The sequence below is a fragment of the Schistocerca serialis genome, chromosome 10 (genome assembly GCF_023864345.2).
Source record: "Schistocerca serialis cubense isolate TAMUIC-IGC-003099 chromosome 10, iqSchSeri2.2, whole genome shotgun sequence".
Classification (NCBI taxonomy): Eukaryota; Metazoa; Arthropoda; class Insecta; order Orthoptera; family Acrididae; genus Schistocerca; species Schistocerca serialis.
Genome location: NC_064647.1, coordinates 178070828 through 178215006, shown reverse-complemented (window position 1 = coordinate 178215006; position 144179 = coordinate 178070828). Strand labels below are relative to the sequence as shown.

The 144179-nt window shown below is 41.6% G+C and overlaps 1 protein-coding gene across 1 annotated transcript; it reads left to right on the top strand.

Moving 5' to 3' along the window:
• The first annotated feature begins 31117 nt into the window (after positions 1–31117).
• On the top strand, positions 31118–129935 carry LOC126424646 (delta-like protein 1). The gene is made up of 7 exons (XM_050087378.1): positions 31118–31219; positions 92837–93014; positions 98187–98306; positions 109768–109959; positions 111553–111613; positions 113545–113675; positions 129162–129935. Exons 1-7 carry the CDS (start codon positions 31118–31120, stop codon positions 129395–129397), a joined length of 1020 nt encoding a protein of 339 aa, XP_049943335.1. The 3' UTR covers positions 129398–129935.
• The last annotated feature ends 14244 nt before the right edge of the window (positions 129936–144179 follow it).

Below are 144179 nucleotides of genomic sequence, written 5' to 3'. Positions count from 1 at the left end.
CAATTTATTTTAAAATACTAGCATTAACATGTGACACAATGTGTCAGACGTTATATGAACAACATTCTTTGTTCTTTGTACTATACATCACATGTACAGAAATATCATATTAAAATGAATTTTCAGAGTTGTTTGTAGTTCCCAGAATAGACTAGAAATTGCTTCATTAAGCACTTTGTGACAATATAAAAACTAATTGACAGCACAACAGTGACTCCACTGAGGTGTCAAAGTCACGGGATAGCATTATGCACGTACACAGATGGCGGTAGTATCATGTGCACAAGGTACAAAAGGGCAGTGCTTTGCTGAAGCTGTCACTTGTATTCAGGAGATTCACATGAAAACATTTCCAAAGTGATTATGACAACACAACAGAAAATAACAAACTTTGAACATGGGTCATTCCATTTTGGAGACCATTAGGGAACTCAATGTTCCAAGATCCACAGTGTGAAGAGTGTGCCAAGATACCAAATTTCGGGCATAACCTCTCACCACGGGCAATGCAGTGGCCAACGACCTACACTTAATGACCAAGAGTAGAGGCTTTCCATAGAGTTGTCAATAGTGACAGACAAGTAACAGTGCTTGAAGTTCCCACTAAAATAAATGTGGGACATATGACAAATGCTTCTGTTAGGACAGTGAAATGAAATTTGGCATCAATGGGCTGTGGCAGCAGATGACCAATGCAATTGCTTTTGCTAACAGCATGGTAATTTCTGCAGTACCTCTCCTTGCCTCATGACCATAATGGTTGGACCATAGATGACTGTAAAAATGCAACCTAGTCAGATGAGCCCTGATTTCAGTTGGTAGGAGCTTATGGTATGGCTCGAGTGTGGTACAGATCCCACAAAGTCATGGACCCAAGTTGTTGACAAGACAGTGGCTTCATAAGGGTGTAGGTCATGTTTACATGGAATGGTCCAACTGAACTGACCACTGACAGAAAATGTTTGTGTTTGGCTGCTTGGAGACCAGCTGCAGCTGCTCATTGACTTCAAGTTCCCAAACAATGATGGAATTTTTATGAATGACAATGTGCCATGTCACCGGGCCACAACCTTTTGTGATTCTGGACAAAGATTTGGCCACCCAGATCACCCAACATGAATCCGATTGAACATTTATAGGGCACAATCAAGAGGTCAGTTCATGCACGAAATCCTGCACCAGCAACATTTTTACAATTATGGATGGTTACAGAGGCAGTTGGCTCAATGTTTCTGAAGGGGACGTCTGACTTGTTGGGTCCATACCACACTGACTTGATGTGCTAAGCCAAAAGAAGGTCCAACATGATATTAGGTGGTGTTCCAAGACTTTTGTTATCTCAGTCTATGTAATGACTACTAAACTACAGTAGTGCCAAAACATTATTATTATTATTATTATCTTCCCTTTCTCAGACGTTAAGTCCGGTTAAAAATGGAGTGACGCGGACCTTGATCAAGCGTCACTTCCTTTTAACAGTACGGTATGTGTTATATTGCATTTAGGAACTTTCGGGTAATTGAACATGTATCAATAATTACGGATTTCTGTAGTTGTATATATATGTTTGGATGTAGCTGTATTGCATTGATGTACTGGTGGATATTGTGTGGTATGACTCCTGTAGTTGATAGTATAATTGGTATGATGTCAACTTTATCCTGATGCCACATGTCTTTGACTTCCTCAGCCAGTTGGATGTATTTTTCAATTTTTTCTCCTGTTTTCTTTTGTATATTTCTTGTATTGGGTATGGATATTTCGATTAGTTGTGTTAATTTCTTCTTTTTATTGGTGAGTATGATGTCAGGTTTGTTATGTGGCGTTGTTTTATCTGTTATAATGGTTCTGTTCCAGTATAATTTGTATTCATCATTCTCCAGTACATTTTGTGGTGTATACTTGTATGTAGGAACGTGTTGTTTTAAAAGTTTATGTTGTAAGGCAAGCTGTTGATGTATTATTTTTGCAACATTGTCACGTCTTCTGGGGTATTCTGTATTTGCTAGTATTGTACATCCGCTTGTGATGTGATCTACTGTTTCTATTTGTTGTTTACAAAGTCTGCATTTATCCATTGTGGTATTGGGATCTTTAATAATATGCTTGCTGTAATACCTGGTGTTTATTGTTTGATCCTGTATTGCAATCATGAATCCTTCTGTCTCACTGTATATATTGCCTTTTCTTAGCCATGTGTTGGATGCGTCTTGATCGATGTGTGGCTGTGTTAGATGATACGGATGCTTGCCATGAAGTGTTTTCTTTTTCCAATTTACTTTCTTCATATCTGTTGATGTTATGTGATCTAAAGGGTTGTAGAAGTGGTTATGAAATTGCAGTGGTGTAGCCGATGTATTTATATGAGTGATTGCCTTGTGTATTTTGCTAGTTTCTGCTCATTCTAGAAAGAATTTTCTTAAATTGTCTACCTGTCCATAATGTAGGTTTTTTATGTCAATAAATCCCCTTCCTCCTTCCTTTCTGCTTAATGTGAATCTTTCTGTTGCTGAATGTATGTGATGTATTCTATATTTGTGGCATTGTGATCGTGTAAGTGTATTGAGTGCTTCTAGGTCTGTGTTACTCCATTTCACTACTCCAAATGAGTAGATCAATATTGGTATGGCATAAGTATTTATAGCTTTTGTCTTGTTTCTTGCTGTCAATTCTGTTTTCAGTATTTTTGTTAGTCTTTGTCTATATTTTTCTTTTAGTTCTTCTTTAATATTTGTATTATCTATTCCTATTTTTTGTCTGTATCCTAGATATTTCTAGGCATCCGTTTTTTCCATCGCTTCTATGCAGGCGCTGTGGTTATCCAATATGTAATCTTCTTGTTTAGTGTGTTTTCCCTTGACTATGCTATTTTTATTACATTTGTCTGTTCCAAAAGCCATACTTATATCATTGCTGAATCCTTCTGTTATCTTTAGTAATTTGTTTGAGTTGTTGATTTGTTGCTGCCAGTAGTTTTAGATCATCCATGTATAGCAACTGTGTGATTTTGTATGGGTATGTTCCAGTAATATTGTATCCATAATTTGTATTATTTAGCATGTTGGATAGTGGGTTCAGAGCAAGGCAGAACCAGAAAGGACTTAATGAGTCTCCTTGGTATATTCCACGCTTAATCTGTATTGGCTGTGATGTGATATTATTTGAATTTGTTTGGATATTAAGTGTGGTTTTCCAATTTTTCATTACTATGTTTAGGAACTATATCAATTTAGGATCTACTTTGTATATTTCCAATATTTGTAGTAACCATGAGTGGGGTACACTATCAAAAGCTTTTTGGTAATCAATGTATGCGTAGTGTAGCGACCTTTGTTTAGTTTTAGCTTGATATGTCACCTCTGCATCTATTATCAGTTGCTCTTTAGATCCTCGTGCTCCTTTGCAACAGCCTTTTTGTTCTTCATTTATAATTTTGTTCTGTGTTGTATGTGTCATTAATTTCTGGGTAATGACTGAAGTTAATATTTTGTATATTGTTGGTAGGCATGTTATGGGGCGATATTTAGCTGGGTTCGCTGTGTCTGCTTGATCTTTAGGTTTCATATATGTTATTCCGTGTGTAAGTGTATCAGGGAATGTGTATGGGTCTGCAATGTAACTGTTAAATAATTTAGTTAGATGTGAATGTGTTGAGGTGAACTTCTTTAACCAGAAATTTGCTATTTTATCATTTCCAGGGGCTTTCCAATTGTGAGTAGAATTAATTGCTTGGGTGACTTCATGTTGCAAAATTATCACTTCAGGCATTTGTGGTATCATCTTGTATGTGTCTGTTTCTGCTTGTATCCATCGTGCATGCCTGTTATGTTGTACCGGGTTTGACCATATGTTGCTCCAGAAGTGTTCCATGTCTGTTGTGTTTGGTGGATTGTCTATTTTAATGTGTGTGTTATCTATTGTCTGGTAAAATTTCTTTTGGTTTGTGTTGAATGTTTGGTTTTGTTTCCTTCTATTTTCACTTTTTTTGTATCTTCTGAGTCGTTTGGCTAATGCTTGTAATTTCTGCTTCTTTTCGTCTAATTGCTCTGTCACTTCTTGTTGTGAGATTTTACCTAACCTTTTTCGTTTTTTTTCTGAGATTTCATTTCTTATAAATTGTGTTAGCTGTCCGATGTCTTTTCTCAGTTCTTCTATTTTGATCTGTAGCCTGTGTTGCCATGCTGGTTTTGTGGGTTTCTTCTGTGTGTTGGTTGGTTCTGATCTCTGCCTAGTGTGTATATTTAGTGTAGTGAGTGCTCCTATATAAACCAGTAGTTGTAACTCTTCCATAGTTGTGTTTTCATTTATTTTGTTGTGTATGATTGTGTTGATAGTTTTTATTGTTGTTTCGACTTGTGGGTTATTTGGTGGTCTATGCAAGAATGGTCTAATGTCTGTATTTGTGTCTTTGTATTCTATATATGTTAGCTGAAATTTTTCTTCTATATCTAACATCTGTGTCACTTCATGTTCTATTTGTGCTTGTTCTGGTGGCTGCCTTAAGATTTCGTTTTCCTCTGATTGTTTAATTGGTGCATGTTGTTCTTTGTTTGTTTGCTCTGGAATGTTTGAGTCCATTACTGTATTTTCTTCTTCTTCTTCTTCTGATTGCACATTATTTTGTTCCAGTATTTGTTGTACTTGTTGTTTGATGTTTTCTAATTCTGACTGGGGTATCCTGTTATTTTTTATTATTACACGGATCTGATCAGCTAGTCGTTGTTCTGTTAAAAATTCTAATTCTGGGTAACTGGTAATAAATGTTGTGTATACTTGTGATCTGTATCCAGTTGTGTTGGTTCCTAGGTTTGTTGCTTGGTAATAACAGAACATGAGGTGTCGATTAACTTCATCTGACCATCTCATCCTCTGTCTTTGTTTTCCTTCTAGGGTGGTTGCAGGAAGCATATCCTGCAAAACACCTCTATTTGGATTTAAATCATTTTCCAGTTGGCTAGCAGTGTCGTTACCATTGCGGGCGGGCATAGGGTTCAAGCGTCGTCCCCGAGCATGACGGCGCTTGTCCGAGTCTTCTTTAGTTCTGTCCTGAACCAACTAATCACACTAAAAGGGGGGTTAGCCCTATTAGTGGTTTGTTCTTTTCGTCGCCTTTTACGACTGGCAGAACATACCGGAGGCCTATTCTTTTCCCAGGCCTCCACGGGATTATTATTATTATTATTACTACTACTATTAGTAGTAGTATTATCAGTAGTAGTAGTGGTAGTAATAGCAGCAACAGCAGCAGCAGTGGTCAAACACAAAGCATTCACAGCTTGGAAATTTCCAGTTTATGCTAGTTCAGAAGTAAAGAGTTCCACAACCAAGTGATTTACAAACAACAAATGTAGTGCACAAATTTTTATTTGGTTGACATTAAATGGGTATGCAAGGTGTGGGTGAAGCCAGTGACAGAAAGGAGAGAAGTGGTGCAGAAGAATCATGTTTAGTAACAAGTGTCTACCCTCAATGCGGATAGTTGTTAGCTTCCTTAACCGAAAAGGAGTTGTTGGTAGCACTCATGATTCACTGAGAATTGTTTCATCATCATATAAAAAAGGGTTATTAGAAATAAGCATTTCCAATTGTCCAACTGATCAATAGTTCATGCTAAAGAAATAAAAAAAATAAAAACAAAATGTCATTTATCATTTTAAAAACTGGAGTGTGCAAAGAAATTGGTTAGGAACTTGGAAGACCTAATTCTCAGTATATTTTAGTCACCATATTTATATCAATATGTTCCAGTTTTTGTTTGCTGTTTGAAACTGAGTGGACTGAGTCTAGTTAGTATTAAGGGAACCAGTCTAAAGCTTCTATGAATATAGTGGTCACAGATTTCTCTAGACTACTGTTTGGTACTTTCTGTATCACAAAGATTGTGTTGTCTGCAAATAGGGTGAAGTGTGCTTTTATGTGTCATACACAATGGCACATCATTGATAAAAATTAGCAAAAGTAAGGGACCAAGCACTGAGCCCTGTGGTACTCCAAATTTCGCTATGACCCAGTCAGAGCAAAGAAGTGCAGTTGCTGAATTATTCAGTACTACTTTCTGCCTTCTAGATATGATTTGAGCCATATCCCCACTTTACCATATACGCCACAGTGCTCAGCCTTTGTAAGTAGGCTTTTGTGATCTACACAGTTGAATGCTTTACACAGATCAAAAAACATTCCAACTGGTGACATTTTATTGTTTATCAATCTGAGGAGTTGGTTGACAAATGATAAAGTGATGTGTTCAGTTGTAATACCCTTTTGGAATCCACACACAGTTTTTTTAATCAAGGATGTTATGTTTATTCAGATGATCCATGATTATCTTGAACATAAGTTTCTCTAGGGTTTTAGAGAGACTTGTTAGCAATGAAAATGGCCAGTACTTGGAAACCATGGCTTTATCACCTTTTTTGAACAGTGGCTTAACAATTGCATATTTCAGTCTATTAGGGACAGCAACCATTAATAATGAAATGCCTCTGTAGTTATTACAGTCTATCTTGTTGACCTTTTTGTGGAATGGGTGAAACAATGCACATTTCCAGTCCCGTGAAATTTTCTCTAGAATACTTATTTTTGAGAGAATTTTATGCATCTTCTTTGTGATGTTTTGGTCTATGAGTCTCCAGATCATGAACATAAATCTTCACCTGAGGCTCTGTTGCTTTATACCTGTTTTATGATTTCCTCTACCTGTGTGGTTGTAGATGGTTTCAAATCTAGATTTGGTATTGTCTTCATGAAGTGTAATTTTTCTTTAGGGTTCTCACAACTGAGAAGTTTATGAAACTACTTTTTAAGACTTTTTTAATTTTCTTTAGTATTTATTTCCAAACATGTATCTGTTCTTTTGAAGTAGATATTTGAAAGCTGAAAACCCTTCAGATTTTCACTGAATATTGTCTAGAAATTTCCTGCCATGTTTCTATTGTTCTGTTACTGCTTAACTTCTTCCATGCCTGGAATGTATGTCCAATGACCTGATCACAAGTTGCAGTCCACCATCTATGTTTGTGTTTTGTAGCAGGCTGACATCAACATGCTGCATTCTGAATTGTCTTTGCGAGATCCGTCCAATTTTCAGCTGAATTTTGATTAATTTCTTCAATAATTTTGTCATTATTTATTTTTAAGTATTCAGCACCTGATCTTATAATTTTGTCCTGTGCTGTCCTTCTGCTCCTTGGAAAGAGACTAATCTTTACTTGCAGTAAGTGATGGTCAGACATGAAGAATCTTTTGCTTGTTCTAACAGTCAGTATTTCTCTTGTATATTTGTTTTTATGGCTACATGATCTATTTGGAATTCTAACCATATCTTTTTGGGGATTTCCATGTCCTCAGTTTTGGCCTTTGAAATTGTATTGCCAAAATTTTTAATTTAAAATTTTGGCAGTTATGTATGAAATGTGCCCCATTCCTGCTCATCTGTTTGTTTGCTGTGTATGGACCTGTGATTTACTTTTACTTCATCTCTTTAACTGATTGATCATTGAAGTCTCCCAATACAAATTAAAGATGTGTTTCTGGTATTTTGTTCATTATTTCTTCCATGTCTTTTCAAGAGTCTTTCACTTATCATTTTCTTCTGTTATGATCATTTCTCAGTGCATGTGTGGTGATTATTCCATGCCTTTCGTTCCCTGACTTGAGGGTTATGGTGGAGATCCTTTCTTATAATGAACTTATATGTAGGATTTTGTCTGTAACCATTTTGTGAACTGCAAATCTTATGCCAAACATTGTTGGTATTCCTTTTCTGACAGTAGGTTTTCCTTTACATATCATGTAGTTTTCTATGTAGAAATGTTTCTTTGTCTATGAAATGTGTTTTTTGTATTGTAAGGATTTTCCTGTGAAATTTTTCTAGTAAAATTGTAAGTTTTTTGTTTGACTAGTTTGACCACTATATTTGCATTGAGAGTGCCAGTGTACTGTTTGCAAAGAGGTTCCAAGAAGCTTTGCTCTTCTCCTTTTCATGATGTTCCCAGAATATAATAACCGGAAAAGTTCACTATTTTTAATGGGTGCTGGGGTAGCAGATATTTTCCCTGTTGTACCATAATGATTTTTCAATTTGAAGGTGGTTCTGGTCATCTCTGTTAACTTGATTGTTCAGATCAAGACATATTTCTGGCAACCGCACCCACTTGGTGAATAGGCACTTATCACTAACCACTGGGTAACAGAACAGGAGGAACAGTCAGTAATCACGAATATAACAGGAATGGTCATTTGAAGCAAAATAAACCTAGTGAATGTGGGCTTATTCACAACTGTACTAATTTTGAATGCATAATCACAATTAAACATCTATTATATGTACATGATACAAGTAAACTTTGGCATTTACAAGTAATTTTTTGTGTATTACATTTCTGACCAGGTGGTTCATAAGTGTATCAACTTTACATAGATAACAATTTTGGTTTATTTGAATTGAAGATGTCATTTATTATATTAATTTCTTTTGGCAACTTATTGAAGATAATTTCACCATTTCCTTTTTAACAAAGACTTTTGTCACTTGGTTCATGAGAAAATTTGTTTCCTGACTCGTGTAATGATAAGTAATGTTTTGATTTTTAGGGGTGACATTAGAACATACTGTTGTATATTTGTTAATAAACACCACACTTTCAAGAAACTAAATAGATGGTACAAGAGGAATTCCCACCCTTTTAAACAGTAGTCTGCAGAGTTTGATTCTTTTTATTCCTGCTATGGTTCTAATTATTCTTCACATGAATCCAAATGCTCCAATCCTCCAACAGCTCTTTAAAATAATGGAAAACCTTCCTCTTCCATGTATTTAGCTTCTTCAAAGTTGAATGTCTATTAACAGATTTATAACAATACATCCCAGTAACTTTCTCAAAAATTAAAAATGATTTTCATAGCACAAAAAACATTCATTTGATTTAGATTTTTTTATTCATCCAAGGATTATCTTATAATGACGTAGCATTTGTTGCCACAATACATTGAAAATAAATACCTGAAAATATAAACATACACAGAATATGTATGTATGTTTTTATGAGGAGAGGACAGGTGGTCAGCTGTGGCCTTGATGAAAGAGCCATACCAGCATTTGCCAGAAGTGATTTAGAAAAGCCATGGAAAACCAAAATCAAAATGCACAGGCAGAACAAACTCCATATTCCCAAATATTAAGTCAGTGTCTAAGCAACTGCAATGTCTCATTCATTTGGTCCTCATTGTGCAATGAACTTTGATTTACGCATAATTTGCTCCAAATAATGCTGTAGAATGTGCCACTGAGTATGGGCAAACAAAGACCTATAGCTCACTACTGTCAATAGGGGGTGTCCGTACACTCATGCTCTAAAGTCCAAACATTGAACAGAATATTGAACATGGAAAAATTATGGCAATGACACAAGGTAGCAAAATAAACTAGCTAAATAACAGTTGGATCCAAAGTACAATAACAGAACCTAAATGAGACTGCTTTTGTATCCTGAATTAAACATTTATTTCAGAATTGCATAATATATGCAGGTGGTGGCCACATACAAAATAACATATCTCAATGGATATCTGGCCAGTGTTTCAAACAGCAAACAAATGAAACTAATGTTCACATGCACATAACCTTGTCACTTATTAAATTGACTGTTGAGTGAGACCAGATGCCAGAAAATTACAAAAGTTCACACACGACCAAAATTATTTTAAGTCCCCACATTAAATATTCATGGCACACACACTGCCATAATGACTGTAGTTTCTAGCTCCATGACACAAGACCCAAAGACTCATGCACTCTGCTGTGCATACAGTCTGGGTCACATCACCACTACTTGACTCAGTCTTGATGCTTTTATTCTGACCACCATCCAACACTAATACAATGGTTTCATATAGGTAGTTATGAAAAATGTTTAGTAATTCTTCATGATCAATTTTTAATGTCTTAATTAAACATTTATGCACTATTTCATGAATTTATAATGAATCTTATACCTTTACTTTGCTACATACAGCACTCTGGCCGCTACATTAACTTTACATATTTCTATATCTCATGCATACTAATAAAGAAACATAAAAAATTATTAGATTATTCAAAGAAATATTCATGTTGATAATATATTTGTGTATGTTCAGAGAATTTTGTAGTTATGGAACCATATGCATTCAGTCAAGTAAATTGTTTATGATATTTATAGTTTAACTGGAATAATAATGTGTTCATGATATTATTGGCATTATCCTCCTTCGTCTGGTGCATCAGAAGTGTCACTTTTGTAAAGGTTCAGTCACGACAATTTAAAATTAACAATAATAGAAAAAAAGGTAATAAGTTTTTAATTGTTAAACCTTGCAACATGGATTTATGTTCCATGAGGTTGTCCCATTGACACAGTCCCATAGTTACCAGTGCTTTTTTAAGGTGTGCTTTTAAGGCATTATATGTATTTTCATTAAAATTATATTAGTGATGATATTCCATGTCACAAGACCCTGAATCTTAGCTTACCCTGTGACCATGCTACCAGAACTCAGACACACCTCTTTCCACACACGAACACCCAATGACCTCTGTGCCTCATGCTAGCCACCTCAATAAACATTCATGCCAGTCCACAGCCAACATGTCAGATTCAACCCACCCTGCTGCAGTCAAGCCATCTGATCGTAATGTTACAAGCCTTCAAAGAGTGTTCACTTATGCGCTGCTTGTATAGTCTTGACAATTTCCTCCAGAAATCTTGAGTCAGTAACATAATGAATATCACTGCAAATACATATGTCATTAATTCAATCACAACTAACTTCAAGATAATTGTACAATAGGCACTAACATAATATATATAACAGTGTAAATATAATAAAGAAACTTCTAGTAGAAAGTAAATATTATAGAGTAAAAGAAACCACACACTGAATACCGTAAGTATTGAGTTATTGACAGGCAAACACAAAAGAGAAATAAAACTCATTAGCTTTCGAAACAAATCCTTTGTCAAACTATAGTATGTACACTTTCTCTCTCTCTCACTCTCTCACTCTCTCTCTCTCTCTCTCTCTCTCTCTCTCTCTCTCTCTCTCTCTCTCTCTCCTCACTCTCTCTCATCAGAATCATCACATTGTTAGATTCAAGTTACAAAAGGTAGGGCCATAGGGTGTCCCAGCAGGAATGGTCACTATTCAGGGATGTGACAGAACTGATTAGTCACAGCAAAAATGTTTAGTAAACATGAGCTTTAAAATGCATACCTTAAGAGCTATGAGCACTTCTACAGCTTTGATACTATGAAACACATCTCTTCTACTGCATCCTCTTTGCTTTCCATATTTTCAGAGATAATAGTATGGACCAAAACAAGAAAAAAGTCTAGTAAACATTGTCTCTAGACTGCGTATCTTAACATGTACAGCTATGAGCAGTTCCTCATCTTTGCTGAACAAGTACTCAGTGCATTCATTTTAGATTTTAGGGGCCATGTTTACGAAACCTTTTTCTTTTTTGACAAAAATGTGGAAAGCAAAGAGCCTGCAGTAGAAAGGATTTGTTTTACAGTGTCAAAGAAGAAGATGGGCTCATAGCTCTTAAGGTAGGTATTTAAAGCCCGTGTTTACTAGACATTTCGCTCTGAACGATCATTACTGTCATATATATCTATCACCCCGGTTCCCAGAACTCCCGAAGATAGACATGCACTGTGGATATTGTATGACAGACACAGTCCCTTTGACTGTTCAGAGATGTCACTAAACCCACCCAAAGTTGTAAGCAACCATGCATGAGCAGTGCGATGGCCAATCAGTTCCACTCATTCCACCAGGAAGGAAGTACATGGCTTGTGTTGTCATTAGTTCAACCACACCTAGATGGTGAATACCACGGTTTGATCACAACTGCATTGTTACTTTGTGCCAGGAAGGGCTCTCATCAGGAGAAGAGTCCACGCATCTCGGAGTGAACAAAATCGATGTTGTTCTGACATGGATGAGGTACAGAGAGACAGGAACTGTGCATGACTTGCCTCGCTCAGGCTGCCGCCCAAGGGTTACTACTGCAGAGGATGACTGCTTTCTACAGATTATGACTCAGTGGAACGATGACAGCAATGCCACCATGCTGAATAATGCTTTTCGTGCAGTCACAGGACGTCATGTTATGACTCAGATTGTGCTCAATAGGCTGCATGATATGTAACTTCACTCATGACATCCATGCCAAGGTCCACCTTTGCAACCATGACGCCATGCAGTGCAGTACAGATGGGTCCAACAACATGCCGAGTGGACCACTCAGGATTTGCATCACATTCTCTTCACCAATGAGTGCTGCATATGCCTTCAACCAGACAATCGTCGGGGGTGTGTTTAGAAGTGACCCGGTTAGACTGAATGCCTTAAACACACTGTCCAGCGAGTGCAGGAAGGTGGAGGTTAGCTGCTGTTTTGGGGTGGCATTATGTGGGGCCGACGTATGCTGCTGGTGATCATGGAAGGCACCATAACAGCTGTACAATACGTGAATGCCATCCTATGACCAATAGTGCAACCATATCGGTAGCATATTGGCGAGGCATTTGTCTTCATGGACAACAATTCGCACCCCCATCATGCTCATCTTGTGACTGACTTCCTTCAGGATAATGACATCACACGACTAGAGTCCTCAGCATGTTAGGCATGAACCCTATTGAACATCTATGAGATAGATTGAAAAGGGCTGATTAAGGACAAAGTGACCCACCAACCACTCTGAGGAGTCATGCCAAGTTGCCATTGAGGAGTGGGACAATCTGGACCAACAGTGCCTTGATGAACTTGTGGATAGTATGTCAAGATGAATACAGGCATTCATCAGTGCAAGAGGACATGCTACTGGGTATTAGAGGTATCGGTGTGTACAGCAATCTGGACCACCACCTCTGAAGGTCTCACATTATAGTGGTACAGCATGCAATGTGTGGCTTTCATGAGCAATAAAAAGGGCAGAAATGATGTTTATGTTGATCTCCATTCCAATTTTCTGTACAGGTTCCGGAACTCTTGGAACCGAAGTGATGCAATACTTTTTTTGATGTGTGCATATATTCTATCTTGCTTGCTAGCTTGAAAAAGGATTTATTTCAAAAGCTAACAAGTTTTATTTCTTTTTTGCATGGCCATATCAATGGCTAAATACTTCTGCTACTTGGTGAGTAGCTTCCCTTACTCCTGCTGCCTTACATGCATGCTAATTGTGTCAATATTGGGACAAGATCACTGAACATAAATCTCTGTTTCAAGCTTTACCAGTTAAGAACTTATTACCATTAAGACTATTACTGTTAATAATAGATTGTAATAACTGAAGCTATCACAAAACTAACATCATACAGCAGATGAAAGAGGATAATGGCAGCAAAATCATGAACACATTACTTTTCCAATTAAACCAATATCTTAACCACTATAAGAAATTTAATTTGTTGAATATAAATGGTGCTACAACTATGATATTCTCCACAGATACACAAATATGTTATCAGAATGAAGATATTGGATTATATAACAAGGTGCTGGTATTAGTATGGCACTGTAGGGTTACCACACAAGCTTCAGTGTGCATTACAGTTATGGACAGTTGTCAGGACAAAATGAGCAGGGCTTCACTCATAAAGCTGTTTTATCAAAACAAAAGCAGTAATGTCGCTGCTCTTTGCAAGTATCAATGCATTAAAGGAATATGGAGAGGTCCTATTTCTGCTCCGGGGTTGAAGAACATGATGTGGAAGTTTGAAATAACTGGTGGTTTGGGAATTGCTTCTGAGAGAAGCTGACAGCCAAAAGCATCACAAATTGTTGAAGAAGTTATTGTTGCCATAGCTAAGAAAGTTGGAAGCAATATGCCATACTGCATGAGCTGTGTCATGGCACCTAAAATGTAAATGTCATGTGGCCAGGGCCCCAGTCAGGTAGACTGTTTGCTGGGTGCAAGTCATTCAAGTTGACATCACTTCGACGACCTGTGCATCGGTGGGGATGAAGTGATGATGATTAGCACAACACAACAGCCAGTCCCTGAGCAGAGAAAATCTCCGACCCAGCCGGGAATAGAACCTGGGCCGTAGGATAGAGATTCTGTCGCGCTGACCACTCAGCTACCGGGGGCGGATGTCATGACACCTGAATATTCCATCTCACTTTTGATGTTTCAGGCAGCAATAGAGAAATCTCCGGTGCAATTCCAGGCTGTTGTGGACGCAGGTGGTCATCACTCTGAGCACCATTTGTAACCTGGAACACAGAGGTGGTACACAATTAACAAAATATTTTACCCTATCATGTGAAATTTGCGATGTGTTTCTCTCGAGGTTTCATTTGTTATTTCTCTTCTGCACATCCTTACAAATATTTCCAAAAAGTTTCACTGTCATACAATCACTTGTTTTTCATGGGAGTCTCTCAACTAATGAATATTTAATTATAACTGCTCTTTAATTACTACAATTATTAGTATGAGTAGATTAGAACTATCACTGTTGTTTGTCTACTTTATGGCTTTACATCCATAATCATTTGATTTACTCATCATGTCCTCTTGATACTATGAAGAGAGAGAACCCTTAGAGAGGTGGAATGGCTTAAAGAATACATTATTGTAAGACAAAGACATTGTAACTTAATTTAACAATGAAAACTACAGATTGGAATACCAACAATACAAGGGAAAAGATACATTGCTACTCACCATAAAGATGACATGTTGACTTTCAGACTGACACAATGAAATGACTGTTACACACATTTAGCTTTTGGTCAATGCCTTCTTCAGAAAGGCTGTGTGTTTACTTTTCTGAATAAAGCTTGGACTGAAAGCTAAAAGTGTAATGGTCTTTTTGATGTGCTTGTCTGCAACTTAGTGTGTCATATGTACAGTAATGAGCAGTATATCTTTTTTCCTTATATTGTTCACAATTTAATATGTGTACCGTATTAGCAGGGCATGTGAACTACCACTATACTGCTTCGTACTATTCTTGCTTATGTCATTGAAATTTAATCAAGTAAATTAAAAAGTAAGCTGCTGCCTCCTTGGCTATGTTATATAGCTGCTGTTTATCTGCTGTCTGTAGATTAATATGTACTCAGTTGCAATGGTATTCTTTAAGGAAAATATAGATCCACATTTTCAAATGCTGAACCCTACTTACAGTGGATTATTACTTCTCATCATGTTACTTGCCATGTAGCTAATGGAACATTGGGATCACTGAATAGAGGTATTCAATTAATTTGTAAAAGAGTGGCTGATGAGGTGAGTTTTTAGTTTTCTTTTGAATTTGTAGGGTTTCCCAATTTTTTGCTTTATGTTAGATGGTAACCTACTGATTATTATAGCATGTAAGAATGTAACTCCATTCCGATCTCTGGACAAGGAGGCTATGTCTACATAAAAATTATTTTTGTGTATTGAATTGCTGCTGTACATGTCACAGTTCAGCAGAAACTGGAATTTATTTTCAGACACAAAAATCATTGAGGAATATATGTATTTTGAAGTGAATCTAAAAATTTCAGGTCTCTGAAAAGGCTTCTGTAAAATGTACAGCTATGTATTTTACACAATATTGTTACTGCACACTTGTGTTGAATAAACACTTTATTTATAACAAGGTGTGCAGCCACAGAGGATAATTCCATAGACAACAGGGAATGAAAATATATAAAACGTTAACACTTTTGATTTTGTATTAACACAATGAGAGATGCTTCTAGGGCCATCACAGGTGGCATTGAGCTTCTTGAAAGCTTTAGCAATCTGCTGACTTTTTTTAACCAGTTGGTCAGCTGTACTCCCGATTAATTTTACACTGTGAGTTTCATTTGGTGTATGGCCATTAGTGCGTACTTCTGGTATTAAAATGCTGGCTCTGCTGGTTTGAAATTGAATAACATGAGTCTTTGTCAAATTGAAACTTAAACTGTTACCCGTAAACCCTTTGTTGGTTTCTTCAGTCATCATATGAGCTGTGTCCACTAAGGTTGAATTTGGGCACTTGCTTAGTATGCTTCTGTCATCAGCAAACATTACAGGTTTAGAACTGCCCTTTGAAGCCACTGAAAGTCAATTATGTAAGTTAGAAACAAGTGTCGAACCAGTACTGACCCCCATGGCACTCCACATTCTCTGTTCTTCCATTCAGAGGTTATTTTTTAACTGAGATACATTCTGCCAATGAGATCTTCTGTTTTCTGTTATAGAGAGGAGACTCCAACATTCCAAGAGGACTGCCATTAGTGCCACAACGTTTTAGTTTGCCAAGTAAGAGTTTGTGATTTATGCATTCATAGGCTTTCACATAGTCAAAAAATATACTAATAGGATACTTTCTCATAGGTTAGCTCTGCTAACACGTCATTTTCATGATTTTTTTTTTTTTTTTTTTTTTTTTTGGCAATTGTTTCTAAAAATATTATTTTTCTGGGGTTCAAGGTCTTAACATATTTTGAGAATGAGAACTAGATCCAAGTAGGATGTAATCTGTTTATTATCCATGCAATTAGCCAGTTTCAACTGTGGGTTACTTAAAACACATATTTTAAGATTCACATTTTGTTTCATATTTTACACCAGTGGTACATGTGAACAAGTATACATCATATTTCTGTGCATACATCACACAAAAACAATACAATAGTGTACATTATTATATCCATTAGTAGACACATATTTTTTCCACGTTGGTGCAGTTTTCAAGATCTCTTGCAACATAAAAGCCTCTACTTAAGTTGCATTAACATTTAATGTGTATTTAAACCATTTCATACATCTAGAAATTTTCTTTCTTTAGTACTAGTTCATTTTTAATGCAAAAACGCAGCTAATATGGATCCTTATTTTCATGAGCATTGAAATTTGTTATGATATTCTTTTTGTTATTTGTAAGTAACTAGTCCTCATGTGCCCACCTGCTGATTTGCTTTGTGACACATTTTACAGATTACTGTGCAGCATGATTGCAGTTCAAGGCTTCTAGTAGGAGTTGCTAAATACCAGCAACATCAAGTTGCCTATCCTCCTCAGTGTTTTGTAACATTACACTACACTGGGTTTCTCACAGGATAAGTTCTGTTCTTAAAAAAAAAAAAAAAAAAAAAAAAAAAAAAATGCTTCCAAAGCAACTTTAGCCCTGCACCAAAGAAATATTGTTCATGTTCTAATTAATGACCTGGCAGACAGTATTAAAATAAGCTTCAGACTTTTTGCAGATGATGTAGAAATATATTATGAAGCTGCAAACTTATTCAGTAAGACCTTAGCATGAATTCAAAGTGGTGGAAAGGCTGACAGTTTGAGGTGAATTTTCAGAACTGTATACATGTACATATGACAAAATGCAGATTAACATAATATCCTACAACTGCAGTGACTATAATGTCAATGAGTCAGATCTTACTCAAATACCTGGGCGTAACAATTTGTAGGACTATGAAATTGAATGATCACACAGGCTCAGTCATAGGCAATGCAGCTGGCACATTTTCATCCATTGGTAGGAGACTGCAAGAGTGCAATCAGCCAAAAATGGAGACTGCTTAAAAACACTTGTCTGACCCATCCTAGAATACTGCTCAAGTGTGCAGGTCTAGTACCAAGATGTACTACTAATGGATACTGAATGTATACATAGAAGGCCAGCATGAATGGTCACAGGTTTGTTTGTCTAACAGCACAGCATCAGGGAAATGCTGATAAACCTGAATCAGTAGATACTTGAAGCTAGATGCCAGTAATCCTCGAAAGCCTATGTGCAAAGTTTCTAGATGTTCTAAATGAAGAACTGATGAATACACTAGTCTCCAACCTGTTATTCCTATAGGGAAAAAAAAAAGGATTACATTATTATATCATGCACAGAAGCATTTAAGCAGTCATTCTTGCTCCACTCCATATGTGAAGAAACAGTGAAGAAACAGGTGCAAGGGGTAAATCCTGTGCCATGCATGCCACATTTGTTTACATAATTACCATATATATATTTACATTTACATTTGAATGAGCTACCAGAATATCAAAAACTGCTACCTGAACAAATCCTCTGAAATAACACTTATTTAATATCATCCAAGAAAGTGTAACAAGTGTAATAAAACAGAAATGATGACTGCTAGTATCAATAGAGAACAATTAGAGGACAAGGGGAATATCATATTTTACACCTATCAGAATGTTACTTGGCAGGCACTGAACTGGACGGATACAACTAGAGAGATACAAGCTTATACAATTATATTAAGTAAATCTGTCAATCTGAAAGTTGCTTTGAATTCCACAGTGCTTTAATAGGAATGATTCTATTAGATCCCTTGCATTTCTCACCCACACAGCTAGAGTGGTTGACTCCAAACCATGGTGCAACTTCACATTTTCCACACTAACCAATCGTTAGAATTTTAAACATGGCTGCACTTCAACAAACTTGATAGGATTGGAAAATAACAGCCAACCATTTTCAGAACTAAAGGTTTGTTAACCCTTTACCACGGATTCCACAAATATAAATTTGACTTCGTCAGAATGGAATGGACTGTAGAATCACATATTAAAAGGGACTGATGTTGAAGCCAAACGGCTCTTGTCTAATACAATGTACATATCAACCACAAAAATCAACAGATGAAACTCATAATTGAAGGTAGTAGCCCAATGTTGAAGAGCATTCTCATTTTTTAAATAGTTCCTTAGAATGAGCCTGATTCCTACTTCCAGTAGTCAGAAAGAAAACTTTCACAGGCAGCAAGTAAGAAGAAATATTTGTAAGAGAGGAATACTTCACTATGGTAAAAGTATTTATAATAAATTGCTGAAACAAACTCTTCTCCATCTCTTCATTGGATCATCAATACTTCTTTTACCAGCTGGTGACTTATTTCTTGCAATTTCCAGTATCATCCTTTTGTCTATTCTGTGTGTTCATCCATCTCATGCTTTCTCTTATGTACCCACTCATTATGTACCCATGGAATCCACTTTACAGCTTTTTCTAATACTTTCACTTCTGTCTGTATCTCTTTCACAGAATTTTCATTTCTTTGGTTTGCAAAAGTCTTCCAGTTTTTATGCTTGAGGTCTTATCTCAGTTGTGTATGTCATAACTGGTCTCACTATTGTTTTGTATATTCTTGCCTTTGTATCTTCTCCTGTAAGTTTGTTTCTCCAAGTAGTGTCATTTACACACCCTGCCACTCTGCTTCTGCTACTCATTCTCTAACTTCATTTTTGACATTTCCAGTGCTGGTCAGTTCAGTATCAAGAAATTTCAAATGTCATTATCTGCTGAATAATTTTTCCATCCATTTTTACTTTGCTTCTAATTGGTTCCACAGGCGTAGTCATACATTTGGTTTTTTGTGTGGATATGACTTTATTTATATTTTTGGCTGCCACATTAAATATATTTGAAAGTTTGTGCTGGTTATCTTCATTGTTTGCTAACAGAACTGCATCATCAACATAACAAATAATTTTTATTTGTTGTCAGTCATTCTATAGCCACTACCGTCCAATACCTTCTTTATCACCTCGACCATAACTGTATTAGAAAGTAGTGGGCTCAGAGAGTCACCTTGTCTAACACACTGTTAACTGCTATGCAACAAGTTAACCTGGAGCCAATTTTTACTCGGATGTAGTTGTTGGAATGAAAGTCTTGCTCACAGGATTAATGTACTGCGAAGGCATATTACGGTGACCAAATGTGTTATTTAGTTGATAAAATGAATATGAACAAAAATCAATACAGTTGTAATACAGCTACGAGTAGAACAGAAATGACATTTAAGGCATTTACTAAATATCTAACTCCATATCTCATGTCACATAATGTTTTGTATTTCCTAACTCCTCAGTATGTGAGAACTGTACATGACTCTGATGGGCCAGGAATACTTTCATCTCACTCGTCACTAAATATTTCGTTAATCAGTGGTGGACACAGGCATACAGAGTAGCTAGTAAGCAACTGTTTGAACATTGCTGGTGGCATCGGCTGAAAACATGATGCCATAGTCATGAAGACTAAAGACTTGAGCCGATGTGCATTGAACAGAACTATACAGCAAAGTGACACTGCTATGGGGACAGACAGTAGCACCTGTTTATATAACAGCTTTGAGGTTTTATTGTTTTGATTGTAATAAATTATGTTTTACAAACCTGAAGTTCATAACAGTATTTTAGAAAAAAATGATTTCTCATTGTAAGTTTTATCACAAGTTTTCATAAATCGAAATTTGTGATTTTTATGGCTGGGGAGATGGGTGTTGTATGCTTAAAGAGGTCCGTTCCGACATCTAAACATTCAGAAATTAATATTCATAAATAAATCTGGCTCTTTTGTAACACAAAAATGAAACTAATCTTTGGAATTAAAAATCTAGTTCAAAGTGCAGGCTCAATGTCGCAAAAGAGAGAGTTAATGTTTGTATACTAATTTAGCGATAGAACCCACCAGATAGAGTTATATTGCCTTACGCGTTATAAAATTTACTGAGATCCCTATCATGACTCTTTTCCTAATTACTGGAAATTAACAGCTAAATGTTTCTCTTTGATATTAATGACTGGGTTAGATGTAATTATGTACCCTAGCACAATTAAGTTCACCTAAATGTCATTTATTCCTGAGTAATTAACACAATCGAAGTACCTTTCTCACACACAGTTGCTTTCTTGACCGATCGAGATAGGGAAGGCTATTCCTATACTAATACCATTTCGTGTTTCATTCGTTGTTCTAGCGAGTAGAAAAGAACATCGCATGGATCCTTAAATTCCTGGTCATATGGTGTCTCCGAATTTCTGCTCGCACACCAGCAGTGATGAAAACCGCGCCAAGTACGCTCTCGCAACTTGATCCACTATTACTGAACTAGTTCTAACACTTTTGGAGATGGAATCTTTTATTCCATTTTGTAAACATCATTCAGAAAGTTTTGTTTTTCCAGCTACATTATTTTGGTTCCCTAAAACTGGTAGTCCAGCTACGAAGTTTCTCCTGCTATTTTATTACAGCATAGTAATCATCATAATAATAATACAACGTAATAAAATTATGCATAAGGCCACCCTTCAAAATTATTTCCCCGTAGAGCCAGTCGAGGGAAAAATTGGTTTTGTTCGGCAATAACTCCCGAATGGCAACACTCTGACCAGTTATAACTGTGCAGTTGTTTAGTCCATGTCTTGTTTGTGGTGGATTCGCGGCCATAAGTTCCCAGAGATGAGTTACTGCAGCCCAGTTTGGCCACTGAAAGTACCGGGAAAATTCGTCTTTCAGAGAAGATAAGATGAGTAGAAGTTTTTTTAGTATCTACAATTCTTGGTTGACAACAACAAAACATATGAATATACAGCAGTAGTGAGGTGAGCACCAGAGTTGCATGAGAGAACATCAGCTACAGAATGAAAGTCCAGGTCGAGTCTATCAGCTGCAGCGTCCGACCTACAGTGACACGTAATTGGCCAAGTCGGTGAGTGGATCCTGGAGCTTCACGGTTGATGCACGAGGAGGGGACGTGCTGGGAACACTCGTCTGGCGGTGGCGCCACCAGAGATTAAAGCAGGCGCTCCCGTATCGCCTTCTCGCGTGCGGCGCCGAATACAAACGTTTCAGTCGTGGTGGCCGCCGACCGAAAGTGCGGCCAGAGAGGGTCGCTCAGAGCGCCAAGTGAAGGACGCGAATGCATCTCAGGTCGCGGCACTGGGCACAGCGGAATATGCAGTGACCGAGGCTGACGGCCGTGGAGGATTTCCGCCGGGCTGTGGCCACCCGGTGGGGTGGTCCTGTAGCTATTGAGAAACAGAGGCAAAGTCAAATCTGTTTGACGAATTTGCCAAGCACTTCTTTGACTGATTCTTGAATGTTCGCACCAGAACTCTGGCTCCCCATGTGACTGCACGTAAAACTGAGCAGAAGTAAGGTGGTAATACCATTGTGCAGGGAGTCCTAAACAGCGCCGAAATGATCTTTGGGAAACTCTTCAATAGTGAAAATCTGAGTGACAGCCAGCACAGTAGCTTCTGGCGTGGTGGAGTGCATGCGAATTACATATGGATAGCTGCACAGTGCACCACCTACTATCCACCATAAGCTGATGTGGATGCGATCCCACACTGGCTGGGCATGGACTGTGGAAACTAAGTCCATGATGGTGTTGCCAACTGCTCGGCATTCCGTTTGCACTCGAGAAGGAATGCTAAATTTTCGAATCAATGCCAGAACAGTAGAAGGCAAGGGCCTTCATGTAGATCATGCCCCAGTGGCCATGGTGTAGGAGAGCAAGTATGCAAGTTCACACGACTGGAGGGACATCTCATGCAGAGACCAATGGAGTCAGTGCTAAGGAGGAGCTGGCCGGTGTGGCCGAGCGGTTCTAGGCGCTTCAGTCTGCAACTGCGCGACTGCTGTGGTCGCAGGTTCGAATGCTGCTTCGGGCATGGATGTGTGTGATGTCCTTAGGTTAGTTAGGTTTAAGTAGTTCTAAGTTCTAGGGGACTGATGACCTCAGAAAGTTAAGTCCCATAGTGGTCAGAGCCATTTGAACCATTTTTGCTAAGGGGGAGCGTGCCTTCCATGACCTGTCAGCTGATGATGGAGGAAGACATAGTTTCATAATGGACCAGACACCTTGGTGGGCAAATGCTCAGGCCAACCAATCCACACAAACTGAACCACCAGACAGGGCACAGGATCCTGACAGGTGGCATGTGCTATGCCGTAGGTCGTTACTGCAACTTGATACACCACTTGCTGCAAACAATCATCGATTTGAAAACAGACAACGTCAGCTTTGTTGAAGCCCTTGGTTGGGTCCCACGTGCAAATATAAGTTCCAGACTGCGTACACCATCGCAAAAGTCTCCTTTCCGATTTCAGAATATTTGCGTTGAGCAGCTGTCGACGTCTCGGAAGCATACTATATAGTCTGTTCAACAGCATCAACATTTTTGTGAACGAAGACTGTTCCAACCCTCTTACGTGGAGAGGTCTGTAGAAAGGACAAGCCTAGCGTAGAATTACCAAGGCATGGCGATGATGTCAACAGTGACTTCATGCTGGCGAATGCATTGACGCAGTCTGCCGACTGATTAACCACCGCAATGGGGACAAATTATGAATAGTAACCGGACTTCACAAACAAACGTCTGGAGTTCCTTCAGGTGCTGCGGTGAAGGCAGGTTGGCAGTCACGACCACGTGCTTCTTCATAGGCCCGACACCGTCATTCGAAAGGAGGCGTCAGAGATATTCAATTTCCGACTGGAAAACTACGGCTTTTGCAAATTGCACTTAAGACCCCACTCTTGCATTTTTCTGATCTGGATAGGAAGGTTAGACAGTCCTGCTGTGAGGGACCGGTGTCAATGCCATCATGCTGATAGTTTGCACAGCAGGTTACACCCCGTGTTAACTGTCCCAAAAAGCTCTTAAAAATGGTGGAGACATTTTCGATGCCGAAAGGTGGGCACTTATATTGGTATAAACAGCAGGGAGTGTTAACGAGCATAATTTGTTCAGAAGAACAATCTAGACGAAGCTGCAAGTATGCCTCTGTTGAGTTTTCTAAAATCACTCACTGTCCGCCAACTTCGCGAGAATTTCGTCAATGCGTGGAATGGGGTGTCAGTCTACTATCGAGTGAGCGTTGATGGTGGACATAATCCCTCCTGCCCCAAACGGAGCGCTCCCAAAGACTTACGAATAATGGCCATAGGTGGAGCCCACTGGGTGGAAGCAACTGATTCAATGATGCATGCCCATTTCCCCGTTGACAGCCTGTCACAGAGCAAAAGGGATAATCGAAGCACGACAAACTTTGGGAGTGGCCACAGAGTTAAGGCTGATGTGAGTGTCTTAGTAGTGGTCACAGAGTAAGGCTAATGTGAGCGTCTTAGTCCTTCGGGGTGCCCAGTCGTGACGAAAACAGAGACCGAACTCGCGGCAGACGGAAACAAGATGCTCAGAATCTTGAACGCGAAATCTAAAAACGGTGAATGCGTCGAGACCAAAACCGTTTTCCACTGCCAGAACGTGATCGCCCTCGTGACATGCTGATAAACAAAGTCGATGGTGAACTGGCCACGAACAGGTCGCCATAACCGACCAAACGACGGTCGGTCGAGGAACAGGAAGGGGCACCCCAAGCGGCGACAGATTTCACGCTTCACGAGGCACACAGTGGGTATGGTGTGACCTGGAAACGGAACGGCTGCAGCTGTATGTGCAGCGTAATGCAGATCTCGATAGAAACGCCGAGCTCCTGGTAGTGCACTGGTGCAGCACTACGGACTTCTGTAAACTCCACGTCCGTGAAAGGGGACTGGCTGTGTGGGCAGCTACGGAAAACAGCTGGCACACGGCCTTGTTCGTGAAAAGTCGCGCACGGTGCCTGCCGGTGCGAGCAGTGACTGCGGGCGTGCGCACGGAAACAGTCAGGACATCACAGGAACCTGCGTCGGTAGGGGGCACCGTCCGACCCTGAACGGAACCAACCCAACGAACAGGAAGAGGGTGTTGTGAACGACGCCTCTACTGCGAAAGCGAACGTCCATATAGCTGAAACCTTCTCTGCTGTCGGGTTTTGTAATGGGACTGTTTCGGCGTAAAGTCAAGCGCCTGCACGCCAGTCGGAAACCAGAGAGAAGAGAGGACTGTGATGAAGATGTCAACCAATTGCACGCTGACCGGCCCCTCTTCAGGAAGACAACGCGATGGCAGCGGCCTCTATGCGAAGAGGACATAAGCGCCGCACCCGACTGGTCACGGCCCACTTCGACAGCAGCATCACGATTAGGCACTTCGAGACCAGCGACTTATGAATTGTGTGTACTGAACAACATTCTTTATTTTGTCTGTCGCCCTTTGCTTGCAACACATCTTTTTAAAACAAATTTAAGTATTGTCATGTACTTTTCATATTGTTGTTGTTGTGGTCTTCAGTCCTGAGACTGGTTTGATGCAGCTCTCCATGCTACTCTATCCTGTGCAAGCTTCTTCATCTCCCAGTACCTACTGCAACCTACATCCTTCTGAATCTGTATTCATCTCTTGGTCTCCCTCTACGATTTTTACCCTCCACGCTGCCCTCCAGTACTAAATTGGTGATCCCTTGATGCCTCAGAACATGTCCTACCAACCGATCCCTTCTTCTAGTCAAGTTGTGCCACAAACTCCTATTCTCCCCAATTCTATTCAATACCTCCTCATTAGTTATGTGGTCTACCCATCTATTCTTCAGCATTTTTCTGTAGCACCACATTTCGAAAGCTTCTATTCTCTTCTTGTCTAAACTATTTATCGTCCATGTTTCACTTTCATACATGGCTACACTCCATACACTCCATAAATACTTTTCGTATTAAAACTCATTAATACGATTTGCTTGAATTGTTGTCTAGCCATCCGAGAAGCAGGTATCCTAGACACCCCATCTTTGACAACTAGGCAGGATTCAACACCGCGAAGTACATCCCTGTCCGGAGCAGAACGGACAACGACGCTGCGTATCACAGAGTCTGCATAAGAATGTTGAGAATGAGGACAAATAAGCATACACTTCCTACTTAAACCGCGGAAGTCAGCTACCCACGCCTGATAGGACTGCCCCGGTTTCTTTTGTCGATGGTGAAGCAGTATCGCTGGTTTGCTTAAGATAATAAGCACTGAACAACTCATGCATTTCAGAAAGCGACAACGCTCCAATAATATTTCAAAGCAAATTAAATGTTTCGGGCACAACGCAAGAAAAGAGGGAAGACTGTAAAGACGGGTTCTCTGCGAAATGTTGCTGCAGACGGCGCAGGTGCGGGACCCCATCTTCGTTCGCTTCCTGGATCAATGGAAAACGCCGGGGAGCACAGGGGCATGCCAAGGGGAGTTGCAGAGGGCCCGTGGAAATGTGCGAATTCGTAACCAACGGACGAAGCAAACCTAAAGGTTCTTGTTGCTGCTGCTCAAACTGACGTTGTTGCTGTTCAAACTGCTGTTGCTGCTGAGTAAACTGCTGAACCATAATGAAACAGTCATAACCGTGGAACAAGCGCAGAAGCGGAACAACCTCGTCGCCAAAGAAAGTAGTATCTACAATCCTCTATTGACGATAACAACACATAAGATTATGAAATGGCAGTGAGGTGAGCATCGCAGTTACACCAGCATGAGAGAACACTAACTGCAGAATACTTGCGCAGGTCGAGGATGATGGAGGAAGGTGGCGACCCTCTATTGCCTCCTCACGGACGGAGCCGAGTGCGAACGTTTTAGTCATGGTGGCGGCTAACGTGGGTACCAGGTTCTATTATGACTTATGATTGTTATGCCGTAAAAATTTCATAGCTGTAAGACCTACAGTTTTAGAGAAAGAAAACATTTTAATCGGAAAGACATATTACCTGCAAAAGCATTAGAGTATTTTTACTTAAAACGCATGATTGAGACGTCTAAAAACATCTTTTAACACTGAGATGTTTTTGCTTTAATGAAACATGCGGATTCAACAAAATTTAGACCTTCTCCTAAATTTTTTGCAAGCCCTGTAATTACTGACCGAATTCAAACTCGAAAAATTCTCTCAAAACGTTCCCACCAGTAGGTATAATGCTATTTAAGGATTTAACACAGTAAGCATTACAGTTATAAATTGTGTATATTCATCTGTATTTGAGAACGAGATCACTTAAGGACTTACAATGAATTGTTCACATAATTTTAAACCTTTACGGAATGTCAGACACTGACATGCACACGCACGCACACACACAAACACGTGCACAAATTAATGAAAGGAGGAAAATTTATTACTTTTCATGCATGGTGATTTAATCTATCAGTTCTTTCTCACTAATTTCATTCCCGAGACATTTTGCAGACGGTAACCACTTGCACCACTTAAAGTGGCTACAAAATTATGTCACCATACGATATACAGTTCAGAGGATGTGGCCTAATAAACATTGAAATGCGTGGAAAACTGGCTTCTAAATGTGAGATGTGTTTAATAAAGTGTTTTACGTAACTCTGTAACAGAATTGTTGTATTACCGAATAATTTAGCGTAGATAGCATTTAATCGTTTGTTCAAAAATGGTTCAAATGGCTCTGAGCACTATGGGGCTTAACTTCTGAGGTCATCAGTCCCGTAGAACTTAGAAATACTTAAACCTAACTAACCTAAGGACATCACACACATCCGTGCCCGAGGCAGTATTCGAACCTGCGACCGTAGCAGCAGCGCGGTTCCAGACTGTAGCGCCTAGAACCGCTCGGCCAATCCGGCGGGCTTAATCGTTTGTAATGGACTTTTGTTACTACGAGTCCATGCTGACTGGTAATAACTCTGAATTTTTTATGTGAAAACTGTTAAGATTTTTAATATAAAACAATCGTTATTAACATTATACATCTTTATTATTCGTGTCTACATATTTGCAACCCTCTTCCGCTATACGGCTCTGAATTGTAGAGTGTAACAAGGCGATGTATAATGTAGCTATGTCGATGCTTAAGAAACATGTAGAATAGAAGAATAAAGATGTAGATTGTTCAAAAATGGTTCAAATGGCTCTGAGCACTATGGGACTTAACATCTATGGTCATCAGTCCCCTAGAACTTAGAACTACTTAAACCTAACTGACCTAAGGACATCACACAACACCCAGCCATCACGAGGCAGAGAAAATCCCTGACCCCGCCGGGAATCGAACCCGGGAACCCGAGCGTGGGAAGCGAAAACGCTACCGCACGACCACGAGATGCGGGCGATGTAGATTGTTAATAACGTTTGTTTTGTTTACAAAACTTTAAGAGCTTTCACATATAAAATTCGGAGACATTACTTTTCAGCACGCAAATGTACAAGAACGAAGAGATGGCAAAATATCAGATCGTCAAGAGCGAAGTGTTGCTATTAAAAAAGGTGTAAGACAGGGATGCAGTCCTTCGCCCCTACTGTTCAATGTGTACAGCGAAGAAGAAATGAGGAAATAAAAGAAAGATTCGAAGAGTGGGTTTAAAGCACAAGGTGAAAGGATATGAAAGATAAGATTCATTAGCGACATTGTTATCCTCACTGAAAATGGAGAAGAATTACAAGATCTACTGAGTGGAATGAACAGTCTAATGGATACAAAATGTGGATTGAGAGTTAACCGGAAGAAGGAAAAAGTATTGATAAGTGGCAGAACTGAGAATAGTGTGAATTTTATTTATTTATTTTTTATTTATTGCCAAATTATAGACCTGTTACCTGATGTTTAAAACAGGTCGTACATCTTACAATTTTCGTTTTTCATCTTTTTACAGTTTTCTTTCCTTTTGTTTTATCTACAAAATTTACAAAGAATGATTCAAAATAACAATAATTTGAGGTTGAAAGTGTGAAGCTTGACATCGGAATTGGTGATCACGAAGCAGATGAAGTTAACGCATTACGCTACCTGGGAAACAAAGTAGCCACGACAGCAGGGGCGAATTTATTTATTCGCCGCCCCTACACAGAGAAAAATACTTACGCCCTTCATTTCGGCATGAGTGTACCACCAAGTAACTTAAATCTGTCTGCTAATCATAATAACAATAATAACAACAAGAGTAGTAAATACATGCATAGTGAACTCACGACCATCAAGTTAGGCAGAGCTGTTTCTTCGTAGCAGATTCGTCGATCACATCTTCTTAGTCTAGTTGCTGTATTATGTCAGACAGGGTAGCGATTCTTCTGGAAAACTTACAATTCTCAGCGAACTACATTTTACCTGGAAAAATCTGAGAAGCCTCAAGGCATTTCAGGAATTTCATAACATCTCAGGGAATGCTGCGTTTTGAACATAGCATTGACGCTGAATTTTATTGAGTTTTATAAATCACAAATTTTAAAATACTTAATATTGCAAAACGTGTTAATTATATGTTTGTTATTCCATGTAAATTATCGATTTTGAAAACTGCAGTTAAACTTCTGCCTATGGCTAGTGTATAACTCAACTGAGGGGAAAGAAAAGTCATTAGTATCGTATGCAGCACCCCCGCTCACCATTAATTAATGAGGAGCTTCTTGACACCATCTTCCTCCTCACACCTGGAATTCCCAGGTTTTTTTTCCATGTTTGGGCAGCCACCCCGGTCGGCGAAATTCGTGGACAGGTCGGCGAGACTGTTGACTCGATCCTGCGACATAGATGACCACAAATAATAATTGTTGAGTCTTTTGAGGAGCGAGAAAGGGCGCTCGGCCGTTCAGCCGGTTGCAGTGGTTGACAAAAATATTCGTAGTGCAATCTCCAAATTAGGAAACAGTTCTTGGACGCGGTTTCCACGCAACACTCTATACAAATTACTTAGCGAGGAGGTTTCTACTTCCGTTTTATGTAATTCATATACATTTCATTGTGTTTTACGTTCGCATTCTCTTTTCAAGAAACAAAACAGTAATGGCTTATAAGCCACCTTTTAAAATCTGCCAGCCGGCCGCTGTGGCCGAGCGGTTCTAGGCGCTTCAGTCTGGAACCGCGTGACCGGTACGGCCGCAGGTTCGATTCCTGCCTCGGGCATGGATGTGTGTGATGTCCTTAGGTTAGTTAGGTTTAAGTAGTTCTAAGTTCTAGGGGTCAAATAGTTAGATTAACCCTGTCCATAGCAAGTGCCATTAACTAGGTATAAGCTGTTTGTCACGTATAATAATAGGACCCACTAATTAAATAAGGTGGTGGGTTAGTGTGTATAATATAATGTTGTTGTTCATGAATCACTTCTGTCACAACATTTGTTTTTTTCAATTGTATTAATATGTTGTGTTGTATCAGTAAGGTATTTTTTTTTTTAAAAAAAGTTCTAGGGGTCTGATGACCTCAGATGTTAAGTCCTATAGTGCTCAGACACATTATCATTAAAATCTTCCGCCGCTTATAATCCGCCGCCGTAGGGAGCTGCGTAGTCTGAATACGTCTCTGTATAAAGTATGAAGCAAGGAGGACGTAAAGAGTATGCTAGCACAGGAAAGAGAGCATTCAGTTTAGAAAACAAAGTGTATGGAGAGCAGCGACCTGGTGCTATATTTAACTTAAAATCAACAGTCGAGATCGCAATAATATTTGTTTATTTACCGGTTTAGGCTTACGTAAAAGCCATCTTCACAATTTTTGACCCCCTATGGCTCGTGCTAGGCAACGGCCTTGCCGCAGTGGATACACCGGTTCTCGTCAGATAACCGAAGTTAGGCGCTGTCGGGCGTGGTCGGCACTTGGATGGGTGACCATCCAGACCGCCATGCGCTGTTGCCATTTCTCGCGGTGCACTCAGCCTCGTGATGCCAACTGAGGAGTGACTCCGGTCACAGAAAACCATCATAACGACCGGGAGAGCGGTGTGCTGGCCACACGCTCCTCCTATCCCCATCCTCATCTGGGGATGACACGGCGGTCGGATGGTCCCGATGGGTCACTTGCGGCCTGAAGACGGCTTATGGCTGGTGCTGGCGCTCCCTCGGTCGTAGTATCACGAGAAAACTTTAATTTAAAAAAAGAGCATTCCTGATAAAACCAGTCTATTGGTGAAACTTCCTGGCAGATTAAAACTGTGTGCCAGGCCGAGACTCGAACTCGAGACCTTTGCCTTTCGCTCGCACAATCCGCTGCAGAGTGAAAATCTCATTCTAGTCTATTGGTGTCAAACATAGGCCTTAATTCGAAAAAGAAATTTCTGAGAATAGTTGAGGAGGTAGGTCGCGAGTGCTGCTCTGAGGTGAAGAGTAAAGCGTAGGAGAGGAATTGACACCGGGCCGCACCAGCCCACACAAAAGCCTGATATCTAAAATCTGACAAGAGCAGCTCCGTATCAGTGGAGTACTGAGGAAAAGGAAGTGGCAGGACGTATGTGAAAGCGTCGCAAATTACGCGCTGTTGTTTAGACTGGTGTAGCTGCGCCAGCCGCCCGCGTCCCTGCCCCAGGCTGCGCCCCAGTATTCTGGCCGACCCCGCCGGCGCTGCAGCCGGGACAGTGACCCCGCTAAGTGTGCCAGCCGCCAGGTACAGTTAGGCCGCGGGCGTGCAGTCGCCGGCTGGGGGGCAGCGACAGTCTCGCGCAGACATGCCGGCGAGTCGCAGCAGCTGTCTCCCGGTGCTCGGCCTCTTCTGGGCCACCGCCTGCCTCGCAGCCGCCGGCGGATACGTGCCCAAGTGGAAGAAGCAGGTACTGTCGCCACCACTCCAAGGACACAGAGGAAGGTCGTAACATACCGTAGCCTGTCACATATAGGCGCACACCACGGTAGCTTGCCTAGTAGCTATGGTCACTTAAGGCCTTACCAGTGGCACGAGTACGTTAGGTGTGTTACATTCCTGTCGGGTGTGACCTTATACCTTCTTTTCGCACGTAATAAGTGTGTTAGTAGATTACCCTAAAAACCGGATGCGATGAACCGCGGCAGCCGCTGTGGCCGAGCCGTTCTAGGCGCTTCTGTCTGAAACCGCGCAACTGCTACGGTAGCAGGTTCGAATCCTGCCTCGGGCATGGATGTGTGTGATGTCCTTAGGTTAGTTAGGTTCAAGTAGTTCTAAGTTCTAGGGGACTGATGACCTCAGAAGTTAAGTCCCATAGTGCTCAGAGCCATTTGAACTAAGTTCTAGGGGACTGATGACCTCAGATGTTAAGTCCCATAGTGCTCAGAGGCATTTGAACCATTTGAACCGTTGAACCGTCTAGAAATAGTGAGGATATACTCTGAAGAGCCAATAAACTGGTACACCTGCCCAATATCGTACAGGGCCCCTGCGAGCACGCAGAAGTGCCACAACACGACGTCACATGGACTCTTCTGAACAGCAAGTTGCAAGGTATCCCAGATATGCACAATAATGTTCATGTCTGGGGAGTTTGGAGGCCATCGGAAGTATTTAAACTCAGAAGAGTGTTCCTGAAACCACTCTGTAGCGATTCCGGAAATGTGAGGTCTCGCATTGCCCTGCTGGAATTGTCCACGACCGTCAGAACAGAATGCCTAACGGACATGAACGGATGCAGGTGATCAGACAGGATGCTTACGTACGTGTCACTTGTCAGAGTCATATATACGCATGTCAGGGCTTCCATATCACTCCAACTGCACACGCCCCACACCATTACAGAGCCTCAACGAGCTTGAAAAGCCTCTGTTATTTAATTAGAGAGAAGGTCAGCGTTGGCCGTAATATTGATGGTTTATCGACAGCAAAATCGATTTTCAATCACATAGTGATCATCTTCAGTGCTTTGGTGTACAAATTAAACTCATAGGCACTGGTGTCAAGTTACTATCAGTAACCAAAGCTTATGAAACGATCGTTAGTGCTGTTGAATAGGTTGCAGCTCGACTTCCGCCTGAATCAGCTGAGGAAATACGTCGTGAAACTTGTCGTGCGTTGACGAAATCCAAGCCGATGAAGTCAAATATCACCAGTAAAGAGAGGGCGGCCATTCGTGATCTGAGAGAGCGCTCTGAAATTGTTGTCTTACCGGCTGACAAAGGCAATGCTACAGTTGTTGTCTCCCATAAGGACTACACATATGCAGAGCCTGCTAAATGACGATTCCTACCGGAAGATCAGCGTTGACCCTACAAAGAAGGTGGAGAACAAGACGAGGTCGCTTCTCAAGGACGCAGATTTACCGGAGGGCGACGCTAAGAAATTGTTACCCCTAGGTCCGGTACCGCCTAGACTATATGGACTCCCGAAGGTTCACAAAGAGGGGGTACCATTACGCCCCATTGTCAGCAACATCAGGGCACCTACATATTTGTTGGCCAAATACCTGACGGGAATATTAAGTCCTTATGTGGGTAAATGCCCTCATCACATCCGTAATTCCTTGGATTTTGTTAAACGCCTTGATAGCTTCAGGTTGGATGAGTCAGATATCATGGTGAGTTTTGACGTCGTTTCCTTGTTCACGAGGGTACCCCTGCGAGAGTCACTAGAATTGATTAGTCAGAAGTTTGACGAGAAGACCGCTGAACTTTTTAGGCATGTCTCGACTTCCACGTATTTTCTTTTTAATGGAGATTACTACGAACAAACGGAGGGAGTCGCCATGGGTAGCCCACTCTCACTGGTGGTAGCGAGTTTGTACATGGAGAACTTCGAGGAGGAAGCCCTGTCGTCATCCTAATGGAAACCTATTTGCTTTTTCCGTTACGTGGACGACACGTTCGTCATCTGGCCACATGGTATGGATAAACTCCTTGACTTCCATACACATCTAAACTCCATACACCCCAACATCAAATTCACTATGGAGACTGAAACGGAGGGTAAATTACCTTTCCTTGACGTCTTGGTCAAGAGAAGGGCTGACGATACTGTAGGTCATGGGGTGTATCGGAAGACAACGCACACCGATCTGTATTTGCACGCAGACAGCTGCCACTACCCTTCACAGAGGAATGGGGTACTTAAAACTCTAGTACACAGGACGCGCACTATCTCTGACGCAGAGAGTCTACCCCAGGAATTGGAACATCCGAGAACTGTATTTCGAAAAAATGGGTACTCAGAGTGGCAGATTCAACGTGCTCCCCGCCCAACCACTACAGCACAACCTGTGGAGATGGATGAAATCACGAGGGAGGAGGTAGGCACTGCGTTTATTCCATATACAGGCGCACTCTCGGGGAAAATCGCCCGCATTTTGAAGAAACACCGGGTCGGAACCGTGTTTTGTCCTCCGAATAAAACTACTGCACTGGTGGGGAGCGCCAAAGATGACCTCGGTTTGAGGAAGGCCGGCGTGTACCAGATTCCGTGTCAATGTGGCAAATCGTATATTGGTCAGACGATGCGTACCGTCGAGGATCGATGCCGTGAACACCAGAGGCACACTCGACTGATGTATCCGAGCAAGACGGCGGTCGCTGAACATTGTTTGTCGGAAAATTACGCTATGGAGTTTGAACGCATGAGGATTCTGGTACAGACGTCGAGATACTGGGACAGCGTTGTTAGAGAGGCCATCGAAATTCGCACCAATGACGACCTCATGAACCGTGACTGTGGCTATAATCTTAGCAAGGCTTGGGAACCAACGATTGGGTTAATCAAGAGTAAGTCGAGTAGTTGTGACGACCACGGCGGACAGAGCCATCACACCGACGTCATCTCAGACGCCGTCGCAATCTGTTCCACCGCGCGACCGTGGCGCGGGGCGCGGACGGCGGAGGGACCGCGCCGCGGGCGGAGGCTATTTAAATCTGCCGCCGCCGCGACCGAACCCAGTTCCCTCTGAGCAGCCATAGCGTACGGATCTCCGTGCCGGTACGTTCACAGGAGCTCAGTCCGTCAGTTCACCTGATGATGGCGACATGTATGATCGCCGAAATATTGTGCCCGCTGGACACTGTAGACCGGCAGTACACCCGTGGATATTTTGATTATCAAATACGCCGGGAGAAACTCAAGAATCACGAAATTAATCTACTTTACTTATCTTAATTCGCTTATGACATATGCCTTTACATTAAGGGGCAACTCTATCCATTCACAAAAACTATTTTCGGTTTAGAAGCTTTTCATCACAGAGTAGCATTCGCAATACCTACGTCCTCTGTTATTTGTTGTCTAGCTACACAGTTTTTACCCTTCACAGCTCCCTGTAATACAAAGGAAGTTATTCCGTGACGTCTTAACAGATGTTCTATCATCCTGTCCCTTCTTCTTGTTAGTGTTTTCCATATATTCCTTTCCTCGTCGATTCTGCGGAGAATCCCCTTATTCACTACCTTATCAGTCAACCTAATTTTCAACATTCTTTTGTAGCACCACATCTCAAATGCTCAGATTCTCTTCGGTTTCCCCCCAGTCCATGTTTCACAACCTTTGAATGCTGTGGTCGAAACGTACACTTTCAGGAATTTCTTCCTCAAATTAAGACATATTTGAAACTAGTAAACTTCTACTGACCAAGGATGCCTCCTCAGTACATATTTTCTTTAATTTCGTTTGTTGTTAACACCTTTCATTCAGATAAAAATAGGCAGAAATCCAATCTGCAGTTGGATCACACCTCCTTTACTCTTGTCCAGAAAGGCATGTAGTTGAATGCTGTATTGAATTTCGATAAGCTACAAGCAGTACGTAAAAAAATCTTAGCAGTAATCCTCGCAATTTTATGTCCAAACTGAAGAATTTATTCATGGCACACTCCCACTATTCTGTCGGAGAACTCCGGGGGAAAAGATTGACTTATTCTTGTGTCATATTGTTGATTTTTTAAATATACATTCAAGAGTGTGTCGTCTGCATAGGATTCGTAAAATTTTTATGTTGTCTATTACTAACTTTCCTGATGTTAATTTCATGCACTAAATCGTTCGATGACCAAGAAGATTCGCTCCTCAGTTTGATCTTACGCAAAGGGACGCTTGAAATAAAAATAAAATGAAATTAGAGCTCCAGCAATGGTGACCTGTTAACAGCGTCTCATTGTCAGCCGTCTGTCTCATGTAGTTCCAGCCAGTTTTTCTCATAAAAGCAGACCTGCAATCTGCAAAGCATTGTGAAGTGAATGGCGTTGTAGCATTTATTATGTTTTCTTCCAGTTCCGTTCACGTGTGGAGCACGGAAAGAATGACTAGTTACGCGTCATCTTGCCGCTGTAAGTAACGTAATCCTTTTCTCGCGATCCCTACGGGAACGATACAAACGCGGTCGTTTGAAGGCTCTTCAAAAAGTAAGTTATACAGTATTGTGGCAAGCCAAACTAAATTCATTGAATGCTCCGGAACATGAGTGGATATAGCTCAAAAGGCCATTTGCAAGTCTTGATTAAAACGATAGACTAGAACAATTTACTGTTTGTCCTGGTAGTCATCGATATTCTGAAAGCACCTGACTACTGCACTTACCATTCTTAATAAACAAACCATTGACTCACTACTGATAATGTACTGAATAATATATACATCATTTTTACATGTTCCATTAGATTTGACCAGGACAGTGAGATATACAGGATTGATCAAAGTCACACAGATATCTGACAATATTTTTCAGCAGAGTCTCTAAGTACCTGTAAACAACGGTAGGAGCGTTCTACCAGTCATTCAGTTCCTCGACGACAGAAATGCGCTACTCAGTCACGGAGCCATTCGAGAACCGCTGTGTAAAGGTCCTCATCATTGGGAAATCTCATTCCCCTCAAATGTTCTCTCAGGTCGCGAAATATGGAAATCGTTTTCTGCAATATCTGGACTTCCCAATCAGCATCACTCACCCACGTCTATGCGGCCTTGGCCAAATTGTCGGCACCATTTCACTGCGACTAAGTGCGACTCTGCGTTAGGTCCACGTACCTCCAAAATCTCACAGTGAATATATGTGCAGTTTAGATGTTTTTCCCACAAGGATCACACTGCTCCGAGTATAGTCCAACAGAATGCCATGGTCAGTAGAGACGCAGAAGACGGCAGGGCACGCGTGGGGAGAGCACCACCAAATCATGGATTTTATCAATGATTTTTGGAGTTGTAACCTCCACAGGGCGTCTAGGTCGTTCAGCATCACTTGTGCCCATATGGCCACTACGAATATTTTGAAACCAGTTATAAACTGTTCTAACCGATGGTGCAGAGTCACCGTAATGTTTATCAACCATCTCTTTGGTCTCCTGGGGCGTTTTGACTTTCATAAAGTAATGTTTAATCAGCACACGAAATTCTTTTCCGTCCATTTTTTGACAATCATTCGACTTCCTTGAATCACACGAATACCAAACACAAAGAAATAGACTAATATGGCTGAAACGTGGTGTGAGTTCTTTCCAAAGATGCTACTAACTAAACATGACCTCGATACGCGCCGATGGTGCCATCTCTCGGACTTTGCACGGACTTTTCAAACGTCCCTCGTATGAAAAAGCGCATCCTCGGTACAAAGAGAATGTGTAATGGCTTCACCTGTGTTATTCCAAAACCCACACCATTTCTCGTTTCAGCAGCTATCGACAGCTCGTCGTAAAAGTGTGTAGATAGTGGAATAACACAGTAAATAATAAAGTTTTACATAATAACGATATGCCAAAATACTCTCCTCCTTGCGTGCTATCATTTGCCAAAATCTGTTATCGATATCTGAAACCGTTTCTGACACATGAAGAATGTTGTGCATATTTCACTCTGGCTTTGTGGCTGGCGTTGCGCGATCGCAAATGAGTGTGCTACATTAGATCAATTTTCTCGAGGTTGGTCTAAAGAAAAATTCAATATGTTAGCTAAATTTCATACGCAACAATATGTTATGTAATACACACCAAACGTAAAATCATAGCGACCTCTATTTTTCATAGCAAGCTTTTGAGAACTCTGTGTAGTGTCTTACTTGCACACAAGCAGCAGTCAGGTCGATAAAAGCTGCTCCTGAAATTTTCCGGGTTTGAAATCCGTCCTCAATTCGAAGGGATATTTTGAGCAGATGATGCAACAAGGATATTGGCCTCTAATTTCCGGGCTCAGCTGAAGATTTTTCAAGTTTTAGGATACAAAACACACGTGATCTTCTCCAGGTCTGGAGGAAATTACAGGCTCTTTTTCAGTTGACAACAATAAGCACATTCAAGTTGGTGTAGGTTGTGGCAGTTACGCAGAAATGAAGAGAATTGCACAGAATAGACTAGCGCAGAGAGCTGGAGTCAGTGCACTGCAGCGAGAGCAAGTGTGAAGGAAGTATTTGGGGGGGGGGGGGGTAGACGTACAAGCACTTAAACCTAACTAACCTAAGGACCTGCCCGAGGCAGGATTCGAACCTGCGACCGTAGCAGCAGCGCGGTTCCGGACTGAAGCGCCTAGAACCGCTTGACCACCACGGCCGGGGGGGGGGGGGGCGGCGCGGGAGGGGGGCGACTTGAATAGGGGTTATTAACGGCGGGCTGCGAGAGGCGGCTCCATTACGATAGGCTAGGCTAGGCCGGGCTAGAATCAGCTGTGACCGCGGCCGTTGGCCGTGGGCTGGCCTCAGGTAACGGCATCCTGGAAAGCAGACGCGTAAGGCCCGGGCAGGCCGGCTACGTCGCGGCTGCTACGTCTACATCTACATCTATACTAAGCAAGCCACCCAACGGTGTGTGGCGGAGGGCGCTTTACGCGCCACTGTCATTATCTCCCTTTCCTGTTCCACTCGCGTATGGTTCGCGGGAAGAACGACTGCTGGAAAGCCTCCGCGCGCGCTCGAATCTCTCTAATTTTACATTCGTGATCTCCTCGGGAGGTATAAGTAGGTGGAAGCAATATATTCGATACCTCATCCAGAAACGCACCCTCTCGAAACCTGGACAGCAAGCTACACCGCGATGCAGAGCGCCTCTCTTGCAGAGTCTGCCACTTGAGTTTGCTAAACATCTCCGTAACGCTATCACACTTACTAAATAACCCTGTGACGAAACGTGCCGCTCTTCTTTGGATCTTCTCTATCTCCTCCGTCAACCCGATCTGGTACGGATCCCACACTGATGAGCAATACTCAAGTATAGGTCGAACGAGTGTTTTGTAAGCCACTGTTGATGGACTACATTTTCTAAGGACTCTCCCAATGAATCTCAACCTGATACCCGCCTTACAAACAATTAATTTTATATGATCATTCCACTTCAAATCGCTCCGTACGCATACTCCCAGATATTTTACAGAATTAACTGCTACCAGTGTTTGTTCCGCTATCATATAATCATCCAATAAAGGATCCTTCTTCCTATGTATTCGCAATACATTACATTTGTCTATGGTAAGGGCCAGTTGCCACTCCCTGCACCAAGTGCCAATCCGCTGCAGATCTTCCTGCATTTCGCTGCAGTTTTCTAATGCTGCAACTTCTCTGTATACTACAGCATCATCCGCGAAAAGCCGCATGCAACTTCCGACTCTATCTACTAGGTCATTTATATATATTGAGTGCAAAGCCCCTCAGGGTCGTGGTTGTTTTGTTTCACCGTAGACGCTAGTCGCGTTTTTAAAGCAAGTACCGAATTAAAATAAAAGTTAAAGAAGCAGCAACGTAAATAAAGGAATAAGACCGGCCTGCTGACAGAGAAAAATTAGTCAACTGCCTGGCCTTTGGGATGACTTACCGATTTAGTTAGACCACGGACTTAAGCGATAGGTGGAACCGAGCGATAAATCGTGCAAGTCGAATTCGCTTAAGTGGGGTTCCAATTTTACTTATAAATACATGCAAGTTACGTTCAGTAGGGGCCAAAGACTGAAGAAAACAGTGTAATTAGGAAGAAAAGTAATAAAATGTTGAACAGGCGAACAAATTATATAAAGTACAGTATTATGCACTGCAAAAATGTAAACCGACGTTATTGTGACGGAGAAGCCTTCATAAAATCCAACAATGTTGTCGAATCAGTTCTTTTTTCTTCTCACGAAATATTTCCTCATAGCACGCTAGTAAAATTACGATATATTGATAATTTTTACTTCTTGACCGTCTGACAGCAACTGAATGAAAGACAATTTTCGTGCCATACGCGTTTCGCCTTTATTTTCTGCAAGGCATCTTCAATGGCCTGGAATATGTACATAATTTTTTCTATATAGTTTACATTTTGGTCACTGTACCTATAGGTTATAAACAGTTCTGGTGGCTGGATTCTGCTATTATGAAGTAATATTTTGAACTGTCCTTACAGGTTACGTGGACGATTTTCTACATATTACTCTCCTGTTGCATTTTTGGTGTTGTTCTTCTTCTTATAAATGCCAATTTGTCGTCCATAGTGCCGTGAAATGTGGAAAAAACCACAAATTGGCATTTATAAGAAGAAGAACAACACCAAAAATGCAACAGCAGAGTAATATGTAGAAAATCGTCCACGCAACCTGTAAGGTTGGTTGGTTTGGGAAGGAGACCAGACAGCGAGGTCATCGGTCTCATCGGCTTAGGGAAGGACGGGGAAGGAAGTCGGCCGTGCCCTTTCAAAGGAACCATCCCGGCATTTGCCTGGAGCGATATAGGGAAATCACGGAAAACCTAAATCAGGATGGCCGGACGCGGGATTGAACCGTCGTCCTCCCGAATGCGAGTCCAGTGTCTAACCACTGCGCCACCCCGCTCGGTCAACCTGTAAGGACAGTTCAAAATATTACATCATAATAGCAAAAACCAGCCACCAGAACTGTTTATAACCTATAGGTACAGCGACCAGAATGTTAACCCGTTTTTACAGAAACGCGTATTTCGTTGGAGTCAATTTTTTCGTAAAATTGTAGCCCTTTTTCAATTGAACTGAGGCGCTGCGTCAACTTTGCAAACGTCATTTGATCTTCTGATTGAATTGGATGTAAAGAATCAGGTTCACCCCGGACAATTGACGGCCGAGTACAATCCCCCAGTGACCGGACGACAACGGACAGAGGCCTACTAGGGAGATAGGAGAGCAGTCCTCGCCCACTTGCTTAGAGATCATCGTCCAGGGCTGACTTAGACAGGGAACATCGTTTAGTCAACTCCTAGGAGTAAAGCTGCTGTAAATTGCATTTGCTATGTACTATGAAGTTCACCTAAGATTATTTGCACTGATGGCCTTTTCTTGTGTTATATTACAAGCAGTGTTGCGGACTTCATATTTTAACTAGTCACAAAGACAAGTAAACCTTTTAATTCATTTGTGTGACTTTCTTAGTAATTTGTTTGAGTGTTGTAGAACCTCCGTTCTCGTATCCTGTAACATGACCCTGGGGCATTGCTGTGTAATAGTGGCAGGGAAAAATTGTCTTAGCGGTGTACTGCAAAAGAAGCCGTTTCACGAACTCACAAACTCGGCCTCTACAGCAGTAGCGACGAGGCCTTCGTAAAACTGGCGACGAGGGTTTATAAAGGCGCGAATTCAGTATTTCTTTAACATCATAATCATCCACCTCTAAATTTAATTGTCTTTCAAGATGGACAAGAGTTCTTGAACGTCGTAATCATCAACCTCTAAATTTAATGAAATTAGAATTATATGAATACCTTCAGCTGCTAACGGGAGTTGATATATACCCACAGGGACAGGTGAAAATGTGTGCCCCGACCGGGACTCCAACCTGCGATCTCCTGCTTACATGGCAGACGCTCTATCCATCCGAGCCACCGAGGGCACAGAGGATAGCGCGCCTGCAGGGACTACCTCGCGCACGCCTCCCGCGAGACCCACAATCTGAACTTGTATGTCCACACACTACATTCGTAGTGTCCCACCCCATCACACTCATTACTCGTGGAAGACATTCTTACCAAGCCCCGTAAGAGTTCGGAGAATATGTGTGCATCCGCACAGAAGAAGAAGGACATGTCCGGTGTTGCCAGAACTATATACTTATATGGATATGGTGTCTGTTGTTTCGGACATGTCCGAAAGAACAGACACCATATCCATATAAGTCTAAATTTAATTGTCTTTCAAGATGGGCCACTTCTTCAGTTACCTTATCAATCGATCAGTATCTGGTGCTGATTCCTCCTGGGTTTCAGTGGCATAAAAAGGGCACCGTTTTTCCCAGACATCATTTAAACTTTTTTGTGAGATTACATTTCAAGATACTCCAATAATTTTCATGGTATGTAAGACATTGAATTGCTTCCAAAAATCTTTAACAGAGCTCACTGTTTAGTTTTATAGCTTCATGTAGATTCGCAAAAGATAATCTCGTATAGCAAGCTTTAAATATTCTGACGACTCCCTGGTTCATTGGTTGAAGCAAATAGAGTAACGGGATGATGATTTTGTGCGTTGTTGATTAACAGCATCACTTTAAACGGAATTCGTTTTAAGTTGCAATAACATTCCACTTCATGTGTGACGTGATGACCAAACCAGTCCTCAAAAGGGGAAGCTGTCACCCAAGCTATAGCATTCCACTTGCAGCTTTAGATGTATTTTTTTATTAAAGCTCTTGGATTTTCTGAGAGAAAATTACGAGATATGAGCTGCATTCGCGCCAGCCACTACTGTCAATCTATCTTTGGCAGCCTAAAGTCCTGGAAAGCTTCTCTCTTCACGCGCGATGAAAGTTCTTTTCACACGTTATACCAGAACAGACGAGTTTCACCTACGCCGAATATGGTTTGCCTGGCACAGCCGCCTCCTTCTATCATTGCCTTGAGTTTCTCTGAATAGAGTGACGCAGTCTCCTAACCAGTGATTGCCGCATGGAGGTAAAAAGAGGGAGATGGCACTACAGACGTACGTCACGCTATACGTTGTTTCAAAGCCAGAGTGGACGGGACCTACCGCCATCTTAAACAACCCAAACCGTTAGTAGACTAATATTTACAATTGTTCATTATTTCTGTCACGTACACTGGGCAGCTCTCTTAAACACAAAAAATTACAGTGCTTTCATGAGTAAAATAGTGTCAGCAACGCAACTTCGAACGTTTTTCTGTTCTTGAGTAGGTATTTGCTCTAGTAGTACGACACATTTGGCTTCGTTAATGTATCTTGTTTTTTCTTGATGTATTTAGAATAACCAAGAATGTGAAGTGAAAAGGATGCTTTCAAAATGGTTCAAATGGCTCTAAGCACTGTGGGACGTAACATCTGAGGTCATCAGTCCCCTAGACTTAGAACTACTTAAACCTAACTAACCTAACGACATCACAAACAGCCATGCCTCAGGCAGGATTCGAACCTGCGACTGCAGCATGCTTTCGTAATCCATGTAATTCCGTTTTTACTATATTTGTATCAGTAACAAATGAAGTTTGAACTCGTAAAACCATTGCTTGTTTGCCCACTGGTACTGCTTCCTGTTCGTTACATTTTCAGCTTTCAGCTACTATGCACAACATTTTTTATGTTCATGTTTGCAAAAAGCGTACCTTCACCGCGCAAGTCCCCCAGTGGGGCGTCACCTGAAATATGACTTGCGACCCGGTGGTCAAACTCCCCCGGAAGGGCCTCCTGGCCAACAATGCCACACGATCATCCTCATTTCCTACGAGCTATTTGTTAGCCCACATGTTGAGAATCGGATCAAGGCATGCTATCGTATATTGTGCAGCTCAGCAACGTGAACGATTATTGAAAGGCCAGTTTTTTTGTGAAACAACTACGTCTACACACAATCAGAGCACCAAATGTTATTTGAGATACGATCACGAAAGTCGATACTTATTTCCAACGGTCGAAACTGGGCACGGCCCCGTCAGAGTAACGTCACGGGGAAGTATCACCGCGGTGAGCCATGGACGTATAAATGCGGTGAACCTAATGTTCTTTTGGTACATAAGATGGCAGACGTCGGTATCAAGTTTGTGACATAATGATAACTCGCTTCTTTTTTTCTTTATTTTTAACTCCATGGCTTGCTAACTCACTACTTTCTGCGATGCTAAGCCAATTACATAGATTTTTAAATTGCCGAAACTAACCTTTAGTAGCTTTTAAACATTTCATCTTTGACCGGCTCCCTAACTCCTTTCAGTCGACCAACTTGAGAGTGCACACCGTCTTCTGATTAACAAGACAATGTTTCATTCTCACTTGATTGTCACACCATAAGTTCAACATTGTTTCTACACTACTGGCCATTAAAATTGCTAGACCACGAAAATGACGTGCTACATACGCGAAATTTAACCGACACGAAGAAGCTGTTTTGATACGCAAATGATTAGCTTTCAGAACATTCACACAAGGTTGGCGACACCTACAACATGCTGACATGAGGAAAGTTTCCAACCGATTTCTCATACACAAACAGCAGTTGACCGGCGTTGCCTGGTGAAACGTTGTTCTGATGCCTCGTGTAAGGAGGAGAAATGCGTACCATCACGTTTCCGACTTTGATGAAGGTCGGATTATGGCCTATCGCGATTGCGGTTTATCGTATCGCGACATTGCTGCTCGCGTTGGTCGAGATCCAATGACTATTAGCAAAATATGGAATCGGTGGGTTCAGGAGGGTAATACGGAACGCCGTGCTGGATCCCAACGGCCTCGTATCATTAGCAATCGAGATGACATGCATCTTATCCGCTTGGCTGTAACGGATCGTGCAGCCACGTCTCGATCCCTGAATCAACAGATGTGGACTTTAGCAACACGACAATGTTTGCAGCAGCATGGACTATCAGCTCGGAGACCATGGCTGCGGTTACCATTGACGCTTTATGACAGGAGCGCCTGCGATGGTGTACTCAACGACGAACCTGCGTGCACGAATGGCAAAACGTCATTTGGTCGGATGAATCCAGGTTCTGTTTACAGCATCATGATGGTCGCATCCGTGTTTGGCGACATCGCGGTGAACGCACATTGGAAGCGTGTATTCGTCATCGCCATACTGGCGTATCAGCCGGCGTGATGGTATGGGGTGCCATTCGTTACACGTCTCGGTCACCTTTTGTTCGCATTGACGGCACTTTGAACAGTGGACATTACATTTCAGATGTGTTACGACCCGTGACTCTCCCCTCATTCGATCCCTGCGAAACCCTACGTTTCAGCAGGATAATGCACGACCGCATGTTGCAGGTCTTGTACGGGCCTTTCGGGATACAGAAAATGTTCGACTGCTGCCCTGGCCAGCACATTCTCCAGATCTCTCACCAATTGAAAACGTCTGGTCAATGGTGGCCGAGGAACTGGCTCGTCACAATACGCCTGTCACTACTCTTGATGAACTGTGGTATCGTGTTGAAGCTGTACGCGCCATCCAGGCTCTGTTTGACTCAATGCCCATGCGTATTACGGCCGTTATTACGCCAGAGGTGGTTGTTCTGGGTACTGATTTCTCAGAATCTATGCACCCAAATTGCGTGAAAATGTCATCACTTGTTAGTTCTAGTATAATATATTTGTCCAATGAATATCCGTTTATCATCTGGATTTCTTCTTGGTGTAGCAATTTTAATGGCCAGTAGTGTATATGAGCGCACTTTGGGGGGGAGACAAGGTATGCAGACTGCAAAGCTCCAATAGCCATAATACAAAACGGTACCTACTTACAACCGCGCCTCGTACATCCACACTCTGCAAACCATAGTGAAATAGATGGTACAGTCTTGCTCTGAGTACACCACGCGTAACGGGATCTTCCCGTTGCAGTTCAGCGCGCAGCGGTTGGAGATGATCGCCTGAAAGTGTCTGTACGGTTTGCAATTAATTTAAGCCTGTATTTCCGTTCCTTGCTTGAGTGAGAAGCAACTCGTAGGGGCTTGCAATGTATTCCTCTCTTAACAATTGTTGTTAAAAATTTATGCGAAGGCGATCTGTAAAGTAATGTCTCCGACTTTTATATGTGAAAACTATTAAAGCTTTTAAAATAAAACAAACATTATTACTATCTACATCGTTATTCTTCAGGTCTAGGTATTTATTTCTCAACACAGTCATCCTGGCTACGAACACATCTCTCACAACGAGAGACCAGTTTGTTGATACAGTCACTGTAGAATGTTTGACTCTGTTGATGGAACCACAACCTCATCTCTGCTTGTACCGCTTCATCGCCGTCAAAGTGAAGTCGTCGAAGGTTTGGAAACGGATGAAAATTGGATGGGGTCAAGTCGGGACTGTATGGAGGATGAGCGATGACAGTGAACACAGGGAGTCGCATTGTTGCAAATGTGCCAGCCGAAGTGGCCGAGCGGTTCTAGGCGCTGTCTGGAACCGCGCGACCGCTACGGCCGCAGGTTCGAATCCTGCCTCTGGCATGGATGTGTGTGCTGTCCTTAGGTTGGTTATGTTTAAGTAGTTCTAAGTTCTAGGAGACAGATGACCTCAGAAGTTAAGTCCCATAGTGCTCAGAGCCATTTGAACCTTTGTGTGTTCTGACATTGTGTTGCTGAAGGAGTGGGTGCTCCATTTGTGGGAGAACTCTTTGAATTCGAAACTCGATTACAGCACGTTGTTTCACACACACCAGAATAGTTAACGTTACACACCGCCATGTTACACGCTGCAATCCTGAGCCCTCTAGCGGAGCGGGAAAGTCGACAGAGTAATGTGAATGCATGTAATACCTCAACCGATATTGAGAGCAGAATAAAAGATTCAGAGGCATTACTTTTCAGCATGCTCTTGTAAATTCTCTTTCGGGGGAGTGTTGCCGTCTACCAAATCAGACTGTGACGCTGTCACATGTGTCAAGCAAAACTGACACCATTTGTGCTGCCTCTCTGTGTGGAATTTCCCTGTTAGGGCTGTTTGGTTAGTGTGAGCACACTTCACCAGTATTCCATGATGGGCCAGTGGTATGCTTTGTAAGCAGTCTCCTCTGCAGGGCACTTGCCTGCCAACGAGCAGTAGTCAGCCATTGCTTTACAAGGGAGCCTGTTTGATGATCCAAATTCGCCTTGCTACAAACTGTGAAATGCATGTATCTGTACGAGTTGACTAATTCCAAATATGACATTAATATTGAAGTCATAGGATACTATGTTTCTTCATTTTGTGAAGTCGACAATTTTACATTTCTGCACATTTAAAGTAAATTGCCTCTCTCTGCACCAGTTTTAAACTTTATCGAAGTCTGTGTCACTGTGGCAATTTTCATATTTCGTTACAGATAACTGCACCATATGTGAAAAGTGTGAGTTTACTATTGATACCGTTTGCATGTGTTTATACGACATTACCAGTAAGCGCCCCAACACACTTTCTTGGGGCACATCTGAAGTTACTTGCACTGTGCGTCCTTTCTACATCTACATCTACATACATTCTCCGCAATCCACCATACGGTGCGTGGCGGAGGGTACCCCGTACCACAACTAGCTTCTTCTCTCCCTGTTCCACTCCCATACAGAACAAGGGAAAAATGACTGCCTATATGCCTCTGTACGAGCCCTAATCTCTCTTATCTTATCTTTGTGGTCTTTCCGTGAAATATAAGTTGGCGGCAGTAAAATTGTACTGCAGTCAGCCTCAAATGTTGGTTCTCTAAATTTCCTCAGTTGCGATTCACGAAAAGAACGCCTCCTTTCCTCCACAGACTCCAACCCGAGTTCTTGAAGCATTTCCGTAACACTCGCGTGATGATCAAACCTACCAATAACAAATCTAGCAGCCCACCTCTGAATTGCTTCTAAGTCCTCCCTCAATCCGACCTGACAGGGATCCCAAACGCTCGAGCAGCACTAAAGAATAGGTCGTATTAGTGTTTTATAAGTGATCTCCTTTACAGATGAACCACATCTTCCCAAAATTCTACCAATGAACCGAAGACGATTATCCGCCTTCCCCACAAATGCCATTACATGGCTGTCCCACTTCATATCGCTCTGCAATGTTACGCCCAAATATTTAATCGACGTGACTGTGTCAAGCGCTACACTACTAATGGAGTATTCAAACATTACGGGATTCTTTTTCCTATTCATCTGCATTAATTTACATTTATCTATATTTAGAGTTAGCTGCCATTCTTTACACCAATCACAAATCCTGTCCAAGTCATCTTGTATCCTCCTACAGTCACTCAACGACGACACCTTCCCGTACACCACAGCATCATTAGCAAACAGCCGCACATTGCTATCCACCCTATCCAAAAGATCATTTATGTAGATAGAAAACTACAGTGGACCTACCACACTTCCCTGGGGCACTCCAGATGATACCCTCACCTCCGATGAACATTCCTTTGATCAGTCCTCTGAGAAATGCTCAATTGAGTAACAAATTTCGCTTCATACTCCCTATGATCTTACTTTTATTCACAATCGTTAGCACGTTACTGAGTGAAATGCTTTCCGGAAGTGAACAATTACTGTATAAAGGCCCTATCAGCCTCCTTCCTACCTATATTAATAACAAATCTGTAAGACCATCGCGTCTTGCTGTTTATCTGTGAACACGCTAATCTCCAGAACTATTAGATGAATTTTTAAGGGTTTTTTTGCAGGTAACTTGAGCATGGCTTGGGGCACCGTGTAGTTCATCAAAAACGAATCAGAGAAAGAACACAACGTTGGGATCAAGGATTTACTTCAAACATTGTACACTTTTACTGCATATAATGTGGACCTAGTAAGGTGCACTACTCTGACAATTCCAAGAAAATCGCAAGAGAAGTTTTACGTGTCTATTATGTGCCTTATGTATTGTGCGATGGCACTAGTTGTCAGAAGTCGCTGTGGTTGAATGGTCAACGTTCGTACGTTGATCGAGTGTCGTGAACGAGGCGACGGTTCGAATCGAGCATACACTTACCTTTCAGTCTATACTTTTTTTTTCGTCACCGGCCGCATTATTTAATTTATACGACATCTGAGAGGTAACACAATGAAGAAAAAAAAGACGTGCAGTTTCATGAAGTTGTAGTGAAATTCATGTTATTTGACTATTTATAATTAAATTTTCAATGACGAAGGACAGGCTTGGAAAGCCCAAGTCAAACCTCGATAAATAATTATGCGAATGACGTTATTCACGTTCAGTAATATAGTAAGTCACAATGTGCCAGGCCACAAGAATAATGCTCAATTATTTGTCGGATGTGCTCTCGACATCACACTTTGCAAGATCGCATTTGCCATGGGACATGCAGAATATAAATTGAAACTTCCTTCAGATACACGTAGTCTTTTTAATTATATTACCTCTCAAAAGTCATAAATTAAATAATATGACCAGTGATGAAAAAAACAGATTAATAATTAAATTTGGGCGGGAGTCTAACCGTAATGACAGCATCGTCTGCAAACAGTGTAAGAGGGCTGCTCAGATTGTCTCTCTTTTATAGACGAGGAACAGCAGAGGTCTTACGGCACTATCTTGGAGAACGCCAGATATTACTTCTGTGTTGCTCAGTGACTTTCCGCCAGTTATTCCAAACTGTGACCTCTCTGACAGGAAATCACGAATCCAGTCGTCCAACTGAGACGATACTCAGTAGGCACGCAATTTGATTAGAAATGTATTATGAGGAACGCTGCGAAAATTCTTCTGCAAATATAAAATACGGAACCAGTTGCCCGCGTTGTGTATTTCAGTCAACTCGCGGCGACGCGTCGTTGTTTTTGTTACAGACTGGACGGGAGAACCTTTGCGTACACTCTTCTCTTCTTCAAAACATCTGGCCAGCGTCTTGAATACTTGATTTAGAGATATTGGATATTGCCATTTGCGACACAGTAAGATTGCCGTAGTAGAGCCGCACGTCCACCGCCTAACACTGCCTGCTCGCAAGTGACTTGTCGAAAGCATGCAGGGTGTTCGGAAGTTCCCGTTGCAAACTTATTGGATTCGTACAGGGGAGTGAGTAGATAATATTTTAAATTAGAACCCATGTCCGTAAAAATACCATTTCCGTGCTACAACGATTTACAAACGTGTCGGTAACGCGACCAAATCACTGGTTTTACAATTCCACTCACTAACAGCCAAAGAAATCGCTCGTCTACCCGTCGACGGGTTCCCTTCAACGTGATGCAGTACGGCGTCTGTCCAGTTCGGGCACCTCAGTCACGGCTGCTGACGGTGGAGGTGCCATTTCTCGAAGCTGTTGCGTAGTTGTGGCGAAAAAGGTATGCGATGGAGTCGGACATTGTGGAGAACGATCTTCCATTAGCGCGAGCTTCGTCATTTAGAAGAATCATGTCGGTGTGTTTTGCAAACGCGCACTCCAACATGACACGTGAATGAAGTTCGAACCAGCACAGAGAGGTAGGGCAGACGTCAAATGACATCAGTCAACTCAATTTAAGCACCCCCACCATGAATACCCCATTGAATACCAACCTACCAAACAGGTTTTCAAACGGCTGTAGCACGGAAACGGTACCGGTTTTCGGTTATATCGTTTTTTTTTTTTTCACGCCAGTTTAACGTGAATGTTAAAATCCCTCAAAATAACCGATTGCTGAAATAATTGATTTGAGAATGAGATTTTCACTCTGCAGCGGAGTGTGCGCTGATATGAAACTTCCTGGCAGATTAAAACTGTGTGCCCGACCGAGACTCGAACTCGGGACCTGTGCCTTTCGCGGGCAAGTGCTCTACCATCTGAGCTACCGGAGCACGACTCACACCCGCTCCTCACAGCTTTACATCTGCCAGTATCTCGTCTCCTACCTCTCGCAGGAGAGCTTCTGTAAAGTTTGGAAGGTAGGAGACGAGATACTGCCAGATGTAAAGCTGTGAGTACGGGGCCTGAGTCGTGCTTCGGTAGCTCAGATGGTAGAGCACTTGCCCGCGAAAGGCAAAGTTCCCGAGTTCGAGTCTCGGTCGGGCACACAGTTTTAATCTGTCAGGAAGCTTGATTTTAGTTTTTTTAATCCTATTATTTCCTGTAATAAACGCATAAATCGAATAAAGACTGAAAAATTTGGCTCTTTCAGTTTCAAGATGCATAGAATCAAAGTATGAAATCAAATAGGCTAATAAAAGAAGAGTTAGTCCGTCCATAGCTTGCAGCTATTCTCGAAAGGTGATAAGTGGCTGAATACTACCAAAAATCACCAGTATTCTATTGATCCTAAATTTTTGAAACTCTTCTCAAAATCATGTCATAGTCGGGGAAAGTTCTGATGGGGACCTGTATGTTTCCTCAGTGAAATATTTAAAGTGTCCGTTAAAATCGAATGTGTCCTGGGTGGCGATAAGGAAAATGTAGTTCCCAGCAATGAATGTCAATTTGACAGACTTTCTTTTTGTACCTATCGGCTGGAACTTTTATGCGCAAATTTAAACCTGGAATTTAAATTTATTTGGAAATTTATTTCCTACAGAGATTACATAATTTTTCAGGATGTAAAATTCAGTACTCTAACAGCCCATTTACCTGTACTATTTAAAAGAACCACACAAATTAAGCGCTTTTGTGTGATAAATAGTAAAATGCTGCAGGCTTTGTTTATTGCTATAAAATAAACTAGAAGCATTTAAAAAACACTTAAATAATTGTAAAAATAAATGTTATATAGCATAAATTAAAAATTTCATATGATTTTTGCCTTAAATCTCGGTTTAAACATAGGGGTCTCAGAGACCCCACCCTGTGGTATACGTTACAGAAAAGTCACCTCTCGAGTTAAGGGTTAAACAAGGTTTATTTAAAAACGAAGCGTTTTAACACTGCTGTTACGGCTAGTTGATATTTAGTATTTTCTACTCGATTACTATACTCTGATTAAATTACTTAATAGTTGAAACTTCATGTCCTCTTCCAATCACAGAGCTCAACGCCACGCCAGAACTGTTCGCCGCTGCCAAACTACTACAAGAAATTATCTGTTGACTTCCAGTTCCTTGTCTCGCTTCTCTTCTTGTGTTTGGATCCTGAATCCCGAATCTTGAGTCCTGATCTTTTATTTCGCATTTCATCACACATGATAAACACACCCTAAAACAGCACACAAGAAACGATGGTAACGAAATATGCACATTTCGTAGACTATTGGATTCATTCGAACAGGATGCGATTCGAGTTACATATTCAGATATTATCATCACACAGATCGGGCTACAGTAGGTAAACTTCATACGAGATGGCGAAAAACCGAACTTTTCGTAGGCTGTGATGTACAATATTTTTTGTTCGCTTTGAATACCTAAATAATTTAAGTATGAAATTTATCAAATATGTGTTAATTAACTCATACCTAACCATCATTATTTCAAGAAAAATCCCCATTTTTTACTTTCTAATTACACACCACACACAGAATCCTGGTTTCACTGTAAATACACGTTCTTAATTATCGATATATTGTAAAAAATTGTTAAAGATTTTGAAGTTAAGAAAACATTACACAATTAAAATTTTTTGGAGAAAAATAAAAATCACACACTCTGTGCTTAAATACGGCCACTGCTTTATAGGACAGGTGTGGTCTCACACGAGCCATAGTGATAAGCGTCGTAGAAGCAATTTTCACGGCGTGGAGCCCACTGTTCACTGTACAAATGATGCGTTTTGACAGTTGTCACCTTAACACTGCTGTCTGAACCCAGCAGAAGTGATCTGGAGCCAAGTTAACAGATCTGTCGTGAGAAATAACACGACATTTAAGCTGCTAAACTTACTGGAACGAATTCACGATGCTTTATGACACATCACGGCCGAATGGTGGCGAAATGCAGAAGAGCCCGTCATAGAAGAGCAGGAGCAGGAAATGTGGACTTCTTGGTGGCTTGGGATTCTCTTGCTGATCGCCTCGTTATCAACGTAGCGGTACTGAAATATACCGCATTCCTCGAAGTCCGATATGGAAGAAGTTCAGAGATTACCAGACGACTGACTGTAATACGGTCAGTGGCTTCAATATTTAACTACATGGTGAAATCCCAGCAGTGCGTTCTTACGCCGCACACAGTTCATGCAGAAAAATTACCCTAGTTAAACTGAGGGATTTGCATCTCTCTCAATTTATTTAAAGTACTATGTTAGTTAAGATCGAGAGCATGTTATGTTTTCCATCAGGTCCCCTAAGAAGCGTATCGCCTGAGTTTTACCGGTATTTCCTTCTCTTCAAAAATTAAATAACATTCAAGGCTATATTGTTCACTACTTGACTCTTTTTACGCCTTTACTACAACTGATCACAGCACTGCAAATTAGTTGGACAAGTTGGCTGGTCAGTGCTTTCCAAGTTAAATGCGTCGGTAAAGTTGTTACACCGTATTAGCGCTGAGTCGGACGTGCGGCAGGCCGCAGTGGCGGAGCGGTTCTAGGCGCTCAGTCCGGAGCCGCGCGACCGCTACGGTCGCAGGTTCGAATACTGCCTCGGGCATGGATATGTGTGGTGTCCTTAGGTTAGTTAGGTTTAAGTAGTTCTAAGTTCTAGTGCTCAGAGCCATTTGAACCATTTGAATCGGATGTGCGATTGACGCAAAGCATCAAACTCGAGACAGCTTGGCTCCTGCTTAACTTGAACCGAAGTCCAATGAGGTTCCAGCAAACGCAGAATAATACATATTATAATATTTACATGAGGTTTATTCTTACGATGAACGGAGTGCAGTCCAGCCGCGGGTTGCCGACCGCCGTTTTCTTGGATACCTTGCACATCAAGACGTTGTGGTTAGTTTAGGACACGAGTGTACACTACTGGCCATTAAAACTGCTACACCATGAAGATGACGTGCTACAGACGCGAAATTTAACCGACAGGAAGAAGATGCTGTGATACGCAAATGATTAGCTTTTCTGAGCATTCACACAAGGTTGGCGCCGGTGGCGACACCTACAACGTGCTGACATGAGGAAAGTTTCCAACCGATTTCTCATACACAAACAGCAGTTCACCAGCGTTGCCTGCTGAAACGTTGTTGTCATGCCTCGTGTCAGGAAGAGAAATACGTGCCATCACGTATACGACTTTTATAAAGGTCGGATTGTAGCCTATCGCGATTGCGGTTTATCGCATCACGACATTGCTGCTCGCGTTGGTCGAGACCCAATGACTGTTAGCAGAATACGGAATCGGTGGGTTCGGGAGGGTAATGCGGAACGCCGTGCTGGATCTCAACGGTCTCGTATCACTACCAGTCGAGGTGACAGGCATCTTACCCGCACGGCGGAAACGGATCGTGCAGCCACATCTCGATCCCTGGGTCAACAGATGGGGGTGTTTGCAAGACAACAACCATCTGCACGAACAGTTCGACGACGTTTGCAGCAGTATGGACTATCAGCTCGGAGACCGTGGCTGTGGTTACCCTTGACGCTGCATGACAGACAGGAGCGCCTGCGATGCTGTGCTCAACGACGAACCTGGGTGCACGAATGGCAAAACGTCATTTTTTCGGATGAATCTAGGTTCTGTTTACAGCATCACGATGGTCGCATCCGTGTTTGGCGACATCGCGGTGCACGCACATTCGAAGTGCGTGTTCGTCATCGCCATACTTGCGTATCACCCGGCGTGGTGGTATGGGGTGCCATTGGTTACACGTCTCGGTCACCTCTTGTTCGCATTGACGGCACTTTGAACAGTGGACGTTACATTTCAGATGTATTACGACACGTAGCTCTACCCTTCATTCGATCCCTGCGAAACCCTACATTTCAGGAGGATAATGCACGACCGCATGTTGCAGATCCTGTACGGGCCTTTCTGGATACAGAAAATGTTCGACTGCTGCCCTGGCCAGCACATTCTCCAGATCTCTCACCAACTGAGAACGTCTGATCAATGGTGGCCGAGCAACTGGCTCGTCACAATACGCCAGTCACTACTGTTGATGAACTGTAGTATCGTGTTGAAGCTGCATGGGCAGCTGTATCTGTACACGCCATCCAAGCTCTGTTTGACTCAACGCCCAGGCGTATCAAGACCGTTATTACGGCCTGAGGTGGTTGTTCTGGGTGCTGATTTCTCAGGATCTATGTACTCAAATTGCGTGAAAATGTAATCACATGTCCATTCTAGTATAATGTATTTGTCCAATGAATACCCGTTTATCATCTGCATTTCTTCTTGATGTAGCAATTTTAATGGCCAATAGTGTAAATTGAGGACTACGAAACGCGTTGTGTGCCGCAGTTCAGTCATTGGCCATTTAAAATGAGATGTGGACAGAGCACCTTCCGTTTCCGCCATACCTATGGTAGCAGCGTACGACACTGCTCTGCGTTACAGGAACAACGTTTCAGCACTCTTGCAGTTGATCCGCTGGTGTATACGTGTGTCGCCTTTAACCGAACGGCAACGCTGTGGCGCCAAGTGACAAACCTCAACTAATCTAATCGGACTACAGTAAAAAATAAAAAATACATCTGTCACAACCGAGGCCAAACAGACACCTAAAAATACCACTTATTCAGAACTAAAACACCGGTGTCGGTTTGAACCGGTCGATTTTTCGCATACCTAGGCCGGGCACAAAGTCAGTCTCGGAACTTCTTGGAGGGCGGTGTATGCGTTGTGTTGCCTTGACCCGCCTCGACACACAGGGTGTTCCACTGTTGGCGTGGCCAACACCTCTCCAAATGTCTCACCCACTGAAAATACGTGGCCATGGATCGCCGGGAGTGCAGCACTTCGCCACTCGCCAGAAACCGCCACTGGCGAACTGTGGCGCGCAACCGAAGCAGCACCGAATGTCGTTCCGGTATGTGCCACACGAGCTGAGTTAAGCCGTCCTCTCACGCGACGTGAAAGCGCACGTGGCCGAGGAGCTGTGACGTCACAGCGTGGAATTCCACGTTCCATTACACTGCAGAGCGTGGAATGAAGAACCTGGCGTGCCAGATTATTTTGTCTCGTGGAGAGGAACCTGGCCAATGAGATGCGACACCGTTTTACGTTACAAGCAGAACATTGTAGCCACCATATTGCGTGGCGTTAAACATCGTATTTCGTGTTTTTTTTTTTTTTTTTTTTTTTTTTTTTTTATCTCGTAGAGTAGCTGGTATGAATATAAGCTGTTTCAAAGCATCACCAAAATGAGGCTGCCTCGAAAATTTATTATTTTACTAGCTTTGTTATAACAAAATGATAGGAGATTACCTATAGGTAGGTATAGGCTTTCTGTAGTCGATGTTTTTAGTGTTAAACCTTGTGCGCTACGAATGTATACCGTTTCAGTGCTACGGCACAATTATGAGCTATCAAAAGTACATCTTTTTGGTACAATTTATGTGTTAAACATTAAATAATGGCATTTTTAGTTACAGTCGTTTGACAGTCTTTGCCGTACATGGAGGGCCGTTTGTTATGTCGAAGTCGTAGCGCAGTTGGTAGTGTCGTGCGGTAGTGAGCTCCCGAAAGACGGGTAACGTGTTCGCCTTCCAAATATTTTTTCCATCTTTAGTTTTGTAAAAGATTCTGCGTCTTAATTAATTTTATATAATTATTACCTCATACGTCGATTTATTACAAGTAACGTATTTGTTGCAAAGCAGGGGCGATTCTAGAAGTCGGTCAAGGGCGGCGGGGCTTATGGCGTGGGTCGCTGGGGGGGGGGGGGAGGGGTGTTGTCTGGGGCCAGCAATTTAAGTGTTGGTAGGTATACCCGGCACATTTAGCTTTCTTGTTTATAGTAAGTGGTACTCGTACATTAATACACATCCATTGTATGTAAATAAATAATAAGATGCCCATTTTAATTTATTTGTTAAAATTTGTTTGAAATATATTGCAGCCTATATTGCTACATAACTATAAAAAAAAGTGATTGAATCTATTGAAGTAATATTTTTGCTGATTTCTGAAGTTATTTTATCCTGTGTAATATGAAGGAGCATATAGAGGGTCTATACAAGGGCGATGTACTTGAGGACAATATTATGGAAATGGAACAGGATGTAGATGTAGATGAAATGGGAGATGCGATACTGCGTGAAGAGTTTGACAGAGCACTGAAAGACCTGAGTCGAAACAAGGCCCCGAGAGTAGACAACATTCCATTAGAACTATTGACGGCCTTGGGAGAGCCAGTCCTGACAAAACTCTTCCATCTGGTGAGCAAGATGTATGAGACAGGCGAAATACCCTCAGACTTCAAGAAGAATATAATAATTCCAATCCTAATAAAAGCAGGTGTTGACAGATGTGAAAGTTACCGAACTATCAGTTTAATAAGTCGCAGCTGCAAAATACTAACGCGAATTCTTTACAGACGAATGGAAAAACTTGCAGAAGCCGACCTCGGGGAAGATCAGTTTGGATTCCGTAGAAATGTTGGAACACGTGAGGCAATACTGACCTTACGACTTATCTTAGAAGAAAGATTAAGGAAAGGCAAACCTACGTTTCTAGTATTTGTAGACTTAGAGAAAGCTTTTGACAATGTTGACTGGCATACTCTCTTTCAAATTTTAAAGGTGGCAGGGGTAAAATACAGGGAGCGAAAGGCTACTTACAATTTGTACAGAAACCAGATGGCAGTTATAAGAGTCGTGGGGCATGAAAGGGAAGCAGTGGTTGGGAAGGGAGTGAGACAGGGTTGTAGCCTCTCCCCGATGTTATTCAATCTGTATGTTGAGAAAGCAGTAAAGGAAACAAAAGAAAAATTTGGAGTAGGTATTCAAATCCAGGGAGAAGAAATAAAAACTTTGAGGTTCGCCGATGACATTGTAATTCTGTCAGAGACGACAAAGGACGGAAGAGCAGTTGAACGGAATGGACAGTGTCTTGAAAGGAGGATATAAGATGAACATCAACAAAAGCAAAACGAGGATAATGGAATGTAGTCGAATTAAGTCGGGTGATGCTGAGGGAATTAGATTAGGAAATGAGACACTTAAAGTAGTAAAGGAGTTTCGCTATTTGGGGAGAAAAATAACTGATGATGGTCGAAGTAGAGAGGATATAAAATGTAGACTGTCAATGGCAAGGAAAGCGTTTCTGAACAAGAGCAATTTGTTAACATCGAATATAGATTTAAGTGTCAGGAAGTCGTTTCTGAAAGTATTTGTATGGAGTGTAGCCATGTATGGAAGTGAAACATGGACGATAAATAGTTTGGACAAGAAGAGAATAGAAGCTTTCGAGATGTGGTGCTACAGAAGAATGTTGAAGATTACTTGGGTAGATCACGTAATTAATGAGGAGGTATTGAATAGGATTGGGGAGAAGAGAAGTTTGTGGCACAACTTGACTAGAAGAAGGGATCGGTTCGTAAGACATGTTCTGAGGCATCAAGGGATCACAAATTTAGCATTGGAGGGCAGCGTGGAGGGTAAACATCATAGAGGGAGACCAAGAGATGGATACACTAAACAGATTCAGAAGGATGTAGGCTGCTGTAGGTACTAGGAGATGAAGGAGCTTGCACAGGGTAGAGTAGCATGGAGAGCTACATCAAACCAGTCTCAGGACTGAAGACCACGACAACAACAACACTACAATACTCCATTGGGGGGGGGGGGGGGCGGCTATAGCCCTCGTGGACCCCCCCCCCCCCCCCCCCGTCCTTACCACTGCCCCTGTTGCAAAGGGCAACGATCGGAATGTTTTGTTACCAGAAATCTTAATGTGACTGACAGCTTGTCAGAAAGAAAACATAGTCACACGCTTTAAGTTTCTGCTATTATGACACTTTGTGTAAAATATGCATTCCTATCCTTGGGTTTATGTAGTGTCTCGTGTCTGTATCCTGCGATACATATCTTTTCCATGAGAGTGAGCACCTTAGAAATAAACTCATCTTCCATTGGAATGAAATTACGAAACGAATATCGATCATGAAATCTATTTTACGAAGAACGGTATTTCAGAGTGTTGGTAGTCAATCCAACACTGAGAACATGAATATTATGCATGCGCAAACTGATACTACTACATTTCAACTACAATCGTAAACCCTAAAACGGGACGAAAATTCAATTGAGTTAGTAAATAACTGTCACTGGTTTGTCTCTCCAAATGTTTGTACAGCCTAGGGGGCCCATACCCAGAAGCAAAGGGGGTTACTGGTTACTCCCCCCCCACCCTCCCAACTCTCAGGTAAAGGAAAAAAATATAGTGTAGTCAAGTGATTTTCTTTGAAGAAAATGAATTAAAGGTCTGTATTACGCAGGTTTTTAACAGGATCGGAACTGGAACATTTTATGGCTTCTTACAAGTCGCCACTTGTGTTCCAAAATATTAAAGAGTCTCCATATTGCAGGTCTTGCCCCTCCCCCTAGAAACTGTCGCATGGGGCCCCGTGTGTACAGCAATTCGCCGTTCAAGCTGCCAACGAGTCCGGAATTTTCTTCGCGGTCTTCTCCACTGTTCTTCGACAATCGCAGCTACTTTACACGCGTCCATTTCCACATAAAAGTCCGTGTGGATTGCGAGCCAAATAGAGCTGACAACGGCCGCTGGAGAGCGCTGACACTCAGAGCGCAAACCGCGTTAGCCATCTCGTCCCGTGTGCCGACAGCGATGTATCTCGTTAGCTGGGACGTTTCGTCCCCGCCAACGTTAACCGTCTTGTCCCGTGTGAGGGTCTCGACGCCCAGCGGATTGAGAGCAATTATTTCTGCCATAGCTGGATGCTATGGCACCCCGTACGCCCCCTACTTCGTTACTTGCAATCCTTGCTGGCGCTGTTATTTTATTGGCCGGCAGTGCTCACGCTCATGCGACGGGAAGATCGAGCTTTAGCCCGGCCGCCCTTATACGGTACTTGGCAGCTCGTTAGACGCGGCAGACGTACACAAAGTAACAGGCCGCAACTGCAACAAGCGTTAGCGCAGACGGAGCCCGTGCCGGAACGCGGCTGGTGGAACTAAGTGGGTCGCGGAACTGTGCCGCGGGGGCTTCTCCTCTGCACTCCCACTCACCGCGACCTCAGCCTTCCACGTAGCGTTCAAGAACAAGCTTGTTAGTACACATGACGCTGTCGGGGGCTGACGATGTCAGGCGCAAGTCCCACTACAAACTGCAGCAAATCGTCCTGCACGGGTGGACTATCAGCACATCAGTGATTCATTTTATTGATCCTAATCTAGTAGAGTACTGGAATCGTAAATTAGTTACTGAGAAGTACGTTCAATCATTTCGTACATGCGTTCTCACGTATGCCCATTGACACCATGCCATTTAAAACTTCCTGGCAGATTAAAACTGTGTGCCGGACCGAGACTCGAACTCATGACCTTTGCCTTTCGTGGGCAAGTGCTCTACCATTTGAGCTACCCAAGCACGAATCGTGCCCCTTCCTCAGAGCATTAATTCTGCCAATATCTCGTCTCCTACCCTCCAAACTTTACAGAAGCTCTTGCCCGTGAAAGACAAAGGTCCCGAGTTCGAGTCTCGGTCCGGCACACACTTTTAATCTGCCAGGAAGTGAGAGTGAAAATCTCATTCTGGAAACATCCCCCAGGCTGTGGCTAAGCCATGTCTCCGCTATATCCTCTCTTTCAGGAGCGCTAGTTCTGCAGGTTCGAAGTAGAGTTTCTGTAAACTTTGGAAGATAGCAGACGAGATACTGGCAGAAGTAAAGCTGTGAGGACGGGGCGTGAGTCGTGCTTCGGTAGCTCAGATGGTAGAGCACTTGCCCGCGAAAGGCAAAGGTCCCGATTTCGAGTCTCGGTCCGGCATACAGTTTTAATCTGCCAGGAAGTTTCATATCAGCGTATACTCCGCTGTAGAGTGAAAATCTCATTCTGGAACCATGCGATTTAAATTACAACTGTTCAGCAGGAAATGTGTTTTAGTACAATTTGTCTTTTCGAATTTCTCATGTTCAACAAACTGGACAAAGAAGCAGTACTGTCGTATCGCAATGAAAAACTTGAAACTTTTACTACAGGACACAAAAATATAGAAGAGCTATGGCTCAAGTTTAAAGGTATAGGTAACCACATGTTGGATAGATATGTACCCAGTGGAACAGTTCATCATGGCAGGGACCTTCCATGGTATCTAATGAAACGGATATTACTGCATAATACATGTAAAACCAAGCGTAGGGCTGTAGATAGAGAGACGATGAATGAAACGCGTCAAGAGAGTAATGCGTGAAGCTTTCAATGACTACTGTAGTAGAATACTGTAGAAAGATTTTTCACAAAACCGAAAGGAATTCTGGTCGTATTAAAAGGCTATTAATGGTACCAAGGTTAGTATCCAGTCACTCAAGAACAAGACGAGGACTGAAACTGATAGTAGTAGAGAAAAAGCGGAAATGCTTCTCTGTTTTCAAATATACCTTTACGAAGGAAAACCAAGGGGCACTGCCCCAGTTTAATGTTAGTGACACTGAACAGATGAATGAGATAGATATTAGCGTCAGTGGCGTTGAAAAAAGCTGGAATCGTTAAAATTAAACGAAACCGCAGGGCCCGATGGGATGCCTGTCAGATTCTTTCCCTATTTGCGGCTGAGTTAGCCCCTTTCTAATTGCAATTTATCGTAGATCCCTCGAACAAAAAACTACGCCCATTTCCTGGCAAAAGCCATGGGTCACACCCGTCTACATACAGGGTAGCAGAAGTGAGCCACGAAGCCGCTGCCCAATGTCTCTGACATCCATTTGTTGCAGAATCTTTGAACATGAGCTCAAACATAATGAAATATCTGAAACAGAACAACCTCTTCCATGCCACCCAGCAAGGATTTCTAAAATATCAAATGTGTGAACCCCAAATTGCACATTTCTCCTATGACATAGTGAAAGCGTTTGCTCGAGGCAGTCAAGTAGATGCAGTATTCCTCCATTTCCAGAAACCATTCGATTCAGTACCACACCTATTACCAAAAGTACGATAGTGTGGGGTAGCTAGCGATATTTCTCACTGAATTGAGGATTTCTTGGTAGGAAGGATGCACCAAGTTATCTTGTAAGGAGAGTCACCAACAGAGTTAGAACTTCGGAAGTACACACGGAAGTTCAAAAACGTTCAAATGTGTGTGAAATCTTATAGGACTTAACTGCTAAGGTCATCAGTCCCTAAGCTTACACGCTACTTAACCTAAATTATCCAAAGGACAAACACACACACACACACACCCATGCCCGAGGGAGGACTCGAACCTCCGCCGGGATCAGCCGCACAGTCCATGACTGCAGCGCCGTAGACGGCTCGCCTAATCTCGCGCGGCCCCACGGAAGTACGGTGGATGTCTTGCTTTTCACGTTATATATTAATGACGTCGCGGACAATATTAATAGTATCCTCAGACTTTTTGTAGGTGATACAATTATGTATAATGAAGTCCAGTCTGAAAAGAAACTTCACAGATATTCAGTGAGGTCCTGATAATATACCAATGTCGTGCAAAAATTGTCAGTTTCGTTTAAATGTTCATAATGTAATAATGCGCACTTAACAAAACGAAAAGACGCAATATCCTACGGCTGTAGTATCAGTGATTCAGAGGTTGAATCGGACAACCCATACTAATAACTGGATGTAACATTTTGTAGGGACATGAAATGGAACGATCTCATGAGTAATGTAGGTAGCAGACTTCGGTTTATTGGTGTAATACTAGGGAAATGCAATCTAGGGAAATGCAATCAGTCTACAAAGAATATTTCTTACGAATCACACGTGCACATCATCCTAGAATACTGCTCAAGTGTGTGGACCTGTACCTAATAGAACTATAACAAGGGATATGCAGAGAAGGGCAGCACGAATGTTTTCATGTTTGTTTGACACGTGAGAGAGTGTCACAGAGATCAGAACTGACTCTTGAAGATGTAAACCATGCCGAGAAAGTCTGCTTGCAAAGTTTCAAGAACCGTCTTTAAATGATGACTGTAAGAATGTACTACAAGTTCCTACATTTTCCTCCCATGGGGCTCGTAAGGATAAGTTTACAGAGGTATTCAAGCAGTCCTTCTTCCCTTTCTCCATATATGAATGGAAGGGGAAGAAGCCCCAGTAACTGGTACACTGGGACTCACCCTCTGCCCATCAGTGTGAGCGTAGAGCATAGGTTTGAAATTTAACCCATTTAAAACGGAAGCAATCTTTGTCGCTCACCAAAGAATTACTACCCCTCATTTCAGAGAATGTCTTCCACCGTTAATCCTAAACGGCACGGAACTAACCTTTTCTTCGTCTGCAAAGAACTTGGTGATAATTCTGGACCATCATTTAGACTGGACTGTACACCGCCTGAAATCAGATGTCAGCATCACTTTTCTCACATTCCAAAATATAAGAAAGCATTCCCTTCAGAGCTTCAAAGCTCATAGAGACTAATACTCCCTACACTTAACCATGGTGTTGCCATTCTCCAAGAACTTTCGTATGAAAACTCATGCAGGCCGAAACTGGCCGATGAATGCTTGTGCACGATACATTTATGATGTACCGTTTTTCGACCATATCACACCAGCCCACGAACAATTATCATGGCTATGTGCCAATAAGCGTAGAGGCTGTCATACTCTATGTTTATCGTCTTCCAAATCACTGCACTCCCTCTTATTTGTCTTTAACTCTTACTCTACTATCTGAACACTACAGCAGAAATACTCGTTTTCAAAGTAAAATTGTCTCTGTTCCATCACATAGCAGTGCCATGTTTTCTAAATCATTTTCTGTGTCAGGAATTCGACTGTGGAACACTCTTCCTCAAAATATCAGAGAAATTAAATTCCTTCCAAATTTCAAAAGAGGTAACGGCCGACCTATCACATCTCTGAACGCCCCATTGCACCTCGCTCAGATTTAGTGGTAAAAAGTCCCAGTGGGTAGCCCGTCAAAAACTGGACACAGATGAAGCATGAAAACAGGAAGAAGGTATACTGAACTGTGAAAAAGAAGTGAAAGAGAAACAGTGAACGGTCGATACCACATAGACGTCTCTGAGAAATGAAAACAACGGATAAACGGGTGTGAACTATTTTATAGCAAAGAAATTCAAGAGTCAGAACTTCCAGAACGGAACGCAACTCCAAAACCGTTAAAACATATGTTTTGACAAAGCACAGAGAAACTGTGTGGTTATGAAACTGTCCCATTCGTTTGTTGCAGCTTATTCGACAAACTATAATGTTTCCATAATTTTCTTCGGAGTGATCACATCGGGCAAGGGGACATATCTCACTCACTTACCAGGCATACAAGTTAGGTGCGTCGATAAGAGATTCCTATCGCATGACACACGTACTGTCACCAATACCTTGTATGACACACCCGACGTGTTTTCCGGTGGAGGATTCGGTTGATTTGTCGCCTTGTCATCGAACGTTTGCGGTTCCCATTCGAAAGCCACTTCCTTTCGGCTGCTAACAGCGTAGTCTTACACCTCGCTGTTGCAAACGGACGTTACACCACGACACAGACACAAATTTCAATACAGCGAACAGCGGAAAAAAAAATTGGCTTGAGAGAGGTATGAACGAGGATCACCCACTTCTTTTTTGTTTGATATAGTTCGTTGCGTTTGGTCTGCGCGGACGTCACAAGATAACCGTTCAAGTTGATCGTTGATTCCTTTACTCAGTTTTCAAATGGTTCAAATGGCTCTAAGCCTCCATCAGTTAACCTCAACAGCAATGCTGCTGTGGTCATCAGTCCCCTATAACTTAGAACTACTTAAATCTAACTAACCTAAGGACATCACACACATCCATGCCCGAGGCAGGATTCGAACCTGCGACCGTAGCAGTCACGCGGTTCCAGACTGTAGCGCCTAGAAACGGCTTACTCAGTTTTATTTTATTACAGAGGGCGAACAAACCTCTGACCGAACACGCTTTTTTTTTTTTTTTTTGGTGCATCTGTTCGGGGCGGACGTCCTAAAACACCCGTACCCGTTTATGATCGTCGTTGATTCATTAACTCAGTTTTTTTTTTTTTATTACAGAGGGCAGCTAACCCTCTGACCGAACACGCTGAGCTACCGTGCCGGCTCGCCCACTTGGCAGTCCAACACCTCCATCAGTTAACCTCAACAGCGTTGCCGCTGAAGGCTGCTCTATATTGTACATGTTCTTGGAACCGTTCACTGTTTCTGTTTTGCTTTTGTTTTCACAGTTCGGCATACCTTGTTCCCTTTTTCATGCTTGATCTGTGTTCAGTTTTTGAAGGGCCATCCACTGGAACTTCTTACCACTAAATCTGAGGGGGTTGCGATGAGAAATTCCCTTTGTCAGTCTCGTCAGTCCCCATCCTCCACAATTTTCCCCTACCTCTTGTCGACAGGTCTTTATTTATATTCTGTCCTTTCCTAACAGCTACTGTCGCTGCCATTTAGTAAAGATAGTTTGAAACGAACTAAGGTAATCTATTCCAATCTAAATGCTCTTTATTATTATTGTTATTATTATCATTATTATTGTTAATAGAGCCGGTTAATATATTACTGACCATTAAAATTGCAACACCACGAAGTTGACGTGCTACAGACGCTAAATTTAACCGACACGAAGAAGATGCTGTGATATGCAAATGATTAGCTTTTCAGAGCATTCACACAAGGTTGGCGCCGGTGGCGACGCCTACAACGTGCTGACATGAGGAAAGTTTCCAATCGATTTCTCATACACAAATAGCAGTCGAACGGCGTTGCCTGGTGAAACGTTGTTGTGATGCCTCGTGTAAGGAGGAGAAACGCGTACCATGACGTTTCCGACTTTGATAGAGGTCGGATTGTAGCCTATCGCGATTGCGGTTTCTCGTCTCGGGACATTGCTGCTCGCGTTGGTCGAGATCCAATGACTGTTAGCAGAATATGGAATAGGTGGGTTCAGGAGGGTAATACGGAACGTCGTGCTGGATCCCAACGACCTCGTATCACTAGGAGTCGAGATGACAGGGATCTCATCCGCATGGCTGTAACGGATCGTGCAGCCACGTCTCGATCCCTGAGTCAACTGATGGGGACCTTTGCAAGACAACAACCCTCTGCACGAGCAGTTCGACGACGGTTGCAGAGGCATGGACTATCAACTCGGACACCATGGCTGCGGTTACCCTTGACGCTGCATGACAGACAGGAGCGCCTGCGATGCTGTACTCAACGACGAACCTGGGTGCACGAATGGCAAAGTCTCATTTTTTCGGATGAATGCAGGTTCTATCTACAGCATCATGATGGTTGTATCCGTGTTTGGCGACATTGCGGTGACCGCACATTGGAAGCGTGTATTCGTCATCGCCATACTGGCATATCACCCGGCGTGATGGTATGGGGTGCCATTGGTTACACGTCTCGATCACCTCTTCTTCGCACTGATGGCACTTTGAACAGTGGACGTTACATTTCAGATGTGTTACGACCCGTGGCTCTACCCTTCATTCGATCCCTGCGAAACCCTACATTTTAGCAGGATAATGCACGGCCGCATGTTGCAGGTCCTGTACGGGACTATCTGGAACAAAAAATGTTCGACTGCTGCCCTGGCCAGCACATTCTCCAATTGAAAACGTCTGGTCAATGGTGGCCGAGCAACTGGCTCGTCACAATAGGCCAGTCACTACTCTTGATGAACTGTGGTATCGTGTTGAAACTGCATGGGCGGCTGTACCTGTACACGCCATCCAAGCTCTGTTTGACTCAATGCCCAGGCGTATCGAGGCCGTTATTACGGCCAGAGGTGGTTGTTCTGGGTAGTGATTTCTCAGGATCTATGCACGCAAATTGCGTGAAAATGTAGTCACATGTCAGTTCTAGTATAAAATATTTGTGCAATGAAAACCCGTTTATCGTCTGCTTTTGTTCTTGGTGTAGCAATTTTTATGTCCTGTAGTGTAGCTTTTGCTTAAAACAGTCGTCTAGTGTTTTATAATGAGACCACTGAGCAATTTCCGATAAACATTAAAAATAAATTCAAACATTTTGTTAACATTTACTCTGTTACATGTGTAACGTCAAGTATTTAACACATTAACGCTTCCTGGTTCTGCTTAAAGTGGTTTACCGAGCTGTTGTGGTATCCCTCAGAGTGATGTGACGCATTGTACCAGAGGCGACCAACACAATACTGCAGTAGGCGGGACGCATTGTCTGCGTTCGGCGGACTCGCGTCGCTCCTGTGTGTGTCTCGGCACAGAGTAATATCTTTGTCTGTGGTCTCGGTAAGTCCGTGAGTCCCGTTAGGAGACGTCGGGTATTCCGGACACGGGTGAAGGGCAGACGACTGCGGCACACGCAGAGCCGGGCGCCAGGACAGAGAAAGCTGCCCGACACACGTCCGATGACGCATTCAGCACAGCCCGCTGCGGCACCCGCACTTCGGTTTCTCTGTAACTTGACGCCTATGACGTGCCCGAGCATATGACACGGATCTTGTTCCTCGGGGCAGAGCCGGCGGTAGTGGAAAATCCATAGAGGCCGGATGTCCCAGGATTCTGTGCTTGCCGGCCTGAGTGGCCGAGCGGTTCTAGGCGCTACAGTCTGGAACCGCGCGACCGATACGGTCGCAGGTTCGAATCCTGCCTCGGGCATGGATGTGTGTGATGTCCTTAGGTTAGTTAGGTTTAAGTAGTTCTAAGTTCTAGGGGACTTACGACCTCAGAAGTTAAGTCCCATAGTGCTCAGAGCCATTTGAACCCTTTGATTTGATTCTGCGCTTGGGCCGGTTCAGTACCTACTGCACACAAGCGACATTCCTGAGGCCGGTATTACACTTTCATATTTCTTTGATAAAGGAATATGATCAAATATTCTTCAAATTTCTTTGTCAAAGATCCTAGACGTGGCGCTTTTTAGGGGTATTACACTGCCATCATATTTTTCATCAGATTTCAAGATGGCTGACAACAACTTGTTTTTATCCGCAGCAGTTGCTAGTACCACAATTGCACTGTGTGTGCGTTTGGAAGAAAAGCCGTGGAAAAAAGGAAACATACTTGGATGGAGCCATGTGTATTACGTTGAGACAGTAAATGCATTCAGCAACATTTGTTTCGTGAGCTGCTAGTGAGGAGTGTCAAAACTTATACATAAATTACTTACGAATGGATGACAGTGTATTTCAGTATTTGCTCAGTTAAGTCGCTTCTCATATTACAAAACAGAATACTCTCCTGAGAAATGCTGCATGTGCAGGAGGCAGACAAACTGTGACACTGGGATTTATTGATACGCGAGATAGCTACTCTAGTTTACAACACAGCACTGGAATATCACATTTCACATTAAACAAAATAATTCCAGAAAAGTGTAAAGCGATTTATAAAGCAGTGAAGGGCAAATATCTGAAGGTAAATGAGTGCTCAGTTCACTATGTGGGCAATAAGAACTATTTTTATTTTTGAATAATTTAATTAATGGAATTAGCGTTTCAACTACAAAATTAATAAAAAGTACGAAACAGATGAAGCGGTTTTTAATTTGTGGCATCCAGAGTTCAAAGATAAACAAAGTAGAATCGAAAGCTAAGAAAGAATTATTTGTTTTAGAGTGTGACCACATCCTCTATCCCGGCTAGCTGGATGATCCCAGATGTAGAGGTAGTTGTGACTGTGGACGTGAAGTCGCCTGCAGCATATTCCACCTGCCCATCGACACACAATTAATAGCATGCACTGTGCCCCATGCTCAACCCCCCCACCCCTCCCTCCCACCCTAGTCGATGCAAGTTTATTAAAAAAAATAGTCGAAGGAACAAAACTGTGAAGCCATGTTTACAAACACACTACAGAGACGTCAAATAGCTGTAGTGACGCCAGAGTTCCAAGCGGTTATATTTCACATTGCAGTGAACAGAAGACGAACGAATTTTATGATCAAATAGACGGCGAGGCTCTAGATTTGCTCATATTTATTTGACGACAGACGATATTTGACAAAGTTCCCTATTACAGCATTAAATTTCTTTTACATAAATATTTGATATATCAACTTTGACAAAGAAATATGATAGTGCAATACCGGCCTAAATACCAAGGAGACGAAATTGCAATGCACGGTGATTAAATAGCAATATACAGATGCAACACAAACTTTAATTATATCACGATGACACTTCAAGGATAGCTTTGAGCAAATTACTCAGTGGTGCATGCTTTGGGAAATCAAAATTAATCCCACCAAATGCCAAGTAATAACATTCGTCCACCACACTACTGTTTAAACTAAATGGCACAGACGTCCCTTGGATGAATACGGTAAAATATTTAGGCCTTGTAATTGATAGTAAATTAACTACGTAAGCCCACATTACTTTTTTTTTTTGAGTCATCAGTTTTCTGACTGCGTTGATGCGGCCCACCAAGTATTTCTCTCCTGAGCAACCTCTTCATCTCAGAGAAGCATTTCCTACATCCTCAATTATCTGATGGATGTATTCAAATATCTGTATTCCTCAACAGTTTTTGCCTCTGCAGCTCCCTATAATACCATGGAACTCAGTCCCCAATGTCTTAACAGATGTCCTATTATCCTATCCCTTCCTGTCAGTATTTTCCATACATTCCTTTCCTCTCCGATTCTCCACATAACTCCTCATTCCTTACCTTATCAGTCCACCTAATTTTCAACATCCGTCTGTAGCACCACATCTCAAATGATTAATTCTCTTCCATTCCACGGGTTACCGGGTTCGATTCCCGGCGGGGTCAGGGATTTTCTCTGCCTCGTGATGACTGGGTGTTGTGTGCTGTCCTTAGGTTAGTTAGGTTTAAGTAGTTCTAAGTTCTAGGGGACTGATGACCATAGACGTTAAGTCCCATAGTGCTCAGAGCCATTTGAACCATCTTCCCCCATTATCCCGCAGTCCATGTTTCACTACGATACAATGCTGTGCTCCAAACCTATATTCTCAGAAATTCCTTCCTCAAATTAAGGCCTATGTTTGATACTAGTACACTTCTCTTGGCCAGGAATGCCCTTTTTGCCAACGCTAGTCTGCTTTTGATGTCCGCCTTGCTCCGTCCGTCGTTGGTTATTTTGCTGCCGAAGTAGCAGAATTCCTTAACTTCATCTACTTAGTGACCATCAATCCTGATGTTCCCATTTCTGCTAATTCTCATTTCTTTCGTCTTTCTTGGATTTCCTCTCAATTTATATTCTGTACTTGTTAGACTATTCATTCCATTCAGCAAATCATGTAATTCTTCTTCACTTTCACTCAGGATAGCGATGTCATCAGCGAATCGTATCATTGATATCTTTCTACCTTGGATTTTGATTCCACTCATGGATCTCCCTTTTATTTCTATCATTGCTTATTAGATGTACAGATTGAACAGTAGGGGCGAAAGACTACGTCCCTGTTCTTGCACCCTTTTTAATCTGAGCACTTCGTTCTTGGTCATCCACTCTCATTATTCCCTGTTGGCTCTTGTACATATTGTATGTTACTCGTCTCTCCCTATAGCTTATCCCTATTTTTCTCAGAATTTCGAAGATCTTACACCATTTTACACTGTGGACCGCTTTTTCAAGGTCGACAAATCCCATGAACGTGTCTTGATTTTTCTTTAGTCTTGCTTCCATTATCAATCGTGACGTCAGAATTGCGTCTCTGGTGCCTTTACCTTTTCTGAAGCTAAACTGCTCGTCATTTAATACATCCTCAATTTTCTTTTCCATTCTTCTGTATATTATTCTTGTCAGCAATTTGAATGCATGAGTTGTTAAGCTGATTGTGCGATAATTCTCGCACTTGTCAGCTCTCGCAGTCTTCGGAATTGTGTGGATGATATTTTTCCGAAATTCACACGGTATATTGCCAGACTCATGCATTCTACACACCAACGTGAAGAGTCGATTTGTTGCCACTTCCCCCAATGATTTTAGAAACTCTGATGGAATATTATCGATCACTTCTGCCTTATTTGATCTTATGGCCTCCAAAGCTCTCTTAAATTCTGATTACAGTACTGGATCCCCTACCTCTTCTAAATTGACTTCTATTTCTTTTTTATCACACCAGATAAATATTTCCCCTCATAGAGACGTTCAATGAACTCTTTCCACCTCATTACGCATGTATTAAAGGTAAAGCCAAAAACCTACAACTTTCTCCTTTCCTGAAAGGCAACGACCTCACGACAAGCGTTAAACTCCCCTACAAGACCGTTATTCTCCCAGACGTCATCTATGCGTCGGAAGTTTGGAAGATGGCTTCTAATATACACCTCAAAAATATCTAGAGTTTGCTAGCCCGAATCCCACGATCATAACGGACGCGCCTCAAGTCATCCAAAACAGAGCCACCAATTTCTATGAAAAATTCCAACTATTCCATTTCGCACTCACTCGCTGATACGACACATGGACTTTCGACAAACAATATCGAACACACAAACGACACATGAATCCGACACACAGAGTTCAGCCGTTCGGCACACACTAAGCCATCTCTTCACAAATCCCTACAGCAGTCAGAACGCGGAGGATGCATTTCCTGATCCTTCAGATACAGTAGGGTGAAATACCCAATCCGATTAGCGACAGTATGTTGTCAGCAGACAAGCAGTAACAACAGAATGTGTAGGTAAATGGAAATGCCGTGTGGTTAGGGACTCCCGTCGGGTAGACCGGTCGCCTGGTGCAAGCCTTTCGAGTTGACACTACTTCGGTGACTTGCGTGTCGATGGGGATGAAATGATGCTGGTTAGGACAACACAACACCCAGTCCCTGAGCGGGGAAAGTCTCCGACCCAGCCGGGAATCGACCCGGGCCATTAGGTATGACATTCCGTCTCGCTGACCACTCAGATATCAGGGGTGGACAGAATGTGTAGGTCAGGAGAGGTCAATAGCTTCGAATGTGGTCTAGTCATTGCATCTCACCTGAGTAACAAAGGGACTTCAACAGTTCTACAACAGCCCGAGTCGTCTGCTGGCAATGAGATCGTTCAGCGGATACGCGAAGGAAAAACCAGAGGTGAGCCGAGCCCAGGCAGACCTCGTGTACTGACAGACAGGGCCCGTCCACCATTGCGAAGGGTGACTGTAATTTTTTTTTGATATCCGCGGAAGGATCACTCGTGGGTTCCAAACTCCTCCCAGCAGTCCAGGTATCACAATGACTGTGCGTAGGGAGTTACAATGTTGAGCAGCACCTTACAAGTTTCACATTTCTGTTTGTTGTGGTCTTCAGTCCAGAGACTGGTTTGCTGCAGCTCTCCACGCTACTCTATCCTGTGCAAGCTTCTTCATCTCCCAGTACCAACTACAACCTACATCCTTCAGAATGTTTAGTGTATTCATCTCTACGATCTTTACCCTCTGCGCTGCCATCCAATACTAAATTGGTGATCCCTTAAGATGCCTCAGAATATGTCCTACCAACCGATCCCTTCTTCTAGTCAAGTTGTGCCACAAATTTCTCCTTCCCCAATTCTATTCAATACCTCCTCATTAGTTATGTGATGTACCCATGTAATCTTCAGCATTATTCTGTGGCACCACATTTCGAAAGCTTCTATTCTCGTTTTGTCCAAACTATTTATAGTCCACGTTTCACTTCCATACATGGCTACACTCCATACAAATACTTTCAGAAACGACTTCCTGACACTTAAATCTATACTCGATGTTAACAAATTTCTCTTCTTCAGAAAACGCTTTTTTTGCCATTGCCAGTCGACATTTTATATCCTCTCTACTTCGACCATCATTAGTTATTTTGCTCCCCAAATATCAAAACTCATTTACTACTTTAAGCCTCTCATTTCCTAATCTAATACCCTCAGCATCACCTGATTTAATTCGACTACAATCCATTATCCTCGTTTGGCTTTTGTTGTTGTTCATTTTATATCCTCCTTTCAAGACACTGTCCATTCCGTTCATCTACTCTTCCAGGTCCTTTGCTGTCTCTGACAGAATTACAATGTCATCAAACCTCAAGTTTTAATTTCTTCTCCGTGGATTTTATTCCTACTCCGAATTTTTCTTTTGTTTCCTTTATTGCTTGCTCAGTATACAGATTGAATAAAATCGGGGATAGGCTACAACTCTCTCTCACTCCCTTCCCAACCACTACCTCCCTTTCATGTCCCTCGACTCTTATAACTGCCATGTGGTTTCGGTACAAATTGTAAATAGCCTTTCACTCACTGTATTTTACCCGTGCTACCTTCAGAATTTGAAAGAGAGTATTCCAGTCAACATTGTGAAAAGCTTTCTCTAAGTCTACAAATGCTAGAAACGTACGTTTGCCTTTTCTTAATCTATTTTCTAAGATAAGTCGTAGAGTCAGTATTGCCTCACGTGTTCCAACATTTCTACGTAATCCAAACTGATCTTCCCCGAGGTCGGCTTCTACCAGTTTTTCCATTCGTCTGTAAAGAATTCGTGTTAGTATTTTGACATATTTCTGTAGTCAATGGCAAACAACGGTTGAGGTGGTGTGACTAGGGTCTCCCATCGGTAGACTGTTCGCCGGGTCCAACTCTTTCGGTTTGACGCCACTCAGGCGACTTGCGCGTCGACGGGGATGAAATGATGATGGTTAGGATAACACAACATCCAGTCCCTGAGCGGAGAAAATCTCCGACCCAGCCGGGAATCGACCCGGGTCCTTAAGATTGACATTCTGTCGCACTGACCACTCAGCTGCCGGGGGCGGACTTTGAGGCAGTGTAAACTGCGATGCCACTGGTAACGATTGATTTGGAGTGATGAATCCTGCTATACCCTGTGGTAAGGATGGAAGGCTTTCGGTATGACGAAAAAATGTTATCTTCCATCGTGTGTATTGCCAATGTTGAAGTAAGGAGGAGGTGGTGTGAAAATTACGGCTGTAGTTTCCCCTTGCTTTCAGCCGTTCGCAGCACCAGCACAACAAGGCCGTTTTGGGTAGTGTTACAAGGCCAGATCAGTCAATCATCCAGACTGTTGCCCCTGCAACTACTGAAAAGGCTGCTGCCCCTCTTCAGGAACCACACGCTTGTCTGGCCTCTCGACAGACAGTGGTTGCACTTACGGTACAGCTATCTGTATTGCTGAGGCACGCAAGCCTCCCCGCCAACGACAAGGTCCATGGTTCATGGGGGGAATAAATATACTTATTCATGTTTATTACATGGGGAATGCCCACACTTACGGTACGGCTATCTGTATTGCTGAGGCACGCAAGCCTCCCTGCCAACGACAAGGTCCATGGTTCATGGGGGGAATAAATATAATTATTCATGTTTATTACATGGGGAATGCCCACACCTACGGTACGGCTATCTGTATTGCTGAAGCACGGAAGCCTCCCCACCAACGACAAGGTCCATGGTTCATGGGGGGAATAAATATAATTATTCATGTTTATTACATGGGGAATGCCCACACTTACGGTACGGCTATCTGTATTGCTGAAGCACGGAAGCCTCCCCATCAACGACAAGGTCCATGGTTCATGGGGGAATAAATATACTTATTCATGTTTACTACATGGGGAATGCCCACACTTACGGTACGGCTATCTGTATTGCTGAAGCACGGAAGCCTCCCCATCAACGACAAGGTCCATGGTTCATGGGGGGAATAAATATACTTATTCATGTTTATTACATGGGGAATGCCCACACTTATGGTACGGCTATCTGTATTGCTGAAGCACGGAAGCCTCCCCGCCAACGACAAGGTCCATGGTTCATGGAGGGAATAAATATACTTATTCGTGTTTATTACATGGGGAATGCCCACACTTACGGTATGGCTATCTGTATTGCTGAAGCACGGAAGCCTCCCCATCAACGACAAGGTCCATGGTTCATGGGGGAATAAATATACTTATTCATGTTTACTACATGGGGAATGCCCACACTTACGGTACGGCTATCTGTATTGCTGAAGCACGGAAGCCTCCCCATCAACGACAAGGTCCATGGTTCATGGGGGGAATAAATATACTTATTCATGTTTATTACATGGGGAATGCCCACACCTACGGTACGGCTATCTGTATTGCTGAGGCACGCAAGCCTCCCCGCCAACGACAAGGTCCATGGTTCATGGGGGGAATAAATATAATTATTCATGTTTATTACGTGGGGAATGCCCACACCTACGGTACGGCTATCTGTATTGCTGAAGCATGGAAGCCTCCCCATCAACGACAAGGTCCATGGTTCATGGGGGGAATAAATATACTTATTCATGTTTATTACATGGGGAATGCCCACACTTACGGTACGGCTATCTGTATTGCTGAAGCACGGAAGCCTCCCCATCAACGACAAGGTCCATGGTTCATGGGGGGAATAAATATAATTATTCATGTTTATTACATGGGGAATGCCCACACCTACGGTACGGCTATCTGTATTGCTGAAGCACGGAAGCCTCGCCATCAACGACAAGGTCCATGGTTCATGGGGGGAATAAATATACTTATTCATGTTTATTACATGGGGAATGCCCACACCTACGGTACGGCTATCTGTATTGCTGAGGCACGCAAGCCTCCCCGCCAACGACAAGGTCCATGGTTCATGGGGGGAATAAATATAATTATTCATGTTTATTACGTGGGGAATGCCCACACCTACGGTACGGCTATCTGTATTGCTGAAGCACGGAAGCCTCCCCACCAACGACAAGGTCCATGGTTTATGGAGGGAATAAATATACTTATTCATGTTTATTACATGGGGAATGCCCACACTTACGGTACGGCTATCTGTATTGCTGAAGCACGGAAGCCTCCCCATCAACGACAAGGTCCATGGTTCATGGGGGAATAAATATACTTATTCATGTTTACTACATGGGGAATGCCCACACTTACAGTACGGCTATCTGTATTGCTGAAGCACGGAAGCCTCCCCATCAACAACAAGGTCCATGGTTCATGGGGGGAATAAATATACTTATTCATGTTTATTACATGGGGAATGCCCACACCTACGGTACGGCTATCTGTATTGCTGAGGCACGCAAGCCTCCCCGCCAACGACAAGGTCCATGGTTCATGGGGGGAATAAATATAATTATTCATGTTTATTACGTGGGGAATGCCCACACCTACGGTATGGCTATCTGTATTGCTGAAGCACGGAAGCCTCCCCACCAACGACAAGGTCCATGGTTCATGGGGGGAATAAATATACTTATTCATGTTTATTACATGGGGAATGCCCACACTTACTGTACGGCTATCTGTATTGCTGAAGCACGGAAGCCTCCCCACCAACGACAAGGTCCATGGTTCATGTAGGGAATAAATATACTTATTCGTGTTTATTACATGGGGAATGCCCACAATGAATTATGAACTAGTAGTCATAGGCATATATTTCTCCTGGTTAAGGAAGTGTATGAACATGTTCCACAAAATTTCGGGCGAACTGCCGGATGTTTGCAAATTCCTGCCACGATATTTCGCCGCAGAGTCTTCTGGCCGTCTTCAGGTGATACTGGTGAGAACTCTCTGAGCTCTGGTATTTAAGGCCCCTCCGACACATGTGCGCTGGATTCACTTGTTGCGCATGTGCTACTTGAGCGCGTTGGATTCTGCTGTGCCGCGCGCCCTCCGTAGTGAAAACTCGCCGCATCGATATTAATTCGATTGTCTTCCTGCGGTCCCATCACAGACCTACGCCGGCTACGGAGAACACGAAGTTTTCCGACAATTGGATTCCATGCCGAATTCAATTGGTAGCCGCCGTCACGAGTAATAAGAGACTCACTGTCAGACAGCCGTATTTCCACGGATTCATTAATAATAGAACTCCAAAAGTTAGATGTATGGACCACAATTTTTGTCTCATTGTGCGAGGGCTATCCACAAAGTATATTGCGTTTTGGAATTAAAAATAAATAAAGTATTGGAAAATTCTTTTATTATATACAGATGAAAGCCACACTTCAATACTACTTTTCTACATAGTTGCCATTTAAATTAAGGCACTTATCGTAGCGATGGACGAGCTTGGAAATTCCTTTGTCGTAAAATTCGGCCGCCTCCGCCTTCAACCACGTGGTTACCTCTTCTTGAAGCTGTGCGTCGTCATCAAAACGCTGCATAGCTAACCAGTTCTTCATTGCTGGGAATAAGTGGAAGTCGCTCTGTGCCAGGTCGGGACTGTACGGCGGATGAGGAAACAACTCCCACATAAAAGATTCCAGAACTTCACGAGTGGCATTTGCCGTGTGGGCCCGGGCGTTGTCGTGAATCAGCAAGATCTTTGAGCCCAACTTTCCCCTGCGCTTGTTTTGTATTGCTCTTCTGAGGTTGTGCAGAGTTTGGCAATACCTTTGAGAGTTTGTTGTAGTGCCTCTTTCCAGGAAATCAACAAAAATCATATTTCTACCGGGTTATTGATTAACCACGTGGTTGAAGGCGCAGGCGGCCGAATTTTACGACGAAGGAATTTCCAAGCTCGTCCATCGCTACGATAAGTGCCTTAATTTAAATGGCAACTATGTAGAAAAGTAGTATTTTAGTGTGGCTTTCATCTGTATATAATAAAAAAAAATTCCAATACTTTATTTATTTTAAATTCCAAAACGTAATGTACTTTGTGGATAGCCCTCGTAATTCATGGCATGAGCAGTGGAAATACAATATTCGGCGATGGCAGACTTACAAGGCTGAAGAAGGCGAGTATGCCGCTGATGTTCCACAATGCGATCCTGCACAGTACGCGTCGTACGCCCTATATAACACTTAACCGCATTCGCACGGAATCCTGTAAACACCTGCCTTGCGCAGCTCTAGGTCGTCCTTGGCAGATCCCAACAGCGACGAAATTTCTGCAGGAGGGAGAAAAGATTGCTTTCACTTTATATTTTCTTAGTATTCTGCCTATTTGCGCTAAAATATTACCAATATGTGGTAAATAGGCAGTTGTTTTAATAGCCTCTTCTTCTTCTTTGTTCCGTCGTTTACAGTTCTGCAGCGCTCTCTCCACGTGCTGGGACGAGTACTCATTTTTCAGAAATACAGTCTGCTGGTGCTCCAGTTCCATTTGCAAACTATCGGTGTCAGAGATAACGTGGGCTCGGTGAACCAAAGTCTTCAAAACACCCATCGTTTGTGCCGGATGATGGCAACTAGTGGCTTGCAAGTAAAGATCTGTCTGAGTGGGCTTTCTATATACCGAATGATCAAGTGTGCATCGCTCTTACGTCGCACCTCAAGTGTATGAACACTTTTCTGCAGCATTGTGTACTCCGTACAGCAGAGGAACGGTTCGGAGATGATGATTGTTTTTATCAGCATCGGAGCACCTGTGAGACAAACGTTTGTGGACAACATTCCTGAAATGGACTCGCCTACCCAGAGTCCCTACCTGAACCCAATGGAACTCATTTGGGTTAAATTAGAATATCGCTCCGGATTCCAACCTTCTCTACATTCGGTTCTTGTCGGAGAATAGGCTGTCATTCCTCCACAGACACTCAGACACCTCATTAAAAGTGTCGCCAGCAGAGTTCAAACCGTCATAAAGGCGAAGGATGGACTCACATTATATTAGCGTCCACTAAAAGGTGTCTGGATAATTTTGATCAAATAGTGTATCAATTTAACGAAGAGTATTTTGAGAAACATGAAATGCTGTGCACGAAAACAATGTTTTCTTTGATTTGTTTGTACGTATTCAGAAGAACCAGCCCTCGCAAATAGTTGCTGGTCGGTGCTAAGAACTCGTTAGCTGCCACGTCATGGCATTGTTGGCGGCATCACAACAATGCTCCCCTAATAAAGACGCGTATGGAGTGTTGAAGCTTCTAGCAAATCAGATGTGCAGGTGCTTAAGGGTACGGTTCTAAATGCTTAGTAGGACTGACATCACTGTCCTTCCAGTGCGACGTTCAAAGCTGTGAACTATGATGAACTATTCCTCAGCAAAGGAATGTTGTAAGGTATAGTTTAGTATATAAGCCTTCATTTCATCATTTTCCGTTTCGATGACTTGTTTTCATAGTTCCTCAGGTAAGATCTCACATCTGAATTAATAGAACTCAACCACGCTGCTTACACTTGTTATGATTTACAAGTTCGTTTAGTTTGTGTTTATTAGCAAGGATTCTGTTTGAATCTACCAAGCGGGCTTCACTGCTCTCGTAGCGATTTTGTAGTGCATTGTTAAGCTAACAATTTATAGCAATCCCGTGGAGGGAGGGGGGATGCAAGATGAGCTACTTAGATCCGCTCCACCCTCGTACTTAACGACGCTCCACCCTCGAATCTGCAGTAAAGATACAGCACAGAACTCTCACACGCCTCTAAAAATGAGTGGATAGCCACCAGTTCTTTGGGATATAATACGTTTGTTTGTCACCTGTAAAATTTACTTAATATGGCCTGTCATGTCTCGAAAATGACCAGCTGATTTGTATAAAAAATGGCAATTTTAGTTTTTGGGCACCCTCCCTCTCGAACAAATGTCTGCGGACGTCCATGACCGTCACCACCAGCGCTAAGATTTAGTACATACATTTGTTTGTGCCCTATCAAGTAACCATAATGCAGACAGAAATAAGAAGATAAAATCAGGATAGTGATTCTTCTGGAAAACCTGTAATTCTCAGGGTGTTACATTTTACCAGGAAAAATCAGGGACTTTCAGGCATATCATAAAATCTCTGGTGACTGCGTTTTTAACATATCATTGAAATTGAATTTTATTGAATTTCACAATTCACAAATTTTATAATACTTAATAATTCAAAGTGTGTTAATTATGTGTGTTAAATTACCGGTGTTTACAAAAACTGCAGTTAAATTACTACTTATGCTTAGAATATAGCGCAACTGGGAGGAAAGAGAACTTATTATTGTGGTATGCTGCCTCCTCACCTCCTCTTACCATTAATTTCTATTAATTTAACAGGAGCTCCTTGACATCACCTTCCTCCTCACACCTGGAATTCTCAGGGATTTTTTTTCCATGTTTGAGCAGCCACATTGAAAATAAATCTTAAATAACCTAGAAATGTGTCTAAATGTAATAGTTGCTATTCACCATATAACGGAGGTGCTGAGTCACAAATAGAGTGTGGCTTCAATTGCCTGAAACCACAGTCATGTGTGTGTGAGTTGCATTTGTGTGTGTCAGTGTGTGTGTGTGTGTGTGTGTGTGTGTGTGTGTGTGTGTGTGTCGTTTGTCTTTGACAAAGGCCTTACTGGCTGAAAACTTTGTGACTGTCGCTTTGTTGCGCCCATCTGCGACTCAGCATCTCCATTATATGGTGAGTAGCAACTTTCCTTTTCATAATATTGTTACATCCCATCCTGGATTTTCCATAAGCGAAATACGATTAATTTAACACATTTTGATAAAATCACCACAGTCACTTTTAATATTGCTAAAGTTGTGGGACCCATACCAAGTAGGACCACAAGGGGATGCTAAACATACATGAAGAAGATCAGTGGTTGATCAGTGGTTTGTTTCACCAAGAGGAGAGCATCTACATCTACATCTATACTCTGCAAACCACTATGAGGTGCATGACAGAGGGTATGTCCCACTGTACCAGTTATTAGGAATTCTTCCTGTTCCATTCATAATGGAGGGCAGAAAGAATGATTGTTTGAATGCCTCTGTGTGTGCAGTAATTATTATAATCTTATCCTGACAATCCCTATGTGAATGATATGTTGGGGATTGTAGTATATTTCTAGAGTCATCATTTAAAGCCAATTCTTGAAACTTTGTTAACAGACTTTCTCTGGATAGTTTACGCCTATCATAAAGAGTCTTCAAGTTCAGTTCCTTCAGTATCTCTGTACCACTCTCCCATGGATTAGACAAACCCGTGACCGTTCGTGCTCCCCTCCCATATATACATTCAGTATCCCCTGTTAGTCGTATCAGGTATGGGTTCCACACACTCGAGCAATATTCTAGAACTGGTCACATAAGTGATTTGTAAGTAATCTCCTTTGTAGACTGATTGCACTTCCCCAATATCCTACCAGTAAACCAAAATCTACCACCTGCTTTGCTCATGAATATGTGATAATTCCATTCCATTTCATATCCCCACAAAGTGTTACACCCAAGTATGTGTATGAGTTGGCTGATTCCAGTACTGACTCATATAGTCATAGGACACTATGTTTTTTCATTTTGTTGATGTGTAAAATTTTACATTCCTGACATTTACAACAAGCTGCCAATCTCTGCACTGCTTTGAAATCTTATTAAAATGTGACTGAAAGATTATGCAACTTCTTCCAGATAGTATTTCATTACACTGGTCAACACTCATTTTCTTGCCAAGGATATTTGAGTGGCTTTAGGATGGGTTAGTGGTGCTGAGGACGAATATAGCAACCATTTATGCAGTTTGGCTCTAGTTTTTGAGATAATGCATGATTTATTCAAAAAATTAGAAAAAATTGCTAATACTGAACTCGAGCGCTACAAAATACAATGAAAAAAGAAAATAATCTTTATAAATAGCTTCTATGAAAACCTGATAGGCATTTGTCCACGTATAAAACATAATTGAAAAGTTTCTCTATAAGTATATCATTTTCCGTCCATGACGAACCGCTTCCTGCACGCTTTCCTTTTATAGGTCTCTTCAGAACAGTCACGTTGCAGATTCCAGCAATAATCTGCCATCATATGCCTGTCCCATCTTCCTTTATATCTTTCCTCTATTCCTTTCATATCTTGATGGAACCGCTCTCCTTGTTCCTCACTGAAATCTAGATTACGAGGAAATCGATCCAAGTGGCTGTGAAGGAAGTGCAATTTTATGCTCATGTTAGCTCCTAAGTTTTGAAAGTTAGTGAGCATGTTTTTGACTGTTCCTCGTAATTGGGAGCTTTATGATTGCCCAAAAAACATTTTACAACAGCGACAAAACTGTTCCAGGCCGATGCTTCAGTGACAGTCATGACACTTGTAAAATTGGTATCGTTGATGAGCCTGCGAATTTGAGGACCATCAAATATTCCTGCCTTAAGTTTTTCACTACTGAGTCCAGGGAACGTATTGCAGATGTATGTGAAGCAATTACCATTTCTGTCTAAAGCTTTGGTGAATTGCTTCATTAGTCCTAACTTAATATGTAATGGTGGAAGAACAATCTTGTCCCTACTAACCAGAGGTTCATTAATGATGTTTGCTTCACCAACAGCCATATGTTCCCTTGGAGGCCATGTTTTCTGCTTCCAATGTTCATGCTTTGCCCTACTATCCCACATGCAGATAAAACATGGGTGCTTTGTGTATCCACTTTGTTGTCCAAGCAAGAAGTTCACCATTTTCAAATCAACACAAATCAACCACTGGTGCTGCATACACTGAATTTTCTGCAGAACCATCTTGATGTTAGCATATGCTTCACAAAGTTTTGTTGAGTGGGCAATTGGAATAGATGCGTAACGATTGCCATTGTGTAGGAGAACACATTTTAAACTTCTAGTGGACCTGTCTATGAAGAGACGCCAGTCCTCTGATCTATACTCCGGCAGCCCCAATTCAAGTAAAAGTCCAGGTATATTGCTGCAGTACACTATAACCTCTTCTTGGTTGAAGTATGGAAGAAGGTTTTCTTCTCTCGTCCGGTAAGCTGTTATTTTAACACTTGGATGAAGACAGTTCTTTTCCTTAAGCCTGGATGCTAAGAGTTCTGATGCTTGCTTTGAAAGATTGAGTTCTTGTATCAAGTCACTGAGCTCCTTCTGGTCGAACTGCTGGGGTTGTGTCTCACGTCCTTCGTATTCTGAACCACTACTTGTACATTCCTCGCCGTGCACATCGTCATCTGATGATGTTAGCGTGGGTAATGTTGTGAAGGTTGGTACAGGAACATCGTTGCTGTGCACCACCGGTCTTCTTGCTGACTCCAAATCGGGATATTCCCACTTTCGTTTTTTGAACCTATTAAAACCTTTCACATTAACAATGCAAAAATAGCAATCATCTGTATGGTTCTTCTGCTCTCGCCATACCATAGGCACTCTGAAGTTTAAGCTTTTCCTTTTTCGTTTTGTCCACTGCCGTAAGCACTCCACACAGCATTTACAAACTTTATGGGGTGCCCACGCCTTGTCTTGATCTCCAAGTTTAATTCCGAAATATGCCAGATACGCTTCCTTCACAAAAGGAGTGATATTCTTCCTGTTCTTTTGAAGAACGTATTCACCACAAATGTAGCAGAACTCATCTGGATGGTTCACGCAAAGACGGCGTGAAGAACTCATGTTTTCCTAAAACAAAATTGCACAAATACTACATATTATGCAGAACTTTCTTGTATTTGCATGTCAATCACATCCAACAAACATCATTAATTGTTTTGTGTGAAATGAATACTCACCTCTTATTTGCTACGTCACAATGAAAAGGTTCTATCTCCTTGAAGCTGCACTGCACATGTGTGTGACTTTCGGCCATCGCCATTTTTCTTGTTTACACTGAACGCTACCTATCGGCTGTTGCGGGGATTACCTCGGCCAACAAATGAATGTCGAGTACCGCCGAACTCAAATCTGCACAACCCTCAATATCTTCAACACACGCACCGCACAACAGGACTGAACACATGCTGACAGTGTGATGTTTGCATGATGTAATCCTCAACCACACAGATGCACTCCCTGAGCACAATTGTTTAATAAAGATAGTACAATATCACTAATTAAAAAACAGGTAGCAAATACATTACACCATATATGGACCCTGCAGTCGATATTATCCACATGAAACTCTCATTTCCACAAATAACCTATATCTCAAAAACCAGAGCCAATTTGGAAAAAGTACAAATATACTCGGAATGAGTATCATAAGAATATCCCATTTTCGTTCAAACTTCCCTGGCAACGAAAAAAAAATTTTATTTTGTAGAGCTGTGTTATAGGAAATTGCATCTTTTGCAAAAAAACTTGTTCTAAGATTCTATAACACATCAATGTCAAGGATACTGAGTGGTAGTTTTGTGGATAACTTCTGCTACCCTTCTTGTAGATAGGTGTGACCTGTGCCTTTTTCCAAGAACTGGGCACAGTTTTTTGTTTTTGGGATCCACAATAAATTATAGTTAGAAGAGGGGCTGCAGATTCAGTATAGAATCTAACAGGAACTCCATCGGGGCTTGGAGTTTTGTTCAAGTATAACAATTACAGCTGTTTCTCAACACCATGGGAACTAATACTTGTTTCATTCATCTTGTCAGTGGTACGAGGATTAAACTGGGACAATTCTCCTGGTTTTTCCTTTGTAAAGGAACATTTTAAAATGGAGCTAAACATTTCAGCATTTGCTTTGCTACCCTCAATTTCAGTTCCTGTCTCATTCACTAGACTCTGGACACTAACTTTGGTGCCACTAATAGCCTTTACATATGACCAGAATTTCTTTGGGCTCTTTGAAAGATCACTTGACAATAGTCTGCTATGGTTGTCATAGAAGGCATAATACATTGCTCTCTTGACCACCAAATGCATTTCATTGAGCATCTATCTATCTATAGTCCTATGCTTTGTTTTACACCTCTTACGCTGTAATCTCTGTTTCCTTAGAAGTTTCTTTATGGTGACTGTATACCATGGAAAGTCCCTCTCATTATGAACCATTCTACTTTGTAGGCGTCTATTCAGTGCAGGTCAACTGTTCTTTTAAACTTGAGCCTGAGATCCTCTGCATGTTACTGCCCGTGCTGAAAGTTTCAAGTTCCTAATTGAGATATGGCACTGGTGATTTTTTATCTAGTTTACAGAACATATATATTAAAAAAAGATGCTGTGACTTACCAAATGGGAAACTGCTGGTAGATAGACACAATAAAAAACACACAAACACACACACAAATATCAAGCTTTTGCAACCCACGGTTGCTTCATCAGGATAGTGGGAAGGAGAGGGAAAGACGAAAGGATGTGGGTTTTAAGGGAGAGGGTAAGGAGTCATTCCAATCCCAGGAGCGGAAAGACTTACCTTAGAGGGATAAAGGGGCACGCATACACTCGCACACACACACATATCCATCTGCACATATACAGACACAAGCAGACATATGTAAAGGCAAAGAGTTTGAGCAGAGGTGTCAGTCGAGGCGGAAGTACAGAGGCAAAGCTTGATATTTGTGTGTGTGTTTGTGTGTTTTTTATTGTGTCTATCTATGAGCACTTTCGTGTTTGGTAAGTCACATCATCTTTTTTTAATATATTTTTCCCATATGGAGTGTTTCTTTCTATTATGTTTACAGAAGATATATATATATTTTGGCTTGCTTTAGTTGTCCTTAGTACTTTGGTAATCATTGTTGCCACAACCATGTCATGGTTACTGATACAATTTTTGGTGTGGACACCCTCAAAGACGTGATGTCTGTTTGTTGCCATTAGATCCAATATATTGCCACCGTGGATGGGATTCCTCATTATTTATTCTAGGTAGTTTTCAGAAACGGCATTTTGTAAAGTTTCACAGGATGTCTTATCACGCCCACCACTAACCAAACTGTAATTTTCCCAACTGATCGTTGGGTGATTAAAATCTCCACCAATGATTACAGTATGACTGGGGAACTTATGTAGAAGTGAACAGGTTTCCTGTAAAGTTTTCAGTTACATCAGGTGAGTCTGGTGGGCAGTAGAAGGATCCAATTACCATTTTATGCCCAAATGATCTCACATGCAGCATCAGTTTCTTTCTTGGTAGATTTGAGTGTCTTGTGTACTGCCAAAAATACACCACCTCCATTTCCCCTTTGATATACACTCCGATTTCCACAGAAAATTCCACTGCTATCAGTTTCAGGTTCCAACCAGCTCTCAATATCTAGTATTATGAGAGCTTCACTGCTTTTCGCGAGTGCTTCGAACTCTGGCACTTTGTTATGAATGCTTTAGCAGTTTACCATTAGGATTTTTATACTCTCTCCCTGTGGGAAGCATTTCTTTTGATCTTACACTGATACTTCAGGGTTTCCTACAGCTGTCATTATCTGGGTTGGATGGAGAACTGTCTGATCTAAAAAATCCTTGTGTGCACCCCACACACAGTCAGCTACCTGAGTAGCAGCCTCAGATGTATAGTGCACACCTGACCATTTAGGGGGACCCTACGGTACTCAACCATATGGCACAAGTCCAGGAAATCACAGCCTAGATTGTTGCAGAACTTTTGAAGTCTCTGGTTTGGTCCTTCCACTGACTTCAGAACCAGAAGTTCATGATCAGTTCTGGGGACAATGCTGCAAATTCGGAGCATCGTTGACATTCCATGCACAATGCTGGTCCCCTCAACCTTCTCTGCCAAATGCTGGAATGATGCAATAATGACTCAGAACCCAGACATCGGGCATCATTTGTTCCAATGTGCGCTACAATCTGCACCTTGTTCCCTCAGTGGCGCTGGAATAACATCCTCAACATGTTGAATGAGGCCTCCAGGCATACACACTGAGGGCATCAGATGCCCTTTCCCGAAAAAATCTATAAAAAACTGAGGAATCTGTATTTTAAGATACTTGACGATAGATGCTGCCTAGGCCATGTGAAAGTCTAGATTCGGAGTTGCAGGAACCAGTGTTAAGTGAGCAGTCTATGAACATGCTACAGCATTCTACATGTCACTTCCCATGTGACTGTGAAGATGAAATTTGACTAATTAAATTGCACACATAGGTGGCTAGAGAGTGATATTGGAACCTCCATAAAATCTTGATTATGTTGACAGGCTGATCTGCAGCATTGCCTGAGATCTGGGTGATAATTTGGTTGTCAGTTAGCCAAGCCAACAAATGTCAGATCCAAATAAAGGCTTTGGTAACAGGCTGATCTGTTGTGTAGCCATATGATTGCACTTGCACCATATTTAAGGCATTTTGCCATCTGTAATGATTCTTTCATCATAGAGAACTATAGCTGAAATGCAAATTTAGAAAATCTGTATTAGCTAATCGAAAAGTCTCTGCTTAGTATTTTGGTGCATATTATGTATAAACTCATATCGTGCACAAACTAGGGGAAAAACAAGGGGAGGTCTATTGTATATCTTTCTAACCAGCCATTCATTCCTCGCTTCATTGTGGATTGGAACAGGTACAATGTGAAGTACATTCTGCCTGGCACTTCACAGTGGTTGGCAGAATAGCCTATGAATATATGTAGCCATACAATTTTTCACCAGGACAACAAACTTCAAATAATTTCTTTCTCCTTCAGAGGAGAGCTATAAAAAGTAATCCATATTGGTTTGCTTCTGCCCCTTTTGTGATATATTTCTATGGTAGGTCTGTAGAACTGCAGTTCTGGTAGCTTCAGATTTGTTTCAATTCCATGCCATAGAATTTTGAATTTCCAACCACTTTGTCAAAATACAGATACTGTATGTATAATGGCCACTCAATAAAGAATTATCATAATTATTTTGACAATATACCTTTACTCATCCTCATAATTTTGATGGTTCTTCTCAAAACAGTTTTCTTTGGATGTGATCCACTTGTTCCAGCTTCTCTGATAATCCAAAGAGACAAACTGGAAACCATCTTTTAATAGGATAGGTCCTTCAGAATCACCTCCACAGCCTTCATTACTGCTTCTGATGATGGATAATGTTTTCCACGATGGTGTTTCTTCAGGTTAGGGAATAGGAAAAAGTCACATGGAGCTAAACTCAGGCTATAGGGATTGTCAGGGATGGACATTGATTTTTGCAAGATATTCAAGTAACAACATTTTCAAGATGCAGCTACGCATTATCTTGGTGTAGCATCTAGCCTGTTTCACAGATATGTGGTCTTTTGCACCTGATAAGTTTTCAGAACATCCCTGTAGCATTGTCGAGTCACTGATGTGTGTGCAGATAGAACAAGCTGATAAATGATTCCATGAATATCAAAAAGAGATGACTGTTTAACTTTTCCAGAAGAAGCAACCACTTTTGCTTTTTTGTGGCTCGATGCCGAAGGAGATTTCGACACTGAGCTTTGATGTGTGCTGTTAGGATCAAAATAAGGTAGGCAAGCAGCGACAGTGATTAACTTTGAAAAAAACCCCAGATATTCCTCTACCATCAACTTCAACAGCATGCATATGAGTGTCTTTTTGTTTGGAAATCAGTTATCTTGAACCAACCATGCACACACGTGTCTCACATGTAAATTTTCTGTCTCCAACTTGTCAGTGGCACCTAATGAAATTTTCAGTATTTCAGATAGTGTTTGTAAGGCTATTCATCGATTTTCTCTCACTATGACAGCAGCGATGTTGAAGTTTTCTTCCATTAGAGCAGTAACTGGAGTTCTGAGTCCACCTTCTTTGAAACTGTCTCACCTCTTTAAACAATTTAAACAATCTTTGAGCTGTGCTATAGGGAAGAACAGACTGTCCACAGACCTGAATCATTGCATAGGCTTCAACTGAAGATTTGCTGAGATGAAAGCAGAATTTCAAACCTGCATGTTGTTCATCAAACATCACCTTCATTGTTGCAGTAGCCGATACTCAATGTCTCAGTATACTCACCTCTCACAGGGGCGAATCAGGTATAGCAACAGTGAAACTAGTGTGTTTGTTACACATCAAGCTAATAATAATAATCATAAGACTAAATTCTAGTGTGATAAATTATGATCATAAAAATTTATGATCATTCTTTATTAAATAGCCCTCTTCTATTTCCCCTCTGTGTCTTTGTGTTGAGATGAAATTTTTCATACTGCTGCATCAAAAGTAACCAGATCTCCAACATGCATCTCCAGTAATTTCTCTGTATTTTTCTGCTTTGTTTTCAAATTAAGCTCCAAGCAGTTAGCCCATTTACCAATTCATAGCCATCAACCGATATTATTTGTTATGAAACAAAGGCTACAGTTTGAGCCATGCTGCTGTAAGGACAGACCATAGTTAGAACGTAGCAAATTATTACAATTAGCCTAATTGCTGTGGTGATATTGAATTCATCCTTCCAAAATATTCTTAGAGCAGGTTGACACAGAAGCACATATAAAAGTTCCTAATAAACAGTGCCAGCCTATAAAGCTTTTTTTTATATTACCAATTATCATAATTTGATAAAATCGTAGACATAGTCTTGGAAGGAAGCAATTTCACCTTCAGAAGATCTAATTGCTCCTGTGGCAATGTTTCCCAAAGCATGACTGTACAATTGGAAAATTCTGAGATATTCAATCTGGATGAGGTTCATACGATCCAGAATTGTTGCCGAAAACTATTAACACAGAGGTTTTTTTCCCTCTTACAGCCACTCATTATATGTCACTGTCAGTAACAGAAGTACCGGTAAATTGTCACAGAAAATCCAGTGAAATGGTTCATGCCATCTCTGTCTTAAAGGAAACAAAGAGAATCAATAGGAAATAGCCATGTATTGTGCTATCAGTCTTCATTGAAATGCAAACTTAGTGTTGTGTCCTGGAAGCTTTCTACTTAGAACTGTAACTTTATATTGTATATAATCTTGAACTTAAAACAGTGCTATTACTGGAAAACACTGAGTTTTATTCTCAGGAAATGCAAACACATCAATAAATCATATAATTCTCATAAATTCCATGGAGGGGCGTGATGAGCTCTGACGTCATGGTCAATCAAATCTCACATGTGTTTAATTTGTTTCAGATCTGATGAGTTGGGGGGCCAGCACATCAATTGGAACTCAGCACTGTCTTCCCCAGACCACTCCACCCCACTCCTGGCCTTGTGACAGGGTGCAGTATCTTGCTAAAATGCACTACCATCAGGAAACATGATCATTATGAAAGGTTGTACATGGTCTGCAACCAGTCTACAATATTTCTTGACCATCATGGCACCTTTCATGAGCTCCAATGGACCCACGGATGCCCACATGTTTGTTCACCAGAGTGTAATGGATCTGTCACCAGCTTGTCTCTGTCCTCCAGTACAGATGGCAAGGAGGTGTTCCCCTAGAAGATGATGGATTCCCACCCTCCCGTTGGCATGATGAAGAAGGCATCAGGATTCATCAGGCCATGCAATGCTCTGCCACTGCACTAACATACAGTGCCAATGGTCATGTGCCCATTTCAGTCATTGTTGCCGATGTTGTGGTATTAACATTGGCACATGCACGGGTTGTTGGCTGCAGAGACCTATCGCTAGGAGTGTTCAGTGTGCTGTGTGTTCACATACACTTGTACTCTGCCCAGCATTAAAGTATGTTGTTAGTTCCACCACAGTTTGTGACATTTCCTGTTTTACCATTCTGACCTGGTTACTAAATCCAACATCTGTAATGAGGGGTGGCTGCCCAACCCTATGACATCTGACTCACCACAGCACCCCTTGAACAGTCAACAGCCTTGCAGTTTCTGAAAAGCTTGTGCTCTTGGTCAGACTCAGATAGATTGTGTGCCTTACCCGTTCTACACATAGGCAGGATGTGCACTAATGTGCAATACTACACTCCTGGAAATTGAAATAAGAACACCGTGAATTCATTGTCCCAGGAAGGGGAAACTTTATTGACACATTCCTGGGGTCAGATACATCACATGATCACACTGACAGAACCACAGGCGCATAGACACAGGCAACAGAGCATGGACAATGTCGGCACTAGTACAGTGTATATCCACCTTTCGCAGCAATGCAGGCTGCTATTCTCCCATGGAGACGATCATAGAGATGCTGGATGTAGTCCTGTGGAACGGCTTGCCATGCCATTTCCACCTGGCACCTCAGTTGGACCAGCGTTCGTGCTGGACGTGCAGACCGCGTGAGACGACGCTTCATCCAGTCCCAAACATGCTCAATGGGGGACAGATCCGGAGATCTTGCTGGCCAGGGTAGTTGACTTACACCTTCTAGAGCACGTTGGGTGGCACGGGATACATGCGGACGTGCATTGTCCTGTTGGAACAGCAAGTTCCCTTGCCGGTCTAGGAATGGTAGAACGATGGGTTCGATGACGGTTTGGATGTACCGTGCACTATTCAGTGTCCCCTCGACGATCACCAGTGGTGTACGGCCAGTGTAGGAGATCGCTCCCACACCATGATGCCGGGTGTTGGCCCTGTGTGCCTCGGTCGTATGCAGTCCTGATTGTGGCGCTCACCTGCACGGCGCCAAACACGCATACGACCATCATTGGCACCAAGGCAGAAGCGACTCTCATCGCTGAAGACGACACGTCTCCATTCGTCCCTCCATTCACGCCTGCCGCGACACCACTGGAGGCGGGCTGCACGATGTTGGGGCGTGAGCGGAAGACGGCCTAACGGTGTGCGGGACCGTAGCCCAGCTTCATGGAGACGGTTGCGAATGGTCCTCGCCGATACCCCAGGAGCAACAGTGTCCCTAATTTGCTGGGAAGTGGCGGTGCGGTCCCCTACGGCACTGCGTAGGATCCTACGGTCTTGGCGTGCATCCGTGCGTCGCTGCGGTCCGGTCCCAGATCGACGGGCACGTGCACCTTCCGCCGACCACTGGTGACAACATCGATGTACTGTGGAGACCTCACGCCCCACGTGTTGAGCAATTCGGCGGTACGTCCACCCGGCCTCCCGCATGCCCACTATACGCCCTCGCTCAAAGTCCGTCAACTGCACATATGGTTCACGTCCACGCTGTCACGGCATGCTACCAGTGTTAAAGACTGCGATGGAGCTCCGTATGCCACGGCAAACTGGCTGACACTGACGGCGGTGGTGCACAAATGCTGCGCAGCTAGCGCCATTCGACGGCCAACACCGCGGTTCCTGGTGTGTCCGCTGTGCCGTGCGTGTGATCATTGCTTGTACAGCCCTCTCGCAGTGTCCGGAGCAAGTATGGTGGGTCTGACACACCGGTGTCAATGTGTTCTTTTTTCCATTTCCAGGAGTGTACATGCACCATACTTGTGTCTGACTAGCAGTCGTTCCTCACCAGATGACACTGCAATCATCTGGATGTGCTTATATCAATAGTAGGTCAATCATAATGTGCTGACTGATCAGTGTACTTGTTCTACATCCTTGAAAATCATCTTGCTTAGGGTTAGCAGAGGTAACACAAACATATGAGTTCCTGTGTAAATGTATTATGTATTTTGGTTTTCTGACATGCTCCATAGCCTTGAGCAGTGGTAGTCAACCTGGTAACCTGGTCCCTGTCACCCACTAGTGGGAGTTCCTGCTTTCCTGCTTCCATGGTAGGCAGTAGGCAGTGGCGATTGGGGGGGGGGGGGGGGGGAAAGAAACCACACATTTCATATTTTCATTGCATTTTCATAAAGTTTTGACATAAAGTATTTGCTAAGTAATTTTAATTAACTGCTTTAATCTGCTGTAATTCTGCACTCTATATTTCATTAAGTAAAGTTAATTCCCTAATTTATAAATCATTATTACTGTGGAATTCTTGGGCGGCTAAAAAATTTCACTACTAACAGAGCTACAACAGTGGGTAGTAGGTAAAAAATAGTGACTACCACTGCCCTTGAAGATCTCCCCAGTATGAATGTGCAGAACAGTGTGTCTGATCTAATCTAATGTAATATGATGCAACTTTGATAAACTTCTCCCAGTCATCCATTCCTCCAAACCTTCTGCATCTCTAGTCTGTGGCCTGTAGTATTTCCCAATTTCACCTACGTTGGATGCACTTGGGTCTTGAGCCGCCATAAGAACTTGTTAAGAACAATAAAGCTACACATCTGACTGAATATATAATGTTCACTTACTCCTCATTACAGCATGCTTTAAATCATGAAGCTTTGAAGGGCAAATCACAGCTTTTTCTGTGTGTGGCATTTGTATGTATTCCTGAATAATTTTCATGAAACTTCACAATACTTTCAAATGGTTGTTGTGATGTATTATGGCAGGACTTGTTGACCTAAGATAGTACACTGATAAGCACTGTGCCAGCTTCAGCCCTAAGGTGAAATAAGGATAGATTGAGGAACAAGAAGTGGATAGAGGAAGAGAAATTAGAGGTCAAATGATCAGTGTGACTAAAACCTGAGAAGAAGATGGGAGCAAGAAGGGTGGGGGTAGTGGAGAGGATGAGGTTGATATATGAGAACTGAGGGAATAATTAAGTAAATAAATAAAATATTTCATAATAACATTAAAAAAGTTTTGGAGGTATTTCATGTTATTCCATGTTAAGGCCAGGGGAGCAGAAGGATATGAGGATATGAGGGAGAACTGATTCCTGTCTCCATAGTTCTAGGAACATCTCACCTGATACTTGCTTCTCTGGCAGCTCTGGCACATCTTTATGTTGTATATATGTGGGTTATATGTACGACTATTAACTGGCCTTCTCCCCTCCCCCCAACTTGATGTACTGTGTGATACGTAGCACCCAACGATGGAGCAACACTCTCCAAAATAATTGTGCTATTAAAATGTCATTTACAACTGGAGCAGATTTCGCTGTCTCATCAATATGATCCTCAGTTGTGGTTGTTCTTAAAATCAACTTTATATCTCACTGGGAAGACTGAGTGACCTGCCATTTCATTCTAATCTTTCACAACCTTTCACTCCTTCCTCCCTCAGGAAGGAACTAATATGTGAGATATTGGGGCAGTTGTGGAAAAGTCGAAGTTTTGTTCCACAAATCATCTTCCCCTGAGATGCTTATCTGGTTTCTCTTTGTATCTTCTAGTGTAACTTCATGAATTTTCTGTGTGCACCAAAAGTGATCGCTGTGTCGGTTTGGCAGGCGTGCGAGGTTCCAGCGAGCCAGAGCGAGCACAGCCACTACACGTGCAGTGACTCTGGGGAGCTGAGCTGCCAGCCAGGCTGGACGGGCGACGTGTGCGACGTGCCCATCTGCCGCAAGGGCTGCGACCCACTGCAGGGCTACTGCAAGCGGCCGGGGGAATGTCGCTGCAAGATGGGTGAGTCAGTCTAGTGGAGGGCCAGTCTGGTCGGTGTCTGGCTGCAGCAGTGGAGGGCAGCCAGGCAAGCAGTAACTTAATCGGAGTTAGCATATCTGCACTTTGCTAAAGAAAAAATTGTGGTAGACTCCTGCAAAAATACACAGTTCTACGTATTTCAGTCCCACTAACAAAGGCAAAAAGTTAGCTTTATGATTAGAAAGATATAAAATGAAAAGCAGTGCATCTATGGGAGGTACTGTGTGCTGAGGAAGCTGGAATGTAGGAATCAGCATAATGTCTCTCATAAATATCTAGAAAATTACTGGATGTGCCTTATGTTTCACCAACTACATAACTGATTGACCATTCATGCAGAGTAACACAGGTGTTTACATATGGTGTTAAAAATATGTAAAATATAAAACGGAATGAAAAGTCCAGTAGCCCACTATAACTGTATTTGTTGGAGTTGATTGGTGACTCCCACTTTGTGGGGTGTAAGTAATCCACACCCAGTTTCCTAACTAGATGCTTAATATTCTCTGCTTAAATCTATTCATTAGTATTTTCAAAATATCTCAGAAAACTTCAAGGTATTAATTTATAAAAATATCTGTACAGTTATACACCAGAAGGCACAATTTTGAAGTTATGAAAACAGTTAAAAATAGTATGAATCTCTAATTGACTACAACAAATTCAGTTATTGCAGACTATTAGACTTTTTGTTCAGTTTCGTGTTTTAAATGTTTTAACAACTGTACGTAAAAACCTATGTCATACTGTAATAATGGTCAATCAATTTTGTATAGTTACTTTAGCTGTGGCTGCCCTTGTTCTATAAATCATTTGTTCACAAAGTGCCCTCAAGGAAATAAAAATTAAAAAGTAATAATAAAAACATTATTATTTACCATATTTATTTATAGCTGAGGAATAATTTATGTGTATGATGAAGTTACAAGTGTGTGATACTCAAGTTTTGAATTTTTAGTGCTCTCTATGTATCTACCCCTCAAGCTCTCTCTCTGTCTGTCTCTCTCTGTGTGTGTGTGTGTGTGTGTGTGTGTGTGTGTGTGTGTGTGTGTGTGCGTGCGTGCACATGTGTGTGTTTAGAAATTGAGAAATATCAATGAAATGTATCAGAACACAGAAAATGTATCGGAAACAGTATGGAAGAGAATATTACTAGTTTTTGGGAATATTTGCAGAATTCATGACAAAAGACTACCCAAAAGAATTTTCAAACTGCAAAAGCCAGGCTTATATATTTTTCTGTATCCAGTGAGGCTTGTTGTACATGGCTAGATACTTAGAATTTACATGTTCAGTGACTGTGATTGTGACCTCTCATTATGAAATGGAATCGGTCTGACCGACAATTGTAGTACATTTCCTCTGGAAAAATTGTAGCAATGTGCTGATCACTTACATGACTTTTTTATGTACATAAAACGATTATTACTTAACTATGTTCAGCCACTTTTTATTTCCCTCTCTTCAACACACATGTGCAAAAAAGATTTTTGTGGTTGAATACCTTACTCTATTCTATGTGAGAGAAGTAAAGTTGCTACTCATCATATAGCGGAGATGCAGAGTCATGATAGCCATAACAAGAAGATCCAAGATTCACACAATTATAGCTTTTGGCCATTAAGGTCTTTGTCAGCAGTAGACACACATACACACACTCTCTCACGCAAACACAACTTGCACACACATCTACAGTTTCAGAGAACTGAAACCACAGTTGGTGTTTGCATGAGTGTGTGTGTCTGTGCATGTGTGTATGTGTGTCTACTGCTGACAAAGGCCTTAATGGCCGAAAGCTATAATTGTGTGAATCTTTTTGTTCTGCCTATCGCGACTCAGCATCTCCGCTATATGGTGAGTAGCAACTTTCCTTCTCTGGTATTGTTACATACCATCCTGGATTACCCATTGTTTGATTTTCACTCTGTTCTGTGCCACACTAAGGCTGAGGTATGGATGGTGTAAATCATGTCTCCTTCAAGTATTATATTTGTGGATGCTACTTCTGTTTCCAAACTATGATTGATTGTTGACAAGAAACTTCATAAGGGTATGGTATATACTACACCAAGAAAGCCAAGTGGAGATGTGTTCACCATCAGTGACACTTTTGACTGGAAAAGACATTCAGATCACCTTTGGTGTCACTATGGACTACCTTTCTCTTCTTTCTTCGCTAGGGGCTTCTGGGGGTCGTGATCCAATTAAAATACTTCACCTTTGGTGTTCCTTCCTTTTGTGCTAGTATTTCCTCACTTTTTTACTGTATTTCTTTTCCCTTTATCCCTTGAAGACCGACTTTTAAAAAATTTCCTGAAATATTTCTCTTTCATTAATTCTTCTTCTCTTATGTTGTTTCTTCATAAACCTTTCATGACCTCCTTAATCCAAATGACTGTTGCATTTTCCCAAGAATATTTGAAAATTCTTTTGGGTAGTATGTTGTCATCAATTCTGTAAATATGTCCAAAGATAGCAATCTTCTTCTCCATCGTTTCTGATACATTTTCTGTGTTCTCATGAATTTCATTGTTATTTCTTAATTTGCAGAATTCTGAAGTTTTCAAAGGGCCTCATATTTCCTTATTCTTCTGTCTGTTTTCTCAAATTTTCAAGCTTATAGTTAAGTACTTAACATTCTGGTATTATTACTATATTGTGGTGCTTTATTGTAAGGTTTGAGATAACCACACATCCCCCCCTCCCCTCCATCCCACCGGCACACACACACACACACACACACACACACACACACACACACACACACACACACACACACACACACACACACACACAGAGAGAGAGAGAGAGAGAGAGAGAGAGAGAGAGAGAGAGAGAGAGATAGGGGGAGAGAGAGAGCACTAACAATTCAAATTTGATTGTGACTTTATCATATACAGAAATTATTCCCACATTTTTTAAGAAATGAGCTAATTAATAAAGTGATAAAGTGTTTTTGTTATATCTTTCTTAATTTTTTATTTGCTTATGAGTATTGGTAAACAAGCCACATCCATTAACTATCTAGATATTTATATTGACATCAGCACCAATGTAAAATCTGCAGCAAAGACACATACATTGATTTCTGCATTCTAGCTTCCTCAGTGCACCATACCTCCCACAGACATGGTGCTTTTAATTTTGTGTTCATCTGTTGACAATCAGTTCTAGTTTCCCACCCCAGATTTTGGAGAACGACACCCAGTCAAGTCAATAGAGGTTTATAAACAAATGTTCTCAGCCCACTTTTTTTGATGGTACTGTAATGAAAAAGGTAAAAAAAATCAAGCTAAAACACTAGTATGTCCACCAACTGTGCCCCTGACAACTGCTGGAGGAAGATGTGTGTCACCATTTGTTGCTAAATTGTCTACCAAAATAGGCAATATACAGAAGAAAAAGAGATTTTGAGTGACCTACTGTATAATAGAGATGACAGGTAGAAATTTATTTAACCAACCCAGTGAACAAAAGTGAAATGGAACCTACAAGATGATTTGCAAAGTGTGCAGTTCATACCAGGCAAGAAAAACTGGTAGATCAATGTGCACCAGGCTTAAAGAACACATCAGAAGCTGAAATCTGCAGGAAACTTGGCAGCTTTGTGCACCACTGTGTGGAAACCAGACCTAGTCATGTAGTAGGTGCAGAAACAATACACTCTGCATGCAAGGGCCAGAAACTGACTGCTTGAAATACTGGAGATCAAGAGGCAGTGCAAGAGCCATCCTGAATAAAATATTGAACAAAGGGACAGACTGCAGTTAGTTCACACTTCTTGATACTGCTAAACTGAACTGACTGCATGATCGATCTTTGTTCAATCCCCACTATGAAGAAAGTAAAATCCATCTTTGTCAAGTTGTGCCCTACTATAGTTAAGTTGTGCCTTACTACCAAGGGATTCCCCAATACGTCATTATAGTGTTATCTGATTCTCAATGTATTCATTATTGGCTTTGTACCTTTGTCCCAATTCAACCTGGGGTCACCCTTGTTACTATTGATTTGGCAATGTTAGTGTCAAAGGGTGGCTGGATGTCCTTCCTGTCACCACCCTGTACCCCAGCTGTCTGCGTCGAGTGTAAGCCATGAAATAGTGCAAACATTTTGCAAATGTCTGTAAGCTGAGGTGGGACATGAGGACCAGCCCAGTATTCACATAGTGGGATGTGGAAAACTGCTTAAAACCTAAATCCAGGCTGACCAGCACACCAACTCTCATCGTTAATCCACCAGGCAGATTTGATCCGGGGCCGGTGTGCCCAACCAAGTCCCTCAGCTAACCTGACGGGTGATTCTCAATGTATTAAGTTATGTATTTAATATTAGCAGTTAATTTCTTTCATAGTTGTAAATTATTTCTCATTTTTCACTTTTGTAGTCCTGTCTTCTTCAGTTGCATGTAACATTACCGTATATTGATAATTTTTACTTTTTGGACCATCTGACTACAACTGAATGAAGCACAATTTTTGTGCCATACACATTTCACCTTTATTCTCTGCAAGGTATCTTCAATGACAGGTTGCATGGACGATTTTCTACATATTATGCTTCTGTTCCGTTTTTGGTGCCGTTACTCTTATAAACGCCACTTGCGGTTTTTTTCCCACATTTCACAGCAAACCAAAACATTGCATCAAAACAAGTGTTCAGTTCCTAGTGCTCTGAAATGTGGGAGAAAAACTGCAAGTAGCATTTATAAGAAGAGGAACAGCACCAAAAATGGAATAGAGGTGTAATATGTAGAAAATCGTCCACACAACCTGCCACTGAAGATGCCTGGCAGAGAATAAAGACATATGGCATATGGCATGAAAATTGTGTTTCATTGAGTTATAGTCAAATAGTCCAAAAAGTAAAAATTATATACCATAATATTTCTCATTTTTGTTAGTACCATTATGCACAACAGTATCTTTGTGAGCAATGCTAGACAATGTGCTTTACAACCTGAAACCTAGGTCACAAAAATAAATATTTAGTGTAACAGATGGAAAATAAGAGTGTATTTTACATACAATAATTGATACTAGCAGGGTTGCAACACAGGCTTGATGTATCTGTGAAAGAAATGTGTGTGTTTTTTTCTTCTTGGGTCACCGTACCTGTTTCTTTGGTCACGCAATGAAGTAGAATATTTTCCAGGTTTCTATGGTGAGCTGTGCAACAAATGCATAACAATGTTTGGCTGCCAGCATGGCTACTGCAACAACAGCTTTGAATGCCTATGTGAGGAAGGCTGGGATGGGCTCTTCTGCTCTGAACGTGAGTACACAAATAGACTTTTCTGTTTCCTTAATGGAGTTCATGAGAAATGTCTCAGATATTTGTTTGTGTTATGTTTATAGTTATTCGTAATGTACTTATTTTGGTAAGAAGGCAGACCCAGTGGCCAGTGTTTGACATTTGCACTTTCCTTTTTATTCTTCAGTGTACATTTACTACAAAAATTGTTAAATTTGAGTCCAGATTTACATGATCCTTTCAGTTCACTTTTGTAAAAATGAAGAAGGGTGTTTCTGATAATTAGGCCTTCATCTGGAGTTATACAATAACTGGCTGAATATAAACCACACATTTAATTTTGAGGGGGGTTGTAGTAACCAAAACCAACTGCTGGAATGCCTTGGGCTGCGGATCGGAGCCGCCAGGTGGCGAAGCCGCCGGCGGTGGAGCACGCACCACCAGGTAAACACAAGAACGTGTCGGGCAACAGTCCAACGACAACCGACAACAACTGACCACGACCGACTATGACCGACACAACAAGGAAGAGATAAACAATGGAGGCTTGTAGAAACCAAAACACCAAACACCAACAGCAAATCCACTGGGAACCAGAGCCAGACAAATGTCAACAACGAGCAACGACCAGAACGCAGTACCGCCGAGATAGAAATGCAATCCAGAGTGAGTATCAGACTGACTGGACTAGGGCAGAGGGGGTCCCTATATATGAAACCGGAGGGAGTGGCTATTGGCTGCTGTCTGCACGTGGCATAGCTGTGGCACCCTCACTGCGCGAGAGCCACTGCGCGGAATAGCCGCCGCGGACGCCGACCCCTCTATGGGCTGACCACGTCCATTTGTTCTGGCGTGTGTTCGACTTCCGCAGCTTGAGGTACTAGAGGAGGGGGGGGAAAGAAGACACAAAGTCAGTGGAGAAAATTTTGTCACATCACCCATTTTTGTTTTATCACAGTCACTGTTTTCACCATCCTCCTCCTTGTCCTCACTACCTTCCAGGGCAGCACTTCTTGAGCCCTTCAGCGATAGAGTGTGGTATTATTGATTATTGTATGCTGTGAAGAGAGAATCCACCAACACACACTGCTAATTGATGGATTTTTAATTGTAATAGATGAACTGACCAAACAGACTCCTTTTAAAAGCTAGTCTGGATAGTGTTTTCAGGGACTGTCTTTAAATGGCTGGTATGCAGTTATATAAAATGTCTGCAGATTTTAATTCATACCTCTAGGTGTAACACCCAGATGTAGCTTCAGGTGTAAGACAACCTTTGAAGGCATTTAGCACTAGTATAGCTCTCTTACTGTGTGGCTCACTCAGTTATTCCGAACATTAGCTGGCCTGTCCATCATTAATTCTGTTCTCACCTTGACTTTTTCTAGACAATGAGTCACTGATATCGTAGGGAAGTTTTCCTTGGGCTTCTCAATAACATGGGGAGAGTGGGACAACTTTCCTACATCATGTCACTTTTCACTCCTGCTCATTATGTCTCAACAACGGGCATTTTGTTGGCATTACATCTGACGTAAAGGGTAAGAGTGCCTCTAAAATGCTGGGACTATGTACGTCTGGGAGTTGACAAGCATTTGAATAAAATCTTATGGTAGTCTCTGTGCTAGTATAGTACTTTGTCATATAGAGAGGTCTCTTCTGTGCATAAACCTACAACAGCTGACACTCCCATAGAATTCAATCTGTGATATGTTTCAGGTCCTCATAATTTCAAAGGTTTTAACAGGACTATTTGTTGAGAGATAGGTATTCCAACTGTACTTTTATTTTGCATAAAGGAAAGAACCTTAAATTCAAATTTAGAATATCCCCTAGCTGACATCTTTCTGTATGAGTTCCTTGATTCAGCAGAATGCAGCTTATTCTACAATGTTTTCTGATGCCACACATTGGATTTCTCCAAACCGTTCTTTTGACAGCTTCATTGTTACACATATTTTTCACATAATGAATAAAGGTGAATATGAAATTTGCTTCATAACCATGCAGCATTCCAAAATTTGTTGCTGATTTTCTTGTGACTTCCATTCTCTAGTGGAGACTAAATTTTAATTATGATCTGTAGAAAAAACTGCACGTATCCTGTCATGTAAATTAATGGAACAGTTAGCATAATAATAGCCACTACCAAAATGAAACATCATCGATTAAGTTGGTTACATTGTTACTCCATATACAGTGATTAAGTTAATTTCCCAAACCTAGTGATACTGTTGCTCCATTTCAAATAAAGGATGAAGCACTACAGCTGAAGTTGCTGTGATCCAAAAATGTATTGTAATTTGTAGTCACACTGACAAGTTGAACTTGAAGTACTGCTTATATTTTACATCTACATCCATACTCTACCAATAACCATTAAGGGCATGGCAGAGGGCAAGTCCCATTGTACCAATTATTAGGGTTTCTTCCATTCCATTTACATATGGAGCACAGGAAGAATGATTGTTTGAATGCCTCTGTTTGTGCTGTAATTATTCTAAACTTATTGTCATAACCTATGAGAGCAATATGTAAAGGGGTGTAGTCTATTCATAGAATCATCATTTAAAGTTGGTGCTTGAAATTTTGTTAGTAGTAGTTCTTGGGATAGTTTACATTTATCTTCAAGAGTCGATCAGTTCAGTTTTTTCAGCATCTCTGTAGCACTCTCCCACAGGTCAAATAAACATGTGACCACTCGTGCTGCCTTTCACTGTATACGTTCAATATCCCCTGTTAGTCCTATTTGGTACAGGTCCCACACACTTGAACAATATTCTGGAAGTGATCATTAAGCAATCTTCTTTGTAGATTGAGTGTAATTTCCCAATATTATACCAATTATTCCATTTTGTACCCTCATGAAGTGTTACACCAAAGTAATTGTATGAGTTCCCAATTTCAGCTGTGACTCACTGACATTACATTCAGGCAAATATGATGACTCGCATTAGCTGACTGCCCTGCCTACTGAAGTTACTTGTTCATCCCATTCTAATGTTAGATAGTCAAAGGAATGTAATATATCTATAGTGTAAAACAAATATAGTTTATTCACACCCTTTTAAAAGTACAAATGCAGGTGCAAATTATAAAATATAATCTTTTACAAACTCATTCTAATCTAAATTCAATACAAATCTTCATTATACATAAAATACTTTTAATTTCTCTTCCGGGAACATGAATAAATAAATTCTTGGGTGAAACTGCTCTTGAACAGGCAACATACATAGCAGTTAAATATGGTAATGACTATGACCATTCAGCCTGCTGAAGACTGTGGATTTCATACTATACTTTCTGATTTTGATTTCTGTTGCATCTCCACACATGCATGCAACACCTAAAGATGCCATGGATGTTTTACCCCAATAGTAGTATTTTTTCCACACTGTACCACATGTGATTACCAAGTTTGGCTGAAATTGCTCAAGGCATTCCAGAGTTTTACAGGAACAAATCCACCTGCCCCCCTTTTCCCCTTTTTCATATACACTCCTGGAAATGGAAAAAAGAACACATTGACACCGGTGTGTCAGACCCACCATACTTGCTCCGGACACTGCGAGAGGGCTGTACAAGCAATGATCACACGCACGGCACAGCGGACACACCAGGAACCGCGGTGTTGGCCGTCGAATGGCGCTAGCTGCGCAGCATTTGTGCACCGCCGCCGTCAGTGTCAGCCAGTTTGCCGTGGTATACGGAGCTCCATCGCAGCCTTTAACACTGGTAGCATGCCGCGACAGCGTGGACGTGAACCGTATGTGCAGCTGACGGACTTTGACCGAGGGCGTATAGTGGGTATGCGGGAGGCCGGGTAGACGTACCGCCGAATTGCTCAACACGTGGGGCGTGAGGTCTCCACAGTACATCGATGTTGTCACCAGTGGTCGGCGGAAGGTGCACGTGCCTGTCGACCTGGGACCGGACCGCAGCGACGCACGGATTCACGCCAAGACCGTAGGATCCTACGCAGCGCCGTAGGGGACCGCACCGCCACTTCCCAGCAAATTAGGGACACTGTTGCTCCTGGGGTATCGGCGAGGACCATTCGCAACCGTCTCCATGAAGCTGGGCTACGGTCCCGCACACCGTTAGGCTGTCTTCCGCTCACGCCCCAACATCGTGCAGCCCGCCTCCAGTGGTGTCGCGACAGGCGTGAATGGAGGGACGAATGGAGACGTGCCGTCTTCAGCAATGAGAGTCGCTTCTGCCTTGGTGCCAATGATGGTCGTATGCGTGTTTGGCGCCGTGCAGGTGAGCGCCACAATCAGGACTGCATACGACCGAGGCACACAGGGCCAACACCCGGCATCATGGTGTGGGGAGCGATCTCCTACACTGGCCGTACACCACTGGTGATCGTCGAGGGGACACTGAATAGTGCACGGTACATTCAAACCGTCATCGAACCCATTGTTCTACCATTCCTAGACCGGCAAGGGAACTTGCTGTTCCAACAGGACAATGCACGTCCGCATGTATCCCGTGCCACCCAACGTGCTCTAGAAGGTGTAAGTCAACTACCCTGGCCAGCAAGATCTCCGGATCTGTCCCCCATTGAGCATGTTTGGGACTGGATGAAGCGCCGTCTCACGGGGTCTGCACGTCCAGCACGAACGCTGGTCCAACTGAGGCACCAGGTGGAAATGGCATGGCAAGCCGTTCCACAGGACTACATCCAGCATCTCTACAATCGTCTCCATGGGAGAATAGCAGCCTGCATTGCTGCGAAAGGTGGATATACACTGTACTAGTGCCGACATTGTGCATGCTCTGTTGCCTGTGTCTATGTGCCTGTGGTTCTGTCAGTGTGATCATGTGATGTATCTGACCCCAGGAATGTGTCAATAAAGTTTCCCCTTCCTGGGACAATGAATTCACGGTGTTCTTATTTCAATTTCCAGGAGTGTATATACACACACTCACACACACACACACACACACACACACACACACACACACACACACACTCGTGTGTGTGTGTGTGTGTGTGTGTGTGTGTGTGTGTGTGTGTGTGTGTATGTTGCTGTGTTTATGTTACTGACCTAGCAGACAATATTAATAGTAACCTCTAGCTTTTCACGGATTATGCTGTTATTTATAATGAAGTTATGCTGGAAAAGGTGGACAAATATTTAGTCAGATCTTGATAAGATTTCAAAGTGGTGCAATGATTGTCAACTTGCTTTAAGAATTCGGTAATATAAAATTGTGTACTTCACAAAATAAAGAAGATATAGTTTCCTAAGCCCATCAGTGAGTCACAACTGGAATCACTAAACTCTTGTGATTACCTGGGAGTAACAATTTGTTTATGGATCTGAAATGGAATGATCTCATAACTTCAGTCATAGGTAAAGCGAGTGCCAGATTTTGATTTATTGGTAGGAAACTGGGAAAGTGCAATCAGTTTAGCAAAACACTCATGGAATGCATTCCAGGATATTGCTCAAATGTGTGGGACCTGTACCAAATCGGAATAACAGAGGATATTGAACACATACAGAGAAGGGCAGCATGAATTTCACAGGTTTGTTTGACCAGTGCAAGACCTTCACAGAGATGCTGCAATAACTGGCAAGTGCTTGAAGAAAAACACAAACTTACCCACCAATGAACATGTACAAAGTTTGAAGAGTAGTCTATACCAGCATTACTTCTTACTCCAAAAGCCACTTAATGGTTGTGGCAGAGAGTACTTCTGGTATTACTAATTGATCATCCCTTCCCTGTTACACTGGCAAATGATGTATGAGATGAATGATTGTTGGGGAACCTCTGTTATAGCACCAATTTCTCGAGTTCTATCATCAGGGTCATCTCATGAGATGTATGTGAGAGGAAGTAATATGTTGTTCAATAGTAAACCTCTCCATGATTCAGAATGCCCCTCTTGTAATGTCTGTCACTGGAGTTTTATGAGCATCTCTGTAATGCTCTCATCCCAACTAAATGATTTCATTATGAAACTCACCACTCTTCATTATATCTTCTCGGTTTATTCTACCAGTCCTACTTGGTAAGGATCCCATATTGATAAACAGTACTTAAGAATTGGTGAAAAGTGCCTTGTAATCCATGTCCTTCATGGATGACTTACATTTTCTTAAGAGTCTTCCTTTGAATCTCAATGTGGCATCAGTTTTTCCTACAGTTTGCTTTATTTGGTCATTAAGGTCACTCTAATTACTCCTAGATATTTTGCAGTAGATACTGTTTCCAGCAATTTATCATCAATAGTGTAGTTGTACTACAGTGGATTTCTTTTCCTATGTGTGCACAGTATCTCATCTTTATTTAAATTCAGAGTCAACTACCAGAGCCTGCACCATTCATCAATCTTCTGCAAATTGATACTGCCTGTTGGCATTGGTGCTTTCTTACAGACAAACACATCGTCTGAGCAGTCTCAAAGAGCTTCTGACATTTTCTAGTACATCATTTTTATACATTGTAAACAGTAACAGACATCTCACACTTCCTTGGGGTAGCCCTGAAATTATCTTTTCATCTCTTGATTTTGTTCCTTTTGGAACAACGTGTTATCTGCAATGACATTTTGAACCCAGTCATGAATCTTGTCCAACACTCTGTAAGCTCAAATTTTGTTCACTAAACAACAGTTTGGGATGGGTTTTGAATGTCCTCCTGAAGTTAGGAACACACCATCAACCTCTGTAAGTGAGGAGTCTAGTAATGTTCTGAAACCTACTACATTTTGCTCCCACAGGGATTGCAAAGATCAGATTTATAGGATTTACAGAGGTAATTAAGTAAACACCATTTTCACAGCCCATATGTGGATGGAATGGGAAGAAGCCCTAATAAAGTGAAGAATGTGATGTGCCAACTGCCATACATTTCACTGGGGTTTATAGAATATTGATGTAGATCTGGACATGGATATCAAAATTGAGGAGTAGTAAGGAAAAAATAAATCAGTATGTCAGAATTCGCTTGTAATTTGGAGGCATTTAAAAATATTTACCTTAGATTGGAAATGGGGTGAGATGATACAGTCTTTAACAAATATATGGTAGCAAAGGAGTTTTGTTACTCTCGTTACCGAAAAATAATGACATTTTTGTATGACAGTAAAGTACTTCCGTATATACTTCAATATTTATTTATTCATTCAGGAATCCTCTCAAAAACTATATGATTTGTGATAATAATGGAATGAAAGTAGATACTGAGATACAAACTATGGTTTATTATTTATTTATCAAACTTTTTTCAGAAGAATTTATACTAAATAGTGTCTCGTTTAAAAATTGGGAATGACTAAAATAGGATTATTAATACTTTGGTCAGGTGTCAAATCAGATGCTTCTTTCTATTAGCTGTATAAGTAGTCTCCAAGCATAAGCTTTCATGCATTGACTACCCCATATATGATAACAATGGAGTGAGAGGTTGTATGTCAGTCACATACACATGTAAATGCAATCTCCTGACCGATTTTTCAGAACATGCTTGATCAGGGGTTAATATACCACTCAAAGAGTGACAAAATATTCACATTAATGTGAAGAACATTCTCAGCAAAGCGTCTAATGTCCACAATTAATTGCATAATTGAGGTTGCAGTCCAAACCATTATCTGCACCACTGAACTATAATTTCATGAGCTTATTTTTACAGTATTTCTCCAAAGGGTGTAAATCACAAGCAACATTCTTGTAGTCTGCACTCGGTTTAAAAATACCAATTACAGTACCTGTTAATCATCTCCCACTGAGCCCTTCACAAGTACTGACATTCCCCTCACATGACTGCTTCTAATAGCAATACCACTTTGATTTTCTTATGCCTTTTCTTTCTAGTACTAGCTTATACCTTATGATCTATACCACCAAAATACTTCTAACGGTAGAAAATTCAAGATGAAATATCAATATGAATGTTAGGGTAAATTGCTTCTCACCACACAGAGGAGTCATTGAACATGTAATCACAGACTGCTAGTAGTCTACAATTAAATGTGACCCTTTGCTGTTGAGTGCTTCCTTTATGGTGAGATTTGCAATCCATCCCTATATTTATATCAAAATACTTCAGAAATTGTTGAATTGTAAAATTACTTTCATCAGTGGCCTCAAAAGGAGTGAAGCTGTTGGAGATGCCTACACTGAATTTACTACACGTGTAGGGCTCTCTGGATCTTTTTTGTAAGGTTTGACAGTAATCTAGTGTATTCATCTAAACATGTTTTATCATCGTGCCTCCTGTTCTGTACACTTGCACCAAATTACTTGCACATTACTTTTTTATGTTATTTGTAAGAAAAGAAGAGTGTTTGCACATTATTACATCGCATCTTGACATGAGCCTAACCTGATAGAGATTGGCGTTTTTGATGTGATGTGTCATTTTACCACATGTTTCTCCATATCTGAGCATATGCACATACTTTTGACACAAGTTGCCAAATAGATATAACTCTATTAACTGAATTTTGTAGACATACATGATTATTAATGATTCATCAGTTACCAACAACAGGAGAATAATGACAGTTTCCTCTTTGTAGCCTGTGTTGGGATTCTCTCCTTCAGTTCCTGAATCTGTCTTTAAAAAAGTGCATAGTGACTAGTGTATGCCTCTCCTGAAATCCTGCAATTCTTACAAAAAATATCTTACAATTTGTCTTTGGGATCAATTTTTATCTCAAGTCACAGGTATACAGAACATCATATGCATCTCTCATGTGGGATGTAGTTCATCTTTAATGGACCGCAAATAGGCTCACATAATATGGACCCATAATGCCTCTTTCAACAACTGTTCTCACCACCATCACTACACTGGCCTATGTTCTGCTCACAACCATTCCCTACTGCATGGAATATGCCATGTTTAATGAAAATTTATGACACACCAGAAAGCAGACCTGACCTATTTACCACAGACAATGGCCTTAACTGTTACAGTTGTTACTGGTTTGATCACACCTGTAAACCTGATTTAAACTTCCATTGCCAGTGATGTTTTCCTCCTACGATCTCTGAACACTAAAATGGAAGTTCTCTCCCTGGGTATGTGGAACAGAATAGCAACACTGCACGAATGGACTGTCGCTACATGTGTGTAACACAGCTGAATTGAATTCACTGAACTGAAATGATTGGAGTCAGTGGAGATGTAGTAAATGAAGATGCAATGAGATGAAATCTTATCAGTAAAAACTGTTGAGAAATTCTGAACCTGTAGCGGACTTTACAAGGAGGGATCCATAAGTAATGCGACCAAATTTTTCCTGACAACAATACACCACAACACGTTCTAACCTGCTGGGTTAAGTAGGGGAAATTGTTAACTTCAAAATGCACTCAATATCCATCACCTCCTACTTGAGGGTCGGGATGAGGATTCTTGTGAACCCCATTGTGAAGTGACATAACATGGCACAATGGATCATTCTGTGAAGCAATGTTACATGATCAAGTTTTACTATAAACTTAAGAAGTCTGCCAGTGAAACATTTCCATTAATTCAACAGGCTGTTGGGAGTGATTTCTTGACAAATTGACAAGTTCTTTGATGGCACAAGTGATTCATTGAGGATAAAGAGGACTTCACTAATGAACCTTGCAGTGAAGATCCATCAATCTTCTGAATCCACAGAAATGTGACATATGTGTATGACTTTGAATTCTGACTGACTGTAAAGCCTTTAATGGATAGCAGAAACTCTAAACAAGGCCAAATATCAGTTTATCTCATTCTAGCTGAAGACTTGAACATGAAAAATATACGAACCAAATTGGACTCAAAAACCTTGACCAAATGATATGTGAGTGTTTTGGTGCTAAGAACTCTTGGAAGTGTGTTAAAAAGATACTAATTTTTTTAAACTTAGCTTTCACTGGTGATGAACCATGGATTTATGAATATGACTTGGGGACAAAAACTTCTGAGGAGTGGCACATTCCAGCATTGCTGCATCCCATGCATGAGCAAGTCCAGTATGAAAACCATGCTCATTGGCTTCTTTGACTCCGGAGGCATTATTCACCTGAATTCCTACCTACCAGGACTGCTATGAATGTAGTTCTCTACTGAAAATGCTTAAAAGACTGAAAAGGAGGGTTGTCTGCAGCCGAAGTGACATCAAGGATGAGTGGAAATTGGATAATGACAGTACATCAACCCATAGCATCTTTGCTGCCAGTTAATTTCTGGCTAGAACCCACACCCTTCTGCTTCCCCATCTTCTCTACAGCCCTGACTGGCTCCCCCTTATTTTTGTTTCCTTGCTAATAAGTGGGCCTTAAAGGGAACAGAGGTACACTATCGAAAATGTACAGACTCACGTTACACAGGCTCTAAAGGAGATCCAAGAGGAGGCCTTCCAGGATGCCCTCTAGGGCCAGGAAAACCACTTCCAGAACTCTATCAATACGGGAGAGAGCTATTTCGAAATATTTCGACTAATTGTATGCGAGTGTTCAATAAATGTTTTTTTACATAAATTTGTTCTCGGTACTTATGGAAACCACCTTGTATGTCTTGACAAATGAAAATTTTTTGGCAGACTGGGGTATTAATCACTGATAAGTATAGGATCCAGGGTTGGCCCTGGTCAGCATAATTTCCATTACTCTTAACTTATTCATTGCACTGGAGTTTAACATTTGCTGGGTCTAGTTCACTTAAATAATATCATAATGTTGCAGTTCATTCAATTCATCACCACTGATTTCGTGTGAGTGAATGTAATATAAATATAATAGAGGGAAACATTCCACGTGGGAAAAATATATATGAAAACAAAGATGCTGTAACTTACCAAACAAAAGCTTTGGTATGTTGATAGAGACAATAAAAACTACACAAACACACACACAAATTTCAAGCTTTCGCAACCCAAGGTTGCTTCATCGGAAAAGAGGGAAGGAGAGGAAAAGACAAAAGGATGTGGGTTTTAAGGGAGAGGGTAAGGCGTCATTCCAATCCCGGGAACGGAAAGACTTACCTTAGGGGGAAAAAAGGACTGGTATACACTTGCACACACACACATATCCATCTGCACATATACAGACACCAATGTAATATAATGTTTATTCATCAATGAGCTTGCAGAATTTATCCATCATCTATATTACTGTCATCTGTATGACTGTCATTATCATCAATCAATGTGAGAATGCATGCATTATCCTTTGCTTTTTTTTTTTTTTTTTTTTCCTTTAAGATCTGCAGAATGTACCATCCCTGCCCACTCCACTCTCCCCCCACTCCCCCTCCCCCCCCTCTCCCCCCCCCTCTCTCTCTCTCTCTCTCTCTCTCTGTCTCTTCTTTCTCTCTGTCTCTCTTTCTTTCTCTCTCCTGTCTTTCTCCCCGACACCCACCCTGTCCTAAATGTATATTTCTATGAGTTACAAATGTGCATGAGACCGCAGTTTGTGTGTGTGTGCGCAGTTTTGTACTGCAGTTAATGTAATGCTGTTGTATCGGTGTCCCGCAGCAATCTGCCGGAAGGACTGCCACGCGACCCGGGGCTACTGTGAGGCGCCGGGCGAGTGCCGGTGTCGGCTCGGCTGGGCGGGCGAGACATGCCACGAGTGCCAGCCGCTGCCCGGCTGCCAGCACGGCACCTGCACGCGCCCACTGGAGTGCCGCTGCCACGCGGGGTGGACCGGTCTGCTGTGCCAGACGCGTGAGTTGCACACACCTCAGTAGCGGTAGTAGCAGTAGCAATACTGATAGTAGAAGTAATAATAATGTTCCACTTCATTTCTCACTGTAGCTTCTGTATTACTAAATGGGTAACCTGGTTCATGGTGCAAAGTCCCAGTTGCATGTTACCAACCTAATGGCTTTCAGTGGCAAGAAAAATTTGATTTTTAGCATTTCATTTAATTTTTGAGCAAATTTAAATGTTTAAAACACTGCCATAATCTGCTCATTCAGAGGTGTAATCTTATGCGAAAAATTTATCACAGTAAGACAAGTGTTGCAGGTAGAAACTGTGCGTATGACTTGGGGCAGTGTAACTCACGGAGCACAAAACACCCAGACCATATTCACCCTCAGCATCTGAGAATACTTTACACATGAATTCGTGCTTATGAAACTTTTTCTTGCTGATGCTCCCCCCCCCCCCCCCCCCCCGCCGCCGCCCCCCCCCCCCACGCACACACAAAATAATGAAAGGAAAAATGTTTATTGCTTATGAAATTTTCGCTGTCCATGCATCAACCATGATACTTTAATTTATTACGTCTCTATGACCTACTCTATTCGCAACACATAGTGCTAACAGTATCTACATATACCAGTGAACGTATGTACAAAATTAAGTCATTGCACAACACACAGTTCATGATACATCACGTAATAAACATTGAGACTTGTGAGAAAATAGCTTTTGCTTAAAACTGAGTGCAGATCAGCCAGACTATGCCTATCTGGAGCACTTACTACCAACAAACTTTAAACATGATTTCAGATCTTTTTGAAAATTACTTACTTGCCTGTTTAATGTCAAATATTTAAGACATTAACTCATTTGTAAAGTAATCAGATGTTTGAAGCTATTTTACACTTTGACACATTGGAGTTCACTTCTTTACAGAAAAGGGCATGAGGAGGTTTATTGATGATTACAATTCAACATAGTGTCAATGGAGAAGTATATTTCTACATAGAATACGTGGTCCGTCTTAGGATAGAAAGTAAGGCCTATAATATACAACATATAAATAAGAAACAGTCCAGTGCCTACGCAAAATGCATGACTAGGTTTATTAAGAATTCTGTGATAATAGAGTGTACAGGATCTAACTGACAAGATCGCCTGACCATAATGTTTAATATGAAGTGCTGAATACTGTATAAGAATGTAAAAATTAGTTATTACTGCTGAACTCCTGTAATTAGCATTACTTTTTATGTAGTCAGCCAATATTTCAAACTTAATAAAAATATAAATGGGATTAGGAAAATGGAATAGGTCTACAAGCTTGTACAACACATTTACAACAAGCAGTCACATCTGGTCTCACGTCTGTTCTTTGTGAGTAACCACTCACATGGTACACTGAGTATACAGTAACATTTTGTGCACTTCCTTCATAGTTGCTATTGTAAATTGGTTTAAAAGTTATAAGCTGATGAATGTTGGAAACATTTACACAATAACAGATCCTTTAATTGTGTTAGATAAACAGCATAATGAATGACCATAACTTTGCTACTTTGACATAATAGCAGCTTTACATGATTTACTAAGTAAATATTGTTCTCGCAGCCATCTGTGCTGAGACCTGCCATAAGGAGAGAGGCTATTGCAGAAAACCTGGAGAATGCAGGTAAGATGCAACACAAGAAAGAAAACATGAATCAGTACCTCAGATTGTAAGTGCTCTTTTTTTTACTAACACTAGTTCATCAACAAAAAATTCTTACACAATCAGTGAAAGTAATTATTAGAATGGTGTGTAAATTCATAAAATATAATTAGGGAACAAAATATTTTATATGTGATGATAAGGGGGAGAAAGAACACCTGTCATTTCACTCTTTAACAGATTTTCAAATACTGACAGTAGGTTAAAGAAGTAACCTGAAATTCTTTCCTATTTCCTGAAAGAGAAACAAAATTATTTAAGTAAAATACGAGAGAATTAGAGGAATGCAACACAGATTACAAAGTCAAAGAACTGATTGAGAAGACCCTTACAAAAACCTAAAGTAACCTTCCATGAGGAAGTATCAGAAACTTTTGAGATAGAGATGGGAGTGAGACAGGTCAACAGGTTCTAGCCAGTGCTATCTTTTAGAAAAATAATCTGGGAATGGTGAGAACAAGAAGCATAAAACTGAGTTCCAAAAAGGACAATCTGAATGTATTCATAGATGATACAGTGATGCTAAGAGGAACAGAAGACCAGGAAAATATGATGCAGCAAAAGCTACATGAGACAGTTCAGAAAACAGGCCTGAAAATATCACATGGAAAGATAAAAGTGATGAATGTGACAGGGGGTGGAGTACAGCACACCTAATAATCAAGGAGAACAAGTTCAGATACTTGAGAGAATGGATGTAGCCAACTGGACCAAGCAAAGAAGTTAATAAAAATAGTATTAGAAGGCTTACAAACATATTTACAACAAGCAATCAGGTGGAAATTTTATACACCGACCACGGCCTCTCAGCCCGGAAGTTTTAACTGAAGAAGCAATCAAATTGCTGAAGGAGAGAGTGCTCCGTGTGTAGACAAACTCTTCCAATTCAAAATTCTATTACAGCACAGTGTTGCTCACACATGAACATTGTTATATTACACATTGGCAGGTTACGTACTACAGGAGCACAGGGCTACAAATATGTAGACATGAAGAATGAATATATATATTGTTAGTAATGTTTGTTTTATTTAGTAGGCTTTATGAGTTTTCACATAAAAAATTTGGAGGTGTTACTTTGCAGCTCACCTTTGTATACATGCATGCATTTGCTCTCTTCCTCCTCAGTTCCCCCTTACACTGCAAGATAGAATGCAACATACAGGTACTGAAGTCGATGAAGTCTGTGATGATAATGACACAGTGGCAGGAGAGACTACAGGGCAGAAGGTATGAGTGTAGGTGTTAGCACCGATTGAAGCCAGGAAGGTTACAGCAATGACGGACGTGTTGCAAGGGTAACTCCTTGCTACATAGCTTAGAAATGCTGGTGCAGGGCAGAACTCAGATGGCATAGGTTGTGAAGCAGCTGCCAAACTCAAGCATGATGGGCTCAGCAGCGTACTCCACCACCGGTGGAGCCACAGTTTGACATTAACCATTCATTCTGGTGGACAGCCAGTCGGTGGTCATGCCGACGCAAAATGCTTAGCAGAAATTGATGCAGAGCTGAACTGTGTTGTAGCTGTTTTCACAGGTGGGGACAGGATAAACCTGTGATATGGCTGTGTTAGGCTGTACTCAGTGGGTGAACCAAGCAGGTTTTGCACATGGATCTTCCACAGGGATATGACCCCTGTGACAAGGAGAAGGGAGTGGTAGTGGTATAGGAATGGACCAGAATGTTGTGTAGGTTGGGTGGGGAGTGGATATCAGGTACACAAAAGAAATAAGGAAAGAAAAAATAGTATTTATGTTGGGAGTGGTGCCAAATCAAGTAGGATTATTCCACCTTGCTATGTTTTACCTAATCTGAAGAGTGCCGTCGAGCCATGTCTGGTGCCAAACACTAGCCCAGCTCACCCTCTAATTCAAGCCCATCTCCTTCCCAGGTGTAAGACTGGCTGGATGGGTGACAGGTGTGACCAGTGCCACCCGTACCCTGGCTGTGTCCACGGATCCTGTCGCCGTCCGTGGGAGTGCAACTGTGAACCCGGATGGGGAGGAATGTTGTGTGATCAAGGTAAGTAAAAGTTATGACAGTTATTTGGAAAGTAAGGAGCAATTTCTTATAAAACATACAGCATCACAGATTTTTTCCGAAAACTGTTTTTATTTAATTTCGTACATGTTTCTCTATTTTTGTACATAGTTTCCATGTTTGTTTAAACATTTGACATAACACTCCATAAGCTTTTGTACCTTAAATCATAGATGTCTGCTGCCTGTCAAGGTAACTTGTCTTTAACTTCTTTTTCCCATTATCACCTTTTGCAAAGCACTTGCCATGTAGAAACTTCTTTAGGCAGTGAATGAGTGAAAACCGCTTGGCACAAAGTCTGGACCGTATGGTTGGTGGACAGTCTGTTCAAATGGTTCAAATGGCTCTGAGCACTATGGGACTTAACTTCTGAGGTCATCAGTCCCCTAGAACTTAGAACTACTTAAACCTAACCAACCTAAGGACATCACACACATCCATGCCCGAGGCAGGATTCGAACCTGCGGTTGCGCGGTTCCAAACTGTAGCGCCAGAACTGCTCGGCCACTCCGGCCAGCTGACAGTCTGTTCCCATCAAAAAATCTGAAAAGATTTTGGGCACTAATGGCACAATGGGATCCAACACTGTCAAGCAACAACAAAACTCCATGCATCAGAAGGCGACGTCGATTACTCTGTATTGTACGTCAAAGTTTAGTCATGGCAGTGCAGTAAGCAGCTGCATTTATTGTTGGCCCTTGTTGCATAAATTCGACTAACAAGACTCCAAATTGCAAGAACAAACAGTCATTGTTGCAAAACTGGAGTTTTTTTTATTTTATTGATCTTCCAATGACACATTCCACCTTATACAAGGAATCATCAAATTGGCCTACAAGAAAATTACAACCTCTCATATAAATGGCATGACCCCAATTTAGCAAAACCGGACTAGCAAGAAAAAATGAAACATTTGACTGACAAAATATGGTGTTATGTATGTAGAATGCTGTGCATACAAATGTTCGAGAAAATTACCATTGTCAAAATTTGAGAAACATGGTGCTGTGTCCTGTGAGATAAGAGTAAAATAAATTAGAATATGGCTGATAAAATGGTCAGAAGCCAGTAAACACATCTACATCTACATACATACTCCGCAATCCACCATACGGTGCATGGCAGAGGGTATGAGCCCTAATCTCTCTTATCTTATCTTTGTGGTCTTTCCGCTGAATATAAGTTGGCAGCAGTAAAATTGAACTGCTGTCAGCCTCAAATGCTGGTTCTCTAAATTTCCTCAGTTGCGATTCACGAAAAGAATGCCTCCTTTCCTCTAGAGACTCCCACCCGAGTTCCTGAAGCATTCCCGTAACACTCGCGTGATGATCAAACCTGCCAGTAACAAATCTAGCAGCCCGCCTCTGAATTGCTTCTAAGTCCTTCCTCAATCCGACCTGATAGGGATCCCAAACGCTTGAGCAGCACTCAAGAATAGGTCGTATTAGTGCTTTATAAGCGGTCTCCCTTACAGATGAAATATCGTGTGGCTAGGGCCTCCCGTTGGGTAGACCGTTCGCCTGGTGCAGGTCTTTCGATTTGACGCCACTTCGGCGACTTGCGCGTCGATGGGGATGAAATGATGATGATTAGGACAACACAACACCCAGTCCCTGAGCGGAGAAAATCTCCGACCCAGCCGGGAATCGAACCCGGGCCCTTAGGAATGACAGTCTGTCGCGCTGACCACTCAGCTACCGGGGGGGCGGACTCCTTTACAGATGAACCACATCTTGCCAAAATTCTACCAATGAACAGAAGACGACTATCTGCCTTCCCCACAACTGCCATTACATGCTTGTCCCACTTCATATCGCTCTGCAATGTTACTCCCAAATATTTAATCGACAGGACTGTGTCAGGCGCTACACTACTAATAGAGTATCCAAACATTACGGGATTCTTTTTCCTATTCATCCGCATTAATTTACATTCAAAACAAAGATGAGGTGACTTACCGAACAAAAGCGCTGGCAGGTCGATAGACACACAAACAAACACGAACATACACACAAAATTCAAGCTTTCACAACATGGGGATGAAATGATGATGATTAGGACAACACAACACCCAGTCCCTGAGCGGAGAAAATCTCCGACCCAGCCGGGAATCGAACCCGGGTCCTTAGGAATGACAGTCTGTCGCGCTGACCACTCAGCTACCGGGGGGCGGACTCCTTTACAGATGAACCACATCTTGCCAAAATTCTACCAATGAACGGAAGACGACTATCTGCTTTCCCCACAACTGCCATTACATGCTTGTCCCACTTCATATCGCTCTGCAATGTTACTCCCAAATATTTAATCGACAGGACTGTGTCAGGCGCTACACTACTAATAGAGTATCCAAACATTACGGGATTCTTTTTCCTATTCATCCGCATTAATTTACATTCAAAACAAAGATGAGGTGACTTACCGAACAAAAGCGCTGGCAGGTCGATAGACACACAAACAAACACGAACATACACACAAAATTCAAGCTTTCGCAACAAACTGTTGCCTCATCAGGAAAGAGGGAAGGAGAGGGGAAGACGAAAGGAAGTGTGTTTTAAGGGAGAGGGTAAGGAGTCATTCCAATCCCGGGAGCGGAAAGACTTACCTTAGGGGGAAAAAGGACAGGTATACACTCGCACACACGCACATATCCATCTACACATACAGACACAAGCAGACATATTTGGTCTTTAAATATGTCTGCTTGTGTCTGTATGTGTAGATGGATATGTGCGTGTGTGCGAGTGTATACCTGTCCTTTTTTCCCCCTAAGGTAAGTCTTTCCGCTCCCGGGATTGGAATGACTCCTTACCCTCTCCCTTAAAACACACTTCCTTTCGTCTTCCCCTCTCCTTCCCTCCTTCCCTCTTTCCTGATGAGGCAACAGTTTGTTGTGAAAGCTTGAATTTTGTGTGTATGTTCGTGTTTATTTGTGTGTCTATCGACCTGCCAGCGCTTTTGTTCGGTAAGTCACCTCATCTTTGTTTTTATATATAATTTTTCCCACGTGGAATGTTTCCTTCTATTATATTAATTTACATTCATCTACATTTAGAGTTAGCTACCATTCTTTACACCAATCACAAATCCTGTCCAAGTCATCTTGTATCCTCCTACAGTCACTCAACGACGATACCTTCCCGTATACCATAGCATCATCAGCAAACAGCTGCACATTGCTATCCAACCTATCCAAACAAAGATGATGTGACTTACCGAATGAAAGTGCTGGCAGGTCGATAGACACACAAACAAACACAAACATACATGAATTTTGTGTGTATGTTTGTTTGTGTGTCTATCGACCTGCCAGCACTTTCGTTCGGTAGGTCACATCATCTTTGTTTTTAGATATATTTTTCCCACATGGAATGTTTCCCTCTATTATATTCAGATCATTTCTGTAGATAGAAAACAACAGCGGACCTACCACACTTCCCTGGGGCCCTCCAGATGATACCCTCACCTCTGATGAACACTCACCATCGAGGACAACGTGTTGGGTTCTATTACTTACGAAGTCTTCAAGCCACTCACACATTTGGGAACCAATCCCATGGGCTCATACCTTATTTAGGAGTCTGCAGTGGGGCACCGAGTCAAACGCTTTCCAGAAGTCAAGGAATATGGCATCCGTCTGATACCCTTCATCCATGGTTTGCAAGATATCATGTGAAAAAAGGGCGAGTTGCATTTCACAGGAGTGATGCTTTCTAAAGCCGTGCTGATGCATGGACAGCAACTTCTCTGTCTTGAGGAAATTCATTATATTCGAACTGAGAATATGTTCGAGAATCCTGCAACAAACCGATGTTAATGATATTGGTCTGTAATTTTGAGGATCTGTCCTTCTACCCTTCTTATATACAGGTATCACCTGTGCTTTTTTCCAGTCACTCGGGACTTTACATTGAGCAAGAGATTCGCGATAAACGCAAGCTAAGTAAGGAGCCAATGCAGTAGAGTACTCTCTGTAAAACTGAATTGGAATCCCATCAGGACCTGGCGATTTATTTATTTCCAACCCATTCAGCTGTTTCACAACCCCAGGGATGTCTATCACTATGCCCTCCATATGGGAATCTGTATGAGATTCAAACGGTGGTATTTTTGTATGATCCTCCTGCGTGAAAGATTTCTCAAATGCTAAATTCAAATTTCAGCTTTCATTTTGCTTTCTTCCGTTGCCAGGCCAGACTGATCATTGAGTGACTGGATGGAAGCCTTTGACCCGCTTACCGATTTCACGTAAAACCAGAGTTTCCTTGGGTTTTCAGCTAGATCTTTTGCTAAGGTATGATGGTGGTAGTGGTTGTATGCTTCGCGCATCGCTCTTTTTACAGCAGCACAAATCTCTATTAACTTTTGCCTGTCCTCATTCTCCTGACTTTTCTTGTACCACGAGTGCAACTGTCTTTGCTTTCTAAGCATTCTTCGAATTGCGCTGTTAAACCACGGTGGGTCTTTTCTGTCCATAACCTACTTTTTCGGCACATACTTCTCCAATGCGTGATTTACAATGTGTTTAAAATTTGCCCATAATTCTTCCATGTCCATCGTACCGGAAGTATGTGAAGTCTATTCATTTACTAAGTGGGATGCTAACAACTGCTTATCTGCTCTTTTTAGCCTTCTTGACCGACTTTTTAACTTTCGTAACTATAATCGTAATGACAACATCATGATCACTAATCCCTGTCTCAACACTGACACCGTCGATCAGGTCTGGTCTGTTTGTGGCTACCAGATCTAAAATATTTCCATTATGCGTTGGCTGTCGATTTAGCTGCTCAAAATAGTTTTCGGATAATATGTTCAAAAGTAATTCACATGACGGCTTGTCTGTACCACCTGTAATTAATCCATAGACATCCCAGTCTATACTAGGTAGGTTGAAGTCGCCTGCGACTAATGTAGCATGATCTGGGTACTTCTGCGATACAGAGTGTAGACTCCCTTTGAATGATTCTAGAACTGTCATGGTGGAACCTGGTGGCCAGTAATATACCCAACAATTAACTTTATTTCTCCTAGCCCTGTTAAACGTGTCCAGATAACTTCACAATTACACTCTACTTCGACCTCAGTAGACACAATATTTTTGTCAATTGCAATGAAGGCACCACCTCCTACCGTGTATAATCTGTCTTTCTGATACACGTTCCAACCCTCACTAAATATTTCAGAACTTCCTATCTCAGGGTTCAGCCAGGTCTCAGTCCTGAGAATAATTTGCGTGCCACGTGCTTCCTGGAGGGCAGTAAATTCAGCAACTTTACTCTGAACACTCTGAAAATTTACTGCTAATATCTTGATAGCTGAAGTGTCTTTACACTGAGCGCGTCCTGATTTCCCTGCCTGCACATTGACTGGTGAGTGTTCATCAGGACATCTCGCACTACTGCCTAGCCTAAAAAAACCCCATGTGCACGCCAATGTCTAATGTACTAAAAGTCCAAAACACACTCAAACAAAATTTAAGAAATTACTTAATGGTACAGAAGTTGTTAAGTATATGGGAAATATGTATATCTGTATAAATAGGCAGAAGATTACCTTGGCAAATATGCAGCATCCTTCAAATCCAATAAAATGGAATCAAGTGTACATAGACGCATCACACAGTAAATAAGTAGGAGATGCAAATACTCATGCTTCCACTCCATTTTGTTGACCTTCATGGCAAGCAATCTTGGGCTTACATTTGACCAAGATAATGCTCACCTGCATATGGTTGTGTTCGTGCTTGCCAAAATCTACATTGGCTTGCAAGGTTGCCAGATCTCTCTACAATTGATAATGTTTCCAGCATTACGGGCATTGCCCTCCAACTATCTTCATATTTTGATTATCTAACATGCCAGTTGGACAAAATTTTGCATGGTGTTCCTCATGAAGACATCCAACAGGTCTGTCAAGTAATGCCAAGCCAAATAATTGCTCGGATAAGGCCAGAGGTGCACCAATGTGTTATTGACGTACTTGATTTGTGAAACTCTTTCTCTTGAATAAATCATCTAATATTTCTGAAATTATAATCATTTGTTTTTCCGTACATTTACAAACTTCTACTGATTCCTGTCCCATTTGGACAATTTCTTTGTGGTGCATCTTTTTTTTCAGTGTGTATATAGTAATTCAGGGAAATACAAAAGATCATTGAACCATATTATAAACCTGTGGTAGGAATTACCTGTGTATGAATGCTGATGTCATCTTTACAGTTATAATCAGTTGTGTGTATTTTATCAAATTCTTAACTGGCAGTTTAATTAGATAGTGAAATTTTGGCAACTAAAATATAGTGGTAACAGTCTAACAGAATTAATGGTGCAAATGGTGAAAGTAATTTTGGTTGTATCCGAACCTTGTTTACAACTATTTCTAAAGTTAATTAGTTTTGCAGAAATTAAAATACATTACTCCAAGGTCAGAATGCCAGTACTTCTTGTACTTGTGTTGTCAACATGCCCAACTTGAGTGATTAGCTCAATTAGAATTTCCTGTCTCATACTGTAGTAATAACTTGTAATTAACACAAAATAAGGTGCATTAATGAAATCAGGATACTGAACAGAAAATCCTGAATAATATGTTTGAGTAAGGCAAAGCTTGATTAAAGTTTTGATAAATACAGTTTGTACTACACAAGTATTTTATAGATATTGTACTCAAATGAAAAGTTAAAAAATATACCTAGCAAATCACTGTGAGGTGCATGGCACAGTGTACATCCCATTGTACCAGTTATTAGGGTTTCTTCCTCTTCCATTCATGTATGGAGCTCGGGAAGAATAATTGTTTCAATGCCTCTGTGCACGCAGTAATTATCAAAATCATCTTCATGATCCCTCTGCGAGTGATACATAGGGGTTGTAGTATATTCATAGAGTAATAATTTAAAGCCAGTTCTTGAAACTTTGGTAATAGACTTTCTTGGTATAGTTTATATCTATCTTCAAGAATCTTCCAGTTCCTTCAGTATATTTGTGACACTCTCCCATGGAACCTGTGACCGTTCACACTGTCCTTCTCTGTGTATGTTCAGTATCCCCTGTTAGTCCTATCTGATATGGATCTCATACACTTGAGCAATATTTTAGAACTGGTCACATAAGTGCTTGTAAGCAATTTTCTTTGTAGATTGATTACATTCCCCCAGTATTATACCAATAAACTGAAGCCTACCACCTGCTTTACCAATGACTGAACCTATGTGATCATCCCATTTTGTATCCCCACAAAGTGTTACACCCAGGTATTTGTGTGAGTTGGTCCATTCTAACAGTGACTCATTGCTATTATAGTCATAGGACACTACGATCTCTTGTTTTGCGAAGTGCAAAATTGTATATTTCTGAACATTTAAAGCAAGCTGCCAATCTCTGCACCACTTTGAAATCATATCAATATCTGACTGAATATTTATGCAGCTTCTTTCAGATAGTACTTCATTATAGATAACTGCACCATTTGCAAAAAGCCTTATTTTACTATTAATGTTGTCTGCAAGGTCATTAATATACAATATGGACAGGAAGGATACCAACACACTTCCCTGGGACATGCCTGTAGTTACTTCTACATATGAGGGTGACCATCCATCCAAGGTAACATGTTGCATCCTCTCTACCAAAAACTCCTCAGTCCAGTCACAAATTCCACTTGACACCACATATGATCGTATTTTTGAAAAGAAGCATAGGTGTGATACTGAGTCAAGTGGGAGGCTCCAGCTTGCTCTGTTTGGGCTTTATACCCTGTTCTTACTGCTGACTTCTCCTGAACAAACACTTTATTTACTTTAGGTGCACTGCCCCAGAAGACAATCCCATAAGGCAACAGGAACTGAATAATGCAAAATAATCCAACAATCTTGTCTTGAGGTCCATGCTATGAGAGCTGTTTTAAGGATATAATACACTGAACTAAGTTTCTTGATTAGTTTCTCTATGTGTTGGCTTCACGTTACCTTGTTATGCAACTAGGTCCCCAAGGAATTTTACATGCAGTGATTCATTCTTTGTACAACTGTTAATGTCTACTCCTGGTGCTAGATGGTCATTATTGCTTGTTTAAAACTGGATATTATGTGTCTTTGTGTGCTTAAGATCTATGCAGTTAACTGTGAAACTCCGTTCACCTGTCATCTGAGCTTTGTCTGTTGGAACATATAAGTTTCCCATGTGGGCAACTGCAGCTTAATCTCTGCATACTTAAAACATTTCTTAAAAATTTTCATGGTAAAATCTTCAAAATACTGTAGAATCGACTTGTAGCTGCTAATCCTTGTTTACTGTGGAATCAAGGTACAACCAGTTGCACAATAATGAATTGCACCTTCAGGATAAATTTGGCTGGATTACATTAAGCCATTAATCAATATAATGTACCAACATTCTATAAGGCACATATCCTGGCATCATCAAATGCAATGCCTGTTGAAAGATTGATCAATAATCTTCAACAATTATGGGTCATCTATGACACACTGGCAGCTACATCTGCGCATTGTGTTATCATTTCTTCATCACTAATGGGATAGCTGTTTTTCAAAATACTATTAGAAGTTCAACACTGGTACAAACTAGAATGTCCATCAGTGATGACCTGTAATTATCTAAGGTTATTGATAGATTCTGCAACATACATTGCATTTGATGGTGTTGGGATGTGTGCCTTATAGAATGCTGAAAGATAATATTGATCTAATGGCTTAATGTAATGCAGTCACATTTAATCTCAAGTTGTGAGTCATTATCACAAAACCAATTGAATATTCATTCCACAACAAACAAGGATTAGCAGCTACAAGCAGACTCTACAGTTTTTAGATTTTACCACAAAAATTTAAATAAATTAACTGTGTCTGCTGGGATTGCCTTTGGACCCATGATTAGTAGGCTTGTGCCATCAACAAATATTACAGTTTTCGAGCTGCTCTTTAAAACTCACTGAGAGATCATGTATGAACGTTAGAAACAAATTGGCCCAGTACTGATATTTGCGGCACTCTACAGGCTGTGTACCCCCATCCTGAGACTACTTTAATGCTTTAGGTGCAGTGTGTTACCGAGACCCTCTGCTTTCTGTTAGGGAAGTAAGATTCCATCCATCAAAAAGGATGCCATTGATGCTTTAAGACTTCAGTTTCATTAGTAGAATTTTCTGATCCACAAAATCAAAGGCTTTGGCAAGGTTGTGGAATATACCAGCAGGATATTTTTTCTTGTTTAGCTCTGCTAGTACTTCATTTTTGATATTTTGTATCTCTCTCTGTGTGGAGAAACTTTCACGGAAGCCTAACTGAGGAGCAGTTAACAAGTTCTGATCAGTTAAATAAGTCTGGATTCAGTGAAAGACCACCTCACAGCCAATTCTCAAAACACTGGAAGGAGTGATTTGTGTTTGCAATAAGAGGTTGTTTGCTAACTTCAAAGGTGTATGTGGGTGTTACTACATCATATTCAAGTCTGTCAGAAATATGCCCTGAGTGATTGCCTGATTAGAAAGATAGCTTAATGATAATACTATTAAGTCAGCACAAGATTTTAATATTGTGCTACAAACACCATCACAGCCATCAAAAACCGAGCGAGGTGGCGCAGTGGTTAGACACTGGACTCGCCTTCGGAAGGACGACGGTTCAATCCCGCGTCCGGCCATCCTGATTTAGGTTTTCCGTGATTTCCCTAAATCACTCCAGGCAAATGCCGGGATGGTTTCTCTGAAAGGGCACGGCCGACTTCCTTCCCCATCCTTCCCTATTCCGATGAGACCGATGACCACGCTGTCTGGTCTCCTTCCCCAAACCAACCAACCAACCAACAGCCATCAAAATTACTAATTTCTGATGAATTCTGTACATCCTTATGGGCTGTACTTTTGAAACTTATGTTCTTTGGTGGTTCATGCTGTGTCTGCACATGTAAATCCATCACATCCACGTATGTTTGTTAATTACTGGTAGCAGTGCTTCAGCCATTATGAGTTTAATCTGGTGGCCAATGATTTGAAAGTGTCACCTTTCCTTCCAGAGCTATTTCATAGAGGATCAGTTTCATTTGATCAGTATTTATGTTTGTGTTAATAAAGTTCCAAATAGTTTTTGCCCTAACCTTGGAGTGTTCTAGGTTTGGAGCCATGTATATGAGTTTTAAATTTTTTATGACAGTGGAGGATTTGGCAACACTGGTGGTAATGGTGTTTTCAATCTTGAATGCTGCTTGTTCTCTGAATTATGTAGATCTCTCTCTTCTTAGTACAGGATACCTTAACCTCATGAGTTATTCATCCCATGTCCATACTTTTGTACAATATTGCCTTTATTTGTTTTATGGGAAAACAAGACCCAAATTGCTATATGAATAACTTTAAGAAAAAGTTAAATTTTCCATTAACATTGTCCTTGTTATAAATTTCTCCTCATCATTCTTCCCATAATTAGTGACGAAGCACAGTGATTGAGTCATTGTTTATGATTCTGTGATCCAACAGCGCTTTTCTTCTATTATCTGTACCTAACTGGCCAGTAAATTTTACTGTCAGTCTCATCATCAGACTGTCAATGAACTGTATTACTGTTCTTTTTGGAACACAGCCTTTGAACAGTTTTGAGAAAGAAGTTGTGGCGGCAGCACCGTCCAACGCACGAAGGGCTGAACTACGGCACTGCTGACACAAGTAGGGGCAGCTGTACCGTTATGTGGAATTTCGGCAACGGTGCGCCGCACACCGGACCGCACGGGAACAAAGCTGCCACCAGTGCGAGCTAGTCGACGCGACGCGACACACGTCTCCCCAGTTCTTCCACCGCGGACCACGTGCGTCGAGTCAACGTGACTCCGCCGTAAATGCGTACGCGCGGTCGTAAACGCAGTCGCCGTTAAATTGTCTTTCGCTTCTTTGCGGACGTTACGGCGCCTCCGGTTGTGCCAAGAGCAGAACATTCTGTGACGCGGCCTTTTGTCTCACTCGGTCCACGCGGTCGCGTCACGGCTCGTCACTGGAGTGTACACCCTCCGGGATCGGTGACCGAGCCGTGCCGCCAGTGCAACGCGCCTATGTAGACGGACATTAGCGAAGTATATTATTTGTCATTTATTGTAACGGCAGGAAAAATAAATGTGTCCTGTCCAGAAACCGCTTTAGTCATTTATTGCCACAAAGCCTCTCCCATGAGCATAGTGCGTGGGCGCGGCGATAAATGCCGGTTCACTGCACATGAGCGACTGTAAGCGGGGATACAACACGTTCTCGCTACAAAGTAGCGACACTTTCTGTGGAACCCACCCACTATTTTGCAGGACAATGCTTGGGCACATACAACACAAGGTGTCAGATTTGTTCAGTTGATGGGACTGTGAAGTACTGTACCATCTGCCATACTATCCAAACTTATGTCCATGTGACTTTCACTTGATTCGTAAAATGAAGGAAACACTTTGGGGAATTTCCTTCAAAATTGTTACGGTACAGAGATTCGTTAAGCATTAGACTAGTCCATTGGAACCATCGACACAACTGGCACTGATAGAGGTATGCTGCAGCTTCCACACAATTCTCGTAATTACATTGAAAAGTAATAAAACTTTGAAACAGGTACCAATTTGTATTAGTAGTAAATAAATAGTTGCCACTATTAAAATTCCAACCATTGTAACTTTTCATTCAGGCCTTTCATATTCACCTCAAGATCAAATAAAGGAAAGTGCAGGAGTAATGTTGACAATACTATGAAAGGGATATATTGCCGCTTACCATAATGATGGACACTGATCTGAGGTCTCCCTGAGTTTCGTACAACTTTCTAATGTTGCAACCTCTCTGTATAATACAGCATCCTCTTTGAAAAACCTTATGGAACTTTTGTTGTTATCGTTTAGGTCCTTTATTTTTATTGTGAAAAGTTGCTATAACTGTCCCTTGGTGTACATCCAAAGTTACTTTTACGTCTGAAGATTTTTCTCCTTGAGAATGACATGCTGTGTTCTGTTTGCTAGAAACTTCCCAGTGCAATCACACGGTTGGTCAAATATTCTGTACACTTATATGTTGTTCAGTAGGTGGAAGAAGTGGTGCACAACTGTATCAGATGCCTTCCTGTAGACAAGGATCAAGCCATCAACCTGGGCACCAGAATCTGAGCTTTGTGGATGAACAGAGCAGCTGGATTTCACTTGATCATTGTTTTCAGAACTCATGGAGATTCCTTCAGAGGAGATTTTTGGTCTCCAAAAGTGTCTTAATGCATGAGCGCAAAACATGTTTCAAAATTCTGCAAGAGAACAATGTCAGAGGTGTAGGCCTATAGTTTTGCCTGTCTGTTCAGCAGTCCTTATTAAAATGGGAATAATTTGCATTGTTTTCAATCACTAGCAATCCTTTGCTCCTTCAGTGACCTATGATGCACTGCAGCTAGAAGATGAGCAAGTGCTGATACCCCTTCAGGTCCAGTCACCTTTTCTCCATTAATTGATTTCAGTTACTTTTCAATTCTGTGGTCACTTATTTCAATATTTGTCAGTTTGATGTTTATGTGATGGTTTAAAGAAGGAACTACTGTTTGATTTTGCTCATTTTCTACAATTCTTCACAATATATTAATCAAATAAAACACACAGGCAAAAGACATAGAAGCATACAGCATGAAACGCTTTCTTATGCAATATGCTCAGAATGTATTCTTGACCGTAACTGATAAAGTTGTAACTTTTAGTTCCACTGTCAGAGTTTGGTATTCTACATCAGTGAAGGTAATGTGACATGTGACTGCCATCACTGCTTGTGTTGATTTGTGACTCACTTCCTTGACTTCCTTACACATAGCACTAACTGTTTAAGTGATCATTACGTACTTAGGCAGCATTCAACTACTTACTGGTACCCATCACAGACCTTGTTTCTGGTACAGTACAATGGAAATGTATGTGAATGTGGAGTTGGCAGATGCCCATGTGTGTGGATTTACATAATGGCAGTGCTCGGAGATATTTCTAGAATCTAGGTGCTCTGATAGGAAAATGTTTGAGGCAGCTGAATGTTGTCTTAGGGACTGTGGCATGTTTAAAGTTGTTACTTCCAATTATGGAATACCAAGAAGGATGGGGATCTCACTGCTCGACTGGACATCTCTGTTGGTAGTGCTGATACTTTGGATAATTGAGATGAAATCGTCTTCCAAAACCTTCATGTACCATTCAGTAGTCAAATTGCCATCTTCTTGATCATGAAATACGGGTTCTCAGTTCCCCAAATACGCCAATTTTGCTTATTGATGAACCCATCCAGATGAAAGAGTGCTTTATCACTAAGCCAAACAACAATGTGCTTACTAATTCCCATCATGACATCTAGTCAACCATGCAGCTTGGACATCATAATTCAAACCATTCAGATGTTATGACAGTTTTATTTCATATAGTTCAATAATTGACAGCCTGTAAATATGCATGTAAATTTTAAAATATAGAGTCATTGCTTTTTCAAATGTAACATAAACAACATGAATGAGAATTTATACAAATATGCATTAGATAATGAAGTTACCAAATGTTCTTTAGCAGTCGATTACATATCCTTAGAATGGTCTGAATCAGTAGTAGTCAACTTGTTTTATCTACTATTCACTCTTGTATCAGTGTCATAAAATTTTCAAACCATCCCCTGGTTCCTGAGTAAAGGTTATTTATAAAGTAGAACTTACCAACTACACTTTCTCAAAACTTTATGAAAACCAATGAACATGTTTATAAAACCCCTATCATCTACCCACTAAGGGGCAGTAGGGACCAGGTTGACTACTGCTTGTCTAAATGATGGTTTCTATTTCATATAGCAATATTCCAAACGTGGATTATATCCATGATTTCGCAAAACACTACAAAACTTTTCTGGAAATTGAAATTTTATGACTGAAATATTTCATTAACCTACAAGTTATTTTAGCAAAAGTATACACTTTTGGAAACAGAAGAGTTTGGACTACAAGGTAATAACACCAGATTTCAAAAGGATTATATCTGATGATTCAAGCATCCCTGAATTCTTATGACAACAATAATTTTCAATAAAGATATTCTCATGACTACACCATCTCCAGAACATATAGGAGAAAAGATAGCAATGAGGGCATTTGAAACAGGTACATCAATCCTAAAACAGAACTTTTAGTGAGGTCAGAATTTTAAATGTGCATGATTTTCAGAAATAGTAAATTTTGAATATTTTTAAAAATAAAATCGTTCTACACAAACTACTTATACTGTTGTCAGCAGGCTGCAAACTATGTGGCTTGAGCCTTCTTTAGTCAGACGACGGGATTGATGCATATCACCATGTTAGTGTATCCTGCACAATCCTGTTAATTTCTGCATAACCACAGCAACATACATCCATTCAAACCTGCTGATTTTATTTGAGTCCTAATGACCTACCATTTTTATAGCCTACACTTCCCTCCACAATGAAATTGACATGTCCTTGGTTCATCATTGTAATCAGTTGTAATCAAGTCATGCCACAAATTTCTTTCTTCCTTAATTTGATTCACTGTTTCCTCACTTGTTAATCTACCTGTATAATCTTCAGCATTCTTATGCAGTACCACATTTCAAAAGCTCCTATTCCCTTGGGACTGAACTGCTTGTTGTCAACATTTTACTTTTATATAAGGGTATGCCTTCATATAAATATCTTCAGAAAACACTTAGTAACAATTAAATTTGTGTTTTATGTTAACAAATTCCTTTTTTCCAGAAATGGTTTTCTTGTTATAGTTTGTCTACATTTTATATCATCTACTAATCTCTCTCTCTATCCCCACCCCCTCCCTTCTCTCTCTCCCTTCCTCTACCTCTTCTTTTACCAAAAGCCCTCCTCTGAAGCTGAGCACTCAGCATGGCTGAAGCCATATGAAGGGCCCAGGTTCAATTCCCAGCCAGGTCAGAGATTTTCTCTGCTCGGGGACTGAGTGTTGTATTGTCCTCATCATCATCATCAACATGCAAGTCATCGAAGTGGCTCCAGATAAAAAGACTTCGCCAAGTGGCTAAATTCCCCACTAGGGGACTCCTCGCCAAAATAGGTCATACGCACATTTCATTACACTGAAGACACTTTGATAAGAATTTTGAGATCTCAGTCTACCTCATATATATGTATTATGTATTGAAGAGAGTAAAAAAGAAAAAAAGCAGTATTTATGCTAGTAGTACCATTATAGCAATGGAGCTATTAAATTTAGTATATTTCTCCATTTCACATGATTAATGCAGTATGTACTGTAGGAAGTAAATTTTAACATGGATATAAAGTTTTGTAAGACTCATCCCAATTTAACTTACTTTCTGTATGAATTGTGATTAGAAAGTAACTGGAACTTTTGTTTTTCTTTAAGAGCCTTTATTTATCAACATTAACTTTGTCACTTCAAAGTGTCCTGAAAGGTTGATTCTCTCTCCTTTTAGAGCTCACATACTGTGAACAAAATGAAGATCTGTGTGAAAATGGTGCAACATGTATCAGCCTGACAGAGGAAGATGGAAACTACCGCTGCATATGTGCCGAGGGATTCACTGGCCGTAACTGTGAAGTATCCAAGTTCACCACAGCAATGTCCATGCTTAACATGACTACCACCATGAAGCCACCTACATCCCTGCTTCCTGGTGAACCACCTGAGGAAGAAAATGAAGCTGCTTAAGAAATATCACAATTTCTTCCGTCAGATATGTAATACTGTTTTTTCTGAAGACCATTATTTTAATATATAAAGTGCAAGTCCTTTGAAACATAAAAAAGAACATTAATTTAAACTTGATGGGGCTTTGGAATGAAACATGGAATCTTGAAAAGGCTGTCACAATATTTCTGTGGGATAAGTGCTCAGCAATACAGAAAGCAATAAAAAAATTTTTTTGTTACAATTAAATCATGAGCACCCAGCCGTTTTGGAACATGGCTAAATTTTGATCTTGTGGTCTTAATGTGATTATACGTATATTATTCTTTTTTTTTTTTTTTTTCTACCTTTTGGCAAAGTAGATGTCTAAGAAGCCTGCATAACTGTGTGTGTACAGCTTAATCACATGTTTGCAGTTGTGTCACTGATGCTTTGTAGTATTATGAAACAAATTTTATGTGCTTCAAATATTGTAACAGTAATCTCTTATTCTTCAAAAGCAGACACTGCATTCCAATAGTTTTAATTTTCCAATTATCTTGGCTGAAAGATCAGCACTTCCAGTTTTTGTTAAACTGTGCACATGATTGTTTGTGAATCAGTTGTTATTTATTTGTGTAGATGCTTTTGTTTAGCTTATGTATTGTAATTAACTTATCAATTTATTTATTTTATTTATTTATACTTAATTTATTTATTAATGTATAAATTTGTTTGATTTATTAATTTATTTCAAATTATATATTTTTAATTTTGTTATTTATTTTTATATTGTTGCAAGACTTCATCTTATGACTGAGAAAATTGAAATATTAGTTGAAATGAGATTTATAATTAGAGGATAAATGTTCTTCAGAATTTGTGGACAAGAAAAATTCATCTAAGCTTTAGCTCGACCACACAAAATTAAACCTACTCATGAGACAAAAACTACAATGACTAGTTAACTTAGAGGAAATAAGCCCACTCACTGGATAAATAATTTGAATAAAAAGGATTGGAAACAATGAAACCTGAAAAAGATATCAAAGTCTATCCCTCTCTCTCTCTCTCTCTCTCAACATGCTACTCACAACAACAAAAATTACAAAAGGAAAATATTTCCTCTTGGCTTTTTGATAATATCAAAAAGAATTTTATTAATTTCCAGAACAGAGATTCAGAAAAGATGAACAAAGTTCCATACCATTAAAATGTTTCACTAACTCAAAGTTCCAGGTGTTAGGTGTTGGTAAGTTATACATTGCTGGCATTATTAGTCAGTAAATACATTTTGGTAATCTCTATAGTTTCCTGCCAACCTATGTGATTGTAAGGGAAGTTTTCTTATTGAATGTATCTGAGAAATCTGAAATATCTGTCATCAGAATCTATCACTGCTAAGTTGTACTTAGAAGATGGGTTAAGGAAAGGCAAATCAATGTTTATAACTTTTGTAGATGTGGAGGAAGCTTTTGACAATGTCAACTGCAACATAGCATTTGAAATTATTATTGTAGCAGGGGTAAGATACAGGGAGTGAGAGGCAATTTTTTTATACAACTTGTACAGGAGCCAAAAGTAGTTATAAGAGTCGAGCGGTATGAAGGGTAAGCAGTGGCTGAGAAGGAAGTGAGACAGGGTTGTTGCCTATCCATGATGTTGTTCAGTTTGGACATTGAGCAATTGGTAAAGAAAACAAAAGAAAAAATTGGACAAAGAATTAAAGTTCAGAGAGAAGAAATAAGTACTTTGAGGTTTAATCAAACAGTGGAAACTACAAGTTGGAATATCAACAATGTAGGAAAAGACAGATTGCTGTTTATCTTAAAGGAGACACATTAAGTTGCATACAGACACAATTAAAAGACACTTACATAAAGCTTTTGGTCACAGCTTTCATCATTCATATAAACAAGCAAGCTCACCTCATACGCACATGACCGCCAACTATAGCATCTCGGGGACTTTGAGGATTACTGGTATCATTATAATTCTGTAAGAAGAGCAGTTGAATGGAATGGACAGTGTCTTGAGAAAGGAGAATATAAGATGAACATCAACAAAAACAAAACTAGGATAATGGAATGTAGTGAAATCGGATGATTCTGAGGGAATTAAATTAGGAAATGTGACACTTGAAGTAGTAAGTTTTGCTGTTTGGGCAGTAAAATGACTAATGATAGCTGAGGCAGAGAGAATATAAAATATAGACTGGTAATGGCGAGACATGCATTTCTCAAGGGAGAAATTTGTTGACAACAAATATAGATTTAAATGTGAGGAGGTCTTTTCAGAAGGTATTTGTCTGGAGTGCAACCTTGTATGGAAATGAGATGTGGATGGATGATAAAGAGTTCAGACAAGAAAAGGTTAGAAGCTCTTGACATGTGGTTCTAAAAGATAACACTGACGATTATGTGGGTAGGTCATGTAACCAATGTGGAAGTACTGAATAGAAGTGGGGAGAAAAGAACCTTGTGGCATAACTTGACTAAAAGAAGGGATTGTTTGATAGGATACGTTCTGAGACATCAAGGTATCACCATTTCAGAACTGGAAGGATATGTGAAGGGTAAAAATAATAGAGGGAGAACAAGAGATGAATACAGTGAGAAAACTCAAAGTAAAAGATGTGGATTGCAGAAGTAATTCGGAGATGAAGGGGCTTGTACACGATAGAGTTGTGGGAGAGCTACATCAATCCAGCCTTCAGACTGGAAACAACAATGACAAAAAGCTGTATTACGATTATTTAACATCCTAGTCATGCTTCAAATCTTGATCTGCTTCATGAACACATTACCCATATTTAAAACTACTCTATTATATGTCTAAAACTGAAACTGTTCTAAGAATGTTTTGAAGTTGTAGAGCATATGTTATCAATCGCTTTTCACAGGGGGATGCCACTGTCCATCAAGCTACCTATTAATTATCTCAGTTTTTACAAACCATGTGGAGGAGTGTAATACAGAGATACTATGTACTGATACAGTCATGACTGAAATACAGGTAATTGGTTATCTGGAGAACATAGTCTAAAATTGTGCATTTATTAAAAAATCAAATGGTCTTATTGGTTTTATTACAGTGCCAACATATATTAAAAGCAGTAACTCATTCTGAAATTTCAAAAACTCTATGTAAGAATTTATCCTGCTGAAATCATATCTCCAGCTTCCTACTTATCGAGCACCACTGGAGGAAAAAGAAGAAGAAGAACCATATGTTGTGCTTCAATTAAATTTATTGACAAATAACAAATTTCTATTTTTATTCTGATATCTCTCTTATGTTTAGCATACCATGTACATAAGGAAAAGATAGATTGCTACTCATCACAAAGAAGACATGTTGAGTTGCAGACAGGCTCAACAAAAAGACACTTCCACATTAGCTTTTGGCCAAAGCCTTCTTCAGAAAAGGAAACACACACGCTCAAGCAAGCACACCTAATACACACATGACTGTTGTCTCCTGTAGCTCAGATCTGTGATCTGCCAGAGATGGCAATCATTTCTGTGCAATGCATACTTCCTTGTGTGAATGAATGGCTGCATCTTTCTTTTTCTCAAGATGGCTTTGGCCAAAATGTACTGTAATGTGTAAGAGTCTTTCTTTGTGCCTGTCTGTAACTCCACGTGTCTTATGGTAAGTAGCAATCTATCTTTTCCTCACATTGTTGATATTCAAACTTGGAGTTTCCATTGTTTGATTATGTTTACCACGGTTAAGGAAACAAATTCCATTCTTTGTACTCTGCATAACAAATCAGCATCTCATCATTCAAAGAAGTTTTGTGCTTGTGGCTGGTAATCATTCATTGCACTGTACTATATTTGGAATGGGCACTTGCCAAATCTTCAGATAGCAATGGAATGCTGACAATGATGTAGCCCATCTCACAGTTTATTAGCAGGCTGCGTGTATTCAGCACATTAATTTAGGTTGTGGTGATAGACCAACCATACTATGTGGCAGCAGTACTGTCATTGGTGGAGTTTTGGAACTCAGCTCTCTTCAGAGTAGACACTTACTGAGGCCATTGGCTTACTCTGTCTCCTTGTTTGAGCCAAATCATGGAAATGATGGTGCTCCATACAGTATCCCTCTGGCAACCACTATCATGGTTCAACAGACTTTCTGTTTTGTGTGTGTCTATTGATTCTTTAATAAAGGAGCCAAAAAATAAAATTTTTGCAGAGATTCGCATGACATGGAGCTTGTTTTGAGTTGGGTACTTCAGTGCTCTATGAAATTCTTCTTAAAAACAATGGAAAATCAGGGTGGAATAATGACAGTATTATGAAAAGGATGGATTGGTACTGACCATATTGAGAGATGTTGAGTCATACACAAGTATGACAGAAAGTGTACAAGACATTGATCTTTCAGAACAAACACATTCTAAAGTAGACAACACACACACACATACATTAATGCAAGCACAACTCACACATGTGACCGTTGTCTCTATCCAATGATGCCATACTGTGAACAACTGCACATGATGGGAGAAGCAATGTGGGTATTGGGGACAAGGAGCAGGGTAGGATGGGGAGGGAAGAGACAGTGGGTAGGAGTGGGGGACAGTAAAGTACTGCTCCAAAGTAAAGTGCTCCTTGTGGGAGCATGCAGGGATATGGTGATAAGAGGGTAGGGCAGCCAGGTGCAGTCAGGAGGTTAGACAGGTTAGGGGGCATGGAAAGGGATAGAAACAGAGGTAGTGAGCATTGGTGGGATAGAAGGCTGCGTAGTGCTTGAGTGGGAGCAGGGAATGGGATAGGTGGGTGAAAGAGAGACACTAACAAAGGGTGAGGCCAGGAGCATTACAGGAACATAGGATATGTTGGAGGAAGAGTTGCCAACTGTGAGAAAACCTGGATCCAGATGGCACAGTCTGTGAAGCAGTTATGGATGTGAAGAACATTGTGTTGGGTGGTCCTACCAATGAATCTGAACCAAGTGAGGCAATTGGGGTTCTGGATGGCTAGGAAGGACTCATCTAGATGGTCCGTGACTAGATTGGTGTAGGATGACGCCAGGCTGGTGCCCATTGCCTTACCACAGAATTATTTGTAGATGATGCCTTCAAAGGTGCAATAATTTTGGGGCATGGTGACCAGGAACGAGGTTGTTGGTTTGGAATCAGTTGGGCATTCAGAAAGGTAGTGTTCAATAGTGGCAAAGCAGTGGGCATTAGGGATGTTAAGCCATTGGCACACGGGACGAGGCAGTCAACATTGGTGTCCAAGAGGACGGGATACCCCACTTCACGAGAAACAGCATGACCTGGTTGATGTGATTTTGCGCTCTCTGCACTCTCCAGTGGCGGTTGTCAGATTTATTTGACTCACAAACCCTACAGTTTCTTTACAAAAATGATGGACGTGACTACAATTCCTACGTTACATCTATCAAAACGAACATTTCCTTCCCTGACCATGTGCTTGTCAAGTTGTTATGTCTGTGGTATACATAAATAAGAACTTCATTATCCGTGAACGTGTAATAAGACGAAAACGAAAGATACATATCCATGGAGCCACAGAATGGCAAAATAACAAGTTTCTTTCCTGCTTCTTGTAGGCGGCCTTATTGTGATCCTGCTTGAAATCACGTAATTTGATGAACGTTATTGCTGTTCCTCCTGATGAGCCTGCGAAAGTATCCCAGGTCAAGCAGCAGGTTATCAGCGTCCGATATCATTCTTGCGCCGCGGAACGTTTCTGTCTGTGAAATACGTGAAAGGAGCCATGTTCTCACAGAAGCAAAGTTACCAGCACCCAACATGACCAGCGCTGAGCGGAATGGCCTGCGAGCACTACGCAATGATGAAAGTGCTGGGGCCCTTCCTGCTGACGAGGACAATGCAGCCATAATTATGGAATATGCCGACTGTGATACGGATATCTCCGCAGTACTGGATGATGATACGTATCTGAACTTCCCACATGACCCAACACTGAGGATAATAAGAGAAAGATGAGGACTTCTCAAACGCTCTTCGGTGGAAGGCAGTGTGGTCAAGTATCTTCTCCCACAGGCACTCAGACCAACTACTGCCTATGCTTTACCGGAGGTCCACAAGGATGGGCCGCCATTCCGCCTCATCGTATTCATTATCAGTTAACCAACACAAAAAGTAGCGGAGTACTTGACGAATCTGCTAGCTCCGCATCTGGGACGCTGCGAATATCAATTAAAAACTCAACATATTTATCAGCCGAATTAACCATCCTCGACTTAGTGAGGCTGACATTATGGTCAGTTTTGATGTGGTACAGTTGTTTACGAAGATGCCTATCAAATATTCTTTGGCTCTAGCACCTTAGTTCTTTGAAAGTGATGTGGTAGAGCTATTTTAGCACACAATAACGTCTTTTTATCTTCTGTACAATGGCCAGTATTATGATCAGACGGATGGGGTTGCAGTGGTTAATCCGTTAGCTCCAGCTGTTGCAAACCTCTTCACGGACAATTGACTTAGACACGGCGCAAGTAAAGTCTAGTTATTGCCCCACCTTGACGTCCTCGCCCGCCGCAAACGAAATGGATACCTTTGACGCGCATTGTGTTACAAACAATTGTGGATCGTGCGAGAATGATATCAGATGCTGATAATCTGCCTTAGGAGCTGGCATACGTCCGCAAGGTCTTCAGGAACAACGGCTACAACGTTCATCAAATAAATACATGATTTCAAACAGGAATCACAATAAGACCGCCGACGAGGAGAAGGAAAAGAAACTTGCTTTTATGCCGTTCTGTGGCACCGTGTCAGGCAAGATAATCCGCCTGCTGAAGTGACACAAAATCAAATTCATCTTCAGGCCTCCGACAAAAATTTGTCAGTTACTGAGACCAGTTAAAGACGCAGCAGGTCTCAGAATTTCTGGGCTCTAGAAGATACCTTGCGAGTATGGTCAGTCATAAGTCGGACAAACAGTACGCGCTGTGGAACAATGCAGGGAACAATGCATGAGAAGTTTTGTCACCTACGCTACCCCGACAAAGGTGCTTTAGCTGAGCACGCTTTAGAAAACGGTCACCACATACAATGTGAGGAAACATAACATCCGTCGTGGCTCGCACCGGCAGCTTCTGGTACTGTGTTGTTAAAGAAGCCACTGAAATAAAAATCGACAACACCCTAAGAAAAAAAAGAACAAAAACAGGGTTAAAAAAAAACCTCACGGGCACGAATCCGCCCTGCGGATTTGTGTCGAGGTCCGGTGAACCAGCCAGTCTGTGAATGGTTTTTAGGCGGTTTTTCATCTGCCTCGCCGAATGCGGGCTTGTTCTCCTTATTCCGCCTCAGCTACACTATGTCGGCGATTGCTGCGCAAACAAGTTCTCAACGTACGCGTACACCACCATTACTCTACCACGCAAACATAGGGGCTACACTCGTCTGGTGTGAGACGTTCCCTGGGGGGGTCCACGGGGGCCGAACCTCACAATAACCCTGGGTTCGGTGTGGGGCGGCGGAGGGGTGAAGTGGACTGCGGTAGTCGTCGTGGGGTTGTGGACCACTGCGGCTGTGGCGGGGACGGAGCCTCTCCATCGTTGCTAGGTCCCCGGTTAACATACAATGCAATACAATACAATAAATGGCAATATGTACCCGTGCTGCGAGCTTGAATGAAGTTACAGCCGGCAGCTAGTTTATGTAAGGGCGCTGCACGAGTCATACCACTTCACAATGGCCAAGGAGTGCTTGGTAGCGCGCGTGTGTAATTTCAATCACTGACGTAGCTGGAAACTCGAGAACTTTTTATTCAGATAATAATACAGTCTGCAAAAATATTTTCTAAGCACTTCTTCTAGTTTGTTTATGTAGGCCCATACGTTTTCTCGTGCCATATTCTTCTTGATATGGGCGTCTACGTACATCTCTGGGAGTCGCCATATGGTGCATGGCGGTAGGTACATTACAGCACGGTTACTTAGTCAGTCCCTTTCATATTCCACTCATAAACGGAGCAAGAGAGAAACGGCAGTCCACCGCTAAATGTCAGTATGATTCCTGAGTTCCCTTTTGGTCCTTAGTGTGGCATGTGTGTGTGTGTGTGTGTGTGTGTGTGTGTGTGTGTGTGTCGGCTCGATGGGGATGGATATGTTCAAGTCTGGTGGACACACGTCGGCGTCCGTCGATGGCGACAACTCCAATCTGTAACTGTTGAAACAAACTCCCCCCTTTGTCTGGTTGGTTTCAGATACTATCTCCCTTTAAGGGGCTCCGAAAAGGCTCAAAATCATGAAAAGTTCAATTTTTACTTTTTTGCGTTTTCTGAATCTGCAGACTATTACCTTTTAATAGATATATAATTTATTCAATTCTGAAGACTACAACTATTTTTAAATTTTTTTTGAAATGTGTTCTACATGGGCTTGACCCACTGTGGCGTTGTTAAACTGCTGTCAAATGGTGTTATTATTAACGTCCGTGTTCATCAGGTACATTTTAGTGATGTGAGATAAAGTATGTGTTGTGGCTAACCTGTGATGGTTCAATATATATCGCTGGTGTGATTGTCGATTGTTTCATGTTTATTTACTCTGTCGTTATCTCGAAAATATTCGTAATTAATTCTGTTTCTTGAGTCTCTGTTTTGTTGAAGTGTAATAATGAGTAAAAGTAAAGTTATTAGAAATCCTCTGAAGGCTTTTAAGAAAAGGAGAAATGTTGGAAAGCCAAAGGTATGTGTTATTACTGTAAACAATAAAGACGATAACCAAGTGAGTGAACCTAACCTCTCAAGTACACCTGCCCATAGCAGTCATAGTGGGAAAGAAAATACTTCACAGAAGAAGCTTGGTTCAATGAGTGAAAACTATGAATGTTTTATGGGCAAATCGGATGTGAATGAAATATTTGATATGTCGGTTCTCAAAGGAATTGTTTCAAACTGTGTAAGATGTATTCATTGTAGTGAAGTTGGTCTGGAACTCTCCATAATAAAGCACGTAGGACTTGCTAGTGAAATACAACTGAAATGTGATAAGTGTTCATACATGACCACCTTTTGGAACAGTGTTGCAGTAACTGCAACTGAAGAAAATGGTAGCAAAATCTACGAACACAACAACGAGCGATGCTTGCTTTAGACAAGGAACGCCTTCGGGCCGCAGACAGGGCTGTAAAGAGTCTAGAAATACAAGCAAGAGTAAACAGGAGGAGGAACAAGAGGAAGCTGTAGGAGGAGTTTGCCGAGGATGAAGATAATCCATCCTATGGACCTGGAATGCACTAAAAAGTTAATCCACTCTTTGTCGCTCGATTCCCAAAACTTTTATTTTCTCATACTAATTACATGTTTTCTAAGGATCTTCCAAACATATTTGTTTCAAACTTTCAGTAAATATTACACAGTACCTTCTGCATAATTTAACACAGCCTTTTTCCAAAAAACTGTATATTTTTGAATATATAAATAAAAAATTGCAAAAAAATGTTGTGAATTTTCATTACAATTGAAAAAAAAATCATCTTTAATAACCGAACTAAAATTTTGTAAAATCCCTGTGTTAAGTTGTAGCCCATATTCCAATAAATAATCTGTAAAAAGTTCAACTTCCTACCTCAAATACTTTGTGGCGAAAGATGTAATTTATAAGCGTTATTTTAACATTGCAGGTATAGGGCGTTCCGGAGCCCCTTAACAGATATCCATGTATTGATGGAGCAGCACACCGGACTGTATAAGCGGCCCTCGCTTATAATTGAAGCAATGGTGTTCGAAGGATGTCTGTCATCTTTACTGCCACACACAGCAACTGCACCACTCGGTACCGCAACTCCCTTTATCTGAAACTATAAACCAAATATCCTTTGCGTGTTCGCAACGGGCTTATGAGCTTACGTGAAACTTGATAACAGTAGTTCTTTATGCCCAGTTTGCAAATGAATGTTCAAACGTAGATAATATGGTATCTCTAATTATAAGTTCCACTATTCAGGCCGATGCCACATAATACAGGGTTACAAAAAGGTATGGCCAAACTTTCAGGAAACATTCCTCACACAGAAAGAAAGAAAATATGTTATGTGGATATGTGTCCGGAAACGCTTACTTTCCATGATAGAGCTCATTTTATTACTTCTCTTCAAATCACATTAATCATGGAATGGAAACACACAGCAACAGAACCTACCAGCGTGACTTCAAACACTTTGTTACAGGAAATGTTCAAAATGTCCTCCGTTAGCGAGGATACATGCATCCACCTCCGTCGCGTGGAATCCCCGCTGCGCTGACGCAGCCCTGGAGAATGGCGTATTGTATCACAGCCGACCACAATACCTGGGTTGCGTAGACGAGAGCTTTCAAATACTTCCATAAATGAAAGTCAGTAGGGTTGAGGTCAGGATAGCGTGGATGCCATGGAATTGGTCCGCCTCTACCAATCCATCGGTCACCGAATCTGTTGTTGAGAAGCGTGCGAACACTTCGACTGAAATGTGCAGGAGCTCCATCGTGCATGAACCACATGTTGTGTCGTACTTGTAAAGGCACATGTTCTAGCAGCACAGGTGGAATATCCCGTATGAAATCTTGATAACGTGCTCCATTGAGCGTAGGTGGAAGAACATGGGGCCCAAACAAGACATCACCAACAATGCCTGCCCAAACTTTCACAGAAAATCTGTGTCGATGACGTGATTGCACAATCGTGTGCGGATTCTCGTCAGCCCACACATGTTGATTGTGAAAATTTACAATCTGATCACGTTGGAATGAAGCCTCATCTGTAAAGAGAACATTTGCACTGAAATGAGGATTGACACATTGTTGGATGAACCATTCGCAGAAGTGTACCCGCGGAGGCCAATCAGCTGCTGATAGTGCCTGCACACGCTGTACATGGTACGGAAACAACTGGTTCTCCCGTATCACTCTCCATACAGCGACGTGGTCAACGTTACCTTGTACAGCAGCAACTTCTCTGACGCTGACATTAGGATTATCGTCAACTGCACGAAAAATTGTCTCGTCCATTGCAGGTGTCCTCGTCGTTCTAGGTCTTCCCCAGTCGCGAGTCATAGGCTGGAATGTTCCGTGCTCCCTAAGACGCCTATCAATTGCTTCGAACGTCTTCCTGTCGGGACACCTTCGTTCTGGAAATCTGTCTCGATACAAACGTACCACGCCACGGTTATTGCCTCGTGCTAATCCATACATCAAATGGGCATCTGCCAACTCCGCATTCGTAAACATTTGCACTGACTGCAAAACCACGTTCGTGATGAACACTAACCTGTTGATGCTACGTACTGATGTGCTTGATGCTAGTACTGTAGAGCAATGAGTCGCATGTCAACACAAGCATCGAAGTCAACATTACCTTCCTCCAATTGGGCCAACTGGCGGTGAATCGAGGAAGTCAGTACATACTGACGAAACTAAAATTTCCTGTAAAGGAAATTTAGCGTTTCCGGACACATGTCCACATAACATGTTTTCTTTATTTGTGTGTGAGGAATGTTTCCTGAAAGTTTGGCCGTACCTTTTTGTAACACCCTGTCGTCATTCGAGGATGTTGATTTGTGAAGTATTATAGCGTCGTTTAGGCGTCGCTACGGTGCTAATTCAACAACTCCTACGTCGTAAATCCAGAGATAAGGTACACTCTAAACAACGTACAGAAGGCGTCGTACTTCGATGTAAACTTACTGTTAATAATGCTACTAAATCACCTTTAAGTTCGGCGTTCTCTCAAGAAATAATTATTTCACAGTTATACAGAAAAGTTCCATTAAATGATGGAGCCGACACGAAGCATTAAAGTTATATCTGAGTTTACTGAACTTCTGAATTATTTAACCACTGCACTGGAAAGCACACTGATCTGTCATTCAGGGAATGGAAGCTATTTGAATCAGCAATTCTGACACTGACTACAGCTTCCGACAAAACGGCGTACCTGTGAATTCTTCATGATCGCGTGTAGCCTAGATGCTTCCTACGCAAGGCTATTTGTAGAGTTTATGTCGGTGGTTGGTATGTTGCTGTATACTTCAGTGTTCGTGACTATCACAGATCACGACGGTTGAGTCCCAGATTTGGTTAAGTATCACACGACTTACTTTTCCTTCACGTATAATAACTGTTCCGTTGTCTGACTAAACGGTAACTTATCTTACATCCGTTCAGAATTCTGACTAGTACGTGAAGACGATAATGGAAAAGCTTTAAAACTCCAGATCGGTCTGAAACAATCTAGTAGCGGTCAATAGCGAATTAACATCTCCATTGAAGTTGTACATTGTAGTCGCAGCGAACCCACAGCTCGATGCGTCTACAACTCTTCGATGCCGGCCGGAGTGGCCGTGCGGTTCTATGCGCTACAGTCTGGAGCCGAGCGACCGCTACGGTCGCAGGTTCGAATCCTGCCTCGGGCATGGATGTGTGTGATGTCCTTAGGTTAGTTAGGTTTAATTAGTTCTAAGTTCTAGGCGACTGATGACCTAAGAAGTTACGTCGCATAGTGCTCAGAGCCATTTTCTTCTTCGATAAATGTTATCTCTGATCACTTTATCTTGTCTGGGTGTTAATCTTTGTAAGGCATATATTTTGTATTCTTTATGTATAGTTTTATGCTTCGTATCATCTGATAGTCTTTCATTTAGTTCTTTCCTTGTAATAAACGTTGTTAGTTACATAGTATTTCTGTTAGTCAAACTTTCAATAGTGTTAATATTTTGTTGCCGGTAGCTCCCATCAAGGTAAGAATAACTAGTATTTTTATATATTTTGCTACCAAAGGGATGTCATTAGGGGCCCTAGATATTTGCGGTGTTGTATTAGGTGACATGTACGTTAGTGGCAGTAGGATCATTCTGCTGTCTTTCGCAAATGGCGTTTGCCTAATCCATCTTAATAGTGTTTCCCGAAAAGAACCCCTTTTTCTCTCCAGAGATCTTCATTTGAGGTCAGAGATCATTTGTGTAAAACTCGCGTGTTGATCGTCCCCACCGGTAACATATCTAGGAGCACGCCTGTGAATTGCTTCGATGTATTGGGTTCAGCCCACCCTGGAGGGGATACCAAACACTTAAGCTGTACTCTAGAATTGGTCACTCTAGTATTCTATACGATGTTTCCTTTACAGATGAATCACACATTCCTAGAATTCTCCCAATAAACCGAAGATGACCACTCGCCTCCCCTACAACCGAAGTAAAGTGTTCATTCCGTTCCACGTCAAAATGGTTCAAATGGCTCTGAGCACAATGGGACTCAACTGCTGTGGTCATCAGTCCCCTAGAACTTAGAACTACTTAAACCTAACTAACCTAAGGACATCACACACACCCATGCCCGAGGCAGGATTCGAACCTGCGACTGTAGCAGCAGCGCGGCTCCGGACTGGAGCGCCTAGAACCGCTCGGCCACCGTGGCCGGCCCGTTCCACGTCACTTTGAAATGTTACTCCTAAGTATTTAATCGACATTACTGTCAATCTACGTCTACATCTACGTGATTACTCTGCTATTCACAATAAAGTGGCTGGCAGAGGGTTCAATGAACCACAACCAAGCTGTCTCTCTGCCGTTCCACTTTCGAACGGCACGCGGGAAAAACGAGCACTTAAATTTTACTGTGAGAGCCCAGATTTATTTTATCGTGACGATCACTTCTCCCTATGTAGGTGGGTGGCAACAGAATGTTTTCGCAATCGGAGCAGAAAACTGGTGATTGAAATTTCACGAGAAGATTCCGTCGCAACGAAAAACGCCTTTGTTTTGATTGCCACTCCAATTCACGTATCACGTCTGTGACACTATCTCCCCTATTTCGCGATAATACAAAATGAGCTGCCTTTCTTTGTACTTTTTCGATGTCATCCGTCGGTTCCACCTGATGCGGATCCCACACCGTACAGCAATGCTCCAGAATAGGGCGGACAAGTGTGGTGTAAGCAGTCTCTTTAGTAGACCTGGGAGTCCGCCCCGGTAGCTGAGTGGTCAGTGCGACAGAATGTCAATCCTAAGGGCCAGGGTTCGATTCGGAAATTTTCTCCGCTCAGGGACTGGGTGTTGTGTTGTCCTAATCATCATCATTTCATCCCCATCGACGCGCAGGTCGCCGAAGTGGCGTCAAATCGAAAGACCTGCACCAGGCGAACGGTCTACCCGACGGGAGGCCCTCGCCACACGGCATTTCCATTTCCAGTAGACCTGGTTCACCTTCTAAGTGTTCTGCCAATGAATCGCAGTCTTTGGTTTGCTCTACCCATAATCTTATCTATGTGATCGTTACCATTTAGTTTATTTGTAATTGTAAACCTTAAGTATTTAGTTGAATTTAGAGCCTTCACATTAGTGTGACTTATCGCGTAATCGAAATTTAGCTGATTTCTTTTAGTACTCATGTGACTAACTTCACACTTTTCCTTATTTAGGGTCAATTGCCACTTTTCGTACCATACAGATATCTTACCTAAATCATTCTGCAATTCGTTTTGATCATCTGACGACTTTACAAGACGGTAAATGACACCATCACCTGCAAACAATCTAAGACGGCTACTCAGATTGTCTCCTATGTCGTTAATATAGATTAGGAACAACAGAGTGTTATACACTTGGGGAACGCCGAACATAAGCGCACCACTAATAGTGTAATCGAATACTGCAGGTATATTTTCGTTGTTGTTCGCTTTACATTTTTCCACACACGAAGCGATTTATCACACCAAATAGATATTTCATCCAAGTCATCCTGTGTCGTTTAATAGTGATTTAAAGACATTTTTCCAAATTCTTCAGTGTTGACGGTAAATACACTGCGTATCACCAAGGGTCACCTTTTCG

Coding starts and splice junctions, on each gene's coding strand:
- LOC126424646 (XM_050087378.1), top strand. CDS start 31,118: ATGCCGGCGAGTCGCAGCAGCTGTCTCCCGGTGCTCGGCCTCTTCTGG. Junction 93,015..98,186: donor GGAATGTCGCTGCAAGATGG/GTGAGTCAGTCT, acceptor AATATTTTCCAG/GTTTCTATGGTGAGCTGTGC. Junction 113,676..129,161: donor AGGAATGTTGTGTGATCAAG/GTAAGTAAAAGT, acceptor CTCTCCTTTTAG/AGCTCACATACTGTGAACAA.